This window comes from Phyllobates terribilis, unplaced genomic scaffold (genome assembly GCF_046119375.1).
Source record: "Phyllobates terribilis strain yellow unplaced genomic scaffold, ASM4611937v1 Scaffold_12__6_contigs__length_324123572, whole genome shotgun sequence".
NCBI classification, from domain to species: Eukaryota; Metazoa; Chordata; class Amphibia; order Anura; family Dendrobatidae; genus Phyllobates; species Phyllobates terribilis.
Genome location: NW_027362772.1, coordinates 291,045,039 through 291,175,153, shown reverse-complemented (window position 1 = coordinate 291,175,153; position 130,115 = coordinate 291,045,039). Strand labels below are relative to the sequence as shown.

Sequence of the window (130,115 nt, the reverse complement as noted above, 5' to 3'; positions counted from 1 at the left end):
TTTTTTTAAAAAAAATGTGTACGTAGTCCCTCTATTAGTCCCTCTATGGGACTTCTTTTTACTCTGATCGCTGGTATAATGCATTGCAATGCACCTGCACTTCAATGCTTTATACCTGTCAGTTTTAGGTCACGGCCCCACTATCAGTATTTGGTCAGTATTCGGTCAGTATTTTTTCTCAGGAGTGGGAGCCAAAACCAGGTGAGGAACAATCAGAGAAAAGGTAGAATAGAAACAAGTCACCACTTCTGCATTTATCACCCACTCCTGGTTTTGGCTCCTGAGAAAAAATACTGACCAAATACTGACCAAATACTGATAGTGGAGCCGTGGCCTAACAGTGACAGAAGCCTCTCTGCGTGAAAAAAATGTAAACGTGCCCATTTTTTTTTGTAGTTCGGATGATCGCCCAGGTGTTCAAAAACAAACAAAAAAAAGTCACAAAAAGTGCGAATCTTCCATCTCTTATAGGTTTTTACGGATAAAATTGTAATTCTTAACGTAGGAAACTTTTTGGTCTTCTAAATTTTATTTGCCGCTAATGGATAAAACTGGATTGCAGTACGAATGACGATATAGATGAAAAATTGTCTTTTTTTTTGGAAAATTTGTATTTTTTTTTTTTTATTCTACGGTCACGTGAGCTTTAGCCTTAAGCACCAAAAATTCTGTGGATTTGCAGCTGATTCTGTCTCAAAAAACTGCATCAAAACAGCTTCATATACACTTTGAATCGACCTCTTGCTGCTTTAAGCTGGAAAAACTTTTATTGCTACAAACAACTATTTTTTTCTGACAAGCGTCTAAAAACTCTGCAGAGTTAAAGGGGTATTTCCATCTCCAAAATCCTATCCCAATATGTAGTAGGTGTAATACTAATATTAACAAATACCTCCAATTAGAAATGTAGTATAGTTTTTCTGATTAGCTGTGTCACTTACCCCATGTTCAGGGTATTGTAGTAGCTTAGGGATCCATGGTTACAACCACTAACATCTAACTAACTGTCACTGCATGAAAGGTCATAACCATGGATTCCTAAACTACTGCAATGCCCTGCATGTGAGCATTGTAAGCAACATAGGTTATCAGGAGAACTATACTACATTTCTAATTGGAGATATTTGCTATTATTATTATTACTACGCCTACTACTGTACATATTGGGAGGAGGTCTTGGAGATGGGAATATCCCTTTAAGGCTTAGTGCATGTGGCTATACTGGCAAGGAATAATAAGAAAATACTCATTATCATTTTCAGGACAGAAATTAATAGTTCAGTACAGATTTAAATAATTCAATAAAGACTCCAAATCTGCATAGAGAAAGGTTTTTTTATATTAAAAGGTGAATAATGTAACGCAGATTGTTTTTATTAGGAATATAGAAAAAAAAGTTTTACATTGTATCAAGTTACATTACATTGTATGTGTAAAGAAGAGGTTTGGAAAGAATCGGAACACCGGAGAGATGTGCGCAGGTTTATGGGAGCTGAACGCAGGATCAGGAGCCATCAGACACCGGTCAGAAATCTCATGTCCAGGGTTTTTTTTGTGGATTTTCAATTATATATAGTTACGGTACCTTTTCTCCCATAATTGTAGATTTTATTTTAAACATTACCGAAATATAACTAAATTGTTATGAAGAGTTTGCCTAAAATGTTGCTCTTATTTACGAGTGGTTCTTATCTCTAGATGGCACCTCCAGTGAACACCTACTGGGAGTTGTAATATTAGGGCACAGTCAGATGGCCGTGTAATACAGACGACGATCGAATCACAATCCTCGGACTGGCCGTCGGCTATGCTGACCCAAGCGTGACAGTATGTATTTCTATGCAGCTGTCACGCTCGGGTCAGGAAAGCCGACGGGCAGTCCGAGGATTCCGAGTGATTGTCGTTCTTGTTTTACGGCCGTCTGACTGCGCCCTTAAAAGGGATTATCCAGGGCTTTAGTTATTTTTTTTCCTTTTGGAGCCAAGAATTTACTGGCAGGTAGTTACTAACTATCTGCGTGTTCTGCCCAGCGATGATCTCTGCCTCCTCAGGCGGTGACTCTCCTGCTTCATTTCACGTCACATCAATAGAGCAGCTTCTTCTCTTCCGCTCTGCTCTGTTGATGAGGCATCACTGCCAGCATCATGCTGATTGGTAGCCAGTTGTCTGCAATTATCAGGGAGTCGGCTGTCAATCATCATGATATCAGCAGTCACGCCCTGTCGACAGAGCAGAGCGGTAGAGAAGAAGCTGCTCTGTCAACATGACCAAAAGCAGGAAAATCACTGGCAGGAGCGGTCCGTGACCTCTTTCAACCGGCAGAGATCGTCGCTGGGTAGAACACAGAGGTAGTTATCGACTATCTGCAAATTCTTAGCCCCATAGGAAAAAAAATAACCAAAGTATTTCGGGGCCAATTATCCGAGATTGACAGTGGCGGAACACACACGTATGTCAGATGTCCGGATGGGGTTGATGGACCTGCTGTAAATGTGTGATCTGCGTGGTTCTCTCTAGTCGGATCACTACAATTCCTGAAAACAGGGGACTCTTGGTAATCCATTCCAGGCAGAATATTCTATTACTACAGATTTAGTGACAATATCAAGTGGCTCAAAATTGTAGCGTTGTAAGGTAAACCTCGCTATTTACACTGGTTTCTGAGTAACAGCTCTTGCCCCTGAGTACCCAGCCTCCAGGGATCGATGATGCACGTACAAAAGGGATTACCAGCGCAATACATGTTGTGGTGTTTTGCTACAAAGCTCCTGAAGTGATTTCTGCAGAATAATAAAATCCTTGTGGTATAAAAAGTTTTCCCCCTCTGGACTTTGAACTTTTTTTTTTTCGTGCAGACGGAGGGGGATGCTCCATTGTCTTTCCAGATGAGATGGAACTAAAGGCCCCGTCACACTAAGCGAGATCGCTGCTGAGTCACAAGTTTTGTGATGCAACAGCGACCTCAGCAGCGATCTCGCTACGTTTGACGCGTAGTAGCGACCAGGCCCCTGCTGTGAGATCGCTGGTCGTGTCAGAACGGCCTGGACCATTTTTTGATCATTGAGGTCCCGCAGGGTAGCATGCATCGGTGCGTTTGACACCTTACCAATGACCTAGTTGGCGACTCAAAACTGAGACACATAGGCGTGCATTTGCGTTGCCTTTTCCGTGCCCCCTCAGTTCCGATTGGTGGTCGCTACTGCGTTCTGATTGGGCGGCCTTGCCTAAAAGAAGGCAACATAGTAGCGCTTCTGTCCTTTGTTCCTGACCGTGTGCTGGTTTGCAGATCGTAGTAGAGTTCTCTGGGCTGTGACTCCACATCGATTTATCTGTTCTTCAACGGTTCTTCTGACACCTGTACTCTGCCTGCAGTAGGTATCGTTTGGGGTCTTAAATGCGTTTCCATTTTTACTTGATTTATAGGACACCTACCTATTATCTGCTATCATTGCTCTGGAGGGAGGGAGGGCTTGGCTTCTATCTGTGTACATATGCTTTTGCATGGGCAGCCATTTTAGGGGGTCTCGTGTGCACACACCCATACAGCACGTTTTCTGGCACGTGCGCTAACAGAATGGAATGCAGTTTTCCATGACCTTTCACATGTACAGTTTTAATAATTGCTTTATTGTTTTGTTGAAACTTTTCTCAGCTTTTCATTTTATTTTTTTCAGTTTGCACCATTGTGGCACCCTGCTGTTCACAGGTACCACAGGACTCAAAAGGGTGCATGGACGGACTTCTCCACAAGAGGCCCTCATTACAAACAAACACCTCCACCCTTCCACCTCATACCACCAGAAGGAGCCCTGTTAGGGATATATATATGGAGGGTAGAGTTAGGCAGTCAGAGAGTGTGCTGCCACTGAGAGCAGTGAAGACGCAGCACGTCTGCTGCAGTATTGAGGGCCCCAAGTGTGGCCGGAGGCAAAGAGGAGAGGAGAAAGGAGTTGAGGGGGCAGAGGAGCATCATAGGCTCACCCCAAGACACGAACCGGACACCGGATCCACGCCTACAGGGTCCTTTATACCCAGTAGGGATCACCGGCATACCAGGAGGACTACAAATCCCTGGTCGACCTGAAGCTAAACCCTTGACAGGACTAGGAACCACGAAGGCCCCGGCATCCAGGGATAGTGGTTGCCAGAACAAGGTCCTACTACCAAGCGACAGGTGAAGGAACAGCACGACACAGAAGCTAGGCCCAGTTGCAGGCTGGCCAGGAGCTTAGAGAGAGGGAGACACGGACCAGGAGGCCTTATACCCGCTCACTGGGGAGAAGTCCTGAAGTGCACCCTTCCTACCGAGTACCCTGGACCGTACCTGACATCCGCACCAGTAAAGGTACTGAAGTGAATCCCCTGTCTCTGTCAGTTACTCCTGCTGCGCCATCTCTTCTACACTACAAGCCACAGCATCACCACCATCTGCACCTACACTGCCCCGGTGGCCCGCTCCGCCTGTGGGGAGCAAGAACATCCCAGCTGCCATCCCATCACCCCCGGAGGTCTGCAGCAGCGCCGGTAACCATTACCGGAAACCACAGGTGGCGTCACGAGACAAACTGTACACTAAAACCCCTTTTTAAAGATAGACCCAGAGTACAGGCCCAGGAGCAGACTGCCGTGACCTCCTAAATAAGGTAAAAGGCCCGGGTACCGAGTCCCCTATATTCCCCCTGGGTGACACACCATCATGAACCATGCGCAGTGTGCTGTTGTGTTTGCTGCATTGCTGGTTGAGGAAGCTCGTCGTCAAGATGAGGCACGGATGCTAGAGAGGTGTTCCAAACGAAAGCGTCACATGTGGACCAGAGAGTGGCTGCAGAAGAGGTCCGATTTGTCCCACATGCAACTTGTAAGAGAGCTTCAGGAGAAGAATCCTCATGATTTCCGCAACTATCTGCGGATGTCAGAGGAATCCTTCATACATTTCCTGGAAAGAATTACTCCACTTATTCAACGGAAGGATACAGCGATGCGTGCTGCCATCCCGGCAGATGAAAGGTTGGCAGTCACGCTGCGATTCATGGCCACCGGACGCTCACTGCAAGACTTGCATTTTTCTGCAGCCATTTCAAGGACCCTGCTCAGCGTTCTAATTCCGGAGACATGTAATGCGATTTTCCACAGTCTACATAGCTACATGCAGTTTCCCAACACGGAGGAGGAATGGAAAAAGATTGCCTCCGATTTTGAGCAGCTTTGGCAGTTCCCTAACTGTGGTGGGGCTTTGGATAGGAAACATGTCCGGATCACTCAACCACCGAACAGCGGATCCTATTTCTTTAATTATAAAGGCTATTTCAGCATCATCCTGATGGCCCTTGTTAACCCCAATTACGAATTTATAAATGTAGATGTTGGCATGAAAGGAAGGGTTTCCGATGGTGGTGTTTTAGAGCACACACTTTTTGGAGAGCGTTTGAACAACTGTGACCTTCACTTGCCTCCCAACTCTGAGACTAGAGGCAACCTTAATTTTGTTTTTGTCGGTGATGAGGCCTTCCCGCTTCATCCCAATCTTATCAAACCGTTCCCCCAAAAAAGTCTTACGGAGGAAAGAAGAATTTTCAATTACCGCTTGTCAAGGGCACATCGGGTTGTAGAAAATGCCTTCGGTATCATGGCCAATCACTTCAGAGTTTTCCACACGCTTATTAACATGAAGCTTGAATCAATAGACTCAGTTGTTTTGGCTTGTTGAGTGCTTCACAACTTCCTTCGCCGGCGCGATGCATTGGCGTACTGTCCGCCTGGCTTCGTGGACTCTGTGGGCCTAACAAATGGGGAAGTGCAGCTCGGTGAATGGCGAGCAAACGATCCTGCAATTGCAGGCCTTCAACCATTGGGACCCGGCAGAAACACCCACGATGCAAAGACCTGCCGAGACAACAACTGCCAATATTTTAACAGTCCTGGTGCTGTTACTTGGCAGCATCAGAACTTATAGTGGGCTACTACTCACATTTATACACTATTATCATTTTTGTACTGATTTGTCGAATAAACTGTGTGTTTTACTTTGCAAAAGCTTTGTTTCTCATTCTTTCAGTAGTAAGGGCCCGTATATACATACGTGTACTCATATGTATACAGATACATCCATATACATATACATTTTCAGATACATACAAATCTACACACATATACAGATACCTACATATACACAAACATACTCACAGACATACAAGTATGCATACCTATCTAAAAATATAGATATATATCCATACATAAAACCACCAACACACCAGTCTTCCCGTGTGACCGCTGTATTGATGATGCGTCACTTTTCGAACGCAGCAGCGTCTCCGGTCTGACCGGGAGATACTCTGAATTCAGGGCGCTTCCTTCGCGCATGCAGTAGCGTCCTCTAATAAGCCGCTGCACGTCCCTTACGTCGAAGCAATAACTCTGTGGGCGACGTTGATGCGTCATGGGCGGGGTTTACGGCATTGATGCGTCATGGGCAGCTTTTACGACGTTGATTGTCTGAAGAGGCGGCAAGATGGCGGCCAGTAGACGTACAACACCATGGGGGGATGCAGAGGTGCGCTACCTGGTTACAGAGGTGGATGCCAGGGATTATGAGTGTCATAAACATCCAGGACATCCAGTCCTCCACAAGCAGGCTGTGCTGCTGAGGATCAGTCGGGGCCTAGCCCGAAGATTTGGGGTGCAGCGCTCCAGTACCCAAGTCTGAAAGAAGCTGGCGGATCTGCGGTACAGATCCAGCGAACGCATCGCCAGCATCCGGTCACAGAGCCTGCCCCATCGTGGTGAGTGGCGTTAACATAGGTTAGCACAGTATAAGGCGGCACATTGGTTACAACAGTAATTACAGTGCAGTACCTCAGGTATGTAATAAGGTATTTTTTCTCCAGCACCTGCAGACCCAGAGCCCCAGCAAGAGTCACCTACAGGCTCGTCACCTACAGGCTCGCCAGCATCACTCCGTGATATGGGTGCAGCCTTGCCTTCCGGTAATTCTTGCACATAAAATAAGGTCCATACAACTTGGAAAGATAGGGCTGTCATGTACTATGAAGTGTTGTGTCTTTCCCTAGCCGGTGATGCCAGAGGATCCGGGTGGTCTCTCAGCTCGTCATCACCCGAAGCGGAGCAAACCAGAAACCGTAAGTGTTAAATAACAAACACGTACCTGTTAATTAGATGCATGTACAGAATTATTCTTGTTAAGTTTTACCATTCCCTCCATAGAAATCCCTACATTAGACGACCTCCTGGCTTCACACAGGAGGATGATGGCGGCACAGCGGACACTGACTGAAGTAGTCGAACAGCACGGAGTGATGCTGACAAGGTTTGTGGTGGCCCAACAGCAGGGCGGCAGCCACAAATTTTTTTGTTTTTTGTTGTTATTGATGTTGTTATAAAAAAGCCTTAAAGTTTATATCCGCTGTTGTGTAAGCTTTGTTAAAAAAAAATAATAACATGTTTCATCACTCACACCCATTATATCTATGCATCTGTATAGATGCACCCAGCCCATTACCCCGCCTAGTAGGCCTGCTAATAACTATATGCTGCAAACCAGCACGCGGTCAGGAACAAAGGACGGAAGCGCTACTATGTTGCCTTCTTAAGGCCGCCAATCAGAACACAGTAGCAACCAACAATCAGAGCTGAGGGGGCGCGGAAAAGGCAACGCAAATGCACTCCTGTGTGACTACAGCGTCACACAGTACGCCTCTCATCGAGGTCTGAATCGTCAGAGTAGCTGCTATGTGACAGGGTCCCAACGACCGCCGACATCGTTATACAGGTCGCTACGGGTCGCCGTATCGTTGCAGCGTCTGACTGTTTGACATCTCACCAGCGACCACATAGCGACGCAGCAACGATCCCTGTCAGGCGTATCGTTGTCGGGATCGCTGTAGCGTCGCTAAGTGTGACGGTACCTTAACTCTGTACAAGGTGTTCATATTACATTCCTGTCCCGTGAGTTTGTGCCTCATTTACACAACAATATCCTACTGGCTTTAGAAGCTGCTGATTGACATTGCTTCATGTTATTTAGTCTATCATCTAGAAGCACAGCCAGATCCTTCTCTACAAATGACTCTCCTAGTTTTACTTACCCTAGATAACATGTTGCCATAGACCAGAAGTGTCAAACTCAAGGCCCGGGGGGCGAATCTGGCCCATCCTATCATTGTAAGTGGCCTGCGAGGTAAGGACACACTTCAACACTGCTCCGACCTGCTCTCCCTACAGGGAAGCTGAAGTTGAAGTGTGTGCTGGAGCTCAAAATCTAAGATGGTACCCGCCCCCTGTGCTGGCGCCACCCCCTCTACTAAGTACTGACTGCCTTCTATGTCGACATAGCCAGCGTATAGCAGAGAGAGCTGATGCCATCATTGTAAATGCAGTGATCTCAGGCAGCCCAAACCAAACAGTGAATGCAGTCAGCCAGCCCAAAAGAAACAGTGAATGCAGTCAGCCAGCCCAAAAGAAACAGTGAATGCAGTCAGCCAGCCCAAAAGAAACAGTGAATGCAGTCAGCCAGCCCAAAAGAAACAGTGAATGCAGTCAGCCAGCCCAAACCAAACAGTGAATGCAGTCAGCCAGCCCAAACCAAACAGCCTGATTACTCAGGAACAGTGCTCTTAGCCCTACTACCCAGGGACAGTTCTCTTAGCCATACTACCCTGGGACAGTGCTCTTAGCCCTACTACCCAGAGACAGCTCTCTTAGCCCTACTACCCAGGGACAGTGCTCTTAGCCCTACTACCCAGGGACAGTGCTCTTAGCCCTACTACCCAGGGACAGTGCTCTTAGCCCTACTACCCAGGGACAGTGCTCTTAGCCCTACTACCCATGGACAGCTCTCATAGTCCTACTACTCAAGGACAGTGCTCTTATCCCTACTACCCATGGACAGCTCTCTTAGTCCTACTACCCAGGGACAGCTCTCTTAGTCCTACTACTCAGGGACAGTGCTCTTAGCCCTACTACCCAGGGACAGCTGTCATAGTCCTACTACTCAAGGACAGTGCTCTTAGCCCTACTACCCAGGGACAGCGCTTTGCCCTACTACCCAGGGACAGCTCTCTTAGTCCTACTACTCAGGGACAGTGCTCTTAGTCCTACTACTCAAGGACTGCTCTCTTAGCCCTACTGGTGGTGCTTGTTTCTTTCGCATTCCTCTCATGTATTAAAGCTGTCAAACAGTTGCAAATCATGCACACGGGAGTGATTCAAACATATCACAGAGTACGCTGAAGATACTCGGTACTCGCCCGAGCATACTCGCCAAAAGGGTTATCCGAACATACTCGCTCACCACTACCTGGCACCACACAGCTATATAGGATTGCTGTGCTCCAACACCCAAAAGAGTATATAGAAAAAAAGCAGGAAAAGGGTGTAAAATAGGGCACCAGATATTCTAAATAGTCTCAATAAGTATCAATAGACAACAATATAGGAAAAATAGAAAAACTTTATTAATACCATCCACAAACACCAACACATTAAAACATTTAAAAATTACACATGTATAAGAATTAGAGAAAAATCCCCTAGTCAGATATATTTGTACAAGATAGTGAATATACGTATAATGTTATATGCCGAAAAATATTTATTTGTTCCAACCATAAATTTGTTAGACTATGGTAGGTACACACAGGTATGCAAATAATGTTATACCGTAGATAAAGTTACAAATGCAGAAAAAATGCACAAACTCTTATAAGAATGTGTGCCCCCATTCCACCAAAATATATTTGTAACAGCTGATAAACCCTTAAGGATATAATCTCCTTGGGAAGGAGATTATATCCTTAAGGGTTTATCAGCTATTACAAATATATTTGCTTTTTTTCTATGCATTAAGTGTCTTCATGGCGTAAGTCTGGCTGCTGTCTTTTCATGATGGAGCTTCTTCGTTTTGCGGCACGAAAATCCCATGGAATCCACAAGGTATCTGAACCGAAACTTCTGCTCGACCAATTTCTTTGAAGTTTTTGGCATCTAAAATAAGTAAAAAGGTCGCTTTGTTCTAGAAAGTAACAAAGAAAAATATAAATTAAGGGTTATTTTCAGGAGCGGGACAAATTGAATGAATACGTTCTACTGCCCCCTGTCCCTGAAGTTCAGCATTACAGGGACTCTTTCAGCACAGAATGACTGTTCAAACCAAGCACAGGCACTCTGGGCTTCACAGCAGGGCCAAACAATTAACTACACCTTTCTACCTGTTTTTTTTACCTTCAATCAACTTTGTAAAAACAAAACCTCAAAAACAATGGTGGAATTGCATTTTTTTTTTTACGATTTCACTGCATTTGGAAATTCTTTTCCCATTTTTCGGTACAATATATGGTAAAATGAATGGTGTCATTCAAAACTACAACTTGTTTCGGAAAAAAACAAACCACGATATGATGACGTCAAGGGAAAAGTAAAAAAGTTGTGGCTCTTAGATAGAGGGAAGGAAAAAAAAACACACATAAGGAGTGTTAAGAGGTTAAAGACACGGTTCTAGATAATGTTGACTCCATAAATATAAAGGTTTGCTGCATTGTTTAGGTTTTGTTTCCAAACTATTGTATCGAAAAATGCTGATTATTCAGCACAGTTGAAGCAAAAGTTTACCAATTTATACTGAGCAAACAGATGCCAGGAGGGCGCTCTGGGCTTAGGTTTACACTTTGCTAATGGGAGTCACACGAGCGGAGACTTCAGAGCAGAGTGTTTTACTTACCTGCTTCATTAATTATCGAATACATTATAATTAGACTTGGTGCAAATTGATTCGCAGGACCGAGTCCAGTTGTCAGGTCTGTAATCTGTATCTGCTGTGTGGGAGCCCTGAGAACTGCCTCCTGCCTGCTGGTATCTACATGCCTGCCCGACTATCAAAAGAAGAATAACCGATGCCTTCCCTTTGGAGATTGTTTTCGGGGCACTCAACCAAGGGCCATGGATCGCTGACCTCCCTGATGGACCAGGTCCTGCAAATCTATTTGCACCATCTCTTCTTACAATCTGCAGGGCTCTTCTCATAAGGGCTCGCTCACACGAGCCTATAACTCGGACGAGTGCTATCCGATGTTTTATTGGATAGCACACAGAGCAATGTTATTCTATGGGGCAGTGCAAATCTGTGTTTTTTTTCTCAACCGCTTCACATTCTGAGAGTGGCTCCGCAAATCGGACCACGCGCACCCAAACAAGTCTATGGGTGTGTGTAAAACATTGGATTAGTGGGTAAGGTGTCTCCTTGTGGAAAAGGACAAGCCAAGCCTGGCATGTCACTGATTCCTCCACTCAGTGTGTCTTGGATGCAGTGAGTGATTTTGATAGACAGCTCTGCCATCCAATCTGAGACTGGGAGGTGCTGAGCTTCCTTCAGGTGTTCCCTGTTCTAAATGATTACCTAGCTACTTAGCTAAGCTGTTAGCTCCATATCTCTGACAGTCGTAGCAATTGCTCGGTGGAGTTTTGCCTTGTATTTCTGTGCTGACCATCCATTTGCCTAGCCCCTTTGCACTGATCCGCTATCTTCCTGATATTCTGACCTTGGGCTGTGACTTGACTACGCCTTTGACTTTTCACTTTTGTTTACCATGTGCTTTCTTCTTGTTTGTCCTCGGAACGTTTGACTACCCTGCATGGCTTGTTCGTGAGTAATGACTATTGCCACAGACTGCACTCTGATATTGTTGAGTGTAGTCCGATTTACACGGACACAGACCATGGAGAAGATGGAGAAATTATGTTCTCCATCTTCTCTGCACATGTGGTGTAATTCACTCATGTGAGAGAATCGGATCCCACTCAGATGACGCTCTGATCAGAGTTTGATCCAAGTATCATTATCGATCCGATACTCTCGAAAGAGAGAGTCATCGCTCATGTGACACCAGCCTTAGGGCACATTCTGCGTGACATCCTTATGTGCCAAATGTGTATGCTTGGGTCACGTGCATAATAAACTGAACCAGGTATGTACCTACCGGCCGTGGTGAGACTACTACAGAGAGAATCACCCCATCATCCTCGGCACATGAATGAGGGCTGGGGACAAACACCGGCTCCGAAGGGTAGAAGCCATCTTCCTGCCAAATCTGTAAGCCAACACCAGATCCATGTAAATTAGAAAAATGAATATTTGAACTCTGACATTTTGACATTTCTTATACGTACAGTATTAGATGATGTTCATAAAACTTTATGAAGGGGGCAGGGTATAAAGAAAGTAGAAGAATAATTACTCCGAAGACACCTAGATAGTCTGAAGAGTGGTGTAAAGAAGTCTCAATAGTAAATCTATGCCCTCGTTCCGATGTCCGTTTTTCATGTAGGAGCTTTATAGATGTTTTTCACTGATAGAATATGTGCCCCATTATGTGCACTGTTCACATGTCTGGGTTTCTTTGTTTTATGGACTGTTTGCAAAAAAAAAATCACAGGGCTATGGATCAAATCGCACATACAAGTATTTGGACACTGATGCCATCCGTGTGCAATCTGTGTCTTGTCATCTTTTTTTCTTTCCGCAGAGGTTGAATCCCTGGACTAGGACACAAACACCCAATGATCGCATCCATTTACAGTGTCTAAGAATATGTAGATAAAAAAGTGAGGCCCCAATGCCGACCCTGAATGTAACTAGGGTTTATTTTTGGAGTAGGGCTTATATTTCATACTCCAAAGATCCTATAAAATCATGCTAAGGCTTATTTTCGGGGAAACATGGTATTTGGGCTTTGCAATTGCTATGATCTCACTGAACACTGGACATCCATTTTCTTGTACTTACCATATACTGCTTGGTGTTCACATCCACTTTCAGGAGGCAGCTTCCTATGATGTGCTGGAGCCCAGACGCATAGAAGTAGCGATACTTCTTAGTGTTGTATTGGGAATAGTTAATGGCAGGAAAGTCGAGGCTTCCAATGTCCTCAAATGTGCGATCATACAGGTTCTCCGGTGTACACCACAGCTACAAAAACACAACACACAGGAATTGTGAACAGCATGACATGATGACCACACCTCTGTGATAATGGTAGTACAGTCTGTACCTGGCCAGTGATTGGTTGCAGCTGTGCATGTGGCCAGCACGTCATGAATGCAAGGTGGGACTACCGTAATTTACCAGAAGAACAGAACTTCTTTTTGGCATGTAATTAACTTTCCTGCTTTGATGCAATTTTTCCAAAACTTTACTCTTTAATTGTACACGCCACGAGACTCTGCGCTCAGTGATTGGCTGCAGCGCTGCCGGTATGACATTAGCTTTGCAGACAATAATAGACACCAGTAACATCAGCTGTGACTTTCTGCAATGACAACCACAAGCTGTGGTCAAAGGGGGCGCTGTTTTTTTATTTTTCTTATTTTTTTTTATCAAATTCGCTAAATTGTTGTAAAGTACTTAAAACCACTTTATAACAAAAAAAATTGAATAAAAGTAAAATTTACCGTCCCATCAGCTCTTTCCTCAGCCGTGGCCGTGCTATAGCTGAGGGGGTTGATGTTTGTATCATGTGGAGTCTCCGTATTCAGAGGAAGCACAAACCGGAGCGGTAAAGTCTTTGGAACTGAACGATAAAACTGTTGAAGCAAAAGAAAGGTGAGAACAAAGGATGTAACTGCAGTGATGTGAAGAGAAGTTCTACCACCTGTCACAAAACTTATCCCGTCAGTGATACTTGCTTTATCTGGACAGTTATAATATTAAATGTCGGACTTCGTGAATGTGCATGTTTTTGTCTAAAAAAATTTCTGGCAGTTGAGTTTCATTAAAAATATTGCGCCGTTTGCCTTCTGTAGTCTCTGTACTGCACTTGTCATTTGCTGAATGCAGAATGAGTTAACTGAGTGTCAGTCACTGAGCTCGTTTTGATGGGAAGTTTATAAATCTTTTATCTGAACTGGGTTCTGATTTATGACCACAGACCGCGTCATACATGAGCTAAACCATTAGCGACTGCTATGGGGCCCCGTGAGCCGAGAGGCCCCGATGTCCGCGCCTGCACCATGCACCCCCCCCCTCATCGGCTGCCCCTGCAACGGACCCCCCCCCCCCCTCTGGCCAGCCAGTGCGGCCCCCTACCCCCGCAGATGCTGATACACTTGAAAGCAATGATGAAGAAGGGAGCGTCATGACGCTCTCTCCCATCATTCCCCCTCTGCGTCTCATGCAGCGGCACGATGACATCACTTCACCGCGCCATGATGTGTCAGACAGTGGAGCTGATGAGAAAGATGTGCTGCAGAAACCGTAGCAGCGGGGGAAATAGGAGTGTTAAGTATGTATTTATTTATAGTTTTTAAATCTGTGAGTGCTGATAATACCGGGGGCTAGATTTTACTCTATGGTGGGGGCTGCATTTTACCCCATGGGGAGTGTCTTATACTGTGTGGAGGACAATGGGGAGTGCATTATACTCTGTAGAGGACCGTGGGGAGTGCATTATACTCTGTAGAGGACCGTGGGGAGTGCATTATACTCTGTGGAGGACCATGGGGAGTGCATTATACTCTGTGGAGGACCGTGGGGAGTGCATTATACCCTGTGGAGGACCGTGGGGAGTGCATTATACCCTGTGGAGGACTGTGGGGAGTGCATTATACCCTGAGGAGGACTGTGGGGAGTGTATTATACCCTGTGGAGGACCATGGGGAGTGCATTATACCCTGTGGATGACTGTGGGGAGTGCATTATACCCTGTGGAGGACCGTGGGGAGTGCATTATATTCTGTGGAGGACCGTGGGGAGTGTATTATACCCTGTGGAGGACTGTGGGGAGTGCATTATACCCTGTGGAGGACCGTGGGGAGTGCATTATATTCTGTGGAGGACCATGGGGAGTGCATTATACTGTGAGGAGGACCATGGGGAGTGTACTATACTGTGTGGAGGATCATGGGGCATGTGCTATACTTTGTAGAGGATCATGGGGAGTGCATTATACTCTGCAGAGGACCATGGGGAGTGCATTATACTCTGCAGAGGACCATGCGGAGTGCATTATACTCTGTAGAGGATCATGGGGAGTCTCCAGCAGGCCACAAATGTGCATGTGTCTGCAGAAATGGTTAGAAACCGACTCCATGAGGGTGAAATGAGGGCCCCACGTACACAGATGGGGGTTGTGCTCACAGCCCAACACCGTGCAGGACGCTTGGCATTTGCCACAGAACACCAGGATTGGCAAAGTCGCCACTGGCGCCCTGTGCTCTTCACAGATGAAAGCAGGTTCACATTGAGCTCATGTGACAGATGTGACAGAGTCTGGAGACGCCATGGAGAGTGATCTGCTGCCTGCAACATGCTTCAGCATGACCGATTTGGCAGTGGGTCAGTAATGGTGTGGGGTGGCATTTCTTTGGAGGGCCGCACAGCCCTCCATGTGCTCGCCAGAGGTAGCCTGACTGCCATTAGGTACCGAGATGAGATCCTCAGACCCCTTGTGAGACCATATGCTGGTGCGGTTGGCCCTGGGTTCCTCCTAATGCAGGACAATGCCAGACCTCATGTGACTGGAGTGTGTCAGCAGTTCCTTCAAGATGAAGCCATTGAAGCTATGGACTGGCCTGCCCCTTCCCCAGACCTGAATCCAATTGAGCACATCTGGGACATCATGTCTCACTCCATCCACCGTCACATTGCACCACAGACTGTCCAGGAGTTGACGGATACTTTAGTCCAGGTCTGGGAGGAGATCCCACAGGAGACCATCCGCAACCTCATCAGGAGCATGCCCAGGCGTTGTAGGAAGGTCATACAGGCACGTGGAGGCCACACACAATACTGAGCCTCATTTTGACTTGTTTTAAGGACATTACATCAAAGTTGGATCAGCCTGTAGTGTGTTTTTCCACTTTAATTTTGGGTGTGACTCCAAATCCAGGCCTCCATTGGTTAATAAATTTGATTTCCGTTGATGATTTTTGTGTGATTTTGTTGTCAGCACATTCAACTTTGTACAGAACGAAGTATTCAATGAGAATATTTCATTCATTCAGATCTAGGATGTGTTATTTGAGTGTTCCCTTTATTTTTTTGAGCAGTGTGTATATGTATATATATACTATACACATATAGTGAGGCAGTGAGGGGGATCATATGCGAGGGACGGTATGTGTCTCTCGGAATGCGCATAGAGGCTTATTGAACCCACTGGAGTTCATTGCAATCACAGACACAGATGTGGTTGCACTGAAAAATAAAAGTAAGTGTGGACTGAGTCAAGCTATTTGACCAAGTCAGATTAAGAAAACTTGACATGGGCTTTTATTTTTGGAGTGATCTACAGGATGGTAGTGGGGCGGATCACTCCCTCCAGCCCGGGTCTTAAAAGTGGCTCATGGCCACAGTTTTTAATTTAAACCTGCAGCAAAGGTTTGGGTGTGTCAGTGTTGGGATTTCTAACAGCAGGTTAGTAATAGTGTTGAGCCACCCCCGTAGTGTTCGAGTTCGGTTCGGTTCGTCGAACACCCGTGTGTTCACCGAACTGTTCGTCGAACTGTTCGTCGAACACCTTCGAACACCGTTAAAACCAATGGCAGGCAAACAAAAACACATAGAAACACATAGGTGTCCAAAAGCTGACAAACTGCTCAGAAGACACAACTAACACATGGAAAAGTGACAAGTACATATAGTCATGCGAAAAGAAAAGAGGTGGAGGAGTAAAAGGAGGGGGAGACACAGATATAGGCATGTCATGCTCTTCTAAAATCCAAAAAGTGAGAAGCCGACACGTTCAGTCCGCTCCTGCCCGTGCCACCTCCGCGTCGCCGGGTTTGTGCCAGAGCCGCGGTGAACCCTGACGGCCAGCCCCCCTCTCCCAATACTGGTGCCTGTCCGCTGGTGGGTCGAGCGAGCCCCCCTGTGGTGGAGGCAGCTCTAAGCTTTTTAATTTAAATTGTCTCTCTAATTTGAATGAATACACTTTAAATCCATTTACAAGGATCTATTGGAGGGCAAGTCTCATGCCAGCAGCCGCGTAATTCCAGCTCCAGTAGCGTCCACTAAAGCTGCTGCAGTTAAAAAGATTTTATAAGGATCGAGCTCGGCTGTCCACCGCAAGGCATCCTACTGCCAGTCCCAGTCCCTATGCCTTGGGGTGCCTCCTGATGCTCTTCACTGAGTATCCCGTGGTCCCGAAGCATTTCCTTTGAAAAAATTAAGTGTCCAAACTACAGGTGGTGTAGCTTGCTTAACAGCCGGGATAATCCGCTGGCTAGCAGACACTGCTACTAGGCACAAAGTATTTCCTGGGCTAGATGCAGTTAAAAATTTGTAATTAGATACTCTCGTTGGATGCTGAGAAAGCATTCCATAGAGTCTCCTGGCACGCCATATATGATTCTCTTAAAAAGCTTGGGGTAGGGGTCTAGGGGACCCTTTTATAGCCAAAATCACGGCCCTGTATCGCAATACGTCACCTAGGCTGAAGATAAATGGAACTGTAGCACCCTGAGGGCTCGGTTGCTACAGAGGTATTGCACCTCACCCAGAGGTGTGATATCTCACTCTCAGGTAAGGATGTAGTGTGGATCAGGACCCGACACCTGCATGCATTACACCACATTGCCGTGGGGCAGGGCGACCAATATGCCCCTGAGATGGGCACGACAGTCCCTGTCCCTGGCTGGAGTGGGGGGAGGGAACACTGAGGAAGGGGAACCCTGTAGTGCAGGAGCAGGGAGGAAGCAGTTCCTGGGTGCATTGAGAAGGGAGTATAAAAGGTGGGCACCATCTTAGTTCAGTGCAGAGAAGTCTGAGCAGAAGTGGCAGGGAGCAGGGGCTCTGCATGAGCTCTGCTCCGGAGGCGGGCCTAGTAACAGAGGCCCAGGCCTGGAAGAGGGAGAAGGAAGGAAGAGGAGCGGAGAAGGCTCCAGTAACGAGGAACGAAGGGATCCCAGGGGTGCGGACGGGCGAGTCGCCACTGCACGCCCGAATCCACCTGCGTGGAGGGGTCAGGCCAAAGGGGGAGACCGGTCCCCGAAACTAGTGGAGGCAGGAAACGACCCTCAGCTAGAAACAGGAGGCTGTGACATTTTATGTGGCGCAGCCCCTCGCTACACCCGCTAGGAAGGCACCACATAGGGTCAGGGAAACTGGCGCCAATTTTACCAAGAGGAGGCCCGAGGCAGCCGGACAGAAGGGTTGGTAAGAAAGGCCAGACAAAGGACACACAAAGGGGGTCCTGTGAAGCGCTCCAAAGTTATCTGGGAGTTGTCTGAGCCCCTCACCTGGTGAGCACAGTACGACGTGGGCAGCCGTTACCTGCAGACGTGGTCTGGATAATAAGAACTGTGAGTAAAGGCCCTGGACTGCATCACTGACTCCGTGTCGTTACTGCTGCTGCCCTGCACCATCACCCCCATCCTCCGCATACACTGCCCTGAGGCTATACTCCTCCCGTGGGGAGTTATGCTACGCTCTGCTGCACCCACAACACCAGCCTCAGCGGTCTGCCCTGGAGCGGCGGTTCACTCTGACCGCAATCCACGGGTGGCGTAGTCGGACATTTAAACATCAAAACCACATAAATAGTTCCGCCACTGGTTTGACCGCCCTGAGCCACGGAACCGGGTCGCCGCCACGGAGACTACAACCACCAGCATCCACCAAAAAGGGTCCGGCTCCCGGTGTCCCAAGGCCCAGGGTGCGCGTCAGAACATTTTCATCACCTTTCACAATCACCAATGGGACAAGGCAGGGATGTTCTCTGTCCCCTCTCTTATACATCCTAGTGACGGAGCACCTGCTCTCATCAATTCGCCATAACCCCAATATTAGGTGGATTGAGGTGGGAGGCACCGAGTACAAGTGCTCTCTATTTGCTGATGATGTCCTAGTATATATCACTCAATCACATATATCCATCCATGCTGTTATGGCTGAAATAGATCACTTTGTTACATGGTCAAATTTTAAAATCAATGCAGCGAAGTCTGAGGCCCTCGATGTCTCCCTCCCCAAATCCATATAGGATTCCATCCAGTCCAACTTTCCCTTTGCCTGGCCCTCACAGGGTATCAAATACTTAGGAATTCCTATTCATAGAGACCTCTCCCATCTATGTTATCTTAATTTTGGGCCCTTTATTGAACAACTCCATACAGACCACGGTTGGCAAGTTAGAACTGTAAGATTCACTACGTGAACCACTGGTGTTTTGTGGAAAAGCACATGTACACTGTGTTCCAAATTATTATGCAAAAAGTGTTTAGGAGTGATAAGGGAAGAATTTGTTTGTTTGTCAGTTAAACTCATTGATGGTGATGTGTGTCAGGGCTCTTTATATCACTGTAAGCAATTGCAGACACCTGTGCTAATTAGTTTGGCAGGTGTGTCCAATGAAAGGCAAGACTACTTAAGAAGGCTGTCTCACATTATTAAGCAGCCTACATTTTCTGCCAAAATGGGAAAGAAAAAGGATGTGTCGGCTGCTGAGAAGCAACAAATTGTGGAGTGTTTAGGTCAAGGCATGACTACAATCAACATTGTGCGATGATCAGGATGAAGTGTCTTGGCAATCAAGAAGTATGTAGCTGATTCACAGTACACACGTGTGCGTGCTGATAAGGGCAAATTGAGGACTCTTTCCTACAGGCAATTACGTCAGGTTGAAAGAGCAGCGGCAAAAAAGCCTTGTCATAGCAGCAGACAAGTTTTTGAAGCTGCTGGTGCCTCCAACGTCCCCCGAACAACAAGATGCAGGGTCCTTCAGAGGTTTGCAGCTGTGCATACGCCATCCTGTCGACCTCCTCTATCCACTTCACACAAGCAGAAACGGCTCCAGTGGGCCAAACATTACATGAAGACTGATTTCAAAACTGTTTTGTTCACGGATGAGTGCCGTGCAGCGCTCGATGGTCCAGATGGATGGAGTGGAGGATGGCTGGTTGATGGACACCCCACGCAAACACGGCTACAGCGCCAACAAGGAGGAGGTGGAGTAATGTTTTGGGCTGGAATCATGGGGAGAGAGATTGTCGGCCCCTTTAGGATCCCTGAAGGCGCTAAAGATGAACTCCATAATGTATGTGGATTTTCTCAAACAGCACTTCCTGCCATGGTTCAAGAAGAAGAACCGTGTATTTCACAGCAAGAACATTTTTTTGCATGATAATGCACCATCTCATGCTGCATATAAAACATCTGCATCTCTGGCTGATATGGGCATAAAAGGGGACAAACTTATGGTGTGACCCCCATGCTCCCCTGACCTCTACCCCATTCAGAACCTTTGGAGCATCATTAAAAGGAGTGTCTATGATGGCGGGAGGCAGTTCACATCTAAGCAACAGCTCTGGGAGGGTATTCTGTCCTCATGCAAAACAACTGAAGCAGAAACCATCCAAAACCTGACAAATTCAATGGACGAGAGAGTTCAGAAGCTCCTTTCGAACAAGGGGTCCTATGTGAAAATGTAACATCACCTAGAATAAAGTTTTGAGTTGAAAACTGTTTGATTTCAGTTTCTAACAACCTGCTAATGCTTATAATTTCAAAAATGACCATTTTTTTGGTCTTTATTAAAATGAAAAGGTTGATCGAAAAGTTTGGGGGATCTAAGAGTGTGGCAACCCAGTAGTCATGATTACTTCGAATTCTGACAATATGAGGGTCATGCTGCAGGTAGTGCAGCAAGAAGGCACTTATGTGTCTTGCGCATCTCGGAGCCCCAAAATTATTTTCCGGGCTAGATGCAGCTAAAAATTATTATTAATTTTAAATCTGGTGAAGCTTTAGTATAGATGGCCTAATAGGATCAGTGCTGCACACTGCTACAAAGCCCAAATTATTTTCCAGTCAAGATACAGATAAACATGATTAGTAATTTTAAATCTGGTGGAGCTTATTATAGATGGCCTAATAGAATCAGTGCTGCACACTGCTACAAAGCCCAAATTATTTTCCAGCCAAGATACAAATAAACATGATTAGTAATTTGAAAGCTTAAAACGGTTGGTAGGGTGATTTTAACCAATCATCAAGCTTTTACTCTCCCCAGGATGACACAGGGGTAGAAAAGTCGTTTCGGATCCATGATTTGTTCATCTTTATGAACGTGAGTCTGTCTACATTATCAGTGGAGAGCCGCGTGCGCTTATCTGTCAGCACACCACCAGCAGCGCTGAACACACGTTCAGACAGAACGCTGGCTGCGGGGCATGACAAGATCTCCAAGGCGTAAGTGGCTAGCTCCGGCCATTTATCCAGATTGGAAGCCCAAAAAGAGCAAGGGTCCAGTGACACAGTCATGGCTTCAATGTTTACTTGGAGATACTCCTGTACCATCGTCTCTAGGTGTTGACTATGTGTCAGACTTCTTGTCTCCTGTGGCCTTGCAAAGGATGGGCTAAAAAAGTGGTGAAATGATTCCGCAAAATTGATGTTACCAGCAGATACTGTGGTTCTGTTACGGTTTGAGTGCTGAACACTTGACGGTCCCACGGTTGGCAAGTTGGAACTGTGAGATTCACTACGTGCACCACTGGTATTTTGTGGAAAAGCACATATAATATTCTGCAACAGTCTCTGCTGATATTCCTGCATGCGTGCATCCCTTTCTATGGCAGGAATAATTTCTGCAAATTTATTTTTGTACCGGGGATCTAACAGTGTGGCAACCCAGTAGTCAGGATTATTTCTAATTCTCACAATTCGAGGGTCATGTTGCAGGTAGTGCAGCAAGAAGGCACTCATGTGTGTTGCGCATCCAGGAGCACCAAGTCCCTGTTGTGTTGGTGGCGAGGTAACAATCATGCTTCCTTCCTCTGTCCTCTCCCCCCAACCTCGCACAACAGAAATGTGATCAAGGTCTCCCTCATCTGATGAGTCTTCCATCAGTTCGTCCTCCACTTCTTCCTGGGCTCCTGCACCTTCCTCACTAGTTTGGCTGCTACCATGCGCCCTGGTAAAACCATCTCCCCCACCCTCACATGCCTGCCGCCTTGGTGCTGCCGACCGTCTGGACCTTGCAGATGTTAGCCCTTCCGCATTCAACTCCTCCTCCTCTACTTCCTCCACCTCCTCTTGTGCCACCACCTGACTCCGAATTCTGTTTAACATGTGCTCCAGCATGTAAATCACCGGAATAGTCATGCTGATAATGGCATCGTCAGCACTAAACATCTTCGTCGCCATTTCAAAACTGTGCAGAAGGGTGCATAGGTCCCGGATCTGAGACCACTCCTCCAGCGTGATTTGCCCCACCTCTGGATCTCGTTGGCCCAGGCTATACGTCAGAACGTATTGCACCAGGGCTTGTCGGTGCTGCCACAGTCGCTGCAACATGTGCAGAGTTGAATTCCACCGGGTAGGCACATCGCATTTTAGCCAGTGAAGTGGCAGGCCCAACGACTTCTGTAGAGATGTAAGTCGCTGAGCTGCGGGATGCGAACGGCGGAAGTGAGCACACAGCGACCGTGCCCTCTGCAGAAGGCCATCTAGTCTGGGATAGTGGGCTAAAAATTGCTGGACAACCAGGTTCAACACGTGAGCCATACAAGGCACGTGTGTGACATTGCCCCGGCGAAGGGCCGCACCCAGGTTTGCAGCATTGTCGCACACGGCCTTCCCTGGTTTCAGGTCCAGTGGAGACAACCATTCATGAAATTGGTTCTCCAGAGCTGACCACAACTCCTCAGCTGTGTGACTCACATTTCCCAGACATTTCAATGTAAAAACCGCCTGATGACGTTGAGCCCTACTGCCAGCATAGTAAGGAGGTGTGCAGGATCCCTTCTGCGCAGTCAGAAAGCTTGTGGCATGACCAGACAGGCTTTGGGTGCAGGTGGAAGACCGAGAGGAGGTTGAGGAGGCAGAAGCAGTGGAGGAACTTTGACATAAAGAGGATTGACGCACAACTCGTGGGGACGGCAAGACTTGGACAGCAGCCCCTTGTCCTGCTGTCACCATAGTTACCCAGTGCCCAGTCAGCGACATGTAACGCCCCTGTCCATGCCTACTCGTCCAAGTGTCTGTGGTGAAATGCACCCTGTCACACACAGAGTTTCTCAAAGAAGCGGTGATGTTGTGTGCGACATGCTGGTGGAGCGCAGGCACACCTTTCTTTGAGAAGTAGTGCCGACTGGGCATCTGGTACTGGGGCACTGCAACGGACATAAGGTCTCGAAAATCCTCTGTGTCCACCAGGCGGAAAGGCAGCATTTCTGTAGCCAAGAGCTTGCAGATGGTGAAATTCAACCTCTTAGCTTTCTCATGGCTAGGAGGAAATGGTCTTTTACTTGTCCACATCTGAGGGACCGAGGGCTGGCTATTGTGCTTAGACGGGGTTGATAAGGGTGTCCCCGGCAAACTGCCGGTCTGTGAGGAAGATGCAGGCGGACATGTTAGGTTGCCTTGATCCAAAGGTGGTGCTATCGATGTCGGACAGCGCTCAACACCAGCTGGTGTTACCACCTCCAAAGAAAATGATGACCTGCCAATCACGCTGGCTGTTGCGGGTAAAGAGGTGGCAGGTCTGCGCCCCAAAACAGGTGTGACTGCTGTCCCCCCAGTCACAGAGGATGAAGAGGCCGCGGATGCACAAGATATGGCAGACGGTGGTTGGCCCGGCCGGCTAGGCCGCATTGTAGCACACTGAGCTTCCCACTGCAACTTATGCTTCATGTCCATGTGCCGGTTCATGCATGAAGTACTCAAACTATGTATTTTTTGGCCTCTACTTAGCTTTTGCTGACAAATGTTACAGATAACACGAGTTGGGTCATCTTTATCGATCTGAAAAAATGCCCAGGCTATGCAAGGCTTAGCACCCATGCGACCTGAAGAGCCACCACGACTTGTGGTGAGAGGCAGAGTTGTATTTGAGGATGCAGTTGTTTGACGTGCTTCCAGTACTACGTCTCTGTCCAGGAAGGCGCAACCTGACCTCGTCGTCACTAGCATCTTCCTCCACCTCCTCTGCTGACCTCATCTCTTGGCTGACTGTGGGTTGACAGTAAGTGGGATCTCCAACCTCATCATCATCACCCTGTGCGTTATCACACCCGTCGTCCTCAGAGCCAACCTGTTCCTGCCCTGACAAAAAACTAAAGTTGTCGCTCCAATCAGGTATTTGAGTCTTATCATCGTCTTCCTCATTGTCTCCACCAACAGGAGTTACAGTTTGGGAATGAGGGTCTACATTATGGTCAGAACCTTCTGTGTCTGGTCCTGGATCTGACTCATAAAGATTCTGGGCATCAGTGCAGATCATTTCCTCGTCTGGATTCACAGAAGCGCTGGAGTCGACCTCTGATTCCCAGGCTATAGTATGAGTAAACAGCTCTGCAGACTCAACCATCTGTTCTACCTCATACTCAGACGGGCAGCTGGAGATTTGGGAGCTGTGAGGAAGCAAGTGCGATTGGGGTGACACCTTTGAGGACTGGAGTATTTGTGATGTTGAAGTTGATGTGGAGGAGAGCCCACTTAAAGGAGCACTTGATATCCGTTGAAGCACCTGCTGTTTTTGTGCCTCATCTGGAATTTGTAGCGATTGGCGTGGCCGTAAGAAAGGGATCTTATCACATTGTCCGCTAAAAGAAGTAGACATTTTAGTTTGGCTGGAAGATGGTCTTTCTTCTGCAGATGTTACTGTTGCTTTAACACCTACCCCACGGACACAACCTTTTTTCCCCTTCCCAACACGCCTATTCCCCTTTCCACCAGCAGCAGGCCTTTTTCCACTCATTTTGGTGGTTAACTAATTCACAACTCTGGAGTTGTTTGCACAAAAAAACAATGGATGGGAACCGAGCAGAGCTGAGTGGCCAAACTGTGGTATTAGGCCAAAACTATTGGCTGGGTTAGATGCAGAAAAAAATTATATTCAATTTGCAACCTGATGGAGGTCAGTATAGATGGACTAATAGAACAAGTCCCACACACAGCTAGAAGCCCAAATATTTTTTCAGAGGTAGATGCAGAAAATTTTTTTATTCAGTTTGCAACCTGATGGAGGTCTGTATAGATGGATTAATAGAACAAGTCCCACACACAGCTACAAGCCCAATATTTTTTCAGAGGTAGATGCAGAAAAAAATATATTCAGTTTGCAACCTGATGGAGGTCAGTATAGATGGACTAATAGAGAAAGTCCCACACACTGCTAGAAGGCCAAATATTTTTTCAGAGCTAGATGCAGACAAAAAATTATTTTGAATTTGCAACCTGATGGAGGTCAGTATAGGTGGACTAATAGAACAAGTCCCACACACTGCTAGAAGGCCAAATATTTTTTCAGAGCTAGATGCAGAAAAAAATTATATTCAGTTTGCAACCTGATGGAGGTCAGTATAGATGGACTAATAGAGAAAGTCCCACACACTGCTAGAAGGCCAAATATTTTTTCAGAGCTAGATGCAGACAAAAAATTATTTTTAATTTGCAACCTGATGGAGGTCAGTATAGATGGACTAATAGAGAAAGTCCCACACACTGCTAGAAGCCCAAATATTTTTTCAGAGCTAGATGCAGATAAAAATTATATTCAATTTGCAACCTGATGGAGGTCAGTATAGATGGACTAATAGAACAAGTCCCACACACAGCTAGAAGCCCAAATATTTTTTCAGAGGTACTGTAGATGCAGCTAAAAATTATTTTTAATTTGCAACCTGATGGAGGTCAGTATAGATGGACTAATAGAGAAAGTCCCACACACTGCTAGAAGGCCAAATATTTTTTCAGAGCTAGATGCAGAAAAAAATTATATTCAGTTTGCAACCTGATGGAGGTCAGTATAGATGGACTAATAGAGAAAGTCCCACACACTGCTAGAAGGCCACATATTTTTTCAGAGTTAGATGCAGAAAAAAATATATTCAGTTTGCAACCTGATGGAGGTCTGTATAGATGGATTAATAGAACAAGTCCCACACACAGCTAGAAGCCCAATATTTTTTCAGAGGTAGATGCAGAAAAAAATATATTCAGTTTGCAACCTGATGGAGGTCAGTATAGATGGACTAATACAACAAGTCCCACACACAGCTAGAAGCCCAATATTTTTTCAGAGGTAGATGCAGAAAAAAATATATTCAGTTTGCAACCTGATGGAGGTCTGTATAGATGGATTAATAGAACAAGTCCCACACACAGCTAGAAGCCCAATATTTTTTCAGAGGTAGATGCAGAAAAAAATATATTCAGTTTGCAACCTGATGGAGGTCAGTATAGATGGACTAATACAACAAGTCCCACACACAGCTAGAAGCCCAATATTTTTTCAGAGGTAGATGCAGAAAAAAATATATTCAGTTTGCAACCTGATGGAGGTCTGTATAGATGGATTAATAGAACAAGTCCCACACACAGCTGGAAAGTCCAATATTTTTTCAGAGGTAGATGCAGAAAAAAATATATTCAGTTTGCAACCTGATGGAGGTCAGTATAGATGGACTAATACAACAAGTCCCACACACAGCTAGAAGCCCAATATTTTTTCAGAGCTAGATGCAGAAAAAAATTATATTCAATTTGCAACCTGATGGAGGTCAGTATAGATGGACTAATAGAATGATGCTATGCCCAAAAGATTTTACTTCACTAGGTGCAGTAAAAAAATTGGTATTCTATACACAGGTGGTATATCTTGCAACACAGATAGGCTACTCCACTGACTAACACACTCTGCAATAGGCCAAAAAGGATTAGCTTTGCTAGATTCAGCCAAATGCTGTGAAAAAAACTTGCACAGCACTGGCACAGACCTGCCTGGCAAAAACTGATAGGAACTGATGTAACCTAGTCCTGAAAAGGACTCCAATTACAATTAGTCTTTACTCCCACAATCTATCTATTTAAGAGCACAGACCTCCCTGATAAAAGTCGTAGGAAATGCTGTAACCTAGTCCTTAAAAGGACTGCAATCACAACTATTCCCTACTCCCAAGCTATCTGTATATTTGTGCGAAAATTGGCTTGAAATTAACAAGGTATAGCGCACACAGCAACAGCGGTGCCGTCTAACACGCAGCTGCAGCAGTGAGAAAATGGTGGCGATGGGGAAAATGGCTTGGTCTTATAGGGCAAGGACATGTGACATACACTGCCAATGACACATGCCCTTGCTTGTGTGAAAAAAAGCACTTCGCTCCGTGTGTGCGCTGCTGATAGGCTGACAGATTGCACCTCCCCACTGTAAATGCGGGAAAGAGAAAAAAAAATGCAGATCTTCATTGTTCCTGCAGAGATCCATCCCCTGCCCCTCCCCCCACCCCGCTGTACACTCAAACTGCGTATTAACATTAATTTTCATCATTACTGAGAAAAAATCCAGTTATGATTTTGGTGCATGAACAGTTATCGAACATAACCTCGAACAGCCGAATTTTTCTCAAATTGTTCGTGTTCGCCGAACGGCTCGAACACCGCCCAAAACAGCTCGAATTTGAGATTGGCGAACAGTTCGAGTAGAACAACGCTCATCTCTAGTTAGTAAGCTCTGTGCACTGCAAGCCTGTGTGAAGGCTGAACACAGGCCTGAGAAGGCAACGTAACTGTTTCACCCATGAGTGATATGGCGGTGCAGTCTGTTTCCCACAGAAACTGAGTTGTTTTGTACAGTCTGTATTGGAGGATCCGGCTGCGATCCGGAGGATAAAGCTGCCTTTAACTGTGTGAGTTTTTGGATAATAAAAACTTTAAGATGGACATTCTTGGGTCACTGCCTGTTAAATCACATGGTGTGAACACTGCCACACTACAATATATATACAGCTCTGGCAAAAATTAAGAGACCACTGAACAGTTTTCTATTGGAAAGCATGGAAAGACTGGTGGAAAGCATGCCAAGACGCATGAAAGCTGTGATTAACCCTAGAACGCATACCTGGGGCCTCGCAGTCCCGCCCTGTTAATTGTTTTCTATTTTCTGCAAGATTACTTTAGTTAGAATTTTGAAACTCTAGGTATTCCTCAGGTATATGGTTGTTTGTCATTTCTACTTGTTCATTTATTTTTATGTTACAGGCATTTTCGGTATAACAACTCTTTTTTGAAAATACCCATTTTTATGGTCATGTGTTCTAGGGTTAATAATTATGGTTAGTCCACCAAATATTGATTTCTGAACTGTTCCTGAGTTAAAACATGAGTAGTTTGAGGTCTGAAAGCACTGTTTCTTTTTTAGTATTTTGACGCTTTAGCATTTGCTGCAAATAAATACAAAATTTTTAGCTTTGAATTTCGGAGATATGTTGTCGGTAGTTTATAGACTAAAACAACAATGTACATTTTGCAAAAAAATATACAAATATACCTATAGAGAAAAATCTGAGAAACTGAAAATTTTGTAGTGGTCTCTTAATTTTTGCCAGAGCTGTGTGTATGTATAAATTATATATATATATATATGTATATATATATATACATATATATATACAGTACAGACCAAAAGTTTGGACACACCTTCTCATTTAAAGATTTTTCTGGATTTTCATGACTATGAAAATTGTACATTCACACTGAAGGCATCAAAACTATGAATTAACACATGTGGAATTATATACTTAACAAAAAAGTGTGAAACAACTGAAAATATGTCTTATATTGTAGGTTCTTCAAAGTAGCCACCTTTTACTTTGATGACTGCTTTGCACGCTCTTGGCATTCTCTTGATGAGCTTCAAGAGGTAGTCACCGGAAATGGTTTTCACTTCACAGGTGTGCCCTGTCAGGTTTAATAAGTGGGATTTCTTGCCTTATAAATGGGGTTGGGACCACCAGTTGTGTTGTGCAGAAGTCAGGTGGATACACAGCTGATAGTCCTACTGAATAGACTGTTAGAATTTGTATTATGGCAAGAAAAAAGCAGCTAAGTAAAGAAAAATGAGTGGCCATCATTACTTTAAGAAATGAAGGTCAGTAAGTCCGAAAAATTGGGCAAACTTTGAAAGTGTCCCCAAGTGCAGTTGCAAAAACCATCAAGCGCTACAAAGACACTGGCTCACATAAGGACCGCCCCAGGAAAGGAAGACCAAGAGTCACCTCTGCTTCTGAGGATAAATTTATCCCAAGTCACCAGCCTCAGAAATCGCAGGTTAACAGCAGCTCAGATGAGAGACCAGGTCGTATACAGTATATTTATATAGTTTAGATATTTTTAGTTATATATGATATTTTTTAGGTACAGTATGTGTATGTAATATATATTTATTTATTTTTGTTACCCTAGTTACTGATAATCTGTGATGATGTAAGACTACAAGGTCCTGCGCTCAGTAATACGATACCTCGCTCAGAGCTTCCCCAGATTTGTGTAGATTTTGCAATTGAAATATCTTTAAAGCCGCCCCATCATGCTGACAGCAGACATCGAGCACAATGCAGTTCTGGTCTTCATATGCATTGATTTGATGAAACATGGCATATGCCTGAGTGTGAAATTTCACAGAATGCAGCTGGATAAAAAGAAAAGAGTGTGTTTCATAAGTACATACATGTCTATATCAGAAACATGAAGTTACTACTAGTGCAATGTGACAGATGTGAACTAATAGGATTTGTCTCACGATACACCCATTGTCTTCTACATTTAGTTCATCTACTTTATTAGATGCTATCGATCACACCCAATGAATGGCCTCACAAGGTCCCGTGTTCTGGATCGTAGATACATTGTTTTTCCTAGCATGCCTCCGGTTGGCATCATCTACTCTACAATTGGTTGATGTCATTACTGACACCCGCAGACACCACCCCTTTGCGCACGATTTCTTTCTCACATGCTCCTGATCAAGGCTGTAACGAGCCGCAGTATTGACCACGCCTCTGGGCGTTCCCCCTCTGTGACATACGAGCCGTGGCTCCACCCACTCAAGGTGTTTGGAATCCGGTTGTCACTCACGTGAGTTATAACCGCGCCTTCGGGCATGCCTCTTAACAGCACATGCCGCGTCACCACACCCCTGATCATCACCATTGGTGGAAGGGAGAAGCGCCTCTCACCAAGCCCCTCAGCGGTGATGTCAGATGCCAAGTACTATATATGTGTCTCCATGTAACATAGCCTCTGAGCACATGATTTTGAGGCTATTAGGCACATTTTTGGTGGAACTTCAACATGCCTTCACTGAGGTTTAGTGCCACTGCACGGCCTTTCTAAAGACCTGTTTTCTGAACCTTGTGTTCTACTCACCCCCCTCCACTGTTATTGCATTTCCCTGATGAGGCCTCAATATCAAGCAGAAACGCGTAAGGAGGGACCTTGGCGTGTTAATCTATTTAGGGTCTATCCTTGGGTACTGCCAGGGCAGGAGCTCTTGCGTGGGGCACCACAGGGGATTTTAGGTTGGTCACAATTACTTTCTCCCCTGCATCCAGCTCTACTCTATGGGCTGACTCAGGATACTGGTGAGATCTTCCCGTTTTTTTACTTGCACAGTTGTCGTCATGGGCACTAATATGTCAATATTGTATGTTGTTAAATTGTGCGCAGTTTTATATCTACTTGTGTTTCTGAGCATGGCTCTTTTAATATATGTGTATTTAAAAGTTTGTTTTATTGGCACTCTTATTGCTTTGTATATATCTTATATACACAGTATTCAAAAAAAGTATAAAAAGTTGCCCAAAATGCCTGACCATCTAATGTGTATCTTTCTTCTCCGACAGATGATGTTAACTGAGAAGGATCCGGCGTAGTGAATTTCAGCAGCTGATTCTCTCTTTTGTTCGGTAGCAAAGATATACTGCTGCCAGAGGAGACTAGAAATTCAGAAATTTATAAACTGACCGTAAGGGGTCTGAAACGCCCTGTTGGAAAGGAGCGGTGGAAAAGTATGCTTGCAGCCGCTCTATTCACAGTCTATGGGTTTGCCAGAGACAGACACACTTTATTTCCTTGTTAAAATGGATTGGGGATATGGAACGTGCCCATTGCGGTCACTTGTCCATTTTCAGAATAAGTTGTCTGCAGAAACAATGTACATATTCTATAGGAAAGTTTCATAAAACTGTCTCTTTTCATGTAGCATATGCCTGAAAACTCTGCTATAAGTAGCCTAACCTGTTATAGGGCCAAATGCAGGACACGTATCAGGCTGTCTGGGGACTGCACAAGTGAGTCATCTGTAGCTGGCTAGATTTGGCTAGCTTCAGTCTTTCTCCCTTCACTGCTTTGATGCTGCCACAGATTGCAGAGCTGGAGATTGCACAGTGTGAGTCAGAGGCACAACAATTATGCTAGTCTGAAAAACCTTGATGCCCCTCCACCATAATGATGCTTTCGCTATGAAACTTACCAAGGCAGGCAGGGAGCAGGCAGGCATGGAGCAGTGCACTCCTGAAAAATGATTATGTGACAACCCCTATATTGTGGCCACCAAATTTAAGTGACGTACACAATGGACTATGGGAAAATTGCTCAGGGGGCCACGAACATCTGAATGTTTCTGACGGTGACCCTGTTATTTAGCTTTGAGTAGCCATAACTTGTTCCATACCAGTGTGCGAAATGTAGACTCGACTTTAGTTCTAGCAACACCATCACTTTTCTACAAAGTGGTCCGATCTGTGGAGGATTCATGAATCTATCCAGAAAATATGTACAGTAGACATAGTCTTACCTCGCCTGTGTGTTTATTTGCCACATGAAAAATGGTGTCATATCTGGGATCCCAACTCAAGCAGTCACATATCGATGACCCGGTCATGTTACTCATCATTATTTTGAGCATATTGATCTTGATTGGTTGTTCCATGAACACGATGTAGTTTTCGGTCATTCCTGGGAGAAAAAAGAAAAAAAATACATTTGTATAAACTTTGGTTGTGTGTACTTGGTGTATGTTGGTCACTTGACAATCACTTCTGGTCCTGTCTGGAAATCCACCATTGATGACAAGAAGCTAATTGCACTACAATAGTCACAGATCGTTCTAGGATATTCCTTCGATGTGCTCGATGTTCTAGGAAGCAGGGCCAGACCTGACAACAATTTAATCGCGGTAAAGTTTGCCAAATGCCAATATCTGCTTCATTTACGTCAATTCTTGTTCTTTACTGTACTCACCAAAGCTGTGATAGTATGAGGGATGGAAATTGTCACTTGCTGGTATATAGCAAATAACCTGGGCTCCATGCAATGCATCTTCATCCTCTGATTCCTGAGCAGGCACCTTAATAATGTTGTAGAACGTTCCTGCAAGTCATAAACAGATCATAAATCATGTAATGTATCATATAGACTTTCTGCAAACGTGATCGACTTTCCAACATTAAACTACTCTTAGAATTTTAGTGCAGATGTTTACTCTTTATTTTTATTTTTTTGCCTCTGATTGCATACACATCATTTGAGGAGTGGGTTCTGAGACCCAAAATGATTCATAACCTAGGTATAGCCTCTGTGTATATGCTGAGGGGTGTTTTGAGTCATCAGTGAAGGTCTCGAGACCAAGACTAGTTTAATCCTACATCCATTCCATTAGTGGCCGGGTAGGTCTACACTGTTTCCTATAGCCCTTGTATGACACTTCAAGTTAGACCTTCTCTAGCTACAGTATGCAAAGAGGAAGAGGACTTATACTCAAGAGCCACTTACTGGGGGTAGTAATCCTAAAAGTCATTAATGAGCCTTGCTACATGACTTGGGATAAAAAAAACAAACAAATCAGACACTCCATTTGCAGATACAGTACAGACCAAAAGTTTGGACACACCTTCTCATTTAAAGATTTTTCTGTATTTTCATGACTATGAAAATTGTACATTCACACTGAAGGCATCAAAACTATGAATTAACACATGTGGAATTATATACTTAACAAAAAAGTGTGAAACAACTGAAAATATGTCTTATATTCTAGGATCTTCAAAGTAGCCACCTTTTGCTTTAATGACTGCTTTGCACACTCTTGGCATTCTCTTGATGAGCTTCAAGAGGTAGTCACCAGAAATGGTTTTCACTTCACAGGTGTGCCCTGTCAGGTTTAATAAGTGGGATTTCTTGCCTTATAAATGGGGTTGGGACAATCACTTGTGTTATGCAGAAGTCTGGTGGATACACAGCTGATAGTTCTACTGAATAGACTGTTAGAATTTGTATTATGGCAAGAAAAAAGCAGCTAAGTAAAGAAAAACGAGTGGCCATCATTACTTTAAGAAATGAAGGTCAGTCAGTGCGAAAAATTGGGCAAACTTTGAAAGTGTCCCCAAGTGCAGTTGCAAAAACCATCAAGCGCTACAAAGAAACTGGCTCACATGAGGACCACCCCAGGAAAGGAAGACCAAGAGTCACCTCTGCTTCTGAGGATAAGTTTATCCGAGTCACCAGCCTCAGAAATCGCAGGTTAGCAGCAGCTCAGATTAGAGACCAGGTCAATGCCACATAGAGTTCTAGCAGCAGACACATCTCTTCAACAACTGTTAAGAGGAGACTTTGTGCAGCAGGCCTTCATGGTAAAATAGCTTCTAGGAAACCACTGCTAAGGACAGGCAACAAGCAGAAGAGACTTGTTTGGGCTAAAGAACACAAGGAATGGACATTAGATCAGTGGAAATCTGTGCTTTAGTCTGATGAGTCCAAATTTGAGATCTTTGGTTCCAACAACCGTGTCTTTGTGCGACGCAGAAAAGGTGAACGGATGGACTCAACATGCTTGGTTCCCACCGTGAAGCATGGAGGAGGAGGTGTGATGGTGTGGGGGTGCTTTGCTGGTGACACTGTTGGGGATTTATTCAAAATTGAAGGCATACTGAACCAGCATGGCTACCACAGCATCTTGCAGCGGCATGCTATTCCATCCGGCTTGCGTTTAGTTGGACCATCATTTATTTTTCAACAGGACAATGACCCCAAACACACCTCCAGGCTGTGTAAGGGCTATTTGACAAAGGAGGAGAGTGATGGGGTGCTACACCAGATGACCTGGCCTCCACAGTCACCAGACCTGAACCCAATCGAGATGGTTTGGGGTGAGCTGGACCGCAGAGTGAAGGCAAAAGGGCCAACAAGTGCTAAGCATCTCTGGGAACTCCTTCAAGATTGTTGGAAGACCATTTCCGGTGACTACCTCTTGAAGCTCATCAAGAGAATGTCAAGAGTGTGCAAAGCAGTCATCAAAGCAAAAGGTGGCTACTTTGAAGAGCCTAGAATATAAGAGATGTTTTCAGTTGTTTCACACTTTTTTGTTAAGTATATAATTCCACATGTGTTAATTCATAGTTTTGATGCCTCCAGTGTGAATGTACAATTTTCATAGTCATGAAAATACAGAAAAATCTTTAAATGAGAAGGTGTGTCGAAATTTTGGTCTGTACTGTACATGTTTCGGTGGTTTTGCCACTCATCAGTGCAAAGCAGGAGGTTCGATTTGGCTGGAAGAGCTCTGACAGGTGGTTTAAGGGGGAACATTTCTCCTTGCTGAGACTTAAAGGCCATGCAATGCTTGGCACTCTCTCAAGGAGAAATATTCCTTCTTAGATCCGCTGTCAGAGGCCTCTCACAAAGTCAAAGCTGATGCTAATAAGGGGTAAACACTCCGAAACATGTCTCTGGCTTTTTTTATCCTAAGTGCAGCCAAGCCCATTAAAGGCTTAATATTGACTTTTAGGATTGCTATATCAAATAGGTGGCACTAGAGTTCCAGTCCGCCTCTTCTCTATAGGGGATATTTACATATTTAAATTCCCAGGGGAGCATTGCATGGCCTACAAGTCTCCTTACATAGGCTTAGCACGCTCCATAAGCAGAAATGTTCCCTCTTAGACCCTCCAGCTACAGTAGATAATTATGAAGGTTGAAAAAAATGAATATGAATATCACAGTAAACTATTCCATTTATCAAAAATGCAGCTTATTTTAACATTTACCCTGTCTGCCATAAGAATTGCCCATGTTGTATGCAGTTCCATCGGGGTCATAATGAGGATGAGCTGTTGCCCCATTCACAGCAATATATTTACTCCAGTCAACCTGCATGGAGATGTTATCCAGTTAGTGAAGTGCTTTTCATCTTCTTCCAAAAACTTGAAAGGGAAGATGACAAGTTAGGCTCCCGGCTATTGAACTTTAGATACTTTTATGCAATGTATATACCATGAAAAGTATTAAATCTGTGGTTAGCATATTGCATGCATCCTTCCAATCTCCATATTCCATAATCTCTCCGTATTACAGTAGTCTAAGTCCCTTTATGATTTCATGAGAAATTAGTGTAAGGGGGATGCATGGTGGCTCAGTGGTTAGCACTGCAGCCTTGCAGCACTGAGGTCCTGGGTTCAAATTGCACCAAGGACAACATCTGCAAGGAGTTTGTATGTTCTCCCCGTGTTTGTGTGGGTTTCCTCCGGGTTCCCCGGTTTCCTCCCACACTCCAAAGACATACCGATAGGAAATCTAGATTGTGAGCCCCGATGGGGACAGTGCCCATAATGTCTGTAAATTGTCTGAATTATAAAGCGCTGCGGAATATGTTGGCGCTATATCAGTAAAAAGATTATTATTATTATTATGTACGCTGTCCACACAAGCATGAAACTTCTTTGTGCAAACAGGAAATTTTATTATAGTTCATAAACTTTCAGCATTAAGGAGAACAAAATGGCTTCTCCTGCAGCATAAAGGCAAACAAAACAGAAAATCCACAGACCGTATAATTGCATGGGCTCACCCGTTTAGATACCAGTCCTGCTCTCACGGCCTCTGGCAGAGACAGAGGAACATATACAAGGTCTTTCCACCTCCACACACAGACCCCGAATAAGGCATGTGAACTGCCTTGAATAGACCGTTCCAAGGCTTGCTCCAGTGGTATGGGAATGGCCAGTCCCACCCAGCTCTTCTGCATACTCCTAAAAGCTGGACCCAAAATCTGGCCCATTAAAAAAAAAACTCTCAACACTATCTGTGCTAGAGCCTGCTACTCCGGATCCTACATCACCGAGGCTAGCCACCTTAGTGACACATACTTCCCATCCAGGACTTGTCCGACTGCAACCTTACAGTAGATAGAAGTATAAAAAGTTGTTTCCCATTAAATTGGATATCATATTTATCCACTCAAAGTATTCTTCTACAGAATATCTCCATGGGACTAAAGGACCTGCTTCTATTTTCCATGTACGTTGTTACAACTGTCTATGACAGGGGTGCACAACTCCAGTCCTCAAGGGCCACCAGCAGTGCATGTTTTCAGGATTTCTTTTGTATTGCACAGGTGAGAATATAATCACCTGCACAGGTGATGATTCCAACACCTTGTGCAATGCTAAGGAAATCCTGAAAACATGCACTGTTGGTGGCCCTTGAGGACTGGAGTTGTGCACACCTGGTCTATAGGTTGTGCCTCGTATTGCAGCTCGGTTTTCTTTGCTTTTGTAAAAGACAGAAGTAATGATGTCACCACCGCCATGGATATGACATCTGATGCCACGGACTGACTGTAGGGTCTGGTGACTGGCGGCGGGGATGTCATCACTTCCAGTCCAGTGGAGACTCATGGAGTTAAGGGTGGAATGGGCTTTTTTTTCCTTCTTCCATATAAGCATGGCTGAGATTTACAGAAAACCCCTTTAAGCGTAACTCATGATGTTATACTGGCAACATGAAACGTTGAAAAGAAAAATCACCTTTCCTGCTGTCTCCAGTGTTGCTAGATCCACTTTATGGATTATGTTGGTTTCTGTGCTGACACAATAATCCTTCTTGTATTTCACAAAGTTCACACTCCCATTGTCGGTTGCTTCTAAAAGCAGCAAATAAATATAATACATAATACAAAAAAAAATGCACATTTCCATACAAGAAGCCGAACACTCGAGGGTTGATTGTTTTTATTCTTACGCTTTTGTATTTGTCAGTCTTGTATTTGTTAATGACGTTACATAGCTGATTGGTTAGATTGTGCTTCCATGATTTTGCCAGTGTGACACTCCTTCAATGATTGTCCACTGCCAAAAAAAATGTTTTACCCTACTTAAAAGATAGGAGATAACTTGCAGATCGCTGGAAATCTGACTTCTGGGATCCAAGAACAGCTCTGCAGAAGGTGGGGCGGAGATGCGTATGCTTGGTGCTCGGCTTCCACCCAATTATTTGGCAGTCCCATTGACAATCAGCATAGCGAAGGCTCAGCGTACGCACCTCCGAGATTAGGAAGGGGCTTTTCTCACGATCATGGGGTTCCCATCACTCAAACCCCAAGGGATCAGCAAAGTCCTCTTTCCTATGTACAGGGGATAACTTGTTTTTTGGGGGGGCTACAATTATTTTTAAAGGGATTGGACAATCCCTTATGAATAGCTTAAATGAGCAGACTAGAATAAGACTTCATACCTCCTGGATTAGCTCCGTTCCTCCAATATTGGCTCTGTGTCCCTCAGGGGTCACATGACGTTATGTCACATCCTTGCTGCAGTCAATCAGCAGCCACTGATCAGCTGCAACCTTCACTATATTATCAATCTTAGATATCAAAAAACCCTCAAAGGAAGTGGATGTACAGTAAGGAAATGGGGTTGTTTCTTTTTTTTTTGGGGGGGGGGGGGTAAATATACTGTTGTTAGAACTGGATGCAAGTGAAGACAATTTTGAAGCCTCTGGTATCTTTCTCTTTCATGTGTAAAACAGGATCAGATGGATTTTTGCAATAAATAGTTATTTGATATCTATGGGAACATTCATGAGAGGTTGGCGTAATAAGCAGAAGTGGAAGAACTGCTGAAAATAAATCCCCGAGGGCATTTACGGGAAGTTTATTCTAGATCTTTACTTGCGGTGCCATCTGTTTGCCACAATCGGCTTCATGTTCCTTTATGCACATGATACCTATTGTGCGTTTCCCCTTTTCTACGGCTTGAAAAGCGCGTTATTAGTAGTTTAATCGTTTTGGGGTATTTTCTCTATACAGTTTATGAGCACCTATATATTTTTTATTAGGTTAATTAGCTCCATTTGTTTCACACAAGGCAAACATAGAAGTTGATCCAAAAACAAGGAAAAAAGTAGATAAAAGTTGTCCGAAACCAACGATTTTGGCAAGATGATCCGACCGTCTAATGTGCATTGTGCCCACTGACCCTTCCGATGAAAGTTAATGTCAACGGGAGAGATACTCGCTTTCTGTAAAGTACAGGGAAAGGCGCCAAAGTTTACAAAGTTTTGAAATTTTTGATATCAAGAAATGAGTGCAGAGGGGTGATAATTTCTATCCACAGTGTTTGCCTGAATTTTTGTTTTTGAGCCTCAAATGCTGTGAACAGTTGTAGTTAAATATTAAAGCACTCGATAATCACTATAGTTTGTATTGTTTAGTGGCTGCCACATTTGTTCAAAATGCAGCAAGTCTGGTTTTGCAGGTTTTTTTAGTGTTTTGCTCTCATAGATTTCAATAGTTTTTATTTATTTTTTTGTTTTGTTATTATATCCTGAATATAATTATATTGTGTTTACTGCAATCAATTTTTTCACTCTACAAATCTGGTGATTCTTCAAAACTCATGTTTTTCAAATGTTAAAGACAAACCCTTTGTGGAGGGACCCCACACACACGATACCTTAGAACAGGACTTTTAAGATGGCAAGCAAAGGCAAGATGGCTGAACTGGCGAACCAGTTGTGGGCAAAAATATTATTGATCTGGGGACAAATAGCCTGAGAGAAACCCCCTCATATAGTCCATGTGCCTTGAGTTATAGCCGTAAGACTTGGCATAAAGTTCTCATGTGCTTTCAGTTAGTTTTTGCAGATTTTCATTTCACCAAACAAACTTAATTTCCTTTTCACTTTGTGCTACTTGTTCTTTCCATCCGTTTTTCCAGCAAGGCAAGCGGGACATCGAAATCTAATGAAGCGATTTTGATATACAAAAATAATTTCAGAAAAATAATTAAGAAAACACTTTGTAGTTCATTTTGCTGGGATATCACAATATGTGATATGACAGTATGACAGGACATAAAATTATGTCTGGTTAGTTGCAATTGTCTCCGAGGTCACCTCTGTGATTAGGAAATGACTAATGTGTTTGATGAGAGGAGGTGGTTAATGTTGTGTCTAATTTTGTCTATGGGGTTACTGTTGGGCTTTTCTGGGAAGGGTCTCTTGTGCCTTTCTGGGAAGGGAAGGGACACTTGGGCGTGGCCGGGAAGGGACACTTGGGCGTGGCCGGGAAGGGACTCTTGGGCTTGGCCGGGAAGGGACTCTTGGGCGTGGCCGGGAAGGGGCTCTTGAGCGTGGCCGAGAAGGGGCTCTTGGGCGTGGCCGGGAAGGGACTCTTGGGCGTGGCCGGGAAGGGACTCTTGGGCGTGGTCGAGAAGGGACTCTTGGGCGTGGCCGGGAAGGGACTCTTGGGCGTGGCCGGGAAGGGACTTTTGGGCGTGGCCGGGAAGGGTCTGTGCTGCCTGGTTGAGAAGGGACTGTGGTGCCTGGCCAGGAAAGAACTGTTGTGCCTGGCCAGTAAAGGACTGTTGTGCCTGGCCAGGAAAGGACTGTTGTGCCTGGCCAGGAAAGGACTGTTGTGCCTGGCCAGGAAAGAACTGTTGTGCCTGGCCAGGAAAGGACTGTTGTGCCTGGCCAAGAAAGGACTGTTGTGCCTGGCCAGGAAATGACTGTTGTGCCTGGCCAGGAAAGGACTGTTGTGCCTGGCCAGGAAAGGAATGTTATGTCTCAGGAGAAGAGGTGGTTAATATTGTGTCTAATTTTGTCTGTGTGGTTACTGTTGTGCGTCACGGGGAAATGACTGTTGGGTTTGCGATGACTATTGGTTGGGTTGGGTGGTTACCACTAAGGGTGGTTAGTATTGTATCTAGGTAGTTACTGTTACTATTTAAGGTACTTACTTGGCATTTCAAACCTGGCTACGAAGCGCTGAAACATGCTCTTGCAGGGGTCCGGCATGGCCACAGTGCCGAATTCAGAAATCACAATCCTATTTTTGCTTTCATTTGCCTTGTAGGAGTCGCTTTGAAGAAACTTACTCATGTAAGTTACATTTCCCTTCTCAATTGTGAATTTGTGCATAAGAGCCATCCCATCAATCCAGTGATTAAATCTGCCAAAAAAAAAAGTGACCCCCAAATCTGAAGCAAATACAGAGTTAATATTCTCCTCTTAATCCGGTACAATGTAATTGTAGTTCAAATTTAAAGAATTCTCACTAATAACATTGGAGAAGATTTATCAACAGTGTTGTAAACTTAGACTTTTTTTAATCTGATGCAATTTAGAGCCATAAGTGTCGCCAAAACACAAGATCAGACACACAGAAGGGGCTCCACGCGCTGCCAACTTTCTGTTCCCGGCTGGGTACTGTTTTAGAAATGCGGTATGTGGGATCCACATTTACCTGTGGTTATGCCATAAATGTACAGGTTGGCTCGGTCTCTCCACCTCGTTTACCAGCATGGAAATCGGATTCCATCTGATAAGAAAATCGATGAATCCACTCAACCAATAAAAACGCATCATGACAGAAGAGATGTGGAGCACGTGTCAAAGTCACGACCACTTGAGATATTAACGTAATAAACTACTTCTGGCCCACTGGCCCATTTTCACTGACGTAGGCTCTCGGACAAGCGCTGGATTTACTGAACGGCAGTCAATTTGCTTGGGTTGCCATAATCTGCTGCTTGCTAATTTTGTTTTTACCTAAACTAACCGTCTCCTGGATATATAGGAGACAGTTACTTTGAGTCAGGAGACCAGAGGTTGACCAAGTATGGCGGTCCGAGCATGGACCGTATAAGGTTAGTTTTTCTGGCACGTCTGCTATCAGGTATTTAGGTTAATAGATCACATATACATTACAATCAGTCTTCCTTTTCACATATCCTTGTTTTTTTGTGGAATGATTGTTCTTAAAAAATTGAAAACTTGTGCTAGTTTACTTAGATCAGATTCGCCAATGCAAGTCAATGGCATCGTGGGAGAAAAAAAAAAAAGGGACAAGGATGTTCTCACATGACTGCATGTGTACAGTTTGCATTCTTGTGGTCAGATGCCAACTAGTCTTCTCCTATTTCTCTCAATTCTCTATTTAGAAGCTGGATAAGACTAGTCGGCATGTGATCATAAGCATGCAAGTTTAATGCATGCGGTCACGTGACTGTTCACTCGCATGACGCGTAATGGGAAATTGTGACCATGTGTGATGTGCACACTGGCACACACAGTGACTGGACGTTTTCCTTTTAATACCAGACAACTTCTTTAGGATTGAGAGAGTAAATGTGCGTGTTATTTGATGTATCAATCATAAAATTCAATATCGACCCTTTAACAAGCTTTGCCACATGACTTGGGATAAGAAGTCAAACCAGACAATCTATTTGCAGACACGTGTGTCAGGGTGTTTGCCCCTCATCAGTGCAAAGAATGAAATCTCATTTGGCTGGATGCGAGATCCCTGAGGATCTAAGGGGAAATGTCTTGTGGAGAGTGACATGCTTAAATATGAAAATTGTCTCTTCAGTGAGAAAGAGGACAAGAGCTCTAGTGCCTCCTATTGAAACTAGAAATCCTAATAGTCGATATAGATTCTTTTAATGAGTCTTGCTACGTGACTTAGGATAAAAGCCAAATCAGACTCTATTTGCAGACAAGGATTGAAGTAGGAAACTGATTTGAGGTGCTGTACTTGTAGATCCTGTGCTAGGACAAGCACAGGATTAGACGGAAGGAGGAGAAGACAGACATATTGTGAGCTGTCACCTCTCGCTACTAAATATGTGGACCATTGGCACCGGCAGCACTGCTGAGGATGCTGTGGGGTGGATGACGTTGCGATGATAGCCAGTAGCCGCTGTAAGTCCTGTAAGGGATTGCAGGACTGGTTCGGGGGCACTGGGTCTCCGAAGTTCAATGAACCGGCATTAACTTGAATAACCGGTCTGCGAAATTGGTTGGTCCCTTCCCCGACTTAGCCCTAACTCCAGAGGCAAGCATAAAATCATTGCTGGATGTTAGAGAGCATAGGGCTGGGTTTTGTTTCTCGAGCACAGGGTGTACCCCCTAAGGCAGCCAAGAGCACAGCGTGTACCCCATAAGGCAGCCAAGTGTGAACATGGAGTACATGTTTTCAAGGAAACATGGGGTTCAGCTGATCCCAAGAAACAAGTGATGGAATATGTAAATTTACTCAAGGTGTGGGAAAGAGAAAGCTCAGAAAATGTGAAAGTTACCCACAATATTCCAGGCGGCATAGCCATTGTCTAATAGCCGATTGCGAACTTCTTTATAATGAGAGATGAGGCTCAACAGAAAGGGAGTGAAGAATCCTGAGATTGCAGGAGTTAATAAAAGGGGCAATTTGTGCTGAATTTGGAAAGAAAACAATTGTTCTATTCGTTGTGTTGAGCAATTTACATTGTTCTTTGGTTTCATTGCAAACAGAAAGCTTCTAAATTTTGCGAAGAAACCAAATGTAGATATGAGGTAGGTAGAGGGGTAATTAATGGCTTCAATAGACATCTGGATAATAGTTATTACTCTCACTTGACATTTCCAAATTCATATCTGCCAGGTCCATTGCGGAGCAGACTGCCGGTGATCCATCCCGGGACTGTCCCGGTAATCCTGGTGGGGACGGGCTGCGGCGTCTCTTCCACAGTCTGGAATAACGGTGCGATACTTTCCTTCTGTTCTCCGGTGGAAGCGCACAACTGATTTGTCTCTTTATTAAAGAAATAATTAAGACCTAAAGATGACAAAAAGAAACGTTTATCAGATTTATCTCCCGGTAGCTGATGTAGGATCACGAGAGTGAGCGAAAGCCGGAAGTTTACATCACGGTATTACAACTATATCTCTGTACGGCCCTTACTGTAATGGTTCCCACTAAAAGTAGAAGCAATTCTATATTTTAAGTAAGAGCAGTTTGTGTATTATGATATTTTCTGATGACAACCTTGAAAACTGGAGGTCCGCAGATACATTTTACTTCTTGTGCTTTCTGCATTCATTTTCCATATTCCTCACATCTTATGGAACCTGTTGGACTTTTGTATCCAGCCTCACTTTTCCTTTCCTATCTATCGGCCTCTCTCATGTATCCCCTGTAATATGAAAGCAACAAAAACCATTACTGGTAACTGAATTCTCCTATATAAGGTGCCGCTAGGGCAAAAAAATACAAATTTTCTCATCTTTCTATTCTCTCTTTCTATTTACAAAAATTAAAAAACTGGTGAATTTCACGCACGCAATAACTTAGAAAATGCAGAAAGATAGGCTTTAAAAAAACATTACACAGGACAATTCATTGATTTTTAAACCAGCCGACAATGGTGGTTGTTTGGTTATTATGGATAAGGTAGATTATTGCGTGGAATTAATTCACAGTTGTCCAAAAAAGAAACATATGAACAATTGAAAAGTGACCCTGAATTCCAGATATCCCAAAAATGTATTAGGATAGTGGAGAAATACAGTAAATTGAATGTCATTAATTCTAAGCTCAATATCTTTTTAATTAACAGACATCCAATTACACCTGCGCTTTATGTGTTACCAAAAGTGCATAAGTCATTAGAAAATCCCCCAGGCCGACCAATTGTGTCATCGGTAGATTCAATATTAATCAGATACATCAATTTTTTTTTACAAAAGATTTTTTACACCCCTAACAATATCAGTTGTCATTTCTATTGGATACAACTCATTTTCTCAATGAGGTTAAACAAGTCACTATGGATTTTGACATTATTAGTTACTAGTGATGAGCGAGCACTAAAATGCTCGGGTGCTCGTTGCTCAGGTTGAGCACATTGGAATACTCGGGTGCTCGACCCGAGCAACGAGTCCAATGTAAGTCTATGGGAAACTCGAGCATTTTTCAGGCGGCTCCCCCCGGCGGTCTGCAGAGGGCCTAAAAATTCCCAAAATCGATGGGAACAGTGCTCAAATGACATAGGGACAGCATGGGGAAGACCCCTGGAAGCCTCTCTGACTCCCAGGTCACTGCTGTCAACAATGTTGTCAGAGTATTACGCCACTTTTACGGACTCACAATAAAACATACAAAAACAAAACCAAAATGGATTTTCCTGGGAAATATGTTAAGGAACATCCTTTCCAGGGTAATGACTTGTATATAAGGCAAAATAACCAAAAACAAAAATACTCCTCCACACCTTGGGTTATGTTCACACGTAGCGTTTTTGATGCGTTTTTGCACTTTTGAATTGCTTTCAACCAAGACAAATGCATTCACCAGGAAATGTCATTTTAACATTTTACAACCTTATCTGGCCATGTGGTGTGTGACACATCATCAGACACATGCATACTGTGCTGAAAAGACATGGGAATAGCATGGGGAAGACCTCTGGAAGCATCTCTGACTTCCAGGTCACTGCCTAAAAGTGTGCCTATCATAAGTTATCTTTGGCGCATGCGAAGATGCCTCCCGCCATGCACCTGTCGTTGCAGACTTGCAACAATCACCGTCCTTGTCCCAGCACAGCGTTCAGTTGTCCCTACCCCATTCCTTGGAATGCAAGAGCAAGAATGCAGCCAGTCACCCACCCACCCACAGGCTGCAAAAATATTTTGCCAAATTTTTGACAGCTGCTTGCACTTGAAATGTGGCCTTTTAGGCTCGTGGAGGCGGAAGCTTTTCACAACCTCATGCCGGCGGCAGCCGGGTGTCCATACTCGGTCCCCAGCCGCCACTATATTTCCCGGTATCGCCTCCGCTTTCCACAAACACGGGTCCCACAACATTACCCCTGCCCTCCCCAGTGCACTTACTGGGAAGGACCGCCTAACCACAAACACGTGGACAGGTGAATGTGGCCAGGTGAATGTGGCCAGGGCCGGTACGGAGCCATTCCACAACTTTTTTTGCTGAGAGTTGTATTTAGCTCGGTCAAAGGACTGGCATAGAGGGAAACCCTATCGAGCCTGCATGTCATTTCTCACAGGAAGTCCACTAAAGCTGCTTGCACTTGAAATGTGGCCTGAAAATTACTGCTGGTACTTTTCTGTGGGAATTTGCTTGCCTCCTATCAGCCTGGAATATTTCCAGTAAACTATGGTACGACGCCATGGTATTAGCACTGCTCCCAGTACCAGTAGCGAAGCCATCCCCAATTTCCTTCTCAGGAATTTTATTTGGTAGACTGAGTGGCTGCCCAAATACATTTTCTCACAAAGGAGCTGAAGATAGAGTGGCAGTAGGTCCAAGTTTCTTCAGCCTGTTAGATATTAGAGGGTGAATGGCAGCACATTGGATCAGTGGTTAGCACTGAAGCCTTGCAGCGCTGGGATCCTGGGTTCAAATCCCAGCAAGGACAACATCTGCAAGGACTTTGTATTATCTCCCCGTGTTTGCGTGTGTTTCCTCCTCAGTAAAAAAGCAGCCATAGAGTGTCCGGGAACCTTTCCACACACTTTTCTTAGCAAGGACTGCTTCTCGGCAGGGTTGAACGGTCCCACCAGAGAATCCTCTGGTGTGCCCTGGCTTCTACTTCAGGAGAGTTCATGATAGCGCTAACTTTGCTGCTGCTATGGGGCTCTTGAGCTGGTGAGAAAGGTTAGCCCTCAGAATCAAATCCTCTGGCGGGCACAATGTTTTTCAATCTGAAACAGCTTCTCAGTGGGAGTTATATTTCACCACAGCCATATTCTTTAGCTCGGTGAAAGGACTGGCATAGAGGGAAACCATATCTACCCCGGCTGTCATTTCTCCGTCACCAGGTTTCGCCCATTGTCACACATGACCATGCCTGGCTGTATGTTCAGTGGTGAGAGACACAGATCAGGCTGCTGTGTTACAGCTTTCAACAACTCTGCAGCGCTGGGCGGTTTGTCAATTAAGCATGTTATCTTCAGCACAGCCTGTTGCCGCTTGGCCAAGGCAGTGCTGCAGTGCTGTCAGCTTGTTACTGATGTAGTTATTTCGGAGATGGAGGAGGAGATGCATGAGCTGAACAATGTGATTACATTGAGGTTAAATTGGTGACACTGTTTTTTATACTAAAGAAAGATCCTATTGTTTTGTTTTTTTTACGTTATTTTTTAAGACAAATGCATTCACCGGGAAATGTCATTTTAACATTTTACAACCTTATCTGGCAATGTGGTGTGTGACACTTCATCAGACACATCCTGTTTTATTTATGATGGAGGGACTCTGAAGGTCATAAAGTCTATTTTTATAGGGCCATCAGACGGCCCTTACTATTCTTAAAAGGCCAGCAGTCAGCCCTCGCTATTGTTAGCCATCAGCCGGCTATACTTTGTTGTTCCCATTATTAACAAGTGGGTCTCCTATACTGTTATTGCGTATCCAGTGACTGCAAGGGCTGCCAAAAATTTGGACGCAACCCAATACCTCTTTGAAGAGACATAGAGGAGGGTCTCAGTAAAAAAAATGTTCCCATTATAAAGGAGCGGATGGTAATGCGCATGCTGTGACTGCGAGGGCTGCCAAAATTTGGGAAAAACCCCACTAACAATTTAAACACACATAGAGCAGGGCACCAGTAACGACAAATTCCATTTAGAAAGGAGAGAGTCTGCTGTACAGTTATAGGGTATAATACCTACAAGCAACAACCGGAGTCATCCACTTAAAATCATAAACTTTATTAAATAGACAAAGATACATATAGCACACAATGATTAAAAATACATAGAGGTGTGATCAGAAGGACTCAGATTATAGTCCCTGTAGGGTGGGCAGTAGCACACATTATGCAGCAAGTCATCTAACAATATATTCATATATTTCAGCATATGCACACAATATTATTCCCATTAGTGTTCTTATGTATGCAATATGCTGTTTCTACAGCCACACATAAACTTAGTCCCTGCGTCCAACATAGGAAAAGAGAAAAGACATGCGGCAATTGTATGCATAAAGTTTCATTATAGTGACTTACCCATCACAATGGTGATACTCACACCTGGGGGACACCCTTGAACGCACGTTTCGCATTAGCTTTATCAACAAGGAAGTACTGACCCAATTGTGCTGTGCCGCTTTTTATAGTGAAGCTGTCTAGAGCTAATCACACTTGCGCACGGAAGAAAAAATCCACTTCCAGCATTCACGTAGCGCGCACATCATAGGGAAATCCCTCATTGACGTCACTGACATGCGCACTAAGTATACTGAAGCCGTCACTGGATTCCCCCCGTGGGATCGTGAGGCGCATGCGCTAACTAGTCTCCAGTGCCCAATGCAGTTTACATTATAGGGGGGAAAAAAGCAAGAGGGATGACATCACCTAATTCTATATCAATCTATGGGCATAATCTTAGTAAGATATTCCATGCCATCACAACATTATTACAGTTACTAATAACACTATTTTTAATCAAGACATAATACGGCTGGATTAATGGAAAGATATATATATGATCAAAACACACTTAAAGTGATAGTGACATCAAAATATACTGGAAATCCGAAAACACTACTCCCCTACAAGGAGAATTTCATATAACATGAATATGAATAGTAATAATTAAAAAGTGAAAATAAATAAAAGTGACAGTTATAAACCTTCATAAAAATATAAAATACATGAATGGAAAATATAGTGGCATCCTGCATATACTGTGTCCAAATAAACACTTATTACCGTGTATAATGTGTATACCTTCCTATTTGAAAGGCCTGTGATCCAATATTTATGATTTTAGGCCAAATTCAAAAATGGGGTTTAGTCTTAAACAATGTGAAATAACTCTTAGAAGAAAAAAGGAATACAGAAGAGGAAAATAAATTATGGGGTAAGCGAAGTCCTTATCCAAATACATTAATTCATCTTCATTCATTATAGGACTACGTATTCCCCAATCTATACATATCCATCATTCTGAAATGCATTCCAGTATATTCAAAAAACGGGGGTTCCTCCATCGCCTCAGTTCTTATCATATGGTCCTATAGACATGCTCCACAAGAAAAAGTACTTTACAGGCACAGCTAAAATCAAAACCAAACAGAGACATACTTAATATATAAAATTAAAAACAAATAATAACCACTTCTCACAAAAAAGGAGCAAAACTAAGTTTCTCATTTAATCCTTTCGGGGACATGGTGTCTAAAATAGCAATCCACCTGCACTCCTTCTGTGCTAACGTACGTCTCACATTCTCACCTCTGATACCACAGTGTAGGCGGTCGATGCCTCTAACCTTCAATAGTCGTGGATTACAGCCATGATGGATAAGGAAATGTTTCGGCAAAGTTTTTAAAGTTGATATATCCTCAATTTTTTGTGCATTGAGGATATCACGAACGTGTTCACGGACACGAACACGAAGTTGCCTACTGGTAAGCCCTATATAGATTTTCCGGCAAGGACAAGTAGCATAGTATATGACATGTGTACTAGTACATGAGATGAAATGGACAATGTCAAAGATCTTGCTTCCATCAGCAGATTCAAATTTATTGCTCCTAATGATATTCTTTTCCTTACATGCCACACAGTCATCGCAAGTAAAGCATCCCCATTTCTGTTTGGTATTATTGGGATTTAGGGGATTCTTCACTTTTGCTACATAGTGGCTGTCCACTAATAAATCTTTAAGATTTTTCCCTTTCCTTGACGAAAATAGTGGTGTCTCTGAGAGGTGTAGGGCTAACGAAGGGTCAGTTCTTAATACTGACCAGTGCTTGGAGATGATCTCCTGCATTTTTTTCCACTGACAATTATGAGTAGAGACAAATCTCATCTCATGATTGGATGGTACACTCTTTTTAGATATAAATAAGAGATCTTGTCTTGAAGTTTTTTTAGCCCTCAGATAACCATTTTTTATAATACGATTACTGTATCCCCTAGATTTAAATCTCTCTTTCAAATCATCAGCTTATAACTCGAATCTCTCATTGGTCGAACAAATCTGCCTCATCCTGAGGAATTGACCAACTGGGACCGCCCTGACAGTATGATAGGCATGAGCCGACGACGCATGTAATAATGCATTTACTGCGTTTTTTTTCCTATATACGTCTGTCTGGATCATGCCCATACTGTCAATCTCTAATTGTACATCCAGGAATTCAATTTTACGTTGATGTGCTTTATATGTCAATTTTATATTTAATGAATTGTTGTTTAATTCCTTCATAAAGGATGACAATTCAAGTTCAGTTCCCTGCCATATAAATAAGATGTCATCAATATACCTATGCCAACACTGCACTCGGTCAATGGTCGAGACCCCATCTGTGTGAAAGAGGGATCTCTCCCAAAGGCTGAGAAACAGGGTGGCATAGGATGGGGCGCAGGCTGCCCCCATGGCTGTTCCCCATTTCTGATAAAAGAACCGATCCTTGAATACAAACATATTATGTGAAAGGATGAATCTCAACAATTCTACAATTAATTCACATAGGGGGCCGTCCCAGTTGGAAGTCCCCAGGAAGAAGCGGACAGCATTGATCCCATCCTCATGTGAGATACACGTATAGAGAGATTCAATATCGGCTGTAACCAGCCACATGTCATGCTCCAAGCCGATACCGTCAATCTTAGTTATAATATCAGTGGTATCCCGGACATATGATGGTAGTGTTTCCACCATAGGTCTCAGATAGAATTCAATAAATTTACATACCGGGTCACAAAGTCCGTCAATCCCCGAGACAATGGGTCATCCCGGTGGGTTGACCGGATCTTTGTGGACCTTCGGTAGTAGGTAGAATGTTGGTATTTTGGGATATTCCACCAGTAGTCCATCGAAAATCTTTTTGGTGATTATGCCCTCCTCAAAGGCTTTTTGAAGTATAGCATGTAATTCAATTTTGTGAGAGGAGATGGGACAGTATGGCAACCTTGTGTAGGTGTCCTTAGCATTTAATTGTCGAAAGGCTTCCCTTTCATACTTTGCCACAGGCCAGATTACAACATTTCCCCCCTTGTCCGCCTATTTAATCACATCATCCCACAATCTTATTTCTTTAAGGGCTCTACGTTGACAATAATTTAAATTGTCATTTACCACATACTTGGGTAATTTTTTAAAATCCTCAAGAACCAATTTAGTAAAAATTTCCACTTGTGGACATACGGACAAGGGAGGAAAGGCTGCAGATCTGAGTATAATAGATTTGGGGAACATACCTGATTGATCACCAGATTGTTCCTCCAATAATTCCTCCAGGATTTTTAGGGCTTCCTTTTCTGCCATGGTTGTTAATCCTGTCTCGCATCCAGATTTGTTTTGTAACTTTTTTAAAACTAATTTCCGCGAGAATAAATGGAGATCCTTCATGGCTGTAAAATAATCAAAAGGATTATTAGGTACAAAGGTCAGACCAAGTGGTAAAACCTCACACTGGGCATCAGATAGTGAATGAGAAGACAGATTAATTACCTCTGATAAATTGTTTTTTCTCTTGTTGTGCTCATAATTCTGAGGTGATGGCATTTTCCGTTTAGTGGATTGTTTAGATTTATTATGGTCATAACGTTTGTTAACCATAGTTCTCCAAGTACTGGGGGTCTTTTTAGGGACTGCTCCCTTGTCTGAATCTTCACCAGATGTGATAGATGATACTGACTCAGAACGGGCTCTAAAAGGAGTACGTGATATGGGTTTCCCCTTCCTCCATCTGTATACTTGATTATTCTGCAGGTCAAGGGTATCTCTCTGAAATTTCTTAGTTTTTATATCACAAATCTTATTTTCCCATTTTGTGAAGCTCTCATCCAGTTCAGTATTCAGTTTACTTAATGCCTCAGGGGTCAAATCTTTTTGAAGATTTGATTGTATTAAATCGATCTCCTGTTCCAATTCGACAAGAGTTGCATCATTTAGTTTTATCAATAGTTCCATGAAGCCTCTGGAACAATTACTTGCAAGTTTTTCCCATCCCGTCTTAAACCAAGTAGCATCTATATCAAAGGACGGGAACACTTGGATTCTAAGACCCCGAGTGTAAGGAAAATATTAATATCAGAAAAATGTTCTTCCATATCTGCCTGACGTAGATGTTCACCCCTCTCCCTTATTCCCCTTCTGCTCAGCACAAAAGCCCCAATTAACCCACGCCTGGTAAATAGTTTATGCAAATACGACCAGCCAAGGAGTGTTATAACTTCATTAGGAAGTAAGCATCTCGTCCCTGAAAGACGCAGGAGGTAATTAAAATGCAGACTTGCACTAATTTGCGTGTAACTGTTGAAGCTGCTCCCCGAGCTTCAAAGGGGAATTTGCAGACATGATGACTCCGATATGAATTATGAGATATTATGAGTTCCATACGTCCGGCAATAACGAGACCCAAATGGGTAGTGACCAAATCAGCCCAGGAATGTGTAGGTACTTTTCCGGGGCTGTAACCAAAATCAGGGAGCTGCAGCGCAAAAACACCAGAATGGCAGACTGCAGCTATGCGAAGTGTGATATCAAAATAAGGATAAAATCATAAGGGAAAAAATGGCGTAGTTTGCAAGCTTCTGCGATCAACAAGCGATGAGTTATCGCAGAAGTTAGCGTTTCTAATAAAAATGTACAGGCTGGAGACCGACCCACATGATGTCACCACAAGGGGCGTGTGGCCAGATCTCACCTGAGGTATAAAAGAATCTATGGAGAAGACAGGAGCACTCATTGCCAGGGGGGAATAAGAATTATAAGCAACGGGTCCTGTTCAATAACAGCATATTCCAACCGGAGCGCCCTTCCTCCAACTATATTGAGTCGTCGCAGCGAACTTTACAGTGTAAGTTTCACTTTTTTACCCTGTTTATTTTATGTAACTGCGTATGTATGTTAATGTCCCCTTTGTAACATCCTTGTATATATTTTTCCTAAACACTGCCTCCCTTTTGGATTAAATATAAAATTTAATAGTTCTGTTTCTTTTGTTCTGTAATCGTTCCCTCCCCCGAAGCCATATACGCTACCAAAACGCAGGCGTCCAGCCAGGCCTGTATTATATTTCAAACTCGGCCGGTGGTGGCAGAGAGTATTAATAATTGGGCTATCGTAGAGCTGACAGTGACCCTACGAAGGGCGTTAAACACGGATTCCAGGCTGTGGAACCCAGGGTGTTGAGCCATACGCTCACTGGTCGCTTACCGATACCTACGTAGAGAGTAGTCTGGATAGCGTGCTCGCGACTCCGGACGAAATACGGACAGCGTGACGGCACGGTGAGATATTGTGTGATCTCCCCGGTGTCGTCCTGACTGTGTGTGTTTGGTATCCCCTGACAAATTGGTGGCAGCGGTGGGATATTACAGAACATCAGTGGCTGGATTGAGCAATTATTCCTGTCACTGAAAACTTGCACGGTTCTTGCGAGAATTCTGTGCAGAGTTTTAAGAAATCAGGCTCAGTGTTTTAATATTTTTTCATCTGGGACATTACTATACGTGTAGTAGTTGCATCTCCTCCCTTCTCTTGTTTTTCTGTCCTATCTTTTATTTGGCAATAATGGCTACACGTGGAGAGAACTGGTATCACCAGCAGGTGAAGACCACTATCATCGCCCTCTGTGAGTTGAGGCAGATTGACCCCACGGGCAAAACCAAGGTCCAAATGATTGCTGAACTGCTGCAAGGTGATGCAGAGCCCGTCCGACAACAGAGCCCTGATGATGGGGCGGCCAGCCAAGGCACTGCTGCAGGGGTCCCACCTGTGATTGCCAGCCATACCCGCAACCAGGGTAGTGTTGACCCCCACCTGCAGATGGCCTTGGAGCAGCTCGACGCAGACGATCGTGACGGACGACTGCAGCTGATCCTGAAATTCCAGGAGCGAGCAGAGCAACAGGCCAAAGCAGACCGAGAAGAGCGCCAGGCACAAGCTGACCGAGAGGCTGCTGAGCACCAGGCCCAAGCTGACCGAGAGGCTGAGAGAGCTGAGTGACAAGCTGACCGAGAGGCTGCTGAGCGACAAGCTGACCGACAACACCAGCTGGAGCTAGCCCGGATCCCGACGGAGTCATCCTCGTCGCAGACCCGTGAGTCCAACAGCACCAACTGTTTTAAACCCCATCCTGAGCACTTCCCTGTGATGGAAAAGGATGGGGACTTGGACACATTTCTGCCAGGCTTTGAAAAGCCCTGCAGGCAGTATCAGCTGCCCACGGACCAGTGGGCAAGATATTTAACTCTAGGGCTCCGAGGAAAAGCCTTGGAGGTGTTCGCTTCCCTCCCTCGAGAACAAGATGGAGACTATGAGGCCGTCAAGCAGGCCCTGATAAAAAAGTACCAGCTGACTCCGGAGGTTTACCGGAAAAAGTTCAGAGCCCTCCAACGTGGACCACATGACACCTACAGTGAAGTGGTAGACGGGCTCAGAACCAACTTTGAGCAGTGGATCCGAGGACTGTCAGTCACCACCTTCGAGGACCTGTAGGATCTGATGGTGAAGGACCAGTTTCTTCATCTTTGCCCAGTGGAAGTGAGACAGTTTGTGCTGGACCGGGAGCCAAAGGAAGCCACCAAAGCAGCCCAGATCGCGGATACCTATGAGGCCAACCGCACACCAGAGGTGCGGAAGTCAGCCGCCGCCAGCTGGAAGGGGGGTAAGCCGACAACTGCCCCCAGTGTTCCAGCCAGTCGGCCCTCAGTGTGTCCTGCCCCATCTTTTAGCACCCGGCCTGCATTTGACTCCCGTAAGTGCTATACCTGTGACAAGACTGGTCACATCAGCCTCACCTGCCCGCAGAGGCAGAAGAAGAACCCCACACCTAAGGCCCAGGGGCCTGCTGAAGCAGCAGTTCTTTTTGTGGGTGGGGTGGTTGGGGGGGTCTGTGACAATTTGCAATCAGTCACCGTGGGTGATAAAGTCACTATGGGACTCAAGAATACCGGAGCCGAACGGACCCTCATCCACCCTGAGTTGGTGTCCCCTGAAGATCTTATCCCTAGGAAAACCCTGACTGTCACCGGGATTGGGGGTGTTCGCCGTCCTTTGCCTATGGCCCGGGTTTTCCTAGACTGGGGTGCGGGAGGGGGTTGCGGGAAGTGGGGGTGTCAGAGAACCTCCCGACCAATGTTTTATTGGGGACTGATCTGGGACGGTTGATTGCCCAATATGTTCCTGACAACCCTCCCAGATCTGATATGTCATATAATGCCACTGTCGATGACGTCTGTGATGAGAATGCCAGTGATATGAACACTAATGTGATGTATAATGATGATATGTATTGTGGTAACGGAGTGCTCAGCCACATCGCCCGGCAAGGTGATGTTGCTGAGGACCCCCAAGATGGAGCCAGCATGAGTGCTGAGGGCGATGGGAGCAGGCCCGGGAACCTTGAAGCCAGTGGTCCCGTGCCGCCGCCCAGTGTCACAACAGACTGTGACTTGGCCGGTAGGAGCTGCCCCATGACTGGCACGGCTCCTGAGGTATTGGGGGATGGTGGGGAGGTGGTGCCTCCAGCCTGTCAGGCTGATGGTAAGAGTTTGTTGTCCTCCGAGAAGACGGCCTGCACGGCTCCTGAGGTATTGGGGGATGGTGGGGAGGTGGTGCCTTCAGCCTGTCAGGCTGATGGTAAGAGTTTGTTGTCCTCCGGGAAGACGGCCTACATAGCCGCTGTCACCCGGAGTATGAGTACCCAGAACGCACGCGATGCGCTGCCTTCTGGGCCCTCATCCCATGGTGGGACAACAGAACTGGCTGTGGACCCAGAGCCGGTCACAGACGGTTCCAGTAAGGTTGGGGCCCTAACGTCGCTTCTGGCTACCTCCAGCCAGGAGTTCCAGGCGGCTCTGCGCACAGATGTCAGCCTAGAGGCATTAAGGGACCTCGCGGAGAAGCCCATCTCCGAATCCGATAAGGAAAGGGTATTCTGGGATAAGGGGAGGTTGTACCGAGAAACGGTCCCCTGTAACCCCCAACAGGAGTGTATGAGGGAGAGACAGTTGGTCGTGCCCTATCAGTTTAGGGAGGAGTTGTTGCGGGTTGCCCATGAGATTCCTCTAGCTGGACACTTGGGGGGCCGCAAAACAAAGGCCCGGCTGTCACACCACTTCTATTGGACCCAAATGGGGACAGACATTGCCAACTACTGCCACTCCTGTATCACGTGCCAAAGAGTGGGGAAGTCGGGGCGTGTCCCCACAGCTCCCCTGATCCCTTTGCCCGCGATAGAGGAGCCCTTCCAGAGGATTGCTGTGGACATCATTGGTCCGCTGGCCATCCCCAGCAGCTCTGGGTAGCAGTTCATCCTTACTGTGGTAGACTATGCTACCCGGTACCCGGAGGCAGTAGCTCTGTCCTCCACTCGAGCCGTTAAGGTGGCGGATGCCCTGCTGGCCATTTTTTCACGGGTAGGATTTCCCAGGGAGATGTTCACAGACCAGGGGACTCAGTTCATGTCTCGCCTAATGGAAGCTCTCTGTAAGAAAATGCAGGTGCAGCACCTGGTAGCAAGTTCGTATCACCCACAGACCAATGGGTTGTGTGAACGATTCAATGGTACCCTTAAGCAGATGCTTAAGATGCTGGTCGAGTCCCATGGGTGCGACTGGGAGCGGTTCCTCCCACACCTGCTCTTTGCTTACAGAGAGGTACCACAGGCCTCGACGGGGTTCTCTCCCTTCGAGCTCCTGTATGGCCGACGAGTCCGGGGGCCCCTTGGTCTGGTAAGAGAATCCTGGGAAGGGGAACTGAACACCCCCGAAGTGTCTGTCATAGAGTATGTTATGTGGCTTCATGACAAAATGCAGGCCATGACGCAGCTGGTGCATGAGAATATCGTGCAGGCCCAGGCCAGCCAGAAGCTGTGGTACGATCGGAACGCCCGGGAGCGGGTGTACGAAGTGGGTCAGAAGGTGTGGGTCCTAGTCCCAATGACCCAGAACAAGCTTCAGGCGGCCTGGGAAGGCCCATACCCCATATGCCAGCGCCTCAATGACGTGAACTACGTGGTCACCATTGACCATGCCAGGAAGAGGCAGAAGGTCTTCCACGTCAACATGATCAAAGCTCATCATGACAGGGAGGCCTGTGCCCTTCCTGTATGTAGCGTCCCCGAAGAAGGCGAGACAGAAGTCCTGGTGGACTTACTGGCCGTCGCCCGGGACGGAGGGTCTATTGAGGACGCGGAATTCAATCTGCAGCTATCCACAGACCAGAAGTCCCAGCTGCGAGAGGTGTTCCGGCCTTACTTGACCCTCTTCACGGGTGTCCCCGGGAGGACACAGCTAGCTGTCCACCAGGTGGACACAGGGAGTCACCCCCCAGTTCGTCAATCCGCTTACCGGGTCTCTCTAGAGGTGCAGAAAGACATGAAGGCGGAGATAGATGAGATGTTGGACTAGGGGTGATCCAGCGGTCAAAAAGTGCCTGGGCCTCACCTGTAGTCCTGGTCCCGATAAAGGACCGGACCACCCCGTTCTGCGTGGACTACAGGAGGCTAAATGCCATCACAGCTCCTGATGCGTACCCGAAGCCACGCATCGATGAGCTGCTGGATCGCTTAGCCGGGGCAAGGTACTTGACAATTATGGACCTGAGTCGAGGATACTGGCAGATTCCTCTGTCTCAGGAGGCCCAGGAGAGGTTCGCCTTCATTACACCGTTCGGGTTGTATGAATCCCTTGTCATGCCCTTTGGCATGAGGAATGCACCTGCCTCTTTCCAGCGATTAGTCAACCAGCTGCTCGAGGGACTGGAGGGGTTCGTGGTTGCGTACCTGGATGACATTGCTGTCTTCAGTCCCACCTGGGAGGAACACCTGGCACACCTGGAGCAGGTGCTCAGGCGGGTCCAGGGCGCTGGGTTGACTATAAAGCCTGCAAAGTGTCAGGTAAGCATGACAGAGGTGCAGTACCTCGGACACCGAGTGGGTGGCGGAACTCTGAAGCCAGAGCCCGGGAAGGTTGATGCCATCACCTCCTGGCCCTCCCCCAATACCAAGAAGCAGGTGATGTCCTTCTTGGGTATGGCAGGGTACTATAGGAAGTTTGTTCCCAACTATAGTGCCCTTGCTAAGCCTCTGACGGACCTCACAGAAAAGAAGCTGCCGCAGACAGTCGACTGGACAGCTGACTGTGAGCGGTCCTTCACGGCGCTGAAAGCTGCCCTGGCCAGCTCCCCAGTACTGCAGGCCCTGGACTTCACCCGGCGGTTTGTAGTCCAAACGGACACAAGTGCGTTTGGCCTGGGTGCTGTGCTCAGCCAGGTAAATGGGCAGGGAGAAGAGCATTCAGTGATGTTCAGCCGCAAGCTCTTACCCCGGGAAGTGGCATACGCTACTGTGGAGAAGGAGTGCCTCGCTATAGTGTGGGCCCTGCAGAAGCTGCAGCCCTATCTATACGGGCGCAACTTCACCATAGTGACTGACCACAACCACCTCAGCTGGCTGCACCGGGTGTCCGGTGACAATGGTAAACTACTGCGGTGGAGCCTGACTCTACAGCAGTACGATTTTACCATTCAGCACAAGAAGGGTAGTGAACATGGCAACGTCGACGGCCTGTCCCGTCAAGGAGAGACCGAGGAGATAGTCTTAAAGGGGCGATCTGTAAATCACCCCTTACGCCACCTCAAAGAGGGGAAGATGTAAGGAAAATATTAATATCAGCAAAATGTTCTTCCATATCTGCCTGACGTAGATGTTCACTCCCCTCCCTTATGAAATATGAGATATTATGAGTTCCATACGTCCGGCAATAACGAGACCCAAATGGGTTGTGACCAAATCAGCCCAGGAATGTGTAGGTCCTTTTCCAGGGCTGTAACCAAAATCAGGGAGCTGCAGTGCAAAACACCAGAATGGCAGACTGCAGCTATGCGAAGTGTGATATCAAAATAAGGATAAAATCATAAGGGAAAAATTGGCGTAGTTTGCAAGCTTCTGCGATCAACGAGCGATGAGTTATCGCAGAAGTTAGCGTTTCTAATAAAAATGTACAGGCTGGAGACCGACCCACATGATGTCACCACAAGGGGCGTGTGGCCAGATCTCACCTGAGGTATATAAGAATCTATGGAGAAGACAGGAGCACTCATTGCCAGGGGGGAATAAGAATTATAAGCAACGGGTCCTGTTCAATAACAGCATATTCCAACCGGAGCGCCCCTCCTCCACCTATATTGAGTCGTTGCAGTGAACTTTATAGTGTAAGTTTCACTTTTTTACCCTGTTTATTTTATGTAACTGCGTATGTATGTTAATGTCCCCTTTGTAACATCCTTGTATATATTTTTCCTAAACACTGCCTCCCTTTTGGATTAAATATAAAATTTAATAGTTCTGTTTCTTTTGTTCTGTAATCGTTCCCTCCCCCGAAGCCATATACGCTACCAAAACGCAGGCGTCCGGCCAGGCCTGTATTATATTTCAAACTCGGCCGGTGGTGGCAGAGAGTATTAATAATTGGGCTATCGTAGAGCTGACAGTGACCGTACGAAGGGCGTTAAACACGGATTCCAGGCTGTGGAACCCAGGGTGTTGAGCCATACGCTCACTGGTCGCTTACCGATACCTACGTAGAAAGTAGTCTGGATCGCGTGCTCGCGACTCCGGACGAAATACGGACAGCGTGACGGCACGGTGAGATATTGTGTGATCTCCCCGGTGTCGTCCTGACTGTGTGTGTTGGGTATCCCCTGACACCGTGGAATCAAACCTTTTAGAATATATTTCTCTAAAAAAAAACTATTCCACCATGTCCGTGTTCTTTTTTGTAATAGAAACTTCAATTTAAGGATCTGCTCCTGGTGGTCCTTACAATTCACATTTAAAATCAAACTGAAGTCCTCCTTGAACACCTCATTATTTGAGACAACCACGATGAATCTCGTGATCTGAAATCCATTGTTCTGGAATTATTGGCTGTGAAAAACACAGAGAACAACACTATTATTACATTCACAGAACACCACATGTTGGTGGAACCTTAGTGGTTAATCACAATAATCTCCCACCTACAAGCAACAACCGGAGTCATCCACTTTATCATAAACTTTCTTAAATAGACAAAGATACTGTAAACTGCATTGGGCACTGGAGACTAGTTAGTCCATGCGCCTCACGATCCCACGGGGGGAATCCAGTGACGGCTTCAGTATACTTAGTGCGCATGTCAGTGACGTCAATGAGGGATTTCCCTATGACGTGCGTGCTACGTGAATGCCGGAAGTGGATTTTTTCTTCCGTGGCTACAGGGCGATGCGCATGCGCAAGTGTGATTAGCTCTAGACAGTTTCACTATAAAAAGTGGCACAGCACAATTGGGTCAGTACTTCCTTGTTGATAAAGCTAACGTGAAACGTGCGTTCAAGGGTGTCCCCCAGGTGTGAGTATCACCATTGTGATGGGTAAGTCACTATAATGAAACTTTATGCATACAATTGCCGCATGTCTTTTCTCTTTTCCTATGTTGGACGCAGGGACTAAGTTTATGTGTGGCTGTAGAAACAGCATATTGCATACATAAGAACACTAATGGGAATAATATTGTGTGCATATGCTGAAATATATGAATATATTGTTAGATGACTTGCTGCATAAAGTGTGCTACTGCCCACCCTACAGGGACTGAGTCCTTCTGATCACACCTCTGTGTATTTTTAATCATTGTGTGCTATATGTATCTTTGTCTATTTAATAAAGTTTATGATTTTAAGTGGATGACTCCAGGTGTTATATTTATGATGGAGTTCACTTTCCATAAATATTGTGTTCTGGTTGGGACAAATGGTGGGAGATCACTGTGATTAACCACTAAGGTTCCACCAATATGTGGTGTTCTGTGAATGTAATAATACAGTTATAGGGTATGCAGTGAGTCCAACAGCTGACCAATTTTAGGAAAAACCCCACTAAGAATTTAAAGACACATAGAGCAGGGCCACAGTAATGATAAATTCCCATTAGAAAGGAGAAAGTCTCCGATAGTGTTGGCCTATGCAGTGAATACAAGGGCTGCCAAAAATTTAGAGGCACTTCAATGAAGACACGTGGAGGAGGGCCTCATAAAAAAAATGTTCCCATTAGAAAGGAGCGGGCCTCCTATATTTTTAATGCCCATGCATTAAGTGTATGGGCTGACAAACATTTACCCCTGGGGGGTATACATGAACATACTATATAATTTTTTTTTTTACGGGCATCATAAACACCCTTTAAAAAAATTATGTGGGTGTTGCATCACGGACCACGGTCACCCTGGTGATATGATGGTGGAGGATGAGGAGAAGGAGGAGAAGGAGGAAGACAAGAGCAAATAGCCAAAATCAGGAAGCGTATACCCATGTGTGGGAGTGAAAAGGTGCATGGGAATACACCTCCCAAGAAAAGACACTGGATTTGAGTTTATGTTACGCTGCTATCATTCGGTGGTGTTGAGAAGTCTGGCCCAATCCAGCCCTTGTTCAGTTTTATAAGAATCAGTCTGTCAGCATTTTCAGTTGACAGGCGGATGCGCTTATCAGTTATAATTCCACCAGCAGCACTAAAAACCCGCTCTGATAAAACGCTGGCGACAGGGCAGGCCAGGACCTCCAAGGCATAAGAGAGCCAGTTCATTCCATGTATCCAGCTTGGGTACCCAATAATTATAAGGCACAGCGGAATCACAGAGGAGGTTGGTACGTTCGGCAAGGTACTCCCTCAGCATCTTCCCAAACTTTGCACTCCTTGTGAGAGTACCCCGCGCCTCAGGGCCTGTGCGATGGGAGGGTCTGAGAATACTCTCCCAGAACTTTGACAGTGTCCCCCTGCCTCTGCTGGATTGAAGTTGTGTCTCTCTTGCCTGTACTCCTTGGTTGTCCAACGAAGTGGGTCCTCTGCCGCCAGCGTTTTCAGATGGGAATTTTTTTAATAGTTCCGCAACAAGGGCCTTCTGGTACAGCCCCATTTTTGTAGACCTGTCCGCCTCAGGAATAAGAGCTAGAAAGTTTTCCTTGTAGCGTGGGTCTAGAAGTGTCACCAACCAGTAATGACTGTCACCCAAAATTTTTAGAACACGACCGTCATGGGAAAGGCAGCGTAACATAAACTCAGTCATGCGTGCCAGACTACTAACAGGCAACACTTCTGTGTCCTCACCAAGAGGATGACTGACGATGCTCTCCTCCTCCTTCTCCTCCTCTCTGTCCTCTGGTCATCCACACTGAACAGACCATCTATAGTGCATGAAACTAGCTCCTGTCCTTCCTCCTCCTCCTCCTCCTCTTCCTCATTGTCACCCAATCCACGTTGGGATGAGATAAGGCTTGGCTGTGTGTAATCACCCTGTATGGTTCCTAGCTCCATCTCATCGTGCTCCGCCTGCAATGCATCCTCTTTGATTGTGAGCAGAGAGCGTTTCAGAAGACAGAGAAGCGGGATGGTGACGCTAATTATGGCGTCATCGCCTCTCACCATCTTGGTGGAGTCCTCAAAGTTTTGGAGGATGGTACATATGTCTGACATCCATGTACACTCCTGAGGTATTATGTGTGGAGTCTGAACTGAAAACCGACAGCCTTGTTGATGCTGGTACTCAACAACTGCCCTCTTCTGCTCACAAATCCTTCCCAACATCTGCAGTGTAGAGTTCCAACGTGTGGGGACATCACACACCAGTCTGTGAGCCGGAAGCTGCAAACGCTGCTGAAGCACGGCAAGGGCGGTGGAAGCTGTAGCTGACTTTCTAAAATGGGTACACAGGCGGCGTACTTTAACAAGCAGATCCGGCAGCCCCGGGTAGGATTTGAGAAACCGCTGAATCACGAGGTTAAGCACATGGGCCAGACATGGTACGTGTGTGAGCTCGCCTCGCCTCAGAGCCGCCACCAGGTTCCGGCCATTGTCACACACGACCATGCCTGGCTGTAAGTTCAGCGGTGCAGATCTGCCTGCTCTTTCAGAGCTGTCCACAACTCTTCAGCATTGTGCGGTTTTTCAGCTAAGCATATTAGCTTCAGCACAGCCTGTTGCCGCTTGGCCGAGGCAGTGCTGCAGTGCTTCCAGCTTGTAACTGATGTGGTCATTTCGGAGATGGAGGCTGAAGAGGAGGAGGAGGCTGAGGAGGATGAGGTGCAGGAGCTGTAGACCATGGGGGCAACCCTGATTGACCTAGGGCCCGCAATCCTTGGCGTCAGGAGGACGTGTTCTGTCCCAAGGTCCGACTGGGTCCCGGCTTCCACTATGTTAACACAGTGTGCCGTCAGCAAGATGTACCGTCCCTGCCCACAAGGACTTGTCCACGTGTCCGTGGTTAGGTAACTGCGTTGTTGAGAGCACAGCTAATGTTTTGGGACACGTGCTTGTGTAATGCGGGGACGGCACACCGGGAGAAATAGTGGCCGCTGGGGACCGAGTACCGAGGGACGGCCGCCGCCATCAGGTTGTGGAATGCTTCCGTCTCCACGAGCCTAAAAGACAAAACATTTTGAGCGCAAGCAGTCGTGAAATGTGAGAATTTAGTAGTGTGGCCTGTGGGGCGTTGGCTGCATATTTGCGCTTGCGTTCCAAGGACTGGGGTATGGACAACTGAACGCTGCGCTGGGACAAGGACATGGATGTGCTTCCTGATGCTGCTACTTGAGAGTGTGCAGCGACAGGTGCAGGGCAGGAGGCGTCTTCGCATGCACCATGGACAGGGGATTGGCTTGCATGCACAACAGCGGAAGAAGCAATGGTGCCACCCGCAGACACTGTTCCTGGACCCTGGGGTTCAGCTCACAAAGTCGAGTGCTTTGCTGCCATGTGCCTGATCATGTTGGTGGTGGTCAGGCTGGTCGTTTTGCCACCCCTGCTGATACTGGCCTGGCAGGTGGTGCAAATGGCCTTTTTGGGGTTATCGGCAGAGTCTTTAAAAAACAACCAGACTCGGGAAGACCTAACAGTTGTACTGGCAACTTCCTTCGTGTTGGTGTTACGAGGAACGGTTGCCTGCCTTCTGTCTGCGGCCACCACACTGCTTCTTCCTGCCTGTTGGGGTGCTCTGCCTCCCTCCCCCTGTGTGCTGCTGTCCTCGCTCTGGATGTCCTCCTGCCAGGTTGGGTCAGTTACTATATCATCCACCACCTCGTCTTCCACTTCTGCACCCTGGTCCTCCTCCTGGCAATTGTGTCTCATCATCGTCCACCTCTTGTGACACTTTCCCACCGTCGCCTTTGTGTGACCGTGGCTGCTCAAATATTTGGGCATCGCTACACGGGATCTCCTCTTGCTCCGCTTCAAGTGGACCGGGCGAGAGGCCCGAATCTATAAATGGAAAAGTGAACAGCTCTTCAGAGTGTCCAAGTGTGGGATCAGTTGTCTCTGGGTACTCGGCATGATGGGAGGAAGGAGGATCAGGGTGAGGAATATGCGGTCCAGACTCACGGCTACTGAGACTTGACCGTGTGGAAGACAGGGTGGTGGTGGTGGTGGCTAAGTGACTGGAAGCATTATCCGCTATCCAACCAGCAACCTTTTGACACTGCTCTGGGTTCAATAGTGGTGTACTGCGGTCCCCTAGAAATTGGGACAGGAAGGTCAGGCGAGAAGATGTGGGTGTTTGTTGTGGCCCAATTTCGGCTTGCCCACGACCTTGTCCTCGGCCTCTGCATGCACCATTACCATCACGTCCAGTTCCCCGTCTCTTGCCACGTGCCTTGCCCATTTTAAATGGAGGACAGTATCTTCCACGCTCACTACAAATGACTGAGTTTGGAGCGAATTTATATGTGATCCGTGTGATGGAGAAAACAGAGTTTTAAATACCTGGCCTGTAGGTAAGTAGTTTGAACAGCAAACTGCTGTGAATTGCTTCACTGACACACTAAAGGAAATTTTTAATGGAGGCCAGAAATGGCAGTATTTTCTGACAACGTATATGTGATCCGCGTGACGGAGAAAACACAGTTTTAAATAGCTGGATTTCTAGCGCTCTAATATGGAAAGGACCTGGCTGTAGTCTGCAGTGCCAACAAGCAAATGGCGCAGAAAAAATGGTGTTCTCTGGATTGCTTTTTAAGCAAATAATGAGGACTAAGATCCAAAGAAAAGTATTCCTGGCCCCTGAGACCTGGGCCTTTGTCTAGAAATATCTAACAGCAGCAGAAGGCAGAACTGGAATGGAGCCTCTTGTGCTATATGCACTACAGTCTGCTATATATCCTGCCTGCCTGCCTATATACACTGCCTGCCTGATATCTCTGCAGATGGATTAGTTAGTCCTCAAAAGGACTGTTTGTTAAGATGGATATGTGTAATGTACGGGTTTTCTCCCTACACTACCTAATATACAATCAAATCTCTCCCTGACGCAGCAGCACCTCTCCCTACACTGTCTGATTCCGGAGTGACTGTGACGAGCATGGCGGCGCCAGGTCTGATATAGACCTGATGACGCTGTGCGGCCAGCCAATCACTGTAATGCCACAACCAACATGGCTATGACATTACAGTGAGTGGCAGGCAATCCCTGCATGTTCATTGGCGCTCTAAAGAGCGTCAAACATGGAGGGAAGGGAACCGAGTTCCTGCCCGAGCAACCCCGGAAATACTCTGCGAGCGCCAAGCATCTCGAGCAGTGAGATGCTCGGGCAAGCACCGAGCAGTAGCGAGCATGCTCACTCATCACTATTAGTAACCCTAAATGTGTCTAATTTATACACATTCATTGAACACTCTAAGCTTTTCAGGGCTATGAAATGGTCACCAAAGTACAAAAATATTTTTTTGGAGCTACTTTACTTTTGAATGAAAATTATTTTATGTTTCATCATAATTTTTAAATACAGTGATGCGGTACTGCGATGGGTTTGAATGTCACACCTATTGTTAAAGACGGGAGGGGATCTCACTTCTTCTCAGGTAGACAAAAGAGATTAACTATATAGATATCCTATAGGAATGACGCTTCAAATAAGACACTCACTACAGACTGTCTCAAGAGAAATGATCTTGTTTATTTTAAGATGTAATGTAATTATATACCCCAATCAACGTGGGTTGTGCTTCGATACATGCGTATGAGATTATGTAAATAATATGTTATCCTTGGCGTAAAATAATTAAATAACAGCTGCTTGTCAATACATCTGCAGAATATTCATGATGTATGATACTCCCAACATCCTTTCTCACTGATAATCCTGAATACAGTCCAGGTCATGGTGAACTTAGGGAGTTTCCTGGTGGTGATATATTGGGACTTTATTTTGTGTACAGACATAGGACAAGTATGATAATTATAAACCAATGAGCCAATTCTTATAAAGGTCATGAGAACACTACAAGAAAACAGAACAAACAAAAGTATTGCTACATAAGGATTATCTGACTGAAAAACAAGTCTTCTTAAAGGCAATGATTTGAAGCTGAACCATTATTTTAACACTATATATGCAAATACAAAGGGAATTTCTATATTCTTATATTTTGTTTCAGAATCACAGTATTTTTTGCCGTCGTTACAGTATATTGATGATGGTGTTTTTTGCATGTGGAGGTGCGACATTCTGACCTTACAAAATATTTTAGAATACATTAATTTGATTTAGGTATAGTTGAAATTTACATTTGCTCATAGTAAAAATCAAATCAGTTTTTTGGATACAATAAGACAGATAAATGGAAATAATACTCTGACCACAGATCTATATAGAAAAACAACAGATAGGAATAATTTACTTCACTATAAGAGTAATCATTCACCATCTTTAAAAAAAAATCGTTAGCAAATTATCAATTTCAAAAGGTACGGCGAATAGTAACAGATAACAAACAATTAGAAATTAAACTAGATGAAATGTCCACAAAATTTAAGAACAGGAGATACTCTGATAAATTATTAAAACAAGAGAGAAGTAACGTTCGGAATGTTTTATCCAAGCAAAATGAAAAAAAGTGTTCTTTGTCAACAATATTTTTTTCAAATTCTCATTATATTCTGGTTGTCATTTTTTATTTTTTCCCAAAAAATGTTTTTTTCTATTTTTCAGTACATTGATTCCCTTCAATACTTTTAACCTTTGTAATACTGAGTTGAATTAATCTTTGTCAAAATAATGAAAAAACCGAGAGAAATTATTCAAGGAACAGTGTTTTTATGTGAATTATGGGTATTCAAGGGGTTTATATGAAATGTACTGCTTGGGTATGAGGATTTTCACCTATATATGAAAACAATGAGACAGACTATGTTTGTTTATCAACCTATGACATTTTGGTGAACAGCAAAAAACACAAACATTTTTTAGTAGGTTGGTTTCTAGTTGATAAATTATGATAAAATATATATATTTATATATAAAAAATGTCCTTAACCCCTTTACCCCTGAGGGTGGTTTGCACGTTAATGACTGGGCCAATTTTTACAATTCTGACCACTGTCACTTTATGAGGTAATTACTCTGGAACGCTTCAACGGATCCCCCTGATTCTGAGATTGTTTTTTCGTGACATATTGTACTTCATGATAGTGGTAAAATTTCTTCGATATCACTTGCGTTTATTTGTGAAAAAATCGAAAATTTGGCAAAAAATTCGAAAATTTGGCAATTTTCAAAACTTTAATTTTTATGCCTTTAACCCCTTAAGCCCCGTGGGTGGTTTGCACGTTAATGACCGGGCCAATTTTTACAATTCTGACCACTGTCACTTTATGAGGTAATTACTCTGGAAGGCTTCAACGGATCCCCCTGATTCTGAGATTGTTTTTTCGTGACATATTGTACTTCATGATTGTGGAAAAATTTCTTCGATATCACTTGCGTTTATTTGTGAAAAAAATGGAAATTTGGCGAAAATTTTGAAAATTTTGCAATTTTCAAAATTTGAATTTTTAAGCCCTGAAATCAGAGCGATATGTCACACAAAAGAGTTAATAAATAACATTTCCCACATGTCTACTTTACATCAGCACAATTTTGGAACCAAAATTTTTTTTGTTAGGGAGCTATAAGGGTTAAAAGTTGACCAGCGATTTCTCATTTTTCCAACAAAATTTACAAAATCATTTTTTTAGGGACCACATCACATTTGAAGTCACTTTGAGAGGTCTTTATGACAGAAAATACCCAAAAGTGACACCATTCTAAAAACTGCACCCCTCAAGGTGCTCAAAACCACATGCAAGAACTTTATTAACCCTTCAGGTGCTTCATAGGAATTTTTTGAATGTGGAAGAAAAAAATGAACATTTAACTTTTTTCACAAAAATGTTACTTTAGACCCAATTTTTTTATTTTCACAGGGGTAACAAGAAAAAATGGACCGCAAAATTTGTTGTGCAATTTCCCCTGGGCACGCAGATACCCAATATTTGGGGAAAAAACACTGTTTGGGCGCACTGTAGGGCTCGGAAGGGAAGGAGCGCCATTTGACTTTTTGATTGTAAAATTTGCTTGAATAATTAGCGGACACCATGTTGCGTTTAGAGAGCCCCTGTGTGCCCAAACATTGGAGCTCCCCCACAAGTGACCCCATTTTGGAAACTAGACCCCCAAAGGCACCTATCTAGATGCATAGTGAGCAGTTGCAACCCCCAGGTGCTTCACAAATTGATTCGTAAAAATGAAAAAGTGAAAAAAAAACACTTTTTCATTGTTACGAATCAATTTGTGAAGCACCTGGGGGTTCCAACTGCTCACTATGCATCTAGATAGGTGCCTTGGGGGGTTTAGTTTCCAAAATGGGGTCACTTGTGGGGGAGCTCCAAAGTTTGGGCACAGAGGGGCTCTCCAAACGCAATGTGGTGTCCGCTAACAATTTGAGCCGATTTTCCATTCAATTTGTTAGCGGATACCATGTTGCATTTAGAGAGTCCCTGCGTGCCCAAACATTGGAGCTCCCCCACAAGTGACCCCATTTTGGAAACTAGACCCCCCAAGGCACCTATCTAGATTCATAGTGAGCACTTGGAACCCCAGGTGCTTCACAAATTGATTCATAAAAATGAAAAAGTGTTTTTTTTTTCACTTTTTCATTTTTACGAATCAATTTGTGAAGCACCTGGGGATTCCAAGTGCTCACTATGCATCTAGAAAGGTGCCTTGGGGGGTCTAGTTTCCAAAATGGGGTCACTTGTGGGGGAGCTCCAATGTTTGGGCACACAGGGGCTCTCCAAACGCAACATGGCGTCCGCTAACAATTTGAGCCGATTTTCCATTCAATTTGTTAGCGGACACCATGTCGCGTTTGGAGAGCCCGTGATGTGCCTAAACAGTGGAGCTCCCCCACAAGTGTCCCCATTTTGGAAACTATACCCCTCAAGGATTTTATTAAGGTGTATAGTGAACATTTTGAACCCAGAGGTACGGCACAGAATTTGTTTACATTAGGTCATCATATTGAATAAGTTGTCATTATTCTTGAGCGCAAGTGCTCGCTACTTGAGTTTGCATCGGGTACTCAGGTATGCACCATGTGCAGCGTGTGCTCGAGTGACATGCTCGAGTCCCTGCTCCGCATGTTTCACGGTTATTAGACACCCAAAAAAAAACATGCGGGGATCGCTCGTGCATGGCAGGCAATCCCCGTAAAGTTTTTTGGCCGCGAAGCATATGGGGCAGAGACTCGAGCATGTCACTCAAATACCCACGATACTCAATGCATACCAGAGCACCCGATGCAAACTCAAGTAGCGAGCACTTGCTCTCAACACTAGTCGCCATATCGTCAACTTTTTTTCTTACTTTTGAAAAAAATCCCAACCCCAGCCCTAGCCCTAGCACAACCCTAACCCTAGCACAACCCTAGCCCCAGCACAACCCTAGCCCCAGCACAACCCTAGCCCCAGCACAACCCTAGCCCCAGCACAACCCTAGCCCCAAACCCAGCCCTAACCCTAGCCCAATCCTAACCCAAGAGTTTATTTTTGACGCCGTTCCTTGTGCAGTATAAGTGATTAGACGACTTTATTCTTCGGGTCGGTGTGATTACAGCAATGCCAGAATCATATGGGGTTTTTATGACTGACAGCTGTCACACACTAAAAGACGCATTTTTTGTAAAATCTAGTTTTTGCATCGCCATATTTTGAGAGCTATAATTTTTCCAGATTTTGGCAGACAGTCATGTGACGGCTCGTTTTTTGCGGGATGACTTGACGTTGTTATTGGTGCCATTTTCAGGCACGTGACATTTTTTGATCGCTTTCTATTCCGATTTTTGGGAGGCAGAATAAACAAAAACCAACAATTCAGGAATTGTTTTTTTTTTTTTTTTTTTTATTCTGTTCCGCGTGTGGTAAAATTGATGAGGTAGCTTTATTCTTCGGGTCAGTACGTTTACAGCGGTACCACATTTGTATCATTTTTCTATGTTTTGGCGCTTATACACAATAAAAGCTATTTTATAGAAAAAAATATTTTTTAGTATCGCTTTATTCTGAGAGCTATAACTTTTTTATTTTTCGGCTGATGGAGCTGTATGGCAGCTTGTTTTTTGCGGGACGAGATGACGTTTTCAGCGGTATGATTTTTATTTATATGCGTCTTTTTGATCGCGTGTTATTCCACTTTTTGTTTGGCGGTATGGTGAGAAAGCATTGTTTTTTGCTTCGTTTTTTTTTTTTTTTTTTTACCGTGTTCACTGAAGGGGTTAACTAGTGGGACAGTTTTATAGGTCAGGTTGTTCCGGACGCGGCGATACCAAATATGTGTACTTTTATTGTTTTTTTTTTATTTTTTTTATAATAATATTTATTGATGGGTACATTATATTTTTATTTTTGGTGTATTATTTTTTTTATTTTTTTATAATATTTTTGCACATTTTTTTTTTTTTTTTCCACTTTCACACAGTTTATACACTTTATTACTTTGTCCCACTCTGGGACTTTCACTTTTTTTTTCTGATCGCATGCATGGCACAGGAATGGAGCACCATCCCTATGCCATGAAGGCTGTCAGAAGTGCACAGTGTGAAGATTGCTTCGAGATGCACTGCGCATGTCGAAGCAATCTTCCTGCTCTCTGGTGACCCGGATGTTGTCATGACGACATCGGGTCGTCATGGCAACACCCGGGAAGCCTTTGCAGACTGCGCTGGAAGCCGGAAGAGGAGGCGAGTATCGCCGATCACCTCCCCTTGCCCCTGCAATGCCGCAATCGACTTCGATCGCAGCATCGCGGGGGTTAATGTGCTGGGAGCGGTGCAGGACCGCTCCCTGCATATAGTACCGGGTGTCAGCTGTGACAATCAGCTGACACCCGGCGGCGATCGCGCCCGCACAGCCTGTGTGCGCGCGCGATCGCGATGACGTACTAATACGGGTCTGGCTCTTAAGTCCCAGGGCACAGACGCGTATTAGTACGTCAGATGTTATTAAGGGGTTAAATCAGAGAGATATAGCATACAAAATAGTTAATAAATAACATTTCCCACATGTCTACTTTACATCAGCACAAATTTGGAACAAATTTTTTTTTTATTAGGGAGCTATAAGAATTAAAAGTTGACCAGCGATTTCTCATTTTTACAACAAAATTTGCAAAACCATTTTTTTTTTAGTGACCACATCTTATTTGAAGTGACTTTGAGGGGCCTTTATGACAGAAAATACCCCAAAGTGACACCATTCTAAAAACTGCACCCCTCAAGGTGCTCAAAACCACATTCAAGAACTTTATTAACCCTTCAGGTGCTTCACAGGAATTTTTGGAATGGGGAAGAAAAAAATGAACATTTAACTTTTTTCACAAAAATGTTACTTTAGACCCAAATTTTTTTATTTTTGCAGGGATAACAGGAAAAAATGGACCCCCAAATTTGTTGTGCAATTTCCCCTTAGCACACAGATACCACATACATGGGGAAAAAAACATGGCAGGGCTCAGAAGGGAAGGAGCACCATTTGACTTTTTGAATGTAAAATTTTCTTGAATACCGTATTTTTCGGACTATAGGACGCACTTTTTTCCTCAAATTTTGGAGGAAAATGGGGGGTTGCGTCTTATAGTCCGAATGTTTGGGGGGTATATATATATATATGCTGTGTGGGGTGTGGGGGGAGTGGTAGCGGTGGAGGAGTGGGGCACAGGAGACTGCAACAGCCTGCTGCAGCCTAACCTGTCCCCACTACAAAAGAAAATTAATATTCACTGCTCCCCACACCAATGGGGCGTGGGGAGCACTGAATGTTCATGCTCCTTAATAGTAGCACACAGTGTAGCCGCAGTGCGGCTAATGCCGGAATCGCCTGTGCCTGCTGTTAAAGGGCATGAATATTCAACCTCTTTCCACGCCCATGGGCCTGGGGAGGGGGTGAATATTCATGCTCTTTAATAGCGGGCCCATGCGATCAGCAGCAGCAGGAGCCGCGCTGCGGCTACACTGTGTGTTGCTATTAAGGAGCATGAAGTCACTGCTCCCCGCGCACACAGTCCCAGCGTGGAGAGCAGTGACTTCCGCAGGTGATCTCTCCTTTTGAGCCACGCAGGGTAGTGACGCCATGCGCGGCTCACATGGCGAGATCAGAGTGGGCAGACAGGACGCAGCGCTGGAGGAGAGAAGAAAGGTGAGTAGGAATGTTTATTTTTTTATGTGCAGCTTGATGGGGATTAAGGGGACCATGCATACCAGGATAAGGAAGAGGGGGCATACATAACAGGATAAAGATGAGGGGGCCATACATACCAGGATAAGGCTGAGGGGGGCATACATAACAGGATAAAGATGAGGGGGTTATACATACCAGTATACGGATGAGGGGGCCATGCACACGAGGATAAGGATGAGGGGGCCATGTATGCCAGGATAAGGATGAGGGATGCCACGCATACCAGGACAGGGATGAGGGGTGCCACGCATACCAGGACAGGGATGAGGGGTGCCATGCATACCAGGACAGGGATGAGGGGTGCCATGCATACCAAGACAGGGATGAGGGGTGCCATGCATACCGTGATAGGGATTAGGGGTGCCATGCATACCAGGATAGGGATTAGGGGTGCCATGCATACCAGGATAGGGATGAGGGGTGCCATGCACACCAGGATAGGGATGAGGGGTGCCATGCATACCAGGATAGGGATGAGGGGTGCCATGCATACCAGGATAGGGATTAAAGGTGCTATGCATACCAGGATAAGGATGAGGGGTGCCATGCATACCAGGATGGAGGGTTTCCATGCATACCAGGATGGAGGGATGCCAGGCATGCCAAGATGGGGATGGAGGCCACATATAATAGGAAGGGGGGGGCATATATACCAGGATGGTGGATATTGTCAGAATTGAGGGACATTATCAATATACCAGTGTCAGCACCTCCCCCTTAAAAGTGCATCGTGAACACATTTTTTGCTTACATTTTTTTCTATTTTCCTCATCTAAAACCTAGGTGCGTCTGATGGTCCGGTGCGTCTTATAGTCCGAAAAATACGGTAATTAGCGTATGCTATGTTGCGTTTAGAGAGCCCCTGATGTGCCTAAACAGTGGAAACACCCCACAAGTGACACCATCTTGGAAACTAGACCCCTCAAGGAACTTATCTAGATGTATGGTGAGCACCTTGAACCCCCAGGTGCTTCACAGAAGTTTATAACATGGAGCCGTGAAACTAAAATTTTCACATTTTTCCCACAAAAATGTTTTTCAGCCCCCAGTTTTGCAATTTCATAAGGTTAACAGGAGAAATTGCACCATGCAACTTGTTGTGCAATCTCTTCTGAGTAAGCCGATACCCCATATGTGGGGGAAAACCACTGTTTGGGCACATGGCAGGGTTCGGAAGGGAAGGAGCGCCATTTGACTTTCTGAATGTAAAATTTGCTTGAATAATTAGCGGATGTGCCCCTGATGTGCCTAAACAGTGGAGAACCCCCATCAAGTGACACCATTTTGGAAACTAGACCTCTCAGGGAACTTATCTAGATGTGTGGTGAGCACCCTTAACCCCCTGGTGCTTCACAGAAGTTTATAACATGGAGCCGTGAAAATAAGAAAAATCGAACTTTTTCCACAAAAATGATGTTTTACCCCCAAATTTTTTATTTTCACAAGGGTAAGAGGAGAAAATAGAACCTAAAAAATGTTGTGCAATTTCTCCTGAGTACGCCAATACCCCATATGTGGGGAAAATACAGTGTTTGGGCGCACGGCAGAGTTCAGAAGGGAAGGAGCACTGTGTGACTTTTGAATGCAAAATTAGCAGGAATCAAGAGCGGACGCCATGTCACATTTCAGGAGCCCCTGATGTGCCTAAAAAGTGGAAACCCTCCACAATTGACTCTATTTTGGAAACTACACCCCTCAAGGATTTTATCAAGGGGTATAGTGTGCATTTTGAACCCAGAGGTACGACAGAATTTGATAACATTAGGTCTTCATATTGAATAAGTTGTCATTAGTCTTGAGCACAAGTGCTCGCTACTTGAGTTTGCATCGGGTACTCGGGTATGCACCATGTATCACGGGTGCTCGAGTGACATGCTCGAGTCCCTGCCCGCATGTTTCATGGTTGTTAGACACCCAAAAAAAAACATGTTGGGATCGCTCGTGCATGGCAGACGATCGTTTTTTTGGGCCGCGAAGCATATGGGGCAGAGACTCGAGCACCCTCGATACTCAGTGCATACCCGAGCACCCGATGCAAACTGAAGTAGCGAGCACTTGCGCTGAAGACTGGTCGCCATATCGCCATCATTTTTTTTCTTTACTTTTGAAAAAATACCAACCCTAACCCCAACCCTATTACAACCCCAACCCTAACCCAACCCTAACCCAACCCTAACCCCAACCCTAATACAACCCTAACCCTAGCCCAACTCTAACCTTAGCCCAACCCTAACCCTAGCCCAACCCTAACCCTAACCCTAAAGTTTATTTTTTTACACCGTTCCTCGTGCGGTATAAGTGATTAGACGACTTTATTCTTCGGGTTGGTGCGATTACAGTGATACCAGAATCATATCGGGTTATTACGATTGACGGCTGTCACACACTAAAAGACGCTATTTTTTGCACTAGTTTTCGCCATATTTTGAGAGCTATAATTTTTCCATGGTTTGGCCGACAGAGTCATGTGATGGCTTGTTTTTTGCGGGACAAGTTGACGTTTTTATTGGTACCATTTTCGGGCATGTGACATTTTTTGATCGCTTTCTATTCCAATTTTTGGGAGGCAGAATAAACAAACACCAGCAATTCAGGAATTGTTTTTATGGGGTTTTTTTTTATGCCACTTCGCGTGTGGTAAAATTGATGAGGCATCTTTATTCTTCGGGTCAGTACGTTTACAGCGGTACCACATTTATATAGTTTTTTGATGTTTTGGCGCTTTTGCACAATAGAAAGTATTTTCTAGAAAAAATATTTTTGTATCGCTTTATTCGGAGAGCAATAACTTTTTTATTTTTCAGCTGATGGACCTGTATGGCGGCTTGTTTTTTTCGGGACTAGATGACGTTTTCAGCGGTACCATTTTTATTTACATTCGTCTTTTTGATTGCGTGTTATTCCATTTTTTGTTTGGCGGTATGATAAAGCATTGTTTTTTTGCTTTGTTTATTTTTTATTTTTTACCGTGTTCACTAAAGGGGTTAACTAGCAGGACAGTTTTATAGGTCAGGTGGTCAGCGCTGCAGACAGGGACACATTACTTGGCTTGTGTGCGGGCGCGATCGCCGCACGCGTAATAGTACGTAGCTGGTCCATAAATCCCAGGGTGCAGCTATGTACTATTACTGACTTCGTCGGAAAGGGGTTAAAATAATACACCCTTTGCTGCTCACTTCTGTTAAGAAGGTCAGGTACAATATGTGTATGTTATATGTATGAACTAGCTATACAGCATAACATATACATGGATAAAAAAGGATAAAGAAAACTCAGCTGACAATTCAATGCAAGTAATGTTAATCACTAATGAGATCATGTTGCAAGCAACGCCTCATTGTGTGTGTGTGTATATATATATATATATATATATATATATATATATATATATGCCAAGGTTTGTACGTGATATCTTATTTGAAAAAGGCTTCAAAATGCGTCATATGCATTTAATGTATTAACATAACAATGGAATAAATCTAAGAATTAATCTGCATTAATCTGCAAGCTACGTGAGTGCCAGTCTTCATATGAACATTTACAGTAAAGTGGGACTCCATCCCTCGACACGAGCACCACCCTAATTTGAGTGCCGACTGGAACAGATGAAATACTCTATTTGGCATTAGTGATGAATTATGATTTTTGCTTTCTTTAAAGTGTTTTGGAACAGAAATTCCAGGACCATGAATTGCGCCCACACTAAAGACGTCGTGGTCCTCAGCAGTTGACACTTATTTCAGTGGCATTTCTGGATCACTAAGGCTGAGCTATTCACTGACGCTGGCACATAAAATAATACCCTAAAATACTGAAGCCGTCAGGACGTAGATTAGAAGGGAGCGCAGACTCGTACTTGTCACCTGTAACAAAGCTCGGCCCGTGATTATTTTATTGCCACGTACTGTAAATATTTCCTATGTTAATTCTTTTGCATATATGATTTTTGAAAGGACCAGAAACTGGATCAAAAATTTAAAAAAAGTTACATCTAGTGTGTGCGCCGATGCATAACTTGATCATCGGACGTGCCCGGGTGATATGTGACTCCAGCCAACGTGGTGACATTGAATCTTGCAATTAATAATTTATATCAATGTATCTCCAATACTCAACAACATGTCTCCCCATAGTGGAAGGGAAACTGCTGCAACGTCCAGGGCTGTGTATATCTTACCTGGTATTCTGTACAGGGCAGAGAGTATGAAATCCATTGATGGCGGAGGCCGTGCTGCCTTCTGTGTAAGATCCTGAGCTCTTCCGGTTGTAATGCACAAGATGCGATGGACTGAGAGATGATTAAACTCTTGGCGTTCAGCAGAATCCTCTGTGCTTCTGCAGCTTATTGATACTGACAAGCTCAGCACATGAAGATCTGCCTGCGGTACAGAGTACGTCAGAATAAAAGCCCGTGCATTGTGCAACCTCATTGTCTTAGGTGTAATATACAGGTCCCTGTGCTGCAGATTTATAGAAGGAAATTATATAACTGGGAACTAGTGATGAGCGAGCACTAAAATGCTCGGGTACTCGTTGCTCGGGTCGAGCACATTGGAATACTCGGGTGCTCGACCCGAGCAATGAGCCCAATGTAAGTCTATGGGAAACTCGAGCATTTTTCAGGCACCCCCCCCCCCAGCTTGGCGGTCTGCAGAGGGCCTAAAAATTGCACTAATTGATGGGAACAGTGTTCAAATGACATGGGAACAGCATGGGGAAGACGCCTGGATCCATTTCTGACTCCCAGGTCACTGCTGTCAATGTTGTCAGAGGTATTACGCCACTTTTACGGACTCACAATAAAACATACAAAAACTAAACCAAAATGGATTTTCCTGGGAAATATGTTAAGGAACATCCTTTCCAGGGTAATGACTTGTATATAAGGTAAAATAAATAACCCAAAAAAAAAAATGCTCCTCAACATCTTGGGCTATGTTCACGCGTAGCGTTTTTGATGCATTTTTCAACGGTGAAAAATACATTCACCGGTAAATGTCATTTTACCATTTTACAACCTTATCTGGCCATGTGGTGTGTGAGACATCATCAGACACATCCTGTTTCATTTATGAAGGAGGGACTCTGAAAGTCACAAAGCCTATTTTTATAGGGCCATCAGACGGCCCTTACTATTGTTATAGAGCCAACAGTCGGCTATGGTTTGTTGTTCCCATTATCAAGGAGCGAATCTTCCATACTGTTATTGTGTATGCAGTGAGTGGCAGGGTTGCCAAAAATTTGGACGCACTCCAATACCCCTTTGAAGAGACATAGAGGAGGGCCTCAGTAACAGAATGCTCCCATTATAAAGGAGCCGTTCTGCTATACAATTATTGCGTATGCAGTGACTACAACGGCTGCCTAATTTTGGACGTATCCCAATACCCCTTTGAAGACACGTAGAGGAGGGCCTCAGTAACACAATGTTCCCATTATTAGGAAGTGTATCTCCTATTCTGTTTTTTCCTATGCAGTGAATGCAAGGGCTGCCAAAAAATTGGACACACTCCAATACCCCTTTGAAGAGATGTAGAGGAGGTCCTCCTTCAAAAAATTACTACCATTGTTAAGGAGTGGCTCTCCTATACTGGCATGGGCAAAAAACATTTATCCCTAGGGGGTATACATGAACATACTGTATATATCATACAGAATGTTAGAGGTAGGCCTCTAAAAAAAAATTCCTATGGACATCATAAACACCATTAAAAAAAAATTATGTGGGTGTTGCATCACGGTCACCCTGGTGATATGGTGGTTGAGGATGAGGAGGAGGACAACAGAAATTAGGCAAAATCAGGAAGCGTATACCCATGTCTGGGTGTGAAGAAGTGCATGGGAATAGACCTCCCAAAAAAGCCACTGGATTTGACTTTATGCTCTACTGCTATCTTCCGCTCTCCCTGACCTCCGGAAAGCACCGACATAATCACACGTGCTATCAGCAAAGCACTATAAAAAGGAACACACACTGGCTAATATGTACTACTCCCCCCCCTCCCCCGAAGAAGCTGATTGCGAAATGCACATTGGGGCTGTCTCTACCTGCAGTTGAAAGGTTTTATTGTCATTATTTACATTCTGTTTATCTCTATGCCTGATGACACCATCTACTTATCTCCATGCTTGGTGATACCATCTGTATTTTGTGGGCTATAATTGACTTTGCCCTATATTGACACTTGTCTACCACTTGTGGGCTTTATGGCTTCTCTCTATATGATCTATTGATATATTTATAGATATATAGTTTCATGGCATTTTGACTATATTTTTCTATACTGAATACTTTAAGGTGTGTACTTGTTATCCACTAATGCTTATTAGATGAATGAATTTTGGATACTGATCCTTTTACTTATTTATTTATTTAATTCTTCATATATTTATTACTGGGCTCATTGATATGATCTCCTTTTGTTAGTCTTGTTAAACAGAATAAATGATTGATTATCCTTGTTACTAGCACTGCAGGCACCTTCATTGGTTCACTTCCCCTTTATGTGTGTTTTTATAAATTTCTTTTAAATAATTCAATAAAAGTTCCAAACCTTTTTATCAAACTTGTGCATCTATACTTCTTTGACGTGATTGGGTGTTTGTTGAATAGAAGTATTGTACCAAATAGGCTTTTCACTTTTTGGACTAATATGTAATTTTTGCTGTTTCCTATACAGTTTTGTTGGCCATGGATATTCATGCCAGAGACCAAACTTGGCTCTCACACGTGGATAATATTTTTAAAGGGGAAGTGGCCGGGAAGGATGATTTGGAAAATGGCACTACAACTGATTTAAAAAACTCATTAAGATTTCTATTTAAGAAAAGGATGCGCACTTGGTGGAACAAGGCGTCCTTGGAAAACTATTTGGCCAAAAGCATGATTCCAAGAGGTTTGAGGGTTCGCATTCTTCCCTCTTTTCCTGTAGAGGATACCTTCCTTCGAAACCGATGGGAAGAGGTGTGTAATGGGTGCTCACGCTCCCTAATTGAGATACTTATAGGGATTAATAAAAAGACCCTTGAATCCCTCGAGACGGACATTGACAATACTCAGAAGAAACTTATTGAATCTACCACTCTGGAACAGATGGAGTCTTTTAAAAAAGACTTGGACAAATTATTTATTGGTTGGGAAAAAGAGGTACAAGACACTAAAATGAAAAAATTTACACGAGATCTTCAAGATTACCAAAATAACCTTGTCTACAGATGGCATATAACTGCATCCCGTCAACGGACATCTTCAATTTCATCTATATCTTCCATGGACGAACCATCTTCAAACCAATCACGCCCCTATCCATTCACGAGGGGCAAAAGAAAGGGATTTAGTCAGGGGAAAAGTCATATTTCGAATAAAAGAACGCCTGTCCAACAAAAGGAAACTCAAAAACTTCAGGTAGTTAATTTATCGACCATCTCTCTTGCTGAACCCCAAATTGATGTATTAAGTTTGGGCCTAACTTTTTCTCCGACCTCTTCCTTTAATATCTTTATAGCCATAAAGGATCTTCACTTGTTTGCACGCAAGTTGGTTTTAAAAAAACTTCATGAAAAGAATTTTGCTACTGATACCTGGACTCCTAAAGAAAGGGAATCTATTGCTATCCTGGAGGAATTGGGACCAGAGGGTTGTCCACTCCCCCTAAGGATTCCTTTCAGGTAACTAAATCTAAAAAATTCCCACCTATGAATTTATTCCCTAACATTGACATATTTGTCAAAATGGTATCGGATGAATTTAAAAAGATTCCCATGGGGATACGCCTTGATAATCTGACCGGAATACAGCGAAAGGCATTGAGAGAATTGAAACAGTTTAAGGAAGTAGTCATCAAACCGGCCGATAAAGGCGGCAATGTTGTCATCTGGCCGGTTTCGATGTACGAAAGGGAGGTTTTCAGGCAATTGAGAGACTCTACCTGTTATAAAAGATTAACCTTCAATCCCACTCTCAATTTCCAGACTCAACTTGTGACACTTCTCGAAGATGCCTTCAGGCCGGTACGATATCGAAAGAGCTTAGGGACGGTTTGGTACCAGAATTTCCAAAGACTCCTTGTCTATACCTCCTCCCCAAGATTCACAAGAATCATAAGTGCCCCCCAGGTCGTCCGATAGTTTCCGGCAACGGAGGTCTCTGTGAGAATATCGGTAGGTACCTTGATCACCATCTAAAACCACTTGTTGAAGTCCTGCCATCTTATGTGAGAGACACCAGCGATCCTTTGAGAAAAATGGATAATATTTTTTTAGAACCAGACATGTGGCTGGTGTCTCTAGATGTAGAATCTTTATACACATCAATTAGACACAGTGATGGTTTGTAGGCCTCAAGAGTTTTTTTATGCATGTCTAACATGGATCATGATTTGATTAATTTTCTGATGACTCTTCTTGAATTTGCCCTAACTCATAATTTTTTTATTTTTAAAGGGGTCCTCTACCTACAGCTCCAGGGCACCGCTATGGGGGCGGCCTTTGCCCCTTCGTATGCTAATATATTCCTGGGGCTGTGGGAGAGGAATCTATTTTTGGGTGAAGGCAGCCTTTTGATTACTAAAGTTGCCTTTTGGCAACGCTATATTGATGACATTTTGATGATCTGGCAAGGGACTGAAAATGAGCTTCTTGGCTTCTTTCAGGAGCTCAACATGAACACCAATAATATCAAATTGATTTATCAATATAGCCAGACTGAAATTCCGTTTCTTGATACCCGTATCTACAAGGGACCCGATGGTCTTCTGTGCACTGACGTTTACCGTAAAGAGACTGCTGTAAATAGCTTTTTACATGCATCGTCCTCACATCCACAGTCCTTGAAGAACAAAATTCCTTTTGGGCAGTTTCTTCGTGTTAGGCGCATTTGCTCAGATGACATTTCCTTCTCCCATCAGGCTGACAAACTGGCCGAAAGATTTCGGCAAAGAGGATATTCCAATCGGACCATCAAAAAAGGCTTGAACAGAGCAAAAAGAATGAAAAGAGAAGGGCTTCTACAAACAAAAAAACTTTCCCAAGGAGGTGATGTAAACACACAGGTGAGGTTTATAACTACATACAATGACAAACATGATCTTGTGAGACAGGCTCTGTGTAAATTCTGGCCAATTATAGAGGGTGATCAGATATTGTGCAAATATGTGACAGGGTTCCCCTCTGTCACATATAGGCGATCCAAAAATCTGCGAGATCTACTGGTACATAGCTACCATAAGGATCCGGGACCTGAACGGGCTTTTGGGTCCAAGGGTCCAAAATGGGGCTTCTTCCCCTGCGAGAGTTGTGCCGCGTGTGCTAACTTAAAACGGTCCTTTCATGTTACCTCTAGTGATGGATCCAGAGAATTTAAAATAACACAGCACATCACCTGTGGCACTGAAGGAGTGGTGTACTATGCCACTTGCCCTTGTGGCTTGATTTATGTAGGCCTGACGTCCCGGCAACTCAGAATCAGAGTACGGGAACATGTTCGAGACATAAGGAACGCCATCGACATTCAGGATGTCTCTGCTCTCAAACCTATTCCTAAACATTTTAAAACTCACCATGGATGTGACTCTAAACTTTTAAAAATCATTGGGATTGATCGAGTTCATCTTGATGGCCGTGGAGGAAATTGAAAGAAAAGTTTGGCCCAATTAGAAACACAATGGATTATGAAAATTGACTGCATCCGTCCTAAGGGATTAAATGAGGTTTTGAGTTTTGCTTCTTTTTTGTAGTGCCATTTTGCCTTTTTACTGTATTTTATGTGTTTTATGTGTTTTTATCCTTCTAGTTGTTACATAGGTCTGTATTGTACAGTTGTCCTAAGCCTCCATGTCTTTCCTTTTCTAGTTTATTGGTCATTACATCATAGAGGATGATGTTCCGTTTACCTTTCCGTGGTCTCCAGCCCGCACATTCACCTGCAACGGATGGATATCCACTTAACAAGATGCTACAAGACCTAGCATTCCAAAGGGAATTCTCTCCATCAGTCACCATATCCCAGAGGGTGATGCCTCATTTACCGGTCATCATATCCTAGAGGGCGATGCCTCATTTACTGGTCATCATATCCTAGAGGGCGATGCTTCATTTATTCCTTTGTGACTTCCTTTTCATACCATTCATTTGTAATTGATGGATATCCACTTAATCAGATACTACAAGATCTGGCACTCCGAAGGAAACTCTCCATATATATTGTGAGAGGAAGGATGAGCTATATCCATTTTTTCTGTTTTTTGTTTTAATATTTGTTCTGTTCTAATACTTTACAACTGTTATAATTTTATGCAAACTTGTATATCAGCAGTTACACCCAGATCATCTCCCTATAATTACTCCTTGCATATCTCACATGTCCTAGGTGGATGATGAGTTTTTTACTCTTGTCCTTTTTATCTTATATGACTCAACGGTGTTTTTTATTCACTTTTATTAAAATATAGCATATTCACTTCTGGGTATACTCTATTCACTGCTAGTATTGATCTTCACCTTTTTACTATTAGTATTATTATCACTAATTAATTCTATCATTGCCACTTATGCACCTTATTAATATGCACTTTAACACATTTGACAAGTGTCTTCCTAATGTATTTATTAACAATATATTTAATTACTTCTATATACATGAGTACACCTATACCCATACAGTCATGGCCAAAAGTATTGAGAATGAGACAAATAGTAATTTTTCCAAAGTTTATTGCTTCATTTTTTGTAATGGCAATTTGCATATACTCCTGAATGTCAAAGAGTGATCAGCTTAACAGCAATTACTGTACTTGCAAAGTCAATATTTGCCCAGAAAATGAACTTTAACCCCCAAAACACATTTCAACATCATTGCAGTCCTGCCTTAAAAGGAGCAGCTAACATCGTTTTAGTGATTGATCCATTAACACAGGTGTGGGTGTTGATGAGGACAGGGCTGGCGATCAATCAGTCATGATTAAGTAAGAATGGCATCACTGGACACTTTAAAAGGAGGCTGGTTCTTGGTATCATTGTTTCTGTTCAGTTAACCATGGTTATCTCTAAAGAAACACGTGCAGCCATAATTGCACTGCACAAAAATGGCCTAACAGGGAAGAGTATCGCAGCTACAAAGATTGCACCTCAGTCAACAATCTATCGCATCATCAAGAACTTCAAGGAGAGAGCTTCCATTGTTGTCAAAAAGGCTCCAGGGCGCCCAAGAAAGACCAGCAAGCGCCAGGACCGTATCTTAAAACTGTTTCAGCTGCGGGATCGGACTACCAGCAGTGCCGAGCTTGCTCAGGAATGGCAGCAGGCTGGTGTGAGTGCTTCTGCACGCACTGTGAGGCGGAGACTCTTTGAGCAAGGGCTGGTTTCAAGGAGGGCAGCAAAGAAGCCACTTCTCTCCAGAAAAAACATCAGGGACCGACTGATATTCTGCAAAAGGTACAGGGAGTGGACTGCTGAGGACTGGGGCAAAGTCATTTTCTCTGATGAATCCCCTTTTCGATTGTTTGGGACATCTGGAAAACAGTTTATTCGGAGAAGAAGAGGTGAGCGCTACCACCAGTCTTGTCTCATGCCAACTGTAAAGCATCCTGAAACCATTCATGTGTGGGGTTGCTTCTCAGCCAAGGGAATCGGCTCACTCACAGTCTTGCCTAAAAACACAGCCATGAATAAAGAATGGTACCAGAATGTCCTCCAAGAGCAACTTCTCCCAACCGTCCAAGAGCAGTTTGGCGCCCAACAATGCCTTTTCCAGCATGATGGAGCACCTTGCCATAAAGCAAAGGTGATAACTAAATGGCTCATGGAACAAAACATAGAGATTTTGGGTCCATGGCCTGGAAACTCCCCAGATCTTAATCCCATTGAGAACTTGTGGTCAATCATCAAGAGACGGGTGGACAAACAAAAACCAACAAATTCTGGCAAAATGCAAGCATTGATTATGCAAGAATGGACTGCTATCAGTCAGGATTTGGTCCAAAAGTTGATTGAGAGCATGCCAGGGAGAATTACAGAGATCTTGAAGAAGAAGGGGCAACACTGCAAATATTGACTTGCTGCATTAACTCATTCTAACAGTCAATATAACCTATTGGTACTCAGAATATGATTGCAATTATATTTCTGTATGTGATATAAACATCAGACAAACACTAATAAAAACCAGAGGCCAGCAGATCATGTGAAAATATAATTTTGGTGTCATTCTCAAAACTTTTGGCCATGACTGTACACACATGCACCTTCACACACAATTTTTTTTATTTTTTTTTCCACTGATATTTTGTGTATGTATGTTTATGCACTTTTTTTATGTGGATGACACGTGTACATATATATGTATGTGCACTTGCATATCGATATGTATGTATGTATATGGTGTCCTTGACTCGGGGTGTATGTATGGTATTTTTGACATCTAGTTAATCTAGTCTGATATGGATCCTTCATGTATGAGTATATACAGTCTCCAGTATTTTTTCCCCCTGTTGTGCTCTATATGGATAGTATGGTACTACCTCATCTAGCATTTTTTTTTTTTTTTTTTTTTATAATTCCCGTTTCCTTATTAATATTAACTATAAAATAACAATAATTATAATCATTTAAAATAAATTAATAATTAAGAACAAATCAATAATAAATGAATAATAATTCTAATTACTATGGTATTGTAATAATTGTAATGATATAGTAATTATAATGATAACTATTAATAAAATAATAAATAAACAACAAAATTAATCCCCCACTCCTTATTAATAAGCTGGGTACCTATGCATGAGCCTAATATCCATCCTCTTCTACAATCTCTCCCTTATGTAGGGTTGCTTACTAACTTGAAGTTTGTCTAAGGAGGACGCGTCTGGCTACACCACTTGTTCTATGTCTATTTTGGTTTATGACCTGATAATATTAAGCAGATGTCGTCCTCTTCTCCCTTCCGTACATGCAGGCTGAGCTCGTTGCTGGGGTGACATGCCCTTGGTGTCGTCCCTCCCCTCCCTCTGAGCTGACGCGTCGGCCGGGGGGAGGTGATGGATGACGTGGAGCGCCGCAGCCCCGTACTTCCGCTCTCCCTGACCTCCGGAAAGCGCCGACATAATCACACGTGCTATCAGCAAAGCACTATAAAAAGGAACACACACTGGCTCCTATGTACTACTCCCCCCCCCCCAAGTAGCTGATTGCGAAATGCACATTGGGGCTGTCTCTACCTACAGTGGAAAGGTTTTATTGTCTTTATTTACATTCTGTTTATCTCTATGCCTGATGACACCATCTACTTATCTCCATGCTTGGTGATACCATCTGTATTTTGTGGGCTATAATTGACTTTGCCCTATATTGACACTTGTCTACCACTTGTGGGCTTTATGGCTTCTCTCTATATGATCTATTGATATATTTATAGATATATACTTTCATGGCATTTTGACTATATTTTTCTATACTGAATACTTTAAGGTGTGTACTTGTTATCCACTAATGCTTATTAGATGAATGAATTTTGGATACTGATCCTTTTACTTATTTATTTATTTAATTCTTCATATATTTATTACTGGGCTCATTGATATGATCTCCTTTTGTTAGTCTCGTTAAACAGAATAAATGATTGATTATCCTTGTTACTAGCACTGCAGGCACCTTCATTGGTTCACTTCCCCTTTATGTATGTTTTTATAAATTTCTTTTAAATAATTCAATAAAAGTTCCAAACCTTTTTATCAAACTTGTGCATCTATACTTCTTTGACGTGATTGGGTGTTTGTTGAATAGAAGTATTGTATCAAATAGGCTTTTCACTTTTTGGACCCTTTGAAGAGATATAGAGGAGGTCCTCCTTCAAAAAATTACTACCATTGTTAAGGAGTGGCCCTCCTATACTGGCAATGCCAATGCACTAAGTGCATGGGCGAAAAACATTTATCCCTAGGGGGTATACATGAACATACTGTATATATCATACAGAATGTTAGAGGTAGGCCTCTAAAAAAAAAATCCTATGGACATCATAAACACCATTAAAAAAAAATTTATGTGGGTGTTGCATCACGGTCACCCTGGTGATATGGTGGTTGAGGATGAGGAGGAGGACAACAGAAATTAGGCAAAATCAGGAAGCGTATACCCATGTCTGGATGTGAAGAAGTGCATGGGAATAGACCTCCCAAAAAAGCCACTGGATTTGACTTTATGCTCTACTGCTATCATCCGGTGGTGTTGAGAAGTCTGGCCAAATCCAGCCCTTGTTCATTTTTATAAGAGTCAGCCTGTCAGCATTTTCAGTTGACAGGCGGGTGCGCCTATCAGTTATAATGCCCCCGGCGGCACTTAAAACCCGCTCTGACAAAACTCTAGCGGCAGAGCAGGCCAGGACCGCCAAGGCGTAGAGAGACAATAATTATAAAGCACAGAGGAATCACAGGGATGTAGGTACAGTCGGCAAGGTACTCCTTCAGCATCCTCCAAAACTTTTCACTCCTTGTCAGAATACCACACGCATCAGGGTCTGAGTGTTGGGAGGGTCTGAGAAAACTGTCCCACACCTTAGACAGTGTTCCCCTGCCTCTGCTGCGTCGTATTTGTGTCTCCCTCACTTGTACTCCTTGTGTGTCAAAGGAACTGTGACCTCTGCCGCCAGCGTTTTCAGATGGGAATTTTTTTAATAACTTCGCAACAAGGGCCTTCTGGTACTGCAACATTTTATTAGACCTCTCCGCCACTTGAAGCAGAGATAGAAAGTTCTCCTTGGAGCGTGGGTCTAGAAGTGTCACCAACAAGTAATGACTGTTGGCCAAAATGCGTACAACACGAAGGTCAAGGGAAAGACAGCGTAACATAAACTCAGCCATGTGTGCCAGACTGCCAACAGTCAAGTCTTCCCTGTCCTGAACAAGAGGACGACTGTCCATGCTCTCTTCCTCCTCCTCCTCCTCCTCAGGCTATCCACACTGAACAGATGGTATGCATGTGGTGTGGGTAGTACCATCTGTAGCTCAGGAAACCAACTCCTGTTCCTCCTCATCCTCTTCCTCCTCCTTCCCATTAACACCCAATCTGCATTGGGATGAGCTGAGGCGGGGCTGTGTGGAATCACCCTGTATGGTTCCTGTCTCCATCTCAACGTGTTGCACCTGCAGTGCCTCCTCTTTAATTGTGAGCAGCGAGCGTTTCAGAAGACAGAAGCAGGATAGTGACGCTAATTATGACATCATTGCCGCTCACCATCTTGGTGGAGTCCTCAAAGTTTTGGAGGAGGTCAAAGATGTCTGACATCCATGCCCACTCCTCAGTTCTTATGTGTGGAGGCTGACCTGAATGTCGACGGGCGTGTTTAACTTGGTACTCAACAACTGCCCTCTGCTGCTCACAAATCCTTCCTAACATTTGCAAGGTTGAGTTCCAACGCGTGGTGAGATTGCACACCAGTTGGTGAGCTGGAAGCTGCAAACGCTGCTGAATCACAGCGAGGTGGCGGAAACTGTAGGTGACTTTCTGAAATGGGCACACACATGGCGTACTTTGACAAGCAGATAAGGCAGATCCAGGTAGGTTTTGAGAAACCGCTGAACCACTAGGTTGAGCACATGGGCCAGACATGGTACGTGTGTGAGGTTGCTTAGCTTCAGAGCCGCCACCAGGTTCCGCCCATTGTCACACACGACCATACCTGGCTGTAGGTTCATCTGTGACAACCACAGATGTGCCTGCTCTGTTACAGCTGTCAACAACTCTTCAGAGGTGTGCGGTTTGTCCCCTAAGTATATTAGCTTCAGCAGTGCCTGTTGCCGCTTGGCCGAGGCAGTGCTGTAGTGCTTCCAGTTTACGACTGATGTGGTCATTTTGTAGATGGAGGCTGAGGAGGCGGAGGAGATGCAGGAGCTGTAGAATGTGGGGGCAACCATGATTGACCCAGGGTCTGCATTCCTTGGTGTCGGGAGGAAGTGTTCCGTCCCAAGGTCCGACTAGGTCCCGGCTTTCATTATATTAACTCAGTGTGCAGTCAGTAATATGTACCATCCCTGGCCACAAGCACTTGGCCAGGGATGGTACCCAGGGACCTTCCCAGTAACTGCATTGTTGAGGGCACGGCTAATGTTCTGGGACACGTGCTTGTGTAATGCGGGGACGGCACACCGGGAGAAATAGTGGTGGCTGGGGACTGAGTACCGAGGGATGGCCGCTGCCATCAGGTTGTGGAAAGCTTCCGTCTCCACGAGCCTAAAAGGCAACATTTCGAGAAATGTATGAGTTTAGTAGTGTAGCCTGTGGGTGGGTGGCTGCATATTTGTGCTCACGTTCCAAGGACTGGGGTAGGGAAAACTGAACACTGTGCTGGGACAAGGACATGGACGTGGTTGTTGATAGTGGTAGATGCGAATGTGCAACGACAGGTGCAGGGCAGGAGTCATCTTCCCATGCGGCATGGACAGGGGATTGGCGTGTACGCACAAGAGAGGAACAAGCAGTGGCGTCACCCACAGACACTGTTTCTGGACCCTGGCGCTCGGCCCATCTAGTCAGGTGCTTTGCTGTCATGTGCCTGAGCATGCTGGTGGTGGCCAGGTTGGTGGTTTTGCTGCCCCTGCTGTTGCTAGCTTGGCAGATGTTGCAAATTACCTATCTGGGGTTATCTGGACAGTCTTTAAAAAACAACCAGACTCGGAAAGACCTAACAATTGTACTGGCAACTTCTGTCATGTTGGTGTTCCGGGGAACAGTTGCCCGCCTTGTGTCTGTAGCCACCACACTGCTTGTTCCTGCCTGTTGTGGTGCTACGCCTCCCTCCACCTGTGTGCTGCTGTCCTCGCTCTGCATGTCACCTTGCCAGGTTGGGTCAGTGATTTCATCGTCCACCACCTCGTCTTCCACTTCCGCACCATGGTCCTCCTCCTGACTTTCTGGCAATTGTGTCTCATCATCATCTACCTCTTGCGACAGTAATTTCACTTTTTCACCATTGCCTTCGTGTGACCGTGGATACTCAAATATTTGGGCATTTGTACATGCGATCTCCTCTTGCTCCACTTGAAGCTGGCCGGGCGTGTGTGATCAGTTGTCTCCGGGCACTCAGCATGGTGGGAGGAAGGAGGATCAGGGTGAGGAATATGCGGTCTAGACTCACGGCTACTGAGACTTGACCGTGTGGAAGAAAGGGTGGTGGTGGTAGTGGCAAAGTGACTGGAAGCATTATCTGCTATCCAACCAACAACCTTTTGACACTGCTCTGGGTTTAATAGTGGTGTGCTGCAGTCCCCTAGTAATTGGGACAAGAAGGTAGGGCGACAAGATGCTGGTGCTTGTTGTGGCATAATTTCAGCTTGCCCACGGCCTCGGCCTCTGCATGCACCATCACCATCACATCCACTTCCCCATCCCTTGCCACGCACCTTGCCCATTTTAAATGGAGGATAATATTTTGCATGGTCCCTACAAATTGCTGGATTTGTACCGCAGTAATATGTGATACATCTGACGGACGCCCACGGTTTTAAATACAGGCCTTGTAGTCTACTTTTATTGGTAGCGACCTCGTGTGAATAGCTTCACAAGCACACTGCTGCTAAACTGTAAGTGGAGTAGAATATTTTACATGTTCCCTACAAATTTCTGGATTTGTAAAGCAGTAATATGAGATCACGTCTGATGATGGAAAAGATCTGGCTGTATTCTGCAGTGCTAACAAGCAAATGGAGCAGTAAAATGTTGGACTCTATTACTTTTTAAGAAAATAATCAGGATTAAGAGCAAAAAAACCTGATATCTAGTCCAATGGCTATCAGACAGAAGCTGCGATGGACACTATTGTGTTGTATAGTGTCCACCATCTATGCCTGCCTAACTCCTGTTATCACCGGGATTTATATATGCTGCTGGATTAGTCCTCAGAAGGACTGTTATGTTAGTTTAGATGTATATCTTACTGTGGAATACCTGACTAAAACAAGTAAGAATTCTGTCCCTTACTCAGCAGCTCTCCCTACTCTGCCTGTTTCCGGGGTACACTGTGGCCAGTATAGTGTCACCAGGTGTTATATAGAACTGATGACGCTATGTGGCCAGCCAATCACTATAATGCCACAACCAAGATGACTACAGCATTACAATGAGTGGCAGGAGACCCCTGCATGTTCATTGACTCTCTAAAGAGCGCAAAACATGCGGGGAGGGGACAAAGAGAATGAAGCAAACACTCACCAGGAAGCACAAACTACTTCTGGCAGGGAACAGGGGCAGTCAGTTCAGTTAAATAGCATGGGCAATCTCCAGAAAACAGAACACCTGGGGAAGGTCCCGCACATCCCAGTCAAAGATTGGACAGCTGAGCTGTCAATCAAAGCACCGACAGCTAGGCTTGCCATTCACAGGATTGGATAGCCAAGCTGTCCATCAAAACACAGCATGAACCAGTTTCAATAGGACAGCGTAGCAATCCCACACTTAGTGCGGGAATCGTGACACTTACATTGAATAGCGTTAGCGTTAATGTCAATTAGGAAAGGAAAAGGAAATTATGCTTAAAACAGGCACATCTCCCCAAAAAAAGAAAATCAATATTTTAATTTTTTATCGAGATTCAGATACACAAAAACACAAAATACATACAAGATAAAATCAATTAAAAACCTGCACAAACCATAGAAATAACAGTCTAGGCTCAAATAGTAAGACAACAGACCTCCCACATGGAGTGCTGGTTGATATCCAGAAAGAAACCCCCTGGGACTCCAGAAAAACATGTGATGAGCAAATAAAAATTAATCAGTAATGAAAAATTAGCACAGCAACAAAAAAAACACATGAAAAGTGGCAATAATAAAAAAAATATATTAGCATATTAAATACATAACAGTCCAGGGGAGATTAAGTAATAGTAAGGATTAAGTAATAGAAAAAATCCTTGTGCGAGACAGAGGAATCCCCATGCGTATCGCCAAGATTCGGCTTCCTCAGGGGGTGGCATATTGTCATGTTTTTTACTATGCAGTGTATACTCCCCATTATTTTGGGGGTGCCCGCTTGCTTTAGATTTTTTATACAGTGCTGGATGTCATGACATATGTTATACAGGAGGTTTACCTACAGTTTGATGTAAAACAGTACATACCGTACTGGTAATATACAATGTTCAATGACATTTTGGGGATGACTTTGGGGATATCAGTCTGTGCAGTTAGGAAGCAGAAACCATTGTGAATCATCATTGCCGGCTGTGGTGCAAATGAAAGTGACAACAGGAGTCCTGGAGAGGAACAGTAAGACGACCCCCTAAAAGGGAATGAGCTACCGACAATTCCTTTCTCCTTACCGACAGATTCTTCTCTAGTTTTGTGCTTTGCTCATGTCCTTGTCACCATTTGTAGCATAAGGTTGTACCTGTAGCCAATTCAGGTCGTCCAGCTCCTCCAGGAGGGCTCATCCATACAAGGTTTGCTGTGTCTCCCTGCAGAATCTCATGAGCATGGAGCAGATACCAGGACATGGGCCATTACAACAGGAGACCTGGACAGGGATGTAGAAAGGCATCAATGCAGCAGCAGGACTCGTATCTGATCCTTTGTGTGAAGAGGAACAGGAGGAATATTGCAGAAACCCTACACAATGACCACAAGTAGACCACTGATGTGCATGTTACTGAGAAAATTGTCAGAAGCAGGTTCGATGAGGGTCTGACGTCCTGTAGTAGGACCTGTGCTCATAGCTCAGCACTGTACAGCTCGATTGACATTGGCCAAAGAAGCCCAAAAACTGTCAGGTCCACCAATGGTGTCCATTCTCTTCACAGATGATTCAGGTTAACACTGAGCAAATGTGACAGACGTGAAACAGTCTAGTGAATGGTAAGTTGCTGGCAACATCATCCAGTGTAGTGCCGGCGTCCCTGCCCTCTGCTAGGCAGGGACGCTGTTCCCCTCACCGCTCTGCTCCGTGCCCGGCGTCCCTCTCCCGCTCTGCTGGCAGCGCGCGCTCCTTCCCGGCCACTGTGCTTAGGGCGCGCGCGCGCGCGCCCTCCCTCCCTCTTAAAGGGGCCGCGCGCGCCGTCCTAAGGAGTCCCCGGCCAATGGCCGGAGGACTTTACCGTATATAAGGCACCTCCTCCAAAATGGAGGTGCCCGAGCAATGTTGTTTGCACCTGTGTCTCACCTGTGCTTCAGCCCTCAGGTCCCATTGCCAGTTACCTGCCAGTTACCTGCCAGATTCCTGCCTGATTACTTGCTACCTGCCTGCTAGTCTGAGGTCCGACGGTCTGCCTTACTAATCCTGTCAGTCTGTCTAAGGACCAGCCTGCCCACTCACCTGGGAGCGCACATCAGATACCTGCCAGCTTGTCTGAGGTCCGACGGTCTGCCTTACTAATCCTGTCAGTCTGTCTAAGGACCAGCCTGCCCGCTCACCTGGGAGCGCACATCAGCTACCTGCCTGCCTGCCTGAGGTCCGACGGTCTGCCTTCCAACTCCTGTCAGTCTGTCTATGGACCAGCTTGCCCGCTCACCTGGGAGCGCACATCTGCTATCTGCCTGCTAGCCTACCTGGAGGCTCCGCCGTCACGTGCTGTGACCACCTGCCTGTCCAGTGACTCCTGCCCGCTCACCTGGGAGCGCTCTTCTGCTACCTTTCTGTTTGCCTACCCGGAGGCTCTGCCGTCACGTGCTGTGACCACCCGCCTGTCCAGAGACTTCTGCCCGCTCACCTGGGAGCGCTCATCTGTCGCCTGTCCGCTGGTCTTCCTGGAGGCTCCGCCGTCACATGCTGTGACCACCCGTTCATCCAGAGACTCTCGCCTGCTCACCTGGGAGCTCACGTCTATCTTCAGCCGCCACAGGTCGTACCAACCCTATACCTAGAGACTGCCCCGGTCACTTGCCGTGACCTCCAGCCCGTTCACTCAGAGACTGTCCCGTTCACTCAGAGACTGTCCCGTTCACTCAGAGACTGTCCCGTTCACCTGCTGAGACTTCCAGCCCGTCTTCCCTGGTCGCCACCCGCTCCCTTACAAGGACCGCCTCCTTGTATAGTAGCTCTGAGGTTCCGCCTCCCAGACCCGTTACAGTTTGCTCGGGCCATGGAACCCGGTGGCACCCAAGCTCCCTCGCTCTCGGACCTGTGTCATGAACTGTCCCGTCAAAGGTACCAACAGGAGTCCATCCTGGGTCACCTGCGAAATGTCAATACTCGCCTGGACACTCTGACTGCTCCACCAGCAACCTCCGCCAGTGCCATGTCTCGCAATCCGGCAGCTCCGCTGCCCACTAATACCATGGTATCCTACCCTGGACCCCGGCTTTCTGCACCTCCTCGCTTCGGAGGCGACTCCGCCCAGGCTCGGGGCTTCATAAATCAGTGCACCCTGCACTTTGAACTTTTGTCCCACCAGTTTAACTCCGACCGAGCCAAAATTGCATTCATCATGTCCCATCTCACCGGGGAGGCCCTGGCCTGGCTAAATCCTCTATGGGAGAGAGGAGACCCCCTGGTGTCCAACTTGCCTGCTTTTCTCACGGCTTTCCGGAAAGTCTTCGACGAACCCGGACGGAAGACCTCATCCGCATCATCGTTGCTACGCCTCCGTCAGGAAAGTCTCACCGTGGGCCAATATGCCATACGGTTCCGTACCCTTGCCTCGGAGCTGGCCTGGGAAAACGACGCTCTGGTTTCCGTCTTCTGGGAGGGTCTGTCCGGCCGTATTAAAGATGAACTTGCCGGTCGGGACATTCCTACCACTCTCGATGACTTAATAACTCTTGCCACCCGGATTGACCTACGGTTCCAGGAGCGTGCCAGAGAGGTCACCCGTGAGAGGAGGTTACCACGTCTAGCTCCTACTTTTCAGAAACCCGTCACTCCTTCTGTCTCTAACCAGGTACACCCTCCTGAGCCTATGCAGGTCGACCAGACCAAGATGGTCAAGACCCGTCAGGACTTACGTCGTGCCGAGGGGACCTGCTTCTACTGTGGCAGTAAGGAGCACCGGATCCGTGCCTGCCCGGAGAGATTGGGAAACGCCTGTGTCTAGGTTCGCTCAGAGAGGTCCACCTAGACAAGAATAAATCCTCTCCATCCCTGCTGTTGTCAGTTTCAATCGTCTACGGGGAGAACCGTTATTTCGAACTAGCCCAACTGGACTCTGGAGCAGCCGGGAATCTTATTTCACAGTCCCTGGTGGAGAGGTACCGCATCCCCACCAAACCTCTGGCTGTACCCTTGTCTGTTGCTGCCGTGGATGGGGGGCTCTTACCACGCCCCATCCAACTCATCACCGAATCCATTACTCTGCAGGTGGGAATGCTGCATTCTGAAAGTATCTCCTTCCATGTTCTGCCTGGACTTTCTCACGCCCTCTTGCTAGGCCTACCTTGGCTCCAGAAACATGCACCCGTTCTTGACTGGCAGACCGGAGAAGTCCTTCGCTGGGGACAGGGCTGCCATAAGACCTGTCTGGTTCCCGTTCATCCCGTCCGTCCTTCTCCTACCCCAGCTAATCTACCTGGACTTCCGATTCCTTATTGGTCTTATGCTGATGTCTTTAATAAAAAGGAGGCAGAGACACTACCCCCTCATAGACCATACGACTGTCCTATCGACCTGTTACCTGGTACTTCTCCTCCCCGTGGGCGTATTTATCCATTATCCGCTGCTGAGACCCGGTCGATGTCCGAATATATTGAGGAAAATCTGGCCAGGGGATTCATTCGGAAATCCACCTCCCCGGCGGGAGCAGGCTTCTTTTTCGTCAAAAAGAAGGACGGCTCTCTCCGTCCCTGTATAGACTATAGAGGCCTTAACCAGATCACGGTGAAGAATAAGTACCCCCTTCCGCTCATTCCGGAGTTATTTGATCGTCTGAGGGGGGCTAGAATCTTCACCAAACTGGACCTCCGTGGGGCGTACAACCTGGTTCGTATCCGTCAGGGGGATGAATGGAAGACGGCATTCAACACCCGGGACGGCCACTATGAATATCTGGTAATGCCCTTTGGTCTCTGTAACGCTCCTGCCGTCTTTCAAGAGTTGGTCAATGACATCTTCCGGGACCTTCTCTACTCCTGCGTAGTGGTGTACCTGGACGACATCTTGGTCTTCTCTCCGGATCTCCAGACTCACCGGAGGGACGTTCGTCAGGTCCTGCTCAGGCTCAGGCAGAACCATCTCTACGCTAAATATGAGAAGTGCCTCTTTGAGCAGACCTCGCTTCCGTTTCTGGGCTACATTATCTCTCAGACCGGCCTACAAATGGATCCTGAGAAACTGTCTGCCATCGAGAAATGGCCCCGACCAGAGGGGTTGAAGGCTATTCAACGGTTCCTGGGCTTCGCCAACTATTACCGCCTCTTCATCCCGCACTTCTCTTCCCGGACTGCCCCAATTTCCGCACTCACCCGTAAGGGTACTAATCCCAAAGAGTGGCCGCCCGAAGCAGAGGAGGCCTTTCTTTCCCTAAAACAGGCCTTCTCTTCCGCCCCGGTGCTGCATCGCCCGGACGGCAACAAGCAGTTCTTCCTGGAAGTTGACGCCTCCTCCTCTGGAGCCGGAACGGTACTTACTCAAAAATCATCTTCCGGGAGAATGGTAACTTGTGGCTTCTTCTCCAAACTCTTCTCCTCTTCTGAGCGCAACTATTCCATAGGAGACCGAGAGTTATTGGCCATCAAACTGGCGTTGGAGGAGTGGCGTTACCTACTCGAGGGGGCTCTTCATCCGTTAATAATTTACACTGACCACAAGAACTTGGCTTACCTCCAGCATGCCCAGAGACTTAACCCGCGCCAAGCCCGGTGGTCCTTGTTTTTTGCTCGTTTTGATTTTGTTCTTCATTTTCGCCCGGCTGACAAAAACGTCAAAGCAGACGCCTTGTCCCGATCCTTTCTGGTGTCCGATCTCGAGGAAGAACCTAAACATATCATCGATCCCGCCAGAGTAATGCAGGTGGCTCCCGTGAGTCTAAATCGTCTCCCTCCCGGTAAGACGTTTGTTTCAGTACCTGATCGGGAGAAGATCCTACACTGGGGCCATTCGTCTAAACTAGCTGGCCACGCCGGTCAGAAAAAGACCCTCCAGCTTATTGCCCGGCACTATTGGTGGCCTACCCTGCACAAGGACATAATAGACTTTGTTTCTGCCTGTGTGTCCTGCGCCCGCAACAAAGTCCCGAGACATCTGCCAGCCGGACGCCTCCTTCCGCTTCCTGTACCTGCTGCCCCCTGGCAGCATATAGCAATGGACTTTATAACTGATCTCCCCGTCTCTGCCGGTTGTACGGTCATTTGGGTGGTCGCTGACCGCTTTTCCAAGATGGCTCACTCTATTCCCCTGCCAGGCCTTCCGTCTGCACCCGAGCTGGCTAAAGACTTTATCCGCCACATCTTCCGTCTTCATGGCCTGCCCCTCCACATCGTGTCGGATCGTGGGGTACAGTTCACCTCACGTTTCTGGAGAGCCACTTGTAAACTACTAGACGTCACCCTGGACTTCTCTTCCGCTTACCACCCACAGTCCAATGGTCAAGTGGAGCGGATCAATCAGAACCTGACCAGTTACCTCCGGCACTTCGTTAATGCCCACCATTCTGACTGGGTGGATCTCCTACCATGGGCCGAGTTCTCTTATAATAATCACGAGAGCGAATCCTCCTCCAAATCCCCGTTTTTTGTAGTCTTTGGTCAGCATCCTCGGATTCCTTTTCCTGTCTCCACCTCTGTGGACAACCCGGCTGCGGAATCTCTCGTTAGCAAATTTTCCTCCATATGGGAGAGTACCCGGTCCGCACTCCTTCTGTCATCCGAGCGTATGAAAAGACACGCTGACAAAAAACGCCTGGATCCTCCACAATTTCGTCCAGGAGATAAAGTCTGGCTCTCATCTAAATATGTTCGACTCAAGATACCTTCTTACAAGTTAGGGCCTCGGTTCATCGGCCCTCTGGAGGTCATCAGTCAGATCAACCCGGTGGCCTATAAATTGAAACTCCCGGCCAACTTACGGATCCCCAACTCCTTCCATGTATCTCTCCTCAAACCCGTGGTGCTTAACTCTTTTTCCAAGTCTACAGGTACGCCTCCTGCTCCGGTTTCTGCTGAGGACGAGTTTGAGGTAGAGAACATTCTTGCCACCAAAAGGGTAAGAGGAAAGACCTTTTTTCTGGTAGATTGGAACGGGTTTGGTCCTGAGGAGAGAACGTGGGAGCCCCGGGAGAACATCCATGCCCCTCTCATCCTAGCTAAATTTCTCTCTGGCCTAAAAAAGGGGGGGCCTAAAGGGAGGGGTACTGTAGTGCCGGCGTCCCTGCCCTCTGCTAGGCAGGGACGCTGTTCCCCTCACCGCTCTGCTCCGTGCCCGGCGTCCCTCTCCCGCTCTGCTGGCAGCGCGCGCTCCTTCCCGGCCACTGTGCTTAGGGCGCGCGCGCGCGCCCTCCCTCCCTCTTAAAGGGGCCGCGCGCGCCGTCCTAAGGAGTCCCCGGCCAATGGCCGGAGGACTTTACCGTATATAAGGCACCTCCTCCAAAATGGAGGTGCCCGAGCAATGTTGTTTGCACCTGTGTCTCACCTGTGCTTCAGCCCTCAGGTCCCATTGCCAGTTACCTGCCAGTTACCTGCCAGATTCCTGCCTGATTACTTGCTACCTGCCTGCTAGTCTGAGGTCCGACGGTCTGCCTTACTAATCCTGTCAGTCTGTCTAAGGACCAGCCTGCCCGCTCACCTGGGAGCGCACATCAGATACCTGCCAGCTTGTCTGAGGTCCGACGGTCTGCCTTACTAATCCTGTCAGTCTGTCTAAGGACCAGCCTGCCCGCTCACCTGGGAGCGCACATCAGCTACCTGCCTGCCTGCCTGAGGTCCGACGGTCTGCCTTCCAACTCCTGTCAGTCTGTCTATGGACCAGCTTGCCCGCTCACCTGGGAGCGCACATCTGCTATCTGCCTGCTAGCCTACCTGGAGGCTCCGCCGTCACGTGCTGTGACCACCTGCCTGTCCAGTGACTCCTGCCCGCTCACCTGGGAGCGCTCTTCTGCTACCTGTCTGTTTGCCTACCCGGAGGCTCTGCCGTCACGTGCTGTGACCACCCGCCTGTCCAGAGACTTCTGCCCGCTCACCTGGGAGCGCTCATCTGTCGCCTGTCCGCTGGTCTTCCTGGAGGCTCCGCCGTCACATGCTGTGACCACCCGTTCATCCAGAGACTCTCGCCTGCTCACCTGGGAGCTCACGTCTATCTTCAGCCGCCACAGGTCGTACCAACCCTATACCTAGAGACTGCCCCGGTCACTTGCCGTGACCTCCAGCCCGTTCACTCAGAGACTGTCCCGTTCACTCAGAGACTGTCCCGTTCACTCAGAGACTGTCCCGTTCACCTGCTGAGACTTCCAGCCCGTCTTCCCTGGTCGCCACCCGCTCCCTTACAAGGACCGCCTCCTTGTATAGTAGCTCTGAGGTTCCGCCTCCCAGACCCGTTACATCCAGCATGACCAGTGTAGTGGTGGGTCAGTGATGGTCTGGGGTCACACAAACCTCCATGTGATAATGTAGCGCCCTGAGGGTTCGGTTGCTACAGGGGTATTGCACCTCAACCAGAGGTGTGGTATTCCACTCCCAGGTAAGGATGGAGTATGGACCAGGGCTCAGTAGCTGCATACACACACTCCTCATTTCCGGGGGACAGTTCGCAGGTGCTCCCATTTATTGCAGGCACAACTACCATGTCCCTAGCTGGAGTGGGGAGGGGGGAGAGAACCCTGTGATGTAGGAGCAGAAGGGGACGGTTTCTGGAGCATAGGAAGGAGCTCATTGGTTGCAGGTCACCTGAGCTCAGACACAGTAAAGCAGATAAAAGGTGGGGGCCATCTTAGAAGTGGGTTCAGTTCAGTGGAGAGAAGAGAAGGAGTTCAGCCAGAGAGGGCTGACAGGGAGCTGTGGCTCAGCCTGAGCTCAGCTCCACGAGGCAGGCCTGTGGTGAAGGCCGGAGCCAGAGAGGAGAAGAAGAGAAGGAGAAGGAAGGAAGAAAGGTGGAGAGAAAGAGGAGTAGAAAGGCTCCAGAAACAAGAAGGCAGAAGGGACCCTAAGAACCCACGAGATATCGGGTGAAGGGTCAGGCAGAATAAGGGTACCGGATTCCCAAGTTGGTGGAGGTAAATTATCCCTCAGCCAAAGACCGGAGGTCGTGATCATCTTATGGTGCGACCCCCTGCTACACCCGCTAGGAAGGCACCACATAGGGTCAGGGAAACTGGCGCCAAGTTTTACCAGAGAAGGCCCGAGGCAGCCGGACAGAAGCGTGGTCACTGGTGGGGCACGAGAGGCCAGAGAAAGGATAAAAGGGGGTCCTGTGCCATACTCCTCAATTGCCTGGGGGTTGACCGTGCTCTTCACCTGGTGGACGCAGCACAGCTTGGGCAGTCATTGCCGGCAGAAGTGACTCGGATAACAACTGTGAGTAAAAGACCCTGGACTGCATCACTGACTCTGTGTGATTAATGCTGCGTCCGCACCATCACCCCCAGCATCCCTACACGCTGCCCTGAGGCTACACTCTTCCCGTGGGGAGTTATACTATCTCTGCTGCACACACCATCAGCCTCAGTGGACTGCGTTGCAGCGGCGGTTTATAATAGCCACAATCCACGGGTGGCGTAGTCGGACATTTCATAGCTCTAAATATAGACTGCCACAGCACTTGGTCTGACCACCCTGAGCCACGGGATCGGGTTGCCACTACTACCCCCATCATCACACTGAAGCCCGGTTCCAGGTGCCCCACGGCCCAGGGGGCGAGTCAATAACCAAGGGGACCCTGACTGCTGTTAAGTAATGTACCGGGATGAAATACTCATAGCCATTGTCAGACTTTCCACTGGTGCAGTGGAGTCTGAGCTCCTCCTTGTGCAGGATAATGCCCGTCCTCATGTGGCCAGGGCACATAGGCAGTTCTTCGATGATGATACCATTGACTGGTCATCACATTCACCACACCAGAATCCTGTTGACAACCTCAGGGGCATTTTGTATCAGTGCATCGAAGTGCCAAGTAGCGACACTGACTGACCAGGAGCCACTGTTGTACTGATCCAAGTCTGGGAGAAGATTCTGCAGGATATTATGGTCATCTAATATGTCTGTAAAAAAAAGAAGTCACCACTCTGTGATTTTTTTTTTTTGAGAAGCTGTCCATAAAAAATAAAATTGTGAACCCTGCCATCAACCTTCTCATCTAGAGCATGACCAGACGTTGTCAGCAGCGCATACCGGCACATGGGGTCACGCACCTTGCAGAGTCACATTATAAGATGTTGAGATAAAATTCACACAGCTTGGATCTGTTTCAATTTTTTTTACTTTAGATTTTATGAAAAATTCATTTTTAAACTGAGATTTTCTTTATTTTTTTGCATTCTTTACAAGTGCTTTTATTGTAAGAAAAATGGCATAACATAAAAAAAACAACTGAAATAGGTATAGAACATGTCACCAATTTTCTAAGTAAATATATTTCTAAAGGTGTTAATGACATTGGATGGGTTGTTACCGACATCTGGTGAGAATGTCATGTCAATAACACCTTGAAAAATATATTTACTTGGAAAATTGGTGACATGTCCAATATAGGAAACATGCCATAGTTGTGCATGCTGGCCCCAAAAATTAATTATTATTATTTAACGAGTTTGGCTCTGTCTCGAGCCATGGCGACTAGATGGATGAACACTCTGTAGGAAGATAAATCTTTTGCAAGCCCAGATGGATCCACCAGGGTCTTCTCCGCTGTTATCTTGATAGTATCAAGCCATCGGTTTGCTGGTCTTCCTCTTTGCCTTGTTCCTTCTATTCTTTCGACGATGTCCTTCTCCAGTGATAACAACATAAAACCTCCCAAAAATCAAGTCCGTTTTCTAAAAAAAAGCTGTGCGTGAATAAAAAACACCTGACAGAGACAGCAAGAGTAGGCCCAACATAAGCATGACAGGTAGAATGGGACAACAGTGACGGAGGTCTATCAGATGGTGGCAAAAAGTGCTGGTGTTCTCTGGATATCACTTGGCAAACACTCATGACCATATACCAGCCCCATCATATGATCGGCGTGGTCCTCTGCTATTCTCAAACATGAGAACAGTAATGAGTTTTCTGCAAAACTAATGTTGCAACTATCATAAAGCTCGTTCAGCCCAGTAAGCCCCAAACTTGTGAAGACCTCCCAGAGAATTCCTGACTTGTCCACTGGTCAAACATCTCATTTATTCTCCGTCCATTGCTTTGCATAGTATTAGTTCTGGTGTATTCCCAAAATCCTACTTCACTGACCTCTATAGAAGAAGCCAACAGTTTGCTGACTCTGACCTGTTTGTAGCTTGGTTGGTAATTTGGAGGCTTTTTTTTAGGTTTCCTTTGTTGCAATTGTTCCTTTTTTTTTCAGCAAAGTGGGTTCATTGTCGGGTGATATAACTGCTGCGTAAGCCAGTCATCGCATAACAAAACTAACTTGTGAAGAAAAATAAATGGCAGCGGCCTCCGCAAAACAAATGGACACTCAATGCCAGCCAGAGATATATTCACCAATGCTAAGGAACAAAATGTTTTCTGATGGTCTTAGATCCCACTTTCCCTTGTTCTGCAGCCCAGAGCCACAGATAATGCAATCTCCAGCTTCTTTCTTGACTTCTTCCCTCATCGTTGCTCTTTTATAAGCTTGTATGGCAGAGGGGGAGACAGCTTTAGACTAAGTTCACTTCAGCACAAAACTTTGCGAACCACTTGTGGTCCATTATGCGCATGAAGCAATAATACATTTGTTTGATCATCTCCTAAACATGAGTGGATGAAGGACTCCATACACATTAAATTAATGTTGGCGAAACCCACTGAAAGAGGCAGAGAGAAGGATCTGGAGATTTAACTATAAATGATTGATCCTTAATAGTATTATGTTGGTTCCAGGTAGTAAAACACATTGGGATCACAGGATTTTATCTTGTTTTATACACCCTAAAATCTTGTTTGCTTTTGCAGCTGCTGCCTGACATTGAGTACTGCTGCCCAGTTTCCTTGTAGCCAGAATACTAGTCGATTCATAGGACCCCGATCAGTAATCTGTTGGTGCCAGACAAGAGCCCAGCAAAGCACCTTCTACGTGCCAATATCCGCAATGTCACGAGTCACGCCGCAACGATGACGTCTCATTAAGCCAGCTAATCGTACTACAAAGTTTTTGTGTCTTCAGCTGTCATGTTAGGTATGGGAAGGACCCACCATACGACGAAGGGAAGCCGAGCAACTAGGGAAATGGAGAGTGGAGACCCCAAAGTAGATCTTACAATACCCTGACTTCCCTATCGTCCCTAAATAGGTTCCTCACCAATCGCCGAGTAGGATACCTTAGCCCAGGCTGACCCTAGACCTAGGCCCTAGGTAGGGAGGGGGAGGGGTGAGCACTAGTCAGCCCCCACTGCAACTAAATACAAACAAGGAAAACAGACAAGGGGATACACTTAGCTTTAATAAGACACCAGAGCGATCACAACGAAAACAAAGGAACTCCAAGGAGAATCTAGCTGACTGCTAGTACTCCATGCCTGAGCAGAGGAATATACTTCTATCACCAGCGATTCTCTGGAGAGACTGGGTGTTATATAAAGGTCCAGTAAGGGTGTGTTAATTAGCAGCAGAAAGTGGAGCTCACCGCTGGGTCCCAGAGAGGGAAGGATGGTGAAAGGATCAAGAAGGTGTCTGCAAGGCCAAGCGCAGCGACTTTCTACAACCGGATCCAGAATGACTGTCTGTCACACCAGTGACATCAGCAAAGAGTTACTTTACTCTCAATCCCCATCCACATAAATTTCCTCCTGTCTTTCCCTATACTGTCTCTTTGAACCAGACGTATCATGACATATTAACCCTTTTAAAGGGTCTTTTCTCAGCCATCCATACCATATGCCATAAATGGCTGATAAATGAAGGTCTATGGTATCTGCTCTCATAGACCTACATTGAGAGCTTGTGACCGTTAACTCTGACTTCCGGTCAGTCAGAAGTTGCGGTCACAAGATGGCAACGTGGGACCGAAGCATCACGAGATGGCGCCGTGGGACCGAAGCATCACAAGATGGCGCCGTGGGACCGAAGCATCACAAGATGGCGCCGTGGGACCGAAGCATCACGAGATGGCGCCGTGGGACCGAAGCATCACGAGGTGGCGCCGTGGGACCGAAGCATCACGAGATGGCGCCGCAGAACAGGAGCATACAAGATTGCGCCGCAGGACCGGAGCGGCACCAGGAAGAGCTGAAGATGGCGGATGGTGAGTATAATATTAAAATAAACCCTGGAGTGGTACTTTAATAGACTGTATAAGTTGACCGTGCTTCCCATGTGCATAAATCGATTGTAAATAGAGCATTCTGTACGTACAGTATACAATATCATTCTCGGCAGCACATGCACTGGTTACACAGGACGATGTGCTGCCGAGAATGATGATTTGTAAAGCGTTTTGCTTGTTCGTTGGATGATCGGGCGACCTGTTTAGATTTCATGATTATGGGGAAACGAGCAATCCTAGGATTCGCAACAAATCTGCAGGCAGAATCCTTATGTGTTACTTTTGGATTTCTTTACAGATTTTGCTCTGCTTCTTTACAAAGCATTGAATAGGGCAAAATCTACAAATGAAAACCCGAACAAGAATGAGAATTAAATAAATTCGGCGCCGTCCTTTCATTTTTGTGCAGATTTTTTTCTATAATGTGTGAATGGGATTTTGAAAACCCCATATACTTGATTTGCCCTGTAAAATAAATTGCTGCGGATTTGTGATGAGTAATCCGGACACATCGGCTATGTGTGAGATTGCACAAAGAATAAGACCGTATTGATATATCCGCCCCAGTGTGTTTGCTATCTACTATTTTACAGAAGGCGAATGCATGCACCAGGATCTTGTTTTACTGTTATACATAATGAAAACACCTGTTCTTTTAGGTGAAACATTTATTATCTTTTGGTAAAACATACAATGATATAGACATAACGCTCCTCCCGTCAGTCCCAGTGATCGGTGCTGATTATGGAGGCTGTGGGTTATAACAGCTTGCATACTGTCCAGATTCTAGCCCCGGGACATCCTGGTGTAATCTTGTTTCTATTTGGCCGGGGAAATGTATATGTTAGGGCACAGACAGACGGCAGTGTTTCTCGTGCGAAGATCTCTTAGCAGTCATCGGACTGACCGGAGCATGACAGCTGCACAGAAATACATCACGCTGTCACGCTCAGGTCAGGAGAGGAGCCGGGCCAGTCCGAGCACTGCCACACGATCCTCGCACGAGAAATACGGCCGTGTGTCTGCGCCCTTAACCTGAGAATTACACAACTCTTATAAACGGCTGAATGCAATGTTATCTGCCCTCATTTCTGTAAAGTCTTTGCGATCGTGGAGAGATGGTTCCTGAGATTTTCCTTCTTCTTTCTTATCTGCATCTCCAGAGATCTGGCTTCTATAAGAATTTCTTCAAACTTGTGGACTTGTAGTGAATCCACAGCCGAACGTTCACTGAAAAAAAAAGCAAAAAGGTAAAGCAACGTTTTAATGTCCTTGATCCCTGCAGGGGAAATACAGAGGATTCATCCACTGACTGCATCTAACATGAATATTGCTGTAGACAAGTTCTGAACTTTCCACATTCCTGGTGTTTATTCATCATCAAACAACTCCTTTATCATCTGTCTGCAGGATGGGTGGGTGTCTGATCGCTGGGAACCGCAATGATCTGCAGAACGTGGCACTTTTATCCCTGTTGGAATGGATCGTCAGTAGGGATGAGCGGACCCATGGAAGTAAGGGTTCGACCGAACTTTAGTCCAAAGTTTACGAACTTGAACCCGAACCCCATCGAAATCAATGGTCTCTCTTGTCGGTGTTTGGAGTTCAGCACCATGGTACGAACCCTGAACTTTACAGTTCGGGTTCACTCATCTCTAATCGCCAGTGCGAATGCAGTCGCCGCTCCATTCATTCTCTCTGCACTCAGCTGGGACAAGCGGCCCCATAGAGAATGTAACGGGAATAGAAGCGCTTCCTCGATGATAAAAAATGTCCCCAACACCATTCTTTTTGTAGGGCTTGGGAGGCTGAACTTTAACAATCATTTACGCGAAGGCAATGGGACAAATGCTTCCATCTCTCTCATAAATCTATAATTGCTACTAAATCCCAAGAAACAAGTTACAAAATAATCTCTAGGTTGTATCGGGTCCCTTCTGCTATGTTCCCAGAGGTTTCTGATTTATGCTGGAGGTGTGAGATTCACGAGGGAACAAAGTCGCACATGTGGTCGTCATGTCCGGTTTTGAAGGCTTTATGGGAAAAGGTTATTACGGCCACCCAAGAGATGACAGGTGTGGCAATCCCAAAAACTCCTGAGACAGTTCTTTTATACATGTTCCCTATGGCTAAGAATGTTTACAAAAAATCATTACATCTCCTTCAAGCTGCGAAAACGTTAATCCCTTGTCACTGGAAGAAAACTGAGCCCCCTTCTATAGAAGGATGATTTGTAGAGAAAGCAATATCACATCGTATGGAATCTCTAATAGCCCAATCGCCGGATGAAATCAGTGCAGTTGTTTCCGAATGGTTCCACTGGGAATCCTTCCTTTCCTCTCCAATCTTTCGGGATGTTGCATGACGACCCCAGGAAAGCCATCTTTCTAACCAGCTGTAAATTATCTCTGACCTCTGATCTGGTCGGCCTGTTTTCTTATATACTAGTTTGCAGGCTGACTATTGATTTGATAAATCCTATTGATCATCTTGATCTCCTTGGTATACCTTGACTCCCCTCCTTCAACCCTTTTTCCTCCACTCTTTTTTTTTAATCCTTCAATGTGCTTATAAATACAGTGCCAACTGAATAAATGTTATTAACATCCTTGATGCAGCTTAACTGTGGACTTGTTAAATGACCTGTTTTATTGTTCTACATTTTCTTATCTCTTGATTGTGGATTATATTTTGTTTATTGGTTGATCTGTTTAAGATCTGTGCATATTAAAACTAAATAAAATTTTGAATTTGAAAAAAAAAAAAAAATGTCCCTAAATTGGCGATCGGTGCAGGTCCCAGTCATCAGACACCTACCGATCAGTAAGTTTTCACCGGACAATCCCTTTAAGGTCTGCTGTAATTCTATGGCACGAGCAGAAGTTCTAGTCACTTGTTCTTAATCTGTTCAGTTTTTTTTTTATATGGATTCTGAATCCCCTCCAAAATCCACATCAAACACTCTCTGAACGGACTGAAAATTGATTTCAATGGGAAAATTCACAATGCTTTTTTTTTTTCACTGAGATTTTGAAAACGACAAAGCAGAAAAAAAAAGAAGTGACGTCACTTCACTGATGTGGAAATATGCAGCAAACTTCACAATAAAGTCAACAGTACGACTGTTCAAAAAGATTCACAGAACCCTGGTCCAGAAGCCACATCATAGGTCCACGGCCGCCGGACCAGTGTTCTGCCAACTTCCCACTACCTGCTGGCATCTCCAGCTCCTCCGCTGCCCTGGCATGATGCCTGCGTGTGATGAGAACGTCTTGTAGGCTGAGAAGGAGACTGGAAAATCAACCTGCAGCCCTAGAAGACATCTGGATTGATGCACACTTTCTAAAAGGGCTTTTGCCAAGAATGAAAGTCATCATCTCCTATACACAGAATATGGATTAGTAGGGACCACCTGTGTTCCCGAGAATGGGTTGCTGTAGAGCCCTGTTAGAAGAGAGCGGGGGTCCAGCATGTGCATCTCCGCTGTATTTACTGTCTATCAGACTGGACTCAGCTACTATTTCTGGCAGTTCCATACAAAATAAATAGAGTGGAGATGCAAATGCCTGACCCCCCCCCGCTCCTGCAGAAACCCTTTCTTAGAATGACTGGGGTCCCGGAGCTCAGACTCCCCAGTGATCAAGGACAGGGAGAAACTTTCAATCTTTGGAAAAACCCCTTTAAATGAAGAGTCACTGACTCTTCTAGTTATGAGCGGACTAGTGGAGGTTTGGGTTCATCTGGTTTGACCAAACTGTAGTCCAAAGTTCGGTTCGGGTACCAGAATTATACCTGGACTTGAATCAGAACCAGATATTAATAGAAATCAATGGGCACCTGATCTCTCTCTGAGCAGAGCATTTTTAGTTTCAGGTTGGATGTAAAGTTTTAAAAACAGCATTTATTTTTTCGTTTTATGCCAGAAGCCGGGGTAGAAAAGTCGCAAATTATGAAGTACATCATTTGTTTGTGACTTAACTTTCTCCGCAGCTCACGCCACTCTTCCAAAAATTAAGCTTAGTGAAAGGGGCTGCGGCCACGTGCGGGCCGATAAATTTACTATCATTTATGCCAGAAAGTTGTGCAAGTTACAGTGCAAATCTATGGCATTCCCGTATCTCCGGGGTATGACAGCAAACAGTCTAATTTGTTAATAAATCAGGAATATCTTACACCAGTGTGGGTTTATTATTACCGGAGCACAGTATGAGGGTCTTCTCCACCATTCTCCTGAGATCACCATAAATGACATATACACCTTTTCTTGGGGCGAGACATGATCATGTCGTGTGCTCACCTGAGGGTCTGTGCATAGTTGGAGAACAGCAGGCTGACGTCTTTGCTTAAATCTGTGAACAGAAAACCGAGCAGTCATATAAATGTGGGGACGGACGCAGCATGAGAAGAAACTCCACTGACCTTTCATCAGGGTCTCGATGTCTTCCACCTTCGGGCTGTCTGACGGCACGGACGGCTGGTTTGTGAGCGATGAGCACTGAACAGTCTCGGGGTCTTCGTTCTGTTTTGGTGAGTTGAAAACAAAGTTACTTATGTAATAATCTGCCATAACATATATAGTGATTCATTTGTATAACATCTGCTACCCAGACATTTTCAGTGGTTTCTTTACCTATTTTAAATGATAATTTAAAGGACCAGCCCCATGCAGACTTTACTTTGAGACCTCTTTTTGGTACACAGATGTCTACATAGGACCGTTTGCTCCATCGTGCCGTGGATTTGCCCTGGTATACTGCCACCTAGTGGCTGCTTATGCACACGAGACTGACAATGCGGGAAGTCGAGCACTGCAATCATTGCTGCTAGAAGTAATCTGGTGGGGATCAATCACCGATCTGATACTTAGAACTTATCAAACTCTTTTGGGGAGGAGGGTAAGGGTTTAACAAAAAAAAAATAATAATTTGATTGCCCTCTATTAAGTCTTGGTGATAAAACCTGAAGAAATGAACTGGAATGTAAATTGGTGTGCATGAAGCATGTAAGAGCATGTTCACACATGGCCACTAAACAGGATAAAAACAAAGACAGAAACATAATACATAAATACCCTGCAATAAATAAATAAACTGCAATAGTGCATGAAAATAATACAGGGTACTTAATTAACATAATTTTGATCAAAATAATGCAAAAGCCATCCGACCTCGTCACGGTGACCCTATTTGGCACAGTCCTAACCCTAATATTTAAAACCTTACTGTTTGTCAAGTGACATGTATGTAGATAAGGGCTGAGAGACTGAACCCAGCTAGTGGACACACAGACCTGGGACGCAAGATGAAAAATCTTTCCAGCTCAAGGAAAGGGTGCCGGCCACACCTTAAATATTAGGGTTAGGACTGTCCCAAATAGGGTCACCGTGACGAGGCGGCTCTCAGTATTCATCTCACTGCTGCCCTGTTACTGATGTTCTGTATTTGTACAGTTAGTTACTCACGTCTTTCTTCCTTTTTGTCACTTTGCTCTCATACTTCGTGGCACTGCTTGCCATCGTCTCCATATATGCTTAAGTATAAAACAGAGTAAGAAAAACATAAGAAACGCCAGAAGACAGAGATGCCATCTTGCATTTTTATTGCCGGGTAGAAAGGAGCGGCGGTGCACGTGTCAGACAGTCGCTCCATTCATTACCTATGGGGCTACGGAGCTCTTTCCAGCAGCTCTTTCCAGCAGCCCCATAGAGAATGAATGAAGCGGTGGTCCACATTGTCTTGTAGATCTGAAATCCAACATATATTTCCGTTGCAGAACGAAATGTGAACATGGCCTTACAGAAAAGACATAGCAGTGCAGTTTAGTGCAAAACTTCAGTAACAAAAGTGTTTTTTATACCGTGTTGGCCTTTAAATGCCCTGTTGATCATCGGTAGTCTGGGTCCTATGCGGCGTATATATATATTACAAAATTCTGTTTTGTTTTTTTGTAACCGCTAAAAATTAGAAAAAAAACCTTATAAATTTGCAATCTCTGTAATCGTACTGACGTGGAGAATAAAGTGGGCAGAACATTTTTGAAACACAATGAACGCTGTAAAAACAAAGTGAACGGTGTTATTCAAAACTACACCTCGGCCAGGCACAACATTGATCGGTGCTCCGGATGACTGACATCTCGCCCCTTTGGCGTCTCTGGTCTGAACTGTGAACTCTCCCATTAAGTTTCTATATTTTTTAGGAATACATTTTTTGACCTGCTGGCAGCGGCCACTCCTATCTGCTGGTGTGTCAGTGTATGACGCTTACACAGGCTATAGCAGAGTACAGGGCTGGGGCAGCGGCCTCTGCAGCAGTCGCATTGCTACATTGTATCACTATTGCTTTACTTACCAGCTGCGCCCTCTAGTGTCCAGCAGCGGGAAATGGGACAAATTACAATTTTATTGTTTTTTTTTATATATATATATAATTTGCAATTCACTTTAATAACATTTGTTTATGCAACAGATCCCCTTTAAGAAGGTGAGACAGCCCCTTTAAGCCGTCTTCCCACCCCCCTCCTGTATCAGTTACTATTACACCGTACCCCTGCCGGCTTCCCCTGCTCCTGAGAACACAAGCCTCCTACCGGCAGCCGTATACAGCGGCTCCTACCGTCACCGGCGGCTCTGAGGGCTCAGTCCGCGCTACAGCCGCGGAACAGCACTCTGCACCTAGCGCCTGCGCACTCTTCACCCTGGATAACGGCTGCGTGGTGGAGCGCATGCGCAGATGGCGCCTTCCCCGCGGCGCCGTGTCTGAGGTAAGAGCGGAGCTGCGCGCCCAGTGACGCCTCAATGTTATGTCTCCCCCTGGCGGTCGCCGTGTGCTCCTACAGCGGCTGTCTCTCCTCAGTGTGCACAGGGCTCTGTGTCTAATGCGTCACTGCAGGAAAGGGAAAGTAAAAAATGATGGGAAACATATACAAATGCTCTATACAGATCAGCTGCCATTATTATACCAGGGAATTATTTAAAGGCGCGGTGATCATTTTTCTCTTAAATGCGTGTATTTTTGGGCTAAAAACATTTTTTGTAATTGGTTTTCCTTGAACATTTTCCACCGTTTACCTCCTGCAGCCTTTGTGTTGCAGCAGCTATTGCTTATTGCAGAACGAGTTAACTGAGAAACCTTCAGTGAGTTCACTGTGATGTCTTATGGGCAGTTTGTAGCGAGTTTATGTCTTTTTTTCTCTGCTGATTTGTGACCACAGACCCCAGCAAAGCTGAATGTGCTGGGAAAAAGCTGCAGCTGGTGGAAATAGGACATCAGCTGGGATGTAGGGCGAGCGTATTGCAATTTTTTTATTTAAAGGGGTTAGATATTGATGGCGGCCTATTATTAGGATAGACTAATGGTGATCCCACCCCCGGCTCCTCCACCAATCAGCTGTTTGCATCTCCAGGAGCAGCACAGCGCCGTTCTGGGTATAGTGACTGTTCTCGGTACTGCAGCTCAGCTCCTATTGAAGTGACTATAAGCTGTTCTGCATCTGTGCACAGCAGCTGATGGTTGGGGGCCGCCGGGTGTTGGACCCCCTCTCCCAATCTGATATTGATGACTTGGGTTAAGTTCTGGACTTCCCCTTTAAGCCTTTTTTTGATGATCTGTGGGTCTGAGGGTCTTTTTAGTATTGATGTGACGATGGTAGTGAGGTGCTACTAGTTGTGTCCCCCGGCAGTGTTAGGACGGGGGATGTAGATGTCACCAATAGTCTAGCGGAAGCCGTATAGAAGAGGTCACAGAAGAATCCTGTTACAGATTGCACAAGTATTCCTACAGAATCACTTGTCGTGTGTCCTGGTATCGAGCGAGTTTTTTATACGCAGAAAAATAATGTGAACATTGCAAAAAAATAAAAATAAAAAAAATAAGTAAAAACAAAAGTTATAAAAATTGCAGTTCTACTGTTTGGCCACCAGAGGGCAGTGACACTCCTCCTGATCTCCAGGATTAGGCCAGTATCCCAGCATATCAGCCGGGGCTGCGAGGAGCCGGATGTGAACACCGATCCTAAGGGTCATATTTATCCATAAAAATTTGTGCTATAAGGTAACATTATATCTAAAATGGAAAAGTACTGAAAAAAAATAATTTTCTGTTTTACAGTCACCGCTCCTCCCCCGAAAGAAGCAAAAAAAAAAGCAATTTATATGTCGCACGTCCCCAAAAATGTATCAATAGATACGTCCGCTCACCCTGACATACAACCAGCCCTCCCCCCCGCTCCATCGACGGAAAAGGAAAAAAGTTACATCATCCAAAAAGGTTTTAACAAAGTTCGGAATTTATTTTCACCACTAAAATATGTAAAAAAATAAAACTTTGTAGTTTGGTGTCGCCGCGAACACACTGAGCTGGGACATTTGTATCATCCAATGAAGAAGAGGTTAAAGAGGTGTTTTTTTTATTTTTTTTCCCCCGCTCCTGATGTGAAAGCAGAATAGTGATGGCAGCTCTGGAGGTGATTGGAGTATAGGATATGATGTATCAGCAGAATAGTGACTGCAGCTCTGGAGGTGACTGGAGGATTAGTCATGATGTATCAGCAGAATAAGTGACTGCAGCTCTGGAGGTGACTGGAGTATAGGATATGATATGACAGCAGAATAGTGACTGCAGCTTTGGAAGTGACTTGAGGATTAGCCATGATGTATCAGCAGAATAGTGAGTGCAGCTCTGAATGTGACTGGAGTATGGGATATGATGTATCAGCAGAATAGTGACTGCAGGTCTGGGGGTGAGTGGAGTATAGGATATGACGTAACAGCAGAATAGTGACCGCAGCTGTGGAGGTGACTTGAGGATTAGTCATGATGTATCAGCAGAATAGTGACTGCAGCTCTGGAGATGACTGGAGGATAAGACATGATGTGACAGCAGAATAGTGACTGCAGCTCTGGAGGTGACTGGAGTATAAAACATGATGTAACAGCAGAATATTGACTGCAGCTCTGGAGATGAATGGAGGATAAGACATGATGTGACAGCAGAATAGTGACCGCAGCTCTGGAGGTGACTGGAATATAGGATATGATGTAACAGCAGAATAGTGACCGCAACTCTGGAGGTGACTGTAGGATAAGACATGATGTGACTGCAGCTCTGGAGGTGACTGGAGTATAGGATATAATGTAACAGCAGAATAGTAACTGCAGCTCTGGAGGTGACTTGAGGATTAGCAATGATGTATCAGCAGAATAGTGACTGCAGCTCTGGAGGTGACTGAAGGATAAGACATGATGTAATAGTAGAATAGTGACTGCAGTTCTGGAAGTGACTGGAGGATAAGACATGATATAACAGCAGAATAGTGACTTCAGCTCTGGAGGTGACTGGAGGATAAGACATGATATAACAGCAGAATAGTGACTGCAGCTCTGGAAGTGACTGGAGGATAAGGCATGATATAACAGCAGAATAGTGACTGCAGCTCTGGATGTGAGTTGAGGATAGGACATGATGTAACAGCAGAATAGTGACTGCAGCTCTGGAGGTGATTGGAGAATAATACATGATATAACAGCAGAATAGTGACTACAGCTCTGGAGGTGACTGGAGGATAAGACATGCTATAACAGCAGAATATTGACTGCAGCTCTGGAGGTGAGTGGAGTATAGGATATGATGTAACAGCAGAATAGTGACTGCAGCTCTGGAGGTGACTGGAGGATTAGCCATGATGTATCAGTAGAATAAGAGACTGCAGCTCTGGAGGTGACTGGAGTATAGGATATGATGTGACAGCAGAATAGTGACTGCAGCTTTGGAAGTGACTTGAGGATTAGCCATGATGTATCAGCAGAATAGTGAGTGCAGCTCTGAATGTGACTGGAGTATGGGATATGATGTATCAGCAGAATAGTGACTGCAGCTCTGGAGCTGACTTGAGGATTAGCCATGATGTATCAGCAGAATAGTGACTGCAGCTCTGGGGGTGAGTGGAGTATAGGATATGATGTAACAGCAGAATAGTGACCGCAGCTCTGGAGGTGACTTGAGGATTAGTCATGATGTATCAGCAGAATAGTGACTGCAGCTCTGGAGATGACTGGAGGATAAGACATGATGTGACAGCAGAATAGTGACTGCAGCTCTGGAGGTGACTGGAGTATAAAACATGATGTAACAGCAGAATATTGACTGCAGCTCTGGAGATGAATGGAGGATAAGACATGATGTGACAGCAGAATAGTGACCGCAGCTCTGGAGGTGACTGGAGTATAGGATATGATGTAACAGCAGAATAGTGACCGCAACTCTGGAGGTGACTGTAGGATAAGACATGATGTGACTGCAGCTCTGGAGGTGACTGGAGTATAGGATATGATGTAACAGCAGAATAGTAACTGCAGCTCTGGAGGTGACTTGAGGATTAGCAATGATGTATCAGCAGAATAGTGACTGCAGCTCTGGAGGTGACTGAAGGATAAGACATGATGTAATAGTAGAATAGTGACTGCAGTTCTGGAAGTGACTGGAGGATAAGACATGATATAACAGCAGAATAGTGACTGCAGCTCTGGAGGTGACTGGAGGATAAGACATGATATAACAGCAGAATAGTGACTGCAGCTCTGGAAGTGACTGGAGGATAAGGCATGATATAACAGCAGAATAGTGACTGCAGCTCTGGATGTGAGTTGAGGATAGGACATGATGTAACAGCAGAATAGTGACTGCAGCTCTGGAGGTGATTGGAGAATAATACATGATATAACAGCAGAATAGTGACTACAGCTCTGGAGGTGACTGGAGGATAAGACATGCTATAACAGCAGAATATTGACTGCAGCTCTGGAGGTGAGTGGAGTATAGGATATGATGTAACAGCAGAATAGTGACTGCAGCTCTGGAGGTGACTGGAGGATTAGCCATGATGTATCAGTAGAATAAGAGACTGCAGCTCTGGAGGTGACTGGAGTATAGGATATGATGTGACAGCAGAATAGTGACTGCAGCTTTGGAAGTGACTTGAGGATTAGCCATGATGTATCAGCAGAATAGTGAGTGCAGCTCTGAATGTGACTGGAGTATGGGATATGATGTATCAGCAGAATAGTGACTGCAGCTCTGGAGCTGACTTGAGGATTAGCCATGATGTATCAGCAGAATAGTGACTGCAGCTCTGGGGGTGAGTGGAGTATAGGATATGATGTAACAGCAGAATAGTGACCGCAGCTCTGGAGGTGACTTGAGGATTAGTCATGATGTATCAGCAGAATAGTGACTGCAGCTCTGGAGATGACTGGAGGATAAGACATGATGTGACAGCAGAATAGTGACTGCAGCTCTGGAGGTGACTGGAGTATAAAACATGATGCAACAGCAGAATATTGACTGCAGCTCTGGAGATGAATGGAGGATAAGACATGATGTGACAGCAGAATAGTGACCGCAGCTCTGGAGGTGACTGGAGTATAGGATATGATGTAACAGCAGAATAGTGACCGCAACTCTGGAGGTGACTGGAGGATAAGACATGATGTGACAGCAGAATAGTGACTGTAGCTCTGGAGGTGACTGGAGTATAGGATATGATGTAACAGCAGAATAGTGACTGCAGCTCTGGAGGTGACTGGAGTATAGGATATGATGTAACAGCAGAATAGTAACTGCAGCTCTGGAGGTGACTTGAGGATTAGCAATGATGTATCAGCAGAATAGTGACTGCAGCTCTGGAGGTGACTGAAGGATAAGACATGATGTAATAGTAGAATAGTGACTGCAGTTCTGGAAGTGACTGGAGGATAAGACATGATATAACAGCAGAATAGTGACTGCAGCTCTGGAGGTGACTGGAGGATAAGACATGATATAACAGCAGAATAGTGACTGCAGCTCTGGAAGTGACTGGAGGATAAGGCATGATATAACAGCAGAATAGTGACTGCAGCTCTGGACGTGAGTTGAGGATAGGACATGATGTAACAGCAGAATAGTGACTGCAGCTCTGGAGGTGATTGGAGAATAATACATGATATAACAGCAGAATAGTGACTACAGCTCTGGAGGTGACTGGAGGATAAGACATGCTATAACAGCAGAATATTGACTGCAGCTCTGGAGGTGAGTGGAGTATAGGATATGATGTAACAACAGAATAGTGACTGCAGCTCTGGAGGTGACTGGAGGATTAGCCATGATGTATCAGTAGAATAAGAGACTGCAGCTCTGGAGGTGACTGGAGTATAGGATATGATGTGACAGCAGAATAGTGACTGCAGCTTTGGAAGTGACTTGAGGAATAGCCATGATGTATCAGCAGAATAGTGAGTGCAGCTCTGGATGTGACTGGAGTATGGGATATGATGTATCAGCAGAATAGTGACTGCAGCTCTGGAGGTGACTTGAGGATTAGCCATGATGTATCAGCAGAATAGTGACTGCAGCTCTGGGGGTGAGTGGAGTATAGGATATGATGTAACAGCAAAATAGTGACCGCAGCTCTGGAGGTGACTTGAGGATTAGTCATGATGTATCAGCAGAATAGTGACTGCAGCTCTGGAGATGACTGGAGGATAAGACATGATGTGACAGCAGAATAGTGACTGCAGCTCTGGAGGTGACTGGAGTATAAGACATGATGTAACAGCAGAATATTGACTGCAGCTCTGGAGATGAATAGAGGATAAGACATGATGTGACAGCAGAATAGTGACTGCAGCTCTGGAGGTGTCTGGAGTATAGGATATGATGTAACAGCAGAATAGTGACCGCAGGTCTGGAGGTGACTGTAGGATAAGACATGATGTGACAGCAGAATAGTGACTGCTGCTCTGGAGGTGACTGGAGTATAGGATATGATGTAACAGCAGAATAGTATCTGTAGCTCTGGAGGTGACTTGAGGATTAGCAATGATGTATCAGCAGAATAGTGACTGCAGCTCTGGAGGTGATTGGAGTATAGGATATGATGTAACAACAGAATAGTGACTGCAGCTCTGGAGGTGACTGGAGTATAGGATATGATGTGACAGCAGAATAGTGACTGCAGCTCTGGAGGTGACTGGAGGATAAGACATGATGTTACAGCAGAATAGTGACTGCAGCTCTGGAGGTAACTTGAGGATTAGCCATGATGTATCAGCAGAATAGTGACTGCAGCTCTGGAGGTGATTGAAGTATAGGATATGATGTATCAGCAGAATACAGACTGCAGCTCTGGAGGTGACTGGAGTATAGCATATGATGTGACAGCAGAATAGTGACCGCAGCTCTGGAGGTGAGTGGAGGATAAGACATGATGTGACAGCAGAATAGTGACTGCAGCTCTGGAGGTGACTGGAGTATAGGATATGATGTAACAGCAGAATAGTGACTGCAGCTCTGGAGGTGACTTGAGGATTAGTCATGATGTATCAGCAGAATAGTGACTGCAGCTCTGGAGGTGACTGGAGGATAAGACATGATGTGACAGCAGAATAATGACTGCAGCTCTGGAGGTGACTTGAGGATAAGACATGTTGTTACAGCAGAATAGTGACTGCAGCTCTGGAGGTGACTGGAGGATAAGACATGATGTGACAGCAGAATAGTGACTGCAGCTCTGGAGGTGACTGGAGTATAGGATATGATGTAACAGCAGAATAGTGACCGCAGCTCTGGAGGTGACTGGAGGATAAGACATGATGTGACTGCAGAATAGTGACTGCAGCTCTGGAGGTGACTGGAGTATAGGATATGATGTAACAGCAGAATAGTGACTGCAGCTCTGGAGGTGACTTGAGGATTAGCCATGATGTATCAGCAGAATAGTGACTGCAGCTCTGGAGGTGATTGGAGTGTAGGATATGATGTATTAGCAGAATAGTGACTGCAGCTCTGGAGGTGACTGGAGTATAGGATATGATGCGGCAGCAGAATAGTGACTGCAGCTCTGGAGGTGACTTGAGGATAAGATATGATGTTACAGCAGAATAGTGACTGCAGCTCTGGAGGTGACTGGAGGATAAGACATGATGTAACAGAAGAATAGTGACTTCAGTTCTGGAGGTGACTTGAGGATAAGACATGATGTAACAGCAGAATAGTGACCGCAGCTCTGGAGGTGACTTGAGGATTAGCCATGATGTATCAGCAGAACAGTGACTGCAGCTCTGGAGGTGACAGGAGTATAGGATATGATGTAACAGCAGAATAGTGACTGCAGCTCTGGAGGTGACTGGAGCGTAAGACATGATGTAACAGCAGAATAGTGACTGCAGTTCTGGAGGTGACTGGAGGATAAGACATGATGTGACAGCATAATAGTGACTGCAGCTCTGGAGGTGACTGGAGTATAGCATATGATGTAACATCAGAATAGTGACCGCAGCTCTGGAGGTGACTGGAGTATAGTATATGATGTAACATCAGAATAGTGACCGCAGCTCTGGAGGTGACTGGAGGATAAGACATGATGTGACTGCAGAATAGTGACTGCAGCTCTGGAGGTGACTGGAGTATAGGATATGATGTAACAGCAGAATAGTGACTGCAGCTCTGGAGGTGACTTGAGGATTAGCCATGATGTATCAGCAGAATAGTGACTGCAGCTCTGGAGGTGATTGGAGTGTAGGATATGATGTATTAGCAGAATAGTGACTGCAGCTCTGGAGGTGACTGGAGTATAGGATATGATGCGGCAGCAGAATAGTGACTGCAGCTCTGGAGGTGACTTGAGGATAAGATATGATGTTACAGCAGAATAGTGACTGCAGCTCTGGAGGTGACTGGAGGATAAGACATGATGTAACAGAAGAATAGTGACTTCAGTTCTGGAGGTGACTTGAGGATAAGACATGATGTAACAGCAGAATAGTGACCGCAGCTCTGGAGGTGACTTGAGGATTAGCCATGATGTATCAGCAGAACAGTGACTGCAGCTCTGGAGGTGACAGGAGTATAGGATATGATGTAACAGCAGAATAGTGACTGCAGCTCTGGAGGTGACTGGAGCGTAAGACATGATGTAACAGCAGAATAGTGACTGCAGTTCTGGAGGTGACTGGAGGATAAGACATGATGTGACAGCATAATAGTGACTGCAGCTCTGGAGGTGACTGGAGTATAGCATATGATGTAACATCAGAATAGTGACCGCAGCTCTGGAGGTGACTGGAGTATAGTATATGATGTAACATCAGAATAGTGACCGCAGCTCTGGAGGTGACTGGAAGATAAGACATGATGTGGCAGCAGAATAGTGACCGCAGCTCTAGAGGTGACTGGAGGTGACTTTGTGGCGCCCCTGAGGGTTCGACCAACACAGGAATGCTGCACTTCTTTAATGGAGTGTGGTGTTTCTCCTCTGAGGTAAGGCCAGTGTGATGGTAGTTACCTAGACTTTTGCATCCAACACCACATTTCCACCAAGAGGGAGCTAGTATGCACTGGGTGCTGCTCCCCTGGTTACAGGGAGACTGGGGAACACAAAGTAGTAGGAACCAGTTAGTGGGTGTGGGTGGAGGAACAGTTAGTTTGTGACACTTCTAATTTCATATTTAATAGAATGCCATCTTTGATCTTGGTCTTGGTTGCTGAAAAACTACTGTGTGTTAATGTGACTTCCCTCCGGGAGCGTAGATCCTGTGTGGGCCTGCACCGGCAAGGGACACAGTCCTCGTACCCTGGCCTTGGGACGAGAGGTAGGTTGCAGACAAGGAATGTCTCAACCCGGCCAAGGACCAGGATCAAGAAGGCCCGGGAGCTTTAGAGTGTGGCTCCCCAGCAAATGGGTCCCGGGGAGGATGCAGACGGAGCGGAGTACGCCACCTGTCCCCGCCTACCTGATCTATTCAGAGGGATTCCGGCTGCAAGAGGGGTACCGGCCCCCGATACCCGACCTCGTACTCTACTTCCAGGACGGGAAAGCCCGGTTAGGCCCTGAGGATCCCGCCGGGCTTCGGATGGAGAGAAATTGCCAACCGACCCCTACACCTGAGAGGAGCTCAGAGGGAGACCCGGCCTAGCTACACACGCACAGACGGGAAGGGGTAAAGTCTGTAGTGCAGGAACATTCTGGTGTAGGGTCGCTACCGAACACTGGACGTCCTCGGAGGTAGTCGGACCCCCTTCCCTGGTGGCCGCAGGACTCCGTGAGGAGCAGGGAGAAGCCTTGCGCTGCTTAAGAGAACTGTGAGTAAAGCCTTGGAAATTCATCCCTATGGCCTCCGGACTGTTCATTACGCGCCATACCACGCGACGCAGTACCCGTGCTCCCACACTACTACTCCCCCTCCATCCTGTCTTGCCTGCCCTGAGGCCACGCTCCGCCTGTGGGGAGCTGCGAGAACTTTAGCCGCCATGACACCGGGCCTCAGCGGACTGTAGCGGCGCTGGTGGCGCGTCACCAGACACCACAGGTGGCGTAGTCGACAATTACCACTCAACCCGGAAAGCCCTAACATCATTTTTAATGTGACAGCCCTGGGCACGGAACGGGTCCAGGCCACGGCTGCATCCCCCTCAACATCTGACCCGGCTCCGAGTATCCCCCATCTTCCCAGGGCAGGGCTTGCGAGCGTCACAACTTGAGGATAAGACATGATGTAACAGCAGAATAATGACTGCAGCTCTGGAGATGACTGGAGGATATGACATGATGTGACAGCAGAATAGTGACTGCAGCTCTGAAGGTGACTTGAAGATTAGCCATAATGTATCAGCAGAATAGTGAGTGTAGCTCTGGAGGTGACTGAAGTATAGGATATGATGTAACAGCAGAATATTGACCGCAGCTCTGGAGGATAAGACATGATGTGACAGCAGAATAGTGACTGCAGCTCTCGAGGTGACTGGAGTATAGGATATGATGTAACAGCTGAATAGTGACCGCAGCTCTGGAGGTGACTGGAGGATAAGACATGATGTGACAGCAGAAGAGTGACCGCATCTCTGGAGGTGACTTGAGGATTAGCCATGATGTATCAGCAGAATAGTGACTGCAGCTCTAGAGGTGACTGGAGTATAGGATATGATGTATCAGCAGAATAGTGACTGCAGTTCTGGTGGTGACTCGAGTATAGGATATGATATGACATCAGAATAGTGACCGCAGCTCTGGAGGTGACTGGAGGATAAGACATGATGTGACATCAGAATAGTGACTGCAGCTCTGGAGGTCACTGGAGTATAGGATATGATGTTAAAGCCGAATAGTGACTGTAGCTCTGAAGATGACTTGAGGATTAGCCATGATGTATCAGCAGAATAGTGAGTGCAGCTCTGGAGGTGACTGGAGTATAGGATATGATGTAAGAGCAGAATAGTGACTGCAGCTCTGGAGGTGACTGGAGAATAAGACATGATGTGACAGCAGAATAGTGACTGCAGCTCTGGAAGTGACTTGAGGATACGACATGATATAACAGCAGAATAGTGACTGCAGCTCTGGAGGTGACTGGAGGATAAGACATGATGTGACAGCAGAATAGCGACTGCAGCTCTGAAGGTGACTTGAGGATTAGCCATGATGTATCAGCAGAATAGTGAGTGCAGCTCTGGAGGTGACTGGAGTATAGGATATGATGTATCAGCAGAATAGTGACTGCAGCTCTGGAGGTGACTGGAGAATAGGATATGATGTAACAGCAGAATAGTGACTTCAGCTCTGTAGGTGACTGGAGTATAGGATATGATGTGACAGCAGAATAGTGACTGCAGCTCTGGAGGTGACTTGAGGACAAGACATGAAACAGCAGAATAGTGACTGCAGCTCTGGAGGATAAGACATGATGTGACAGCAGAATAGTGACTGCAGCTCTGAAGGTGATGTGAGGATTAGCCATGTTGTATCAGCAGAATAGTGAGTGCTGCTCTGGAGGTGACTGGAGTATAGGATATGATGTAACAGCAGAATATTGACCGCAGCTCTGGAGGTGACTGGAGGATAAGACATGATGTGACAGCAGAATAGTTTCCACAGCTCTGGAGGTGACTTGAGGATTAGCCATGATGTATCAGCAGAATAGTGACTGCAGCTCTGGAGGTGACTGGAGTATAGGATATGATATATCAGCAGAATAGTGACTGCAGCTCAGGAGGTGACTCGAGTATATGATATGATATGACATCAGAATAGTGACCGCAGCTCTGGAGGTGACTGGAGGATAAGACATGATGTGACAGCAGAATAGTGACTGCAGCTCTGGAGGTGACTGGAGTATAGGATATGATGTTAAAGCAGAATGACTGCAGCTCTGGAGGTGACTGGAGTATAGGATATGATGTAACAGCAGAATAGTGACTGCAGCTCTGGAGGTGACTGGAGTATAGGATATGATGTATAAGCAGAATAGTGACGGCAGCTCTGGAGGTGACTTGAGGATTAGCCATGATGTTTCAGCAGAATAGTGACTGCAGCTCTGGAGGTGACTGGAGTATAGGATATGATGTAACAGCAGAATAGTGACTGCAGCTCTGGAGGTGACTTGAGGATTAGCCATGATGTATCAGCAGAATAGTGACTGCTGCTCTGGAGGTGACTGGAGTATAGGATATGATGTAACAGCAGAATAGTTACTGCAGCTCTGGAAGTGACTTGAGGATAAGACATGATATCACAGCAGAATAGTGAATGCAGCTCTGGAGGTGACTGGAGGATAAGACATGATGTGACAGCAGAATAGTGACTGCAGCTCTGAAGGTGACTTGAGGATTAGCCATGATGTATCAGCAGAATAGTGAGTGCAGCTCTGGAGGTGACTGGAGTATAGGATATGATGTATCAGCAGAATAGTGACTGCAGCTCTGGAGGTGACTTGAGGATTAGCCATGATGTATCAGCAGAATAGTGAGTGCAGCTCTGGAGGTGACTGGAGTATAGGATATGATGTAACAGCAGAATAGTGACCGCAGCTCTGGAGGTGACTGGAGGATAAGACATGATGTAACAGCGGAATAGTGACTGCAGCTCTGGAGGTGACTGGAGTATAGGATATGATGTAACAGCAGAATAGTGACTGCAGCTCTGGAGGTGACGTGAAGATTAGCCATGATGTATCAGCAGAATAGTGACTGCAGCTCTGGAAGTGACTCTAGTATAGAATATGATGTCACAGCTGAATATTGACTGCAGCTCTGGAGGTGACTGGAGTATAGGATATGATGTATCAGCAGAATAGTGACTGCAGCCCTGGAGGTGACTGGAGTAAAGGATATGATGTATCAGCAGAATAGTGACTGCAGCTCTGGAGTTGACTGGAGTATAGGATATGATGTATCAGCAGAATAGTGACAGCAGCTCTGGAGGTGACTGGAGTAAAGGATATGATGTATCAGCAGAATAGTGACTGCAGCTTCCTGTGAAATATGTTAAGGAAGTTCCTTTCCAGGGTAAAGACTTGTGTATAAGGTAAAATAAATAACCAAAAACAAAAATACTCCTCCACACCTTGGGCTATGTTCACAAGTAGCATTTTTTATGCGTTTTTTCACTTTTGTATTGTTTTCAACTGTGACAAATGCATTCACCGGGAAATGTCATTTTAACATTTTACAACCTTATCAGGCCATGTGGTGTGTGAGATATCATCAGACACATCGTGTTTCATTTATGAAGGAGGGACTCTGAAAGTCACAAAGCCTATTTTTATAGGGCCATCAGACGGCCCTTACTATTGTTAGAGAGCCAGCAGTCGGCTATGCTTTGTTGTTCTTATTACTAAAGAGTGGGTCTCCTATACTGTTATTGCGTATGCAGTGAGTGGCAGGTCTGCCCAAAATTTGGACTCACCCCAATACCCCTTTGAAAATATGGACGCTCCCCAATACCTCTTTGAAGAGACTTAGAGGAGGGCCTCCTGAAAACAATGTTCCAATTATTAGGAAGTGGGTCTACCATTGTCTTTGCCTATGCAGTGAATGCAAGGGTTGCCAAAAATTTGGACCTACTCCAATGCCCCTTGGAAGAGACATAAGGGAGCGCCTCCTGAAAAAGAATGTTCCCATTATTAGGAAGTGGGTCTCCCATTGTGTTTGCCTATGCAGTGAATGCAAAGGTTGCCAAAAATTGGGAGGCACTCCAATGCCCCTTGGAAAAAACTTGGAGGAGGGCCTCATAAAAAAATGTTCTGTACTGTATAAAAAAATTTTTTTACAGGCATCAGAAACATACTTTAAAAAAATGATGTGGGTTTTGCATCACAGACCACAGTCACCCTGGTGATATGGTGGTGGAGGATGAGGATGAGGAGAAGGAGGAGGACAAGAGCAAATAGCCAAAATCAGGAAGCGTATACCCATGTGTGGGTGTCAAGAGGTGCATGGGAATATACCTCCCAAGAAAAGACACTGGATTTGAGTTTATGTTACGCTACTATCATTCGGTGGTGTTGAGAAGTCTGGCCCAATCCAGCCCTTGTTCATTTTTATATGAGTCAACCTGTCAGTATTTTCAGTTGACAGGCGAATGCGCTTATCAGTTATAATTCCACCAGCGGCACTAAAAACCCGCTCTGATAAAATGCTAGCGGCAGGGCAGGCCAGGACCTCCAAGGCATAGAGAGCCAGTTCATTCCACGTATCCAGCTTGGATACCCAATAATTATAAGGCACAGCGGAATCATGGAGGACGTTGGTACGGTCGGCAAGGTACTCCCTCAGCATCTTCCCAAGCTTTGCACTCCTTGTAAGAGTACCCCTCGCCTCAGGTCCTGTGCGATGGGTGGGGCTGAGAAAACTCTCCCAGAACTTTGACAGTGTTCCCTTGCCTCTGCTGGATTGAACTTGTGTCTCTCTCGCCTGTACTCGTTGGTTGTCCAACGAACTGTGCTCTCTGCCGCCAGCATTTTCAGATGGGAATTTTTTTAATAGTTCCGCAACAAGGGCCTTCTGGTACTGCCCCATTTTTGTAGACCTGTCTGCCTCAGGAATAAGAGATATAAAGTTCTCCTTGTAGCATGGGTCTAGAAGTGTCACCAACCAGTAATGACTGTCACCCAAAGTTTGAGAACGCGAGGGTCACGGGAAAGGCAGCTTAACATAAACTCAGCCATGCGTGGCAGACTACTAACAGGCAAGACTTCTGTGTCCTCACCAAGAGGATGAGTGACCTTGCTCTCCTCCTCCTCCTTCTCCCTGTCCTCAGGCCATCCATGCTGAACAGGCGGTATGACAGTTGTGCAGGTAGTACCGTCTGTAGCGCATGAAACTAGCTCCTGTTCTTCCTCCTCCTCCTCCTCTTCCTCATTGTCACCCAATCCACGTTGGGATGAGATGAGGCTGGGCTGTGTGTAATCACCCTGTATGGTTCCTTGCTCCATCTCATCGTACTCTGCCTGCAATGCATCCTCTTTGATTGTGAGCAGAGAGCGTTTCAGAAGACAGAGAAGCGGGATAGTGACGCTAATTATGGCGTCATCGCCGCTCACCATCTTGGTGGAGTCCTCAGAGTTTTGGAGGATGGTACATATGTCTGACATCCATGTCCACTCCTGTGGTCTTATGTGTGGAATCTGAACTGAATACCGACGGCCTTGTTGATGCTGATAGTTAACAACTGCCCTCTTCTGCTCACATATTTTTCCCAACATCTGCAGTGTAGAGTTCCAACTTGTGGGGACATCACACACCAGTCGGTGAGCCGGAAGCTGCAAACGCTGCTGAAGCACGACAAGGGCGGCGGAGGCTGTAGCTGACTTTCTAAAATGGGCACACAGGCGGGGTACTTTGACAAGCAGATCCGGCAGCTCTGGGTAGGTTTTGAGAAACCACTGAACCACGAGGATAAGCACATGGGCCAGGCATGGTACATGTGTGAGCTCGCCTCAGAGCCGCCTCCAGGTTTCGGCCATTGTCAAACACGACCATGCCTGGCTGTAGGTTCAGCGGTGTCAGCCACAGATCTGCCTGCTCTTTCAGAGCTGTTCACAACTCTTAAGCATTGTGTGGTTTGTCACCTAAGCATATTAGCACAGCCTGTTGCCACTCGGCTGAGGCAGTGCTGCAGTGCTTCCAGCTTGTGACTGATGTGGTCATTTCGGAAATGAACGCTGAAGAGGAAGAGGAGGCTGAGAAGGATGAGGCGCAGGAGCTGTAGACTGTGGGGGCAACCCTGATTGACCTAGGGCCCGCAATCCTCAGCGTCGCGAGGATGTGTTCCGTCCCAAGGTCCAACTGGGTCCCGGCTTCCACTATGTTAACCCAGTGTGCCGTCAGCGAGATGTACCGTCCCTGACCACAAGCACTTCTCTACGTGTCCGTGGTTAGGTGGACTTTCCCAGTAACTGCATGGCTAATCTTGTGGGATACGTGCTTATGTAATGCGGGGACGGCACACCGGGAGAAATAGTGGCGGCTGGGGACTGAGTACCAAGGGACTGCCGCCGTCATCAGGTTGCGGAAGCTTCCGTCTCCACAAGCCTAAAAGGCAACATTTTGAGTGCAAGCAGTCGCGAAATGTGGGAATTTAGTAGTGTGAACTGTAAGGTGTTGGCTGCGTATTTGCGCTTGCGTTCCAAAGACTGGGGTATGGACAGCTGAACGCTGCGCTGGGACAAGGACGTGCTTGCTGATGGTGCTAGTTGAGAGAATGCAACAACAGGTGCAGGGCAGGAGGCATCTTGCCATGCACTATGGACAGGGGGTTGGCTTGCAATCACAACAGCGGAAGAAGCAGTGGTGTCACCCACAGACACTGTTCGTGGACCCTGGGGTTCGGTCCACAAAGTTGAGTGCTTTGCTGCCATGCTGTCATGCTGGTTGTGGTCAGGCTGGTAATTTTGCTACCCCTGCTGATGCAGGCCTGGCTGGTGGTGCAAATGGCCTTTTTGGGGTTATCGGCAGAGTCTTTAAAAAACAACTACACTGTGTTCCAAATTATTATGCAAATAATATTTTCTCAGATTTTCCCAAATTACCTTTATGAATTGCAGTCATTGTAATTTTCCAGTCAAATAACTATTAGAGTACAATTGAAAGGTTTTTGTACAAACTGATAACAGTATATTTTTTAAAAAATAAAAAACTCAAATTGCACTCAAAATGCATGTTCCAAATTATTATGCACAGCAGAGTTTTCAACCTTTTCATTTTAATAAAGAACAAAAAAATGGTCATTTTTGAAATTATAAGCATTAGCAGGTTATTACAAACTGAAATCAAACAGTTTTCAACTCAAAACTTTATTCTAGGTGATGTTACATTTGCACGTAGGACCCCTTGTTCGAAAGGAGCTTCTGAACTCTCTCGTCCATTGAATTTGTCAGGTTTTGGATGGTTTCTGCTTCAATTGTTTTGCATGAGGACAGAATACCCTCCCAGAGCTGTTGCTTAGATGTGAACTGCCTCCCGCCATCATAGACACTCCTTTTGATGATGCTCCAAAGGTTCTCAATGGGGTTTAGGTCAGGGGAGCATGGGTGCCACACCATAAGTTTGTCCCCTTTTATGCCCATAGCAGCCAGAGATGCAGATGTGTTATGTGCAGCATGAGACGGTGCATTACCATGCATGAAAATGATCTTGCTGCGGAATGCACGGTTCTTCTTCTTGAACCATGGAAGGAAGTGCTGTTTGAGAAACTCAACATACATTATGGAGTTCATCTTTACTCCTTCAGGGATCCTAAAAGGCCCGACAATCTCTCTCCCCATGATTCCAGCCCAAAACATTACTCCACCTCCTCCTTGTTAGCGCCGTAGCCGTGTTTGCATGGGGTGTCCATCAACGAGCCATCCTCCACTCCATCCATCTGGACCATCGAGATCATTTCATGCATGATAATGCCCCGTCTCATGCTGCACAAAACACATCTGCATCTCTGGCTGCTATGGGCATAAAAGGGGACAAACTTATGGTGTGGCACCCATGCTCCCCTGACCTCAACCCCATTGAGAACATCTGGAGCATCATCAAAAGGAGTGTCTATGATGGCGGGAGGCAGTTCACATCTAAGCAACAGTTCTGGGAGGGTATTCTGTCCTCATGCAAAACAATTGAAGCAGAAACCATCCAAAACCTGACAGATTCAATGGACGAGAGAGTTCAGAAGCTCCTTTCGAACAAGGGGTCCTATGTGAAAATGTAACATCACCTAGAATAAAGTTTTGAGTTGAAAACTGTTTGATTTCAGTTTGTAATAACCTGCTAATGCTTATAATTTCAAAAATGACCATTTTTTTGTTCTTTATTAAAATGAAAAGGTTGAAAACTCTGCTGTGCATAATAATTTGGAACATGCATTTTGAGTGCAGTTTGAGTTTTTTATTTTTTTATAAATATACTGTTATCATAGGCAGTTTGTACAAAAAACTTTCAATTGTACTCTAATAGTTATTTGACTGGAAAATTACAATGACTGCAATTCATATAGGTAATTTGGGAAAATCTGAGAAAATATTATTTGCATAATAATTTGGAACACAGTGTAGACTCGGGAAGACCTAACAGTTGTACTGGCAACTTCCATCGAGTTGGTGTTACGGGGAACAGTTGCCTGCCTTCTGTCTGCGGCCACCACACTGCTTCTTCCTGCCTGTTGGGGTACTCTGCCTCCCTCCCCCCTGTGTGTTGCTGTCCTCGTTCTGCATGTCCTCCTGCCAAGTTGGGTCAGTTACTATATCATCTACCACCTCTTCTTCCACTTCCGAACCCTGGTCCTCCTCCTGACTTTCTGGCAATTGTTTCTCGTCATCGTCCACCTCTTGGGACACTTTCCCACCGTTGCCTTCATATGACCGTAGCTGCTCAAATATTTCGGTATCGCTACATGTGATCTCCTCTTGCCCCACTTGAAGCTGGCCGGGCGAGAGGCCCGAATCTATAAATGGAAAAGTGAACAGCTATTCAGAGTGTCCAAGTGTGGGATCAGTTGTCTCCGGGCACTCAGCATGGTGGGAGGAAGGAGGATCAGGGTGAGGAATATGCAGTCCAGACTCACGGCTACTGAGACTTGACCGTGTGGAAGACAGGGTGGTGGTGGTGGCTGTGGCTAAGTGACTGGAAGCACTACCCAGCCAACAACCTTTTGACACTGCTCTGGGTTCATTGGTGGTGTGCTGCGGTCCCCTAGTAATTGGGACAGGAAGGTCGGGCGAGAAGATATGGGTGTCTTTTGTGGCACAATTTTAGCTTGCTCATGGCAAGCTGAAACCAAATTTTAATGGAGGCCAGAAATGGCAGAATTTTCAGCACAATTAAATGTGATTCGTGTAACGGACAAACCACAGTTTTAAATAGCTGGCCTGTAGGAAACTATTTTTAACAGAGACCTCGTGTCAATAACTTTGTTGCCACACTGCAACAAAATTTCAATGGAGGCCAGAAATGGCAGAATTTTCAGCGCAATTATATGTGATCCGTTTGACGGACAAACCACAGTTTTAAATAGCTGGATTTTTAGCACTGTAATATGGAAAGGACCTGGTTGTATACTGCAGTGCCAACATGCAAATGGCGCAGAAAAACAGTGTTCTCTGGATTGCTTTTTAAGCAAATAATCAGGACTAAGATAAAGAAAAAAATATTCCTGGCCCCTGATACCTGGGGCTATTTCTACAAATATCTGTAAAAGTACTAGCAGACAAAACTAGAATGGACCCTCTTGCTATGTGCACTGCAGTCTGCTATATACCCTGCCTGCCTATATACACTGCCTGCCTGATATCTCTGCAGATGGATTAGTCCTCAGAAGGACTGTTAGTTGAGATGGATATGTAGAGAATCTTGTGGAATACCTATGACTCGCCCCCTGGGCCGTGGGGAACCTGGAACCGGGCTTCTGTACGATGCTGGGGGTAGTAGTGGCAACCCGATCCCGTGGGTCAGGGTGGTCAGACCAAATGGTGGCAGTCTATTTATCAGTGTTTTGAATGTCCGACTACGCCACCCGTGGATTGCGGTCAGGGATAACCGCCGCTGCTAGGCAGACCGCTGAGGCTGGTATTGGTGTGCAGCACAGGGGTAGGATAACTCCTCACGGGAAGAGTGTAGCCTCAGGGCAGTGTAAGTGGATGCTGGGGGTGATGGTGCAGGCGCAGCAGAAATCACACAGAGTCCAATGATGCAGTCCAGGGTCTTTACTCACAGTTGTTATCCAAGTCACTTCTGTCAGCAATGACTGCCCAAGTCGTGCTGCGTCCACCAGGTGAGGGGCTCAGTCAACCTCCGGCCTTTTCTCTAGGCCTGCCTTCTGAGCAGAGCTCCTACAGAGCCTCTGCTCCCTGTCACTTCTCTACTGTACTGAACACCGAACTAAGATGGCTCCGACCTTTTTTCTGCTTCTCTGTGTCTGAGCTCAGGTGACCTGCACCCAATGAGCTCCTTCCTATCCTCCAGAAACCATCCCCTTTCTGCTCCTACACCACTGGGTTCTCTCCCCACTCCAGCCAGGGACATGGTCAGTTGTGCCTGCATAAAATGGGAGCACCGTCGAGCTGTCCCCCGGAAATGGGGTGAGTGTGTGTGTGTGTATGCAGCTAACTGAGCCCTGGTCCACACTCCATCCTTACCTGGGAGTGGAATATCACACCTCTGTGTGAGGTGCAATACTCCTGTAGCAACCGAGCCCTCGGGGCGCTACACCAACACTAACTAATAAACAGCCAAATCTCTCCCTAACTCGGCAGCACCTCTACCTACATTGCCTGATTCTGGAGTGACTGTGACGAGCATGGCGGACCAGGTCTGATATAGACCTGATGACGCTATGCGGCCAGCCAATCACTGTAATGCCACAACCAACATGGCTACGGCATTACAGTGTGTGGCAGACAATCCCTTCATGTAGGGGAGCACCAAACATGCAGGGAGGGGACCCGATCTCCTGTCCGAGCATCGCGCAAGTACTCAACAAGCTCCGAGCATCTCGAGTACTGAGATGCTCGGGCGAGTACTGAGTACTTTCGAGTATGCTCGCTCATTACTACTCCTTATTAGATGACTGCAAATAAAGTTTTGTTGAGCTGTTCCTATCATTTGGTTTCTTGTTGGGGAGGCAGTGTATGCTCTGCAGAGGGCGCAGTGTATGCTCTGCAGAGGGTGCAGTATAAACATGACTTAGGCTGCGTGCCCACGATGCGTTTTTCCTGCGTTTCCGCTGCGGAATTTCCGCAGCGGAAACGCATCAAAAACGCTTGGTAATCTGCACCCCATGGTCCCCAATGGCATTCCGCAATGTCAATGCACATGCTGCGGATTTTTCCGCAGCGTTTCTGCAGCGCTCATAATTCCGCAGCATGTTCATTAATTTTGCGGAAGCGCAGCGGAATTGCCGCCATTGACTTGCATTGAGACCCATAGAATCCGTGTCTGTACATTTGTACACGCGGATTATATGCGTTTCAATGTGCGGATGGTACCCAGTTCTGGAGAAGAGAAGACTCTCATCCAGACCTGGGTACCATTGTACCTGTAAAAAAAAGAATAAAATAATAAATAAAGTTTATATTCACCTGTCCGGCGGCCCCTGCAGTGCTTCTCCTTCCAGGACCTGAGATGACGTCACGGTCA

The 130,115-nt window shown here is 45.6% G+C and overlaps 2 protein-coding genes and 1 pseudogene across 16 annotated transcripts; 1 reads left to right on the top strand and 2 right to left on the bottom strand.

Moving 5' to 3' along the window:
- Positions 1-9,809: 9,809 nt before the first annotated feature.
- LOC141172709 (carotenoid-cleaving dioxygenase, mitochondrial-like) lies at positions 9,810-84,413 on the bottom strand. 12 transcript variants are annotated; one of them, XM_073657166.1, is made up of 14 exons: positions 84,283-84,413; positions 75,557-75,754; positions 50,050-50,202; positions 42,452-42,653; positions 39,796-40,007; positions 36,586-36,701; positions 34,828-34,930; positions 32,027-32,155; positions 31,581-31,741; positions 29,247-29,414; positions 13,459-13,590; positions 12,794-12,976; positions 11,988-12,098; positions 9,810-10,027 (listed from the first exon to the last, which is right to left on the bottom strand). In XM_073657166.1, the coding sequence occupies exons 2-14, from the start codon at positions 75,591-75,593 to the stop codon at positions 9,896-9,898; spliced, it is 1,839 nt and encodes a 612-aa protein (XP_073513267.1). In that variant the 5' UTR covers positions 75,594-75,754; positions 84,283-84,413; the 3' UTR covers positions 9,810-9,895. The 12 variants fall into 12 exon arrangements, with proteins under 12 accessions (XP_073513267.1, XP_073513258.1, XP_073513262.1 ...); XM_073657157.1 differs by having other exon boundaries at positions 75,557-75,758; positions 84,283-84,398; XM_073657161.1 differs by lacking the exon at positions 50,050-50,202 and adding an exon at positions 42,864-43,011 and having other exon boundaries at positions 75,557-75,758; positions 84,283-84,398.
- On the top strand, positions 50,387-53,968 carry LOC141172889 (uncharacterized; annotated as a pseudogene).
- Positions 84,414-103,334: 18,921 nt separating the features above from the next.
- TEX12 (testis expressed 12) lies at positions 103,335-109,442 on the bottom strand. Of its 4 annotated transcripts, none has more exons than XM_073657183.1 (5): positions 109,299-109,442; positions 108,146-108,213; positions 107,104-107,203; positions 106,982-107,033; positions 103,335-103,914 (listed from the first exon to the last, which is right to left on the bottom strand). In XM_073657183.1, the coding sequence occupies exons 2-5, from the start codon at positions 108,206-108,208 to the stop codon at positions 103,770-103,772; spliced, it is 360 nt and encodes a 119-aa protein (XP_073513284.1). In that variant the 5' UTR covers positions 108,209-108,213; positions 109,299-109,442; the 3' UTR covers positions 103,335-103,769. The 4 variants fall into 4 exon arrangements, with proteins under 4 accessions (XP_073513284.1, XP_073513283.1, XP_073513282.1 ...); XM_073657182.1 differs by having other exon boundaries at positions 108,146-108,214; positions 109,245-109,434; XM_073657181.1 differs by having other exon boundaries at positions 109,231-109,433.
- Positions 109,443-130,115: the final 20,673 nt, after the last annotated feature.

Excerpts from the sequence above, each read along its gene's own strand:
- LOC141172709 (XM_073657166.1), bottom strand. The coding sequence starts at position 75,593 with ATGGATTTCATACTCTCTGCCCTGTACAGAATACCAG. Across the intron at positions 29,415-31,580 it reads CAAATAAACACACAGGCGAG|CTGCATTCTGTGAAATTTCA; the intron begins GTAAGACTATGT and ends CTTTTTATCCAG. Across the intron at positions 10,028-11,987 it reads TAGTAGTCTCACCACGGCCG|AACAAAGCGACCTTTTTACT; the intron begins GTAGGTACATAC and ends GTTACTTTCTAG.
- TEX12 (XM_073657183.1), bottom strand. The coding sequence starts at position 108,208 with ATGGAGACGATGGCAAGCAGTGCCACGAAGTATGAGAGCAAAGTGACA. Across the intron at positions 107,034-107,103 it reads CATCGAGACCCTGATGAAAG|ATTTAAGCAAAGACGTCAGC; the intron begins GTCAGTGGAGTT and ends TTCTGTTCACAG. Across the intron at positions 103,915-106,981 it reads AACTATGCACAGACCCTCAG|TGAACGTTCGGCTGTGGATT; the intron begins GTGAGCACACGA and ends TTTTTTTTTCAG.